General features: G+C 39.6%; 3 protein-coding genes across 7 annotated transcripts; all 3 read left to right on the plus strand.

The window, feature by feature from the left end:
- Positions 1-8,043: 8,043 nt before the first annotated feature.
- Positions 8,044-117,590, plus strand: LOC124110984 (collagen alpha-1(I) chain-like). Of its 5 annotated transcripts, XM_046470506.2 has the most exons (30): positions 8,044-8,349; positions 8,437-8,510; positions 52,756-52,920; positions 73,973-74,538; positions 82,421-82,486; positions 83,449-83,526; positions 84,016-84,166; positions 85,406-85,563; positions 86,336-86,533; positions 86,829-87,072; positions 87,839-87,945; positions 89,509-89,571; positions 90,358-90,531; positions 91,068-91,223; positions 93,405-93,521; positions 94,101-94,250; positions 96,744-96,851; positions 97,315-97,428; positions 98,018-98,125; positions 98,428-98,553; positions 98,865-99,032; positions 99,891-100,118; positions 100,858-100,989; positions 101,761-101,907; positions 103,236-103,274; positions 104,890-105,225; positions 108,016-108,078; positions 108,500-108,697; positions 110,834-110,949; positions 111,515-117,590. In XM_046470506.2, the coding sequence occupies exons 1-30, from the start codon at positions 8,339-8,341 to the stop codon at positions 111,726-111,728; spliced, it is 4,575 nt and encodes a 1,524-aa protein (XP_046326462.2). In that variant the 5' UTR covers positions 8,044-8,338; the 3' UTR covers positions 111,729-117,590. The 5 variants fall into 5 exon arrangements, with proteins under 5 accessions (XP_046326462.2, XP_046326465.2, XP_046326463.2 ...); XM_046470509.2 differs by lacking the exon at positions 104,890-105,225 and having other exon boundaries at positions 8,045-8,349; XM_046470507.2 differs by lacking the exon at positions 101,761-101,907 and having other exon boundaries at positions 8,046-8,349.
- A 5,588-nt stretch (positions 117,591-123,178) lies between these two features.
- Positions 123,179-133,763, plus strand: LOC124110983 (calmodulin-like). Its single transcript, XM_046470505.2, has 3 exons — positions 123,179-123,570; positions 131,573-131,667; positions 133,201-133,763. The coding sequence occupies exons 1-3, from the start codon at positions 123,211-123,213 to the stop codon at positions 133,631-133,633; spliced, it is 888 nt and encodes a 295-aa protein (XP_046326461.1). The 5' UTR covers positions 123,179-123,210; the 3' UTR covers positions 133,634-133,763.
- A 1,958-nt stretch (positions 133,764-135,721) lies between these two features.
- LOC124110979 (multimerin-2-like) lies at positions 135,722-137,203 on the plus strand. The gene is made up of 2 exons (XM_046470501.2): positions 135,722-136,130; positions 136,775-137,203. Exons 1-2 carry the CDS (start codon positions 135,845-135,847, stop codon positions 137,158-137,160), a joined length of 672 nt encoding a protein of 223 aa, XP_046326457.2. The 5' UTR covers positions 135,722-135,844; the 3' UTR covers positions 137,161-137,203.
- Positions 137,204-144,179: the final 6,976 nt, after the last annotated feature.

The following is a 144,179-nucleotide window of genomic DNA, read 5'->3' on the forward strand; positions in this document are numbered from 1 at the left end:
GTAAAACCACACTCACTCACTACAATCCCATGACGGTTGTTTAAGACTACAGCCAGTTTGATGATTGGTATCTTTCTTATACAAGGCCGTAGTCAGACCCACTGAAAATATCATTGTCAGTGGTACTTCTTGAAAAGCAGGTAGCTTCTTCCCGTTCACGTCTTAAAGATTGTCCTCTTTCATGTATTTCAGCACTGGCGCCGTGTTCAGCTCTATTCCTGAATTACAACGTGCTCCCTATTCAATGAAGTGAGTGCCCACTCAGCAGTGATCACAAGTTATATATATAAACAGGTTCGGAACACAGAACAGGCCTCGCAGCATTTCAGAGATAACCACGTGTAAAACATCCCTCCCCCTGACTATAGGTGTGTGTAGGTGGGTATAACAACTGCTCCGGCTAATGTCATGTAACTGAGAGCAATGGACAAAACAACCCCTCTTGTAGTCCTGCACCATGACCGTGGAATATATTTATTTTATGAAAAAACAAAATCTAGAAATGCATACAAAAGCAAGTCTAGCCAGCTCAAGCTGGCTCTATTCCACACAAATCAGCATAGGGAATTTTGTATTATTTTTAGAGTCAAGAAGGATATTGTGTAGTATAAGATTTCAGAGACTAAATGTTAGTCTACCCCTCTTGTTACACTTATGTTATTCCCAACATCTCTCTTGCTAATGCTGTGTAGCTGACACAAAATCCCTCTTTTTAAAACGAGTGAATACAACATCCAATGGGCTCGTAGAAACCAATGGACACCTCATTCCTCTTGCTAAAACGAGTGGACACAACATCCAATGGGCTTGTTGAAACCAGTGGACACCTCATTCCTCTTGCTAAAACGAGTGGACACAACGTCCCATGGGCTTGTTGAAACCAGTGGACACCTCATTCCTCTTGCTAAAACGAGTGGATACAACATCCAATGGGCTTGCTGAAACCAGTGGGCACCTCATTCCTCTTGCTAAAACGAGTGGACACAACGTCCCATGGGCTTGCTGAAACTAGTGGACACCTCATTCCTCTTGCTAAAACGAGTGGATACAACGTCCCATGGGCTTGTTGAAACTAGTGGACACCTCATTCCTCTTGCTAAAACGAGTGGATACAACATCCAATGGGCTTGCTGAAACTAGTGGACACCTCATTCCTCTTGCTAAAACGAGTGGACACAACGTCCCATGGGCTTGTTGAAACTAGTGGACACCTCATTCCTCTTGCTAAAACGAGTGGACACAACAGCCAATGGGCTTGCTGAAACTAGTGGACACCTCATTCCTCTTGCTAAAACGAGTGGACACAACGTCCCATGGGCTTGTTGAAACTAGTGGACACCTCATTCCTCTTGCTAAAACGATTTGATACAACATCCAATGGGCTTGCTGAAACTAGTGGACACCTCATTCCTCTTGCTGAAACGAGTGGAAATACTAGAAGCCCTATTGTAATACCTGTAGAGACAAAAAGCCATTTTGGTTATACCAGTAGACGCAAGAAGACATGTTGGTTGCACCAATAGACACAAGAGGCCCTATTGGTTTTACCAGTAGACGCAAGGAGACATATTGGCTATACCACTAGACGCAAGAAGCCCTATTGGTTATACTATTAGACACAAGGAGCCCACTGGTTATACCACTAGACGCAAGAAGCCATATTGGTTATACTATTAGACGCAAGGAGCCCTATTGGTTATACCTGTACCCGCAAGGAGCCCTATTGGCTATACCACTAGACACAAGAGGCCCTATTGGTTATGCCAGTAGGTACAAGAAACCCATTGGTTATGCCTGTAGCAGCAAGAAACCCATTGGTTATACCTGTAGCCGCAAGAAACCCATTGGTTATGCCAGTAGACCCAAGAAGCCCTATTGGTTATACCAGTAGATACAAGAAACCCATGGGTTATGCCAGTAGACGCAAGAAGCCCTATTGGTTATACCAGTAGGTACAAGAAACCCATTGGTTATACCAGTTGACGCAAGAAGCCAAATTGCTTATACCAGTAGACACAAGAAACCCATTGGCTATACCAGTAGACACAAGAAACCCACTGGCTATACCAGTAGACACAAGAAACCCATTGGCTATACCAGTAGACACATGAAACCCATTGGCTATACCAGTAGACACAAGAAGCACTTTTGCTAATACCAATGAACACGACAAACCTATAGCTATGTATTACAACTAACCTGAATATTTATGTCCATGATAATATCATGGGCAGACACAACATACGTCTTGTCACTAAAAGTTGACACGTCATCACCTTACTGCATGTTTTGTAAGAGACAGACACTACTTGAAGACATGCAAATCCGCTGTAGGCAACTCCCTGTTACTTGAGAGCACTTACAGATGCTAGATGCTGATCTGTCTTCCTGATGGGCTCCAACAGACTCTTCGCATTATCCGAGTAATGATGATGCATAAATGCATAAAGGTATGTCGCCAACTTGAAAACATGTCAAGTTGCAAAACCACGCTTCAGTTGCTACTTTAACAACTGCTTCATCAAGAAAAAAATACTGAGCGGATAAACAAACACATATGCTATAAAATGTCTGCCGCTCCTACGACAGATGAATCTGCCAGCAGAGTGCGAGATGACCAGAGACGTATGGTAACTCAATACTGGTGTTTATGCGATGCACATTATATAAGCAGTAATATGGCTACCCCTCCTCCGGGTTCCGGCGCACCACAACAGAAAGACCCCGCACCTTTTTCCGTTCCGGGCGTCTAAACACGCCAAGAGGGGGTTGAGAGGGTACAGCGTCCTTGGGTTCCCCCTTCAACGTTGGGGACGAAATGACATAGTAAATGACCTTGAGAATCTAATAGAGTTCCGTCACATCAAAGAATACGTTTGGGGTTGTCAGCTTGAACCGTTAACCAGAACCAACTGACAAGAAGACCCGTGCATGGTCGTATTACAATGTAAAAGCTCACTTACATGTATTGCTTTTGTGCTTCACATAATCAATGAATCGTAAAGTCGTCATTGTTAACGTTTTGTTTGTTTGTTGTTTAACGCCGCACTCAGCACTATTCCAGCAATATGACGTCAGTATGTAAATAATTGAGTCTGGACCAGACAATTAAGTGACTGACATAATGAGCATCGACCTACGCAGTTGTGATACGATGACATGCAGCATCCAAGTCAGCGAGAGGTCATCCGAACCCGTTAGTCGCCGTCGAACAATCTCAGATATTTCTCTCCAATACGACACCTCCAAGGTCGCGTCGGGGGAGCCCTCTGTGAACTTTGACGGTCCAATCTGAAAGAAGACTGTGTGCGTTCTTGAGCCAATCAACTGTCAGCTTTCTAAAACGATTCGGCTTTATGTTTTTCGCCGACTCGATTTGGAAGTTTCCATTTGTTCAAATGAGAACCTACATTGAACACAAATATTCCGTCGGTGGTATTTCCGTCTGGGTGTAAAAGGTTCTCTTTAACGACAGGATGTATGACATATCCACAACAAAATAATGGCGCCGCTATATAATTTCTACTTTCGGGACCTGTAGTTTTTGTCCATTTTCTAGATACATGCTGGTTTCAATGCTTCGATCACTCTTACCGAGAATTTAATAGCCTTGACGCTGATTGACTGGCAAAATATTCACTCAACGCCACCGTGCATGTTGGTGTGGTAAGATCTTTACCTGGAGAGGTGTCGTATCGGAGTAAAAGATCATATATTAATGAGATTGTTCCTCGAGAATCACCACAAAAATAGTATCTATTTTTTTAATTATAAAACTGATTACGGCAAATAATGAATTTAGTCTTATCAAAATATTCCATCTGACATCTTTGACCATTTTGCTGCATCAGGATTGTGGAATACTTGCATGTAATTTAATCCAAACCTGTCTAGATGGCAAACTATCAAGTTACTAGCGATATGCCACAGTCCGGACATTTTGGAAGCAGTCTCATTAAAATCAGATCTTTCAATGCGATACGATACCTCAATACAGAGACATGTACAGTAGATTACATAGAATATGTTAGTTTACGTTGTCCAAACACCCGTGAAGAATCGGGTAACAATTGTTCTTCAAAACCCATCCTTGTTGTAAGTGAGTGAGTGATTATGGTTTTACGCCGCTTTTAGCAATATTCCAGCAATATCACGGCGGGGGACACCAGAAATGGGCTTCACACATTGTACCCATGTTGCGAATCGAACCCGGGTCTTCGACGTGACGTGAGAACGCTTTAACCACTAGGCTACCCGACCGCCCCCCTTTTTGTAAGGCTCATTGACATGGTTGATGCATGTCATCGTTTCCCAATTGCGTAACACGATACTCATGATATCAATCACTGGATTGTTCAGAATCAATTATTTACAGATTGCCATCATACAGACGGAATATTGCTGAGTGCGGGGTTAAATAATAGACAAACAAACAACGATGTCCAATCATCACGTCGCATGGTACGGTCGAACGCAGCACCACGACGACATCTCCACGACAGCCCCTCCTCATTCGAGACCCCTTCCTCGGTACTTCAGAATGTACGTTTAACAAAACTGGGTCAAACTGCATAACATAAATCGTTAGTATCTTGACGGCTTGTACACAATCCGGCATGTGTCCGGTGTTTGCCTGTCGCCAGCGTGAAGGAGGCAGGTACCACCATACACTCGCATGATGCACCAATCTCACCTGTGTTCACAGACACATGCGCACCAGGGGCCAAGTCCACAAAGCGTTCGTAGCGTTACCACAGACCTAAGTCTAGATATAAAACTAAAGGGTTACGGCAGTCTTTACACTAAGAACGTTTTCATTGCTTTCCCATATTCACCAAATGGTCGTAACGCTACGACTTCCGTGACTCTCATTGGTTGTTGTAGACGCTCATAGCTACTGGATCGGATTGGGAAACAGATACATGGATCGCACTCAGCAATATTCCAGATTTATGACGCCGGTCTGTAAATAATCGAATCTGGGCCAGACAATCCAGTGATTGACATCATGATGTCGATCTACGCAATTGGGATACGATGACATGCATCAACCAAGTCAGCGAGTCTGACCCCCCGATCCCGTTAGTCACCTCTTACGACAAGCACAGTCACCAAGCATGAGTTGCTGAAGACCTCATCTCTACCGGAAGACAGTGACAAGTGGACATTATTACTATACGGTATATTACATTAGGGTTTAGGTTCATGTGGGAACGGGGGAAATATCGTGCGTACAGGGAGTGCCATGCATACAGTAGTTGGTCCATGACACTAAACTAACACATATTCTCTATACATCGTATTGGACACTTGGGAACTGTCCTTTTCATGGTCTAGTGGAGTGAGGGAGGTTTTAGAATAAATAAAGACAAAATTCCAAAAAGAAGGTAATGGAAAACAATAACTTAGCCTCGGGATAGAACAAGACAGAGAGAGAGAGAGAGAGAGAGAGAGAGAGAGAGAGAGAGAGAAGAGAGAGGGAGAGAGAGAGTGAGTGAGAGAGAGAGGTATTTAATGGTGGCTTATAAATAGTTAGTGATACGAATACGTTCTTTGAAATGTTTCCCATAAACCTATAGCATTGCAGTTGTGAAATACATCGTTCCAATTACGTTTATCTGACGTGACATCTTGAATACGCTGCCAATTTTGCTGGGCGTTTTAAGCATAGATACAGATAGACACCGATTCATGAAGCCGGATTGGTTTGTTCCGATAATAACGTTAACGCAAGTTATATCAAATCTAGGAAAGGGGAACACTGGTGTTCCATGTTTCTGAGGCGCCGCAATTCACTTGACGGTGTTTCGCTCGTCAGTGGTGCAGTGATCCCCATATTGCTGGTCCCAGATTCGTCTTGGGCATGAGCCTTGGCTTGTGATCACAGCATCCATCCTCATGGGTTGACCAACGCTGCAACCTGCATCACCTTCGGCTTTCTTCAATCATTCAGAGGGGCGCTCGGGTAGTTTCGTTGTCAAAGCGTTCGCTCGTCACGCATAAGGGTCCTATTCTCAACATGGCTACAATATATGAAGCCGATTCTGGTGTCCTGTGCTGTGAAATTGCTTGCATATTACTAAAACCGGCGTAAAAACACACTCACTTACCACTATTCGATTTCATGACAGGTGCATGTAACTAGAGCCAGTTTGATTGCCAGAATAGTGGTAAAAGCGGCGTAAAAACATACTCACCCACTCAATCTCATATTCATATGACGCACTGTGACATTAAGCTGACTCACAATAAAAGAAAATGTAAAAAGTACCAGTCTCGTCCATACATGCATTTAAAGTATGACCCTTCCAGGACTCTCCGATCGATAGTACAGATAAGCTCATCAGTCCCTACTTGTAATGTATAATGTAAATACTTATTTTCACATAAACCCATATAGATTCACTTGGGCCAAACTTGTCCCTAGTCGCCGGCCTACGCTGACCCAGTCAGTCGGCATTCTGTCGGAAGTACAACAAGCATGGATATTTTAATCGACTCCAGCATGGAAAGCTATTGTGTTTTGATGTCCATATGTAGGGGGTTGTAAGAATTTCCTGAGGGGAGCGGGGTCGGTGACTCGAGATGTGGGATCGATGATGGGGGATGGCGAACCTGGGAGGGAGGGGGAGCAGGTTGTACAGGCTTGATACATATTATATACCTAGGTGGCGTCTGTGCATGCAGGGGACATCGTTAGCTTAGGCTACCCCCCCCCCCCCCCCCCCCTTACCCCATCCCTCACAGACACACACACACACACACACACACACCACCCCCATTCCACAATACATGCTTGATGCATATTATATACCTACTAGGTGGCGTCTATGTCTGTGCATGCAGAGACATCGTGCACTTATGTTAATCTACCTTCACCAGACGCACACACACCTACATACACTCACACACAGAGAGACGGGGACAGCCCATCAAACAAACTTAAGGGTACGCTCTTTGATGTTTGTTAGAGAGAGAATGATATTTCGGTGACTACTTCAAGACACATATTAAAAAAAATCATTGAAATGAGGATCTAAACAATTGATTTTTATTCAACACATTATTTTCAGGCAGGACATTTAATACGTTCAGCCAGCTTATATTTTTTATGTGTTTAAAACCTGAATAATTGTTAGCATAAATATCAATGGTGCCTGGGAAATCAGTTCAGACTAGGCCCCGTCTAGTGACAAATGTAAGATCGTAGGTGGTCGCACGGGAATACGATAAAGTTAATGAAGATTTTGACTTTCAGGTGAACTAGGTTTGGGCCAATTGACAGCCCCAGAAAGAATGATTCAGTTCATAAAACACACAGTTTATGATGTATATTAATCTAGCAGGAATTACCGTTATTACATAGACAATGCCCTAGGTTCAGAGATGGTGCAAATTACAGCGTCGACATGCCATGCAAGACTGAACAAAATGGAGCATACCTTTATTTTTTTATGTTTCACTAAAGGGTGACAGTAATAAACCAGCACATGTACTAAAATAACTTTCAGTTCAGTCATAGGCTGGGAATTTACACAATTCATGAATTATTCCTCTTCCCCAATAAAGCCATATAGCAAGCCTTTAGGTGCTAAAGGAAATTTCCACTTTTTTATTCAAAGCGTAAAATCAGCATGTCAAACGAAACATACACTTTTGGTATTTGCTATTGGGTGTACAATGTCGGGAATACGTGCCTGTAGAGTGATTTCATTGGACTACTTGCGAGCTATTAGTTCAGTTTAATAAGCTCAAGTCGGAAACCAGGGCAAGTCGCCCCGACACCTTCGCTGGCAAAATTGGATAATAAACTTACTGCGCTTTAAGATATGTGCTGTTTGCGGGGATTAATTTATAGAACAGGGTACAGAGCGGTTTGCACTTGAGCGCTGCGTTACTTCACGAGTTGATCTCAGCGAAATGAAATTAAGACATGCACTAGCTGTTCCTTGAAACGTCGTCACAAAATGTCCAATCGTCCCGACGCACGTGCAAACCCCGGGAAAACTAGGTAGAGCGTTGCTGAAATAGTCAAGACAGTCCATGAATGTTCGACTAAGAGTCGAGTCTAAGGCAGTAGCAGACACTTCAATGAATGATCCCGGGGTAGCCCGACTGCCGAACAGCTAACTGTTTATTTTAGGCTTACGTCAGACGGCGTGACCCGCCACCCCCATGAGGTCAGCTAGTCGACTCGTCCAAGCAATCGCTTTCACACGTGCTGATTGCAGTCGGTGAGGTTTGGAGGGAGAAGGGGTGTTGCAGAGAGCAAGGGATATACCTATATGCGGAAACGTCAAGGCGTTTGCATGTGCGCGTTTCCTTCAAACCCGGCAAAATGCTTCTAAGGTATTTTGGAATCATTCGTGGATATTTAACCAACTTTTCGTGTGGATTATATCGTGAAAAGTGCACTAAAGTTCTCTTTCTTTCCAGGGCGATATTTTGGAGTGTGGTGTGGTTGGGGTTAGTACCGTTGTCTCTCGGTCAAGGCGACAACCTTTACTCAGGTAAGTTTATTGTTTATTCAAACCCATCTATACATGCCCAAAGTCCCCTTCGTGTCTGTATACAGACAGTCGAATCTAGGACAGTCGTTGCTCGGTTGACAGACGACACATGTATACTAACAACGGTCCCGTCCCTCGCTATACCGCTCCGTCACAGGTGGAGGTAGTTAGTGTTAAAGATGGTTAATTATACGACTGTGGCTGAAAAAACCTCCCTTGTAGATAAACGCTGTCTGTAAATGAGGGTTGCCCCACTTACAGGTGATATACATATTCATGAACGCAGAGTTGCAGACGACAGTGGGTTACGTCTGCTCTTCGACTGCCTGTCAAGTCAGTCACCTAACTCAAGTGCCACAACATCCCGAGAGGTTAATCGCAGTTTAAACACTTTAGATCTGTATTTCGTGGTTAGATTTCGAAGAAAGTTTAAGTATTTCTGTTGATTTCATACGCCCTGGTAAATGTTACAAGCTCTATCCCCAAGGAGCGTTACTTGCTCTCGATTTAGTTTTTGACAGCAAGGAAATTCACGGGGCAAGCAGACAGGCTTATGCCTACTGGTGTTAGTCTGGAGAATCGTTCATGTGTATATGACTGTTCCCTTCAACAATACAGTGTAATTCATTGCGGAATGTTCCTTTAGTACACAAGGCTATGGTCCAAAGACCTTTATTAATAACACTTACTACTTCAGAATATCTGAAAATATTTGGCGAAGAATAGGCGAACACATGAATAAACACAGTTTCCACAAGTTTAAGGGTATTTGTTCATTTGTGACTTAGTGATATCATAGAAACCTACTTGACATGATCACAGAGTGGTACCTCACAATATGTCTATTGAATATACAAAGGAGATATAATAATATATATTGAGGTGTGTATGCAACAGTGGCTATGTTTCATACAAATAAACTGTAAATATTGTAACAATAAGGCATTTGTAAATTCCATGTTCTTTATTTCATGGCTGACATGTCAGTTTTTCTTTAAGAACAACACAAAAAGATTGCTCTCAAAACAGGGAGTTGTCAAAGCTGCGTATTTTGTGAATTGTTGAGTCAACAGACCTGATAGTTACAAGTCCTTGTCAAAGGGTGACTTTTGGCCTATTGAACTTGGCCCATTCTGACAATGTTAGAACCTGTCTTAGAACCCTGTTTGGTGATTGAAACTATTTTGTTATTTCATCCCCGTAAGGAGCGCTTGCAGTGTCCACAGAAGTGCCAGAACGTTGTACAGAGAAATACTTATGAAATCTAAACCTGAAGTAGACATTTCCATGTGTGCTTGGGACTGGTTTCCTCATAAGCGTCCTGTTTATTAGAATAATATTATGAAAATATAAGTATTTTCAATACAAAATAGGTTAGCTGGTGAAGAACAAACCATTACACTTTAAATCTTTTTGCCTTTTCTCAGGAATTTCATGAGCATATAGGGATTCATCATTTGAATTTTTTTTCATATATCCATGAGCCGGAATTCCCTGGCGGGCAGTATATTTTGTATCTCTCACATGATAGCCCATATGTTAAAAAGTAAGATCTTTGTAGGCACATACCAGGAATACTGGGAGGCTGTTTATTGTGAAGGAAAAGTCGATCAGAAAAATGTATGCTCAGAAATCCCTATGACTATTCTAGTATAATAGATTCAGATACAAATATAGGTAATATAGGCATTGGTGAAGAATACCCATATGAGACTGTGGTATATGTTCTCATACACCATACAAACATGCCTGTTAATTGAAAGGTAAAGTTGATAGGTAATAAATACCCATGTATATTATCACACCATACCAATATGCCTGTTAATTGAAAAGTAAACTTTTCCCGTAATCTAGAAAGAAAGAATACCCACATAAAACTGCTGTATATATATTCTCATACACCATGCCAACATGCCTGTTTGTTGAAAAGTAACTAAGTTTGTAGACATAATGCTTTGAGTGCAGTAGCCCTTCTCTACCACTTGAGGACAGACTGCGACAGGTAGTTTTTGTCTGGCTACCTGTGGCCTACATTCTTCAGTTAACAGCTAAGTCTGAGTGCTATGCAGTATCTACCCATGCTGTGCATACTGTTTATTTAACCGTCTGGGGTAAAGGGAGAAGCAGAGATGCTACCTGCTGCGCCAACGGCTTACGCTGCACTCCGTGTTGCATTGTCCGCACCGTGTTCTGAGGCCTCGGTATAACAAACTAGTTCTTGTCATTGCTGCTGGATTTATATGCTGTTATGGATCTCTGTGTGTTGTATGGGCAGTTGGATAGCCTTGTGCTTGAAGAGTTTGCTAATCATGTCGAAGGCCTTGGTTTGATTCCCACATGGGTACGATCTATGAAGCCCATTTCTGGTGTCCCTCACCATGATATTAGTGAAGTTTTGCTAAAAGCGGCATAAAATCCAACTCACTCACTCCTGCAGGAGTTTCTGGTTAGAATAAGTCACTTGTACACCTCGCTTGTTTGATGATCAGACTAAAATAAGGATTGTGTGTGTTTGAAATGAAGTCAAATGGCATGGATTTGTCACAACCCAAATATTCAAAGATAACCATTTAGGGGGTTTACAGATTTGAAATGCTTTCACAGAAAACCTTTAGAACCCCAAGAATGTTCGTTGTGAATCTTTTTGGTCACTGGTAATGTATGTATCATTGACTCCTGAAACCTTGAATCATTGCTCATCTATCAACCACTAGTTTGCCGTGCCCAATCCAGAATTATTTGCCTCTGTTATTGCTGATTGCTGTCTCACTTGCTGGGTGTTGCTTCAAATGCTGTTTTCAGTATGCCTCCATAGATTGGTTGGTCCCCTGCCTGTCAGGCTGTATTCATGCTGCACACATGGTCTGGGTTTGATTCTGAAGATAGGTACAAGTTTGTAATGTCTGTTCATAGTATTCACTGTCACTGTGTTGCCTCTTAAGTGTACAGTGGGGCGGTCGGGTAGCCTAGTGGTTAAAGCGTTGGCTCATCATGCCAAAGACCTGGGTTCGATTCCCGAACTGGACGAGGTAGCCCAGTGGTTAAAGCACTCACTTGTCACGTCTGGGTTCGATTCCCCACGTTGGTACAATGTGTGAAGCCCATTTCTGGTGTCCCCTGTCAAGATATTGGTGGAATATTGCTAAAAGCGGTGTAAAACCATGCTCACTCACTCATTCATAAGTGTACAGCATTCAAACGCCAGTCCAGACTGAGCTTTAACCTCGAACTCATTTGAATCCACCCTCAACTTAAGAGCATCTCGCTCCATTACCTTGCACCACCCCTTATCCTGGAAGTCATTCAAGCCAGTTCATCAGCCCTTCACCTTGTGACACTCCCCATTCCTGATCCAAATCTTGGTACTCTGACCTCGTGTACCCTTTTAATATCGTTTCACCCTTTTACCTTGCTCTGCTTTTTGTCTAACTGATGATCCGGAGTTTGAAAACCCCACTTTGCTTCTCTACTTGTCATTGACACATAAAATTTAAACTCAAGTAACTCTACCAACGCAGTATCTCGGTCAATGAAATAAATACTTACTCTTTCGGTGTATAAAATTTATACTTACTCTTTCGGTGTATAATGGTCTACAGTGAACATAACATTGAGATAACATGAACATTGTACTGTGTAAGTTATAAATTAGGCCTAAAGTATTAAGTTTTGTGGTTCAGGCAAGGCTATTTTGGTCCGTGGTTCTTGACCAGACAGACCCAAATCTTAGGTGCTGACCTAACATGTTTCTTGACCAGACAGACCCAAATCTTAGGTGCTGACCTAACATGTTTCTTGACCAGACAGACCCAAATCTTAGGTGCTGACCTAACATGTTTCTCAGTCTCCTCACAGTTTGGGACTAAAGAAAGAGCCCACATGAAACCATATACCGAACACCTTTTTAGTAGTTCTCCAGCTAAAGGGTTGTTTGAAAAGTGAAAATTATTTACCAGCCTACTAATTTTTCAAATTAAGTGTGATCGGAACTACATTATTTTTATAAGGACTTAACTCAGTTATGATGTGATATAGGTGGGAAATACCACCTCTCTAGAGCACCATGTGAAATCGTCTGCCCTCTGCATATCTGACTAAGTGGTGACATTTTATTTAATACACCCATCAAATGTTATTGGTGCCATCGTTGAATGTAAATTGACTAAAATGTGGTTTGGAAATTTGAATTTCGAGTGTGCTAAATATGTTGTAAAATCTGGTAGATCTCCATGCCCACTAAGCAGTCAGCTGACTAAATTGTCAGTTTCATGCCTGGCCAGTTTTGAACATGCTGTGGTAGGATCGAGGTTTAAAATTACCAAGTTTGAATAGTGGGTTTCTCAGAGATCCCTGTTGACTGCCTGGTAGCACACAGGATGACACCAGTTTGTGTGTCATGTAACCATCGGAACAGAGTTTAGTTTCAAAGTTTGAAAATATGTTTTGATAAGTGATAATTCCCTATCTTTCGATACTAATGTTGGTGTTTTCATGGCAGAGTTAATTTGATTCTCACTAAGCTGGTGGTATTTATGTCTGTTGTCAGACCAGCCAACCAGATCAATACCACACTAAGGCCTTTGTCTGGCCTTCGAATAGGATCTCCATAACTTAAGGCCGCTCCATAGACATGATCAATGTATGTGTTATGTTAGGGCCAATGTGAAATTGTTCATTTACATCATGAATACCAAACTAAAAAATGTTTCATGAATAAGCAGCTGTTTTTCATGAATTTTGTGTCATGGTATGACCCGTCCGATTATCCGTAACTTCCAAACCGACAAATACCTCCATAAATTATTAGTGCAGTTGTGAAAATTTCTGATGGGACTCTTCCAGACAGGTTGTATGTAGGAGGGTATTAACTTGCAAAATGTGTTACGATAGTACACAGCATTGCTAACATGATCAACTTCACTTTGAAGGGACAGCAATATTTTCTGTACCAAGCTACGGCAGTTTGAGCCTAAAAAAATATGCCTCAATTAGAAACATCTCCACCAGAGGACTACCAAGCATGGCCTCCTATACGGACCTGCATGTCCAGTATTTGCAAACAGTTTAGGCTGAAGTGAAGATGATGGCTCAAATTAATTCAATCCTCCTCCTATTGTGATTGAATCTATGGACCCCTAAATATTTAGGTTTTAACACAAGGGATATAACAAGGTCACCTTGACTTTCATTGTGTTTTCATATTTCATTTGGAACACTGGTTAATTGTGTAAAATAGCCTAATTTTTTTATTAATTTCCTACTCGCGTCTTATATTCATGTATTTTTAGATTTGAATTTATTAATTTTTTTTAATGATTTATGCTAATACTTGAACAGTTTTTCAACTTGATAAAATGTATTGTGAGTGTTAAGTAGTAGCTACACCACTCACAGCCGTGAACAAGCTATCCTTATAATATAATTTATGGTGTAAAGGTGTTTGTATTTACACTTAGCATTGGTGAGGTTAAATTCTGCATTGGCATAATTTTTATTCTATTTGAAATTACATATTGATACTGTTTGTCATTTTAGCAGGAAAAAAATGTAACTTCCGAATCTAAAGTTAGTACAAGTTAAGTAATGGATTGATTATGATAATTGATACCTGAATGATCATGACATTTAAATTTTAATAGCATTGTAACAATGTATGTCAAGTTTATTCTATTTGTAGAAGTGTCATTACATTTTCTCTCCACAAAGTTAAAAAAAGAGATCCAGTTCTGACTTTAAGCAGTGGTATTTACAACATTCAAATGCTGCCTAATTTCCAGTCATGTTAAACATAAGTACCCCTCCCCCTCCGCTCCCCATTCCCTCTCTTAAAGGCCAATATTGCTTGGTATCAGCTAGGGTCAAACCCTGGTATAAAAAGCCCAGAGGCAAAGCATGGCTGTAGACAAGGTCCAGGCAGGCATTTTATTGTGTGTAAGTACGGTTTACCTGGCAGACGACAAGGCGGCCAGTCCCACATCTTAACTTCCCCACGATGTGCACAATTAAGTGGACAGGCTCAATTTGCTTTTTCCCATTACAAATGATAAAAGTCTTCTCAATTGATCCAGATTCTTTAATGGGTTGATTTAGGTAGATTTAGACAGACTGGATTGCTTTCTTTGGTAATTTTTTTTCCTGGTATATACATGTATTTTTTGCATTGCTGGTTTCTGTGAAACTGTTTGCACATACTGTACATGCAGGTTCGTATGTAAGGCCATGCTTGGCAGTCCTCTGGGGGGAGATGATTGGAGGCATATTGCTCAACCTGTCGTAGCTCAGTGCAGAAAATATCACTATCCCCACAAAGTGAAGTTGAGCATGTTATCTATGCTGTGTCCTATCGTAAACACATCTTGCAAGTTTATAACCTCGGTTGCCTAACATGTCTGGAAGAGGCCCATCAGAAATGATATTAATTGAGGTTTTTTTCACAACTGCACTAATCATTTATGGAGGTATTTGTCAGCTTGGAAGTTACGGATAATCGGATGATCGGATGGGTCATACCATGACAAACATTCATGAATAGAAGCAGCTAATTTATGTTGCTTATCTTTTGTTCTCTACTTTTACCACAGCATATATACTACTCAAAGAAGTTAAGAACATCTGATTCTTTCATATTACTATAGTTACTCTGTCATGAAGAAGCACATTAAACGAATCAATTTATCCTCTATTGAATGAAAAAATCATTTATTTCATTTGCATCACAGGACTTGTGTGTTATTGTTTAACAGCCTCACAGCTGCTCCATGTAAACAATTTGTTAAAAAACCCTCTAAAATCATAAATAATATTTCAAACCAACAGCAACTGTGTTGTGAACAAGTTCAAGAGGAAAGTTACAGTACGTCAGGAATTCTTCCTGCCCCTGTATGTTTTCATTTCCTGACCCTGTTGAAGTTACAGGGTAAAGAGAAGGGCGTAGCAACGCTGTATACAACTTCCAACTCCAGTGGAAGAAAACTCTTTTTTTCACACAAAATATATTTCAAGTATTTATATAGTTTTGCACTTAAATCAGAGAAGAGGAGAGTAGCAGAGAAGTTGAAGAAGATATGTTTGTAACCACACAGAATATTCATTTGTGGTGAATTCCTTGTTAACTACAGGCAGCACTGTGGTAAGACACGAATAGTTGAGGAGAGTAAGAGCCAAGCTGCCTGGTAAATGTAAAACAATAAGTGTTAAAGTATTTAAAAATGGCTGTGAAAATCTTCAAAGTTTTATTTTCAAAGGGCTATTTATGGCTGTTGAAAACATCTCTCTTCTCTTTAGTGGACCCACCCATAGAAAATTCTAAAATCCGTATTTACTTAAGTAGCAAAAAAACCCTAACATATGTTGATTATAGTGCTTATATATGTGTGAAAAAGTGCTTATTTGTTCAAGTGATTTGTGGTAGATGTTTTAGTGGTGTGATAAAGTTAGATTGTTGTATATGAGTGAGATGTTAATCTGCCCATGCATTTGACATCAGAAATGGGTCTGGAAAAGATTTTCATCTGGTAAGAATTAACTTGAAAGAAATTCTTTTACACTTTGAAACTTTTTTTTATTGATAAGATATCGGTGTTTGATATTTGTTTTTTGTTATATGTGATAAGAGTGCATATAAACCTTAAAATGCTCAGCAAGAATACTAAGTAGCAACATAAACAAAAGGTTGTGATTTTAATACTTAGAAGCTTGACAAGCCCTGGATGTTATTGTGTTTGTCCAATGTGCTATAAACATGATAAATTGTTATTACACATTGAATAGGGAGGGGGTGGGGGTGGGGGAGGAGATGTTGTATTGTTGAACATTGTTTTACAACATGATTAAAACAAGGCCATTGCTTTATACACACTAAATACCAGATTGTTGTAACTATTAGCATGTCTGTGATTATTTAGTACAACATTTTGACTTTTCTGACAGTTCTGCTTGGAGGGCTGCCACAAATTAAGTATTATTTTTCAATAAACAGAATGATATTACACCTATAGTATCGCTATCCATCAGTTAGTAAAGATTTAGGTGAGTATTTTGTATGACAAATAGGTATAAGTTTTAATTATCAGAGACAGCTAAAATGAAAACCTTCTTTGGAATATTTTTCGTTCTTTTTATTATTGTGCCCTGTGTAAAACTGCCTCTCCCAAATTCTTCCGTGTTCAGAGCCTTGTTGTATTTACTCTGTATATCGGGTCTGAGAGAGGTCTGGCTATCTATGTGATCATCTGTTGTGGTTAAGACTGACAGCTTAGTTTGCCCAATTATCCTGACTGACCAAACACACTGACCACAGGGAGACCACATGGTTCAGTCTCCTGGGGTCTGGATGGGGCCACATGCATTCCTCCTACGGTCAGTGAACAATGGCAGGCATAAAGACAACAAAAAGATAATTTACTGATACCTAAATTTCATGATAAAAGGAAGAAATGTTGATTTGAATTCCAATCCCCACCTTTGACCTGATGCAGTCATTTTGAGGTTCTTGATCTTTCTGATCTTTGCTTTAATCTCAGAATATTCCAGAATATTGTGATTTAGGTGAATATTGTTCAAGCTGTCATGAATTTAAGTCTACTATTCCTGCATGATGACTGGAATATCTGCATTTAATTTATTTGTAGGTCTCAAACCAATCTGGACGACAAATTTCACATATATAATAATATTTTATTAAGACTATGAAATCAGTATTACATAAAACATATATTGTGTAATAATAGATTTCATGGATTGACAAATTATGTCCGATATAAGTCCGCTGTTCTAATGGAGTCCCCAAACCTCGTTTACCAACTGTCATGTGGATTAATGTGTTTCTGGTGAGAGAGGAGGTTTTGATGTATAACAAGTGACCAGCACTCCTTCATCATATGTAATAGAAGTGTTGCCTTTACAAAAGAATTCTATGTAGGTTTTTCAGAAACATTTCGCATTTCAACTTTGGAAGGTGATGTATGAGCTTGTATTGTTATAAGACATATCCGCTTACCCCGGTGTCTCAAACTTGTGTCGCTGACCAGTATGTAGTCCTGCACCATGACTCTGGGTTAAATGTATTTTATGGAAAAAAATCAAGATTATAAAAAAAGCAAGTCTTGCCGGCTCTTTTCCACATAAATCAGCTTCAAGAAAACGGATTTAGAGGAGAGAAATGTGTTGTGTAATAAGAGATTTCATGGACTATATGTTAGCCTTACCAGTATGTTGCTACAGCAGGTGCTTGCTGTCATCAGTGATGTGCAGAGTTGTGTCCCTTGGATCTGCTGGTCATGGGTTTGAATCCAAGCTTGCTCCTGGGTCTACATTCATATCTTTGTGCTTTCTTCACACATAAAGCTGATAACCACTGTTCAAACTCACTTGGCACAATCATGTGGGCAGTGTTTAACCTGGTTAGCTGAACCCACAGACTCCTTTCATCACACCTGTAGTAATTCTAAGACTAAGGGGCAGTCAGGTAGCCGAGTGGTTGAAGCGTTCACTCGTCATGCCGAGGACCCGGGTTCAATTCCCGACATGGGTACATTGTGTGAAGCCAATTTCTGGTGTCCCCTGCCTTGATATTGTTGGAATATTGCTATAGGTGTCAAAAACACACACTCACTCACTCACTCACTTGCCACTTACGACAAGCATAGTCGCTTTTTACGGCAAGCATGGGTGTTTTGAGTAGTATTTAACAAAGCATGGTGCTTATCTGTATCAAACCACAAAACACTAGAAGGAGGAGCTGCTCTTTGACTGGAAACTATTCAAAACCCTTTAGGATGCTGTGGGGTAGCTTAGTGGTTAAAGCGTTCACTTTTACCATCCCAAAGAACCATTTTTGATTCTCCTTTGCGAAGCCCATTTTTTGTCCCCCCCTCCACACACACACACACACACAATGCTGTTAAACGACAATGCTGTTAAAACTTTTGTGAAACCAACCTGACTTGTTTGGCAACAACACGCCCACACTTTCAGACAACAAATAGTATTCATGATTAATGCTGAGCTTGCTGTCTAAATCTCCACATCTGCCTGTGTTTCTCTTCAGCTATTTCATGTAGTAATTTGCATACATACATGCAGTATGTCCTAGAACAACTCTGATGTTTAATCCATGTTGTATCCACCTGTTTTAAAGAGTTGTCATGATAGTGAGAATGCTTTAAAATAAACCATTCCTTATTTTCCCCTATTCCTGCTGTGCCTCCATTGTTAGAGTAAATACTTAAGAATCCATGATTATTTTCACAGCGGAAACTCACAGAACATTCTTTTCTCCTTTGTTTGAAAATATGGGTTAGGTAAATAGTACCGAAACCTGGCCACTATTTCTCAAATGGAACTTGAAAGAAAATTCCCTGAACGCCTGGTCCTGAGATGTTCCTGTGGACGGACAGAGTAGGAAGGAAACATGCTTTTAACAAGACTAAAGTAAATACATTCCCTCAGGAGTTAAATAGTTCAATGTGGTTTTAACTACTGCTGAAAGAAATCTAAATTGAAACTTTTATGAAGGTTATCTGTCTAAATATCAAAACCAGATTCCATTTTGAGCTGAAACATGGTAAAAAGTGATCTCATTTGCTTTGCTGGTTTCTGTTGTGTTTAGTCCTGGTGACTTTGATTTCCCTAAGGAGGACTGTACAGAATCCCTGATAAGGACTGTACATAATCCCTAAGGAGGACTGTACAGAATCCCCGATAAGGACTGTACATAATCCCTGAGGAGGACTGTACAGAACCCCCGATAAGGACTGTACATAATCCCTGAGGACTGTACAGAATCCCCGATAAGGACTGTACAGAATCCCCGATAAGGACTGTACATAATCCCTAAGGAGGACTGTACAGAATCCCCGATAAGGACTGTACATAATCCCTGAGGAGGACTGTACAGAATCCCCGATAAGGACTGTACATAATCCCTGAGGAGGACTGTACAGAATCCCTGAGAAGGACTGTACATAATCCCTAAGGAGGACTGTATATAATCCATAAGGACTACATAATCCCTAAGGAGGACTGTATATAATCCATAAGGACTGCAATAATCCCTAAGGAGGACTGTATATAATCCATAAGGACTACATAATCCCTGAGGAGGACTGTATATAATCCATAAGGACTGCAATAATCCCTAAGGAGGACTGTATATAATCCATAAGGACTACATAATCCCTAAGGAGGACTGTATATAATCCATAAGGACTACATAATCCCTAAGGAGGACTGTATATAATCCATAAGGACTGCAATAATCCCTAAGGAGGACTGTATATAATCCATAAGGACTACATAATCCCTAAGGAGGACTGTATATAATCCATAAGGACTGCAATAATCCATAAGGAGGACTGTATATAATCCATAAGGACTGTACATAATCCCTAAGGAGGACTGTACAGAATCCCAGATAAGGACTGTACATAATCCCTGAGGAGGACTGTACAGAATCCCCGATAAGGACTGTACATAATCCCTGAGGAGGACTGTACAGAATCCCTGAGAAGGACTGTACATAATCCCTAAGGAGGACTGTATATAATCCATAAGGACTACATAATCCCTAAGGAGGACTGTATATAATCCATAAGGACTGCAATAATCCCTAAGGAGGACTGTATATAATCCATAAGGACTACATAATCCCTGAGGAGGACTGTATATAATCCATAAGGACTGCAATAATCCCTAAGGAGGACTGTATATAATCCATAAGGACTGTACAGAATCCCTAAGAAGGACTGTACATAATCCCAAAGGACTGTTCATAATCCCTGAGGAGGACTGTACAGAATCCCTGAGGAGGACTGTACAGAATCCCTGAGGAGGACTGTACATAATCCCTCAGGATGACTGTACATAATCCCTCAGGAGGACTGTACATAATCCCTAAGGAGGACTGTACAGAACCCCTAAGGAGGGCTGTACAGAACCCCTAAGGAGGGCTGTACATAATCCCTCAGGAGGACTGTACATAATCCCTAAGGAGGACTGTACATAATCCCTAAGGAGGACTGTACATAATCCCTAAGGAGGACTGTATATAATCCCTAAGGAGGGCTGTACAGAATCCCTAAGGAGGACTGTATGTAATCCCTGCGGAGGACTGTACAGAATCCCTAAGGAGGACTGTACATAATCCCTAAGGAGGACTGTACATAATCCCTAAGGAGGACTGTACATATTCCCTGCGGAGGACTGTACAAAATCCCTAAGGAGGACTGTACATATTCCCTCAGGAGGACTGTACATAATCCCTAAGGAGGACTGTACATATTCCCTGCGGAGGACTGTACAGAATCCCTAAGGAGGACTATTCCTAAGGAAGTAAGGAAGAATTCCCTAAGAAGGACTGACCACCCTTGGTGTTAATGGCACTACACATAGCCTGTTCCAGTGAGGACACCACCCAGGTCTCCAAGCTGTTAGAGTTTACAGCGACCCCCAGATGAAAAGCAAGTGTTGGAGCATGTGGGACATATGCCAATTAGAGGAAATGGGGATATTTGAATGACAGGAGCTGATTTCCCAAAGTAGGCGTGAAGGTACACACATTATTTACCCTTAGTCTGTAGGAGCTAACAGCTTTGGACAAGTTTTTACTTTCCCTTGTCAAACTTTAAAGTTTGAACATGTCTAATCGCTTTAGCTTTTTGTGTTGAAATTATTTTAAATTAGGTGGTGAAGTAGTTTGAGAAATTAATTATAATAGGTATTACTTGGTCATTGACTCCAGGGGTTGGTTGTGAAATCTACACATAAACCTCAGTTTCTAATTAAGGATAAGTACAGTGAATTTGACATGCTAGATTGAGCGTTAAATGTCAAGGGAAAGATTGAATGTAGATACTAGTTGTTTACTGGGTGTGCAAGGCAGACATTTTTTGTAACTTAACCAAATCGGGGCAGCTTTCAGGCAATAGAACGTCTTCAAGGGATTGTCAAAAACAACCTTCATTACAAGAGAACCACAATTTGGCTGCATGATGCCACATAATTATTTCGGAACATTACTCGACATTAACATCATGTCTGGATTGTTTTTGTGTTTGTACTTGAGTTTTTGAGTAGGCGATGGGTAACCCCAAGTTGAGGTGTTTGCTTGAAAGGCGCAAGACCAGACCGGGTTCGAAATTCCTTTTATGGTAGTGTCGAGTGCATGGTTAATATCATCTATTACTGCCTGGGTGTGATACTTGTCATGGATGATATCAAGAAGAACCATGGATGGCTGTCCACGCTGAAATATTTTTGCTGCATGGTGTCTCAGTGATTGTCAAATGTCCAAAAATGCCCTCAAAGTCTACAATGCTTTGGCAAGTTGAGATTTCTTCAGTTTCTGGATACAAAAGGAAATGAATTTCTGTTATCCTTTTGAATGTACAGTATATTGATAGACATTTAATCACACACAAAATCTTCAGCAGTAAGTTCCTTTTGGGCCTCGTCCTGAAAAATGATCTTAGAGCTATGACTATTTGAATGGCCAATACTGGAACAAAGACTTACCATGGTCATATGATTGTCCCACAAACCAATCTTAGCAAAAAACAAGGATGCTAAAGCAGCCGTTGAAATGTGTCCAAGTCTGCTAGCCAGAGACTAGTCCTGCACCATGACCATGGAATATATTTATTTTATGAAAAAAATAATAATCTAGAAATGCATACAAAAGCAAGTCTAGCCAGCTCTAGCAAGCTCTATTCCACAAATCAGCATAGGGAATTTTTTAATTTTTTTTAGAGTCAAGAAGGATATTGTGTAATATAAGATTTCAGAGACTAAATGTTTGTCTAGCCAAAGACTGCTAAATTGTGCTGAGGACCAGTAATACTCCAATGATGGTAGTCCTCTCTGATCAATGGCATTTGAGGGCAATTATTCTGAACCATTTTTAAATAAACCATTTTGCGACAAACTGGAACTGAATAAAACTGATAGAAAATGTAAACGATCCTGCTAGATCAAGACAAAATTGTTTTCTAGTAAATGTTTTTATCTCGATCCAGCAGAACTAGCTACTCCACCCCAGAGTCTCTATAGGGAGGTATAGCGCTCCATTGAAGTATATACACAAGAGGTCATTCAGTGTAGTTTGCCCAGAAATGGTCCCCCAACAAACTAGTGAAACACAACGCTGGTCACTATCAACTCAGTGTCACGGATTAATCTCAAGACACACTGACAAAGGGAAGCCCTGTATATTGGAACGGTCACATTGGAATACAGCCAAACTTGGTATCCGAAAACATGTTTCTGTAAATATTGAAAATTAAAAACACATGCCACGGTTCAAATTAATTGGATTAAAAGATTAATGAATCTGTAGCTCATTTGTCCGTTCTAAGGGTGAAAAAAACTCCAGGATAAAACATAGGTCTTTTATTATGAAATTCAATTAAAAATTAACGTCATTGCCAAAATATAGAGTGTAATGGGTAGTTAGCAGCTGAAAGTTTTTACGACATAATTAACAACACATAGTAATGAGATTAGCTAATTGCCCTAAATGTTCAGAGTATGATGAGAATCTGAAGAATGTACTGGTGGATGTATGGTAGGAAGTGAAACTCTGTGTGCCAATGTGCTCAGTTTGTTTAGAAACAGTATACTAAGTGGACACCAGTGTCCCAAGGGTGTCGTCAAATCTGAATGTAGAAGCTACGTTGTCCGGGACAAATATTTGTTGTTACCAGTGTTCGGCTGTGTTGTATTGTATTTACCTTGACTAATGAGATTGGTGTCACATTTTACACCTGTACGACCCACATACTCAAAACTTACAGTCCACTCCTTGCCACTAATGCTAGGGAATTGAGGTTTACTGGAGGATACAATAGGGCGTTTGCTTAGGATGGTATTTTGGGTCCTCAGTTTATATGAAAGGATATCATTTGGATGTACTCTTACTTTAATATTTGTAATTATCAGTTTTGTTTCCATGATGATGGGGGGCGTTCGGGTAGCCTAGTGGTTAAAGTGTTAGCTCGTCACGCCGAAGACCTGGGTTCGATTCCCGACATGGGTAGAATGTGTGAAGCCCATTTCTGGTGTCCCCCACTGTGATTTTGCTGTAATATTGCTAAAAGCGGCGTAAAACCATACTCACTCACTCACTCCCATGATGATAGGCCTTATGATAAGCATGTTATATACCTGCTCTTAAGCCCATGGAGGGATTGGAGTGGTGGAGTAGTTTAGTGGACTGTGGACTCATCACAGGTTCGACTCCCCACAAGCGAAGCCTGCTTCTTGTGACCCTGATTTGATTTGCCTTGTGAAATTCTCATTAACATTTGTTCAATTCATTACTTGCCCAATATTTGATAATTACTTGAAAGAGACTGCAAAGCATATACCACTTAAGGGGTTAAGATATTTCCACGGTGTTTTCAAGATTTCTTTTAGCACTTACTCTTTAAAACGTGTGACCTACTACAGATTAAGTATGTAAAAATGGGCCAAATACTCAACAACAAAAAATTGAATCATAAAGTCATGAAATAAATTATATATCAGACATATGCTTGTATTCCAAAAGGGTTAAGTGGCTCTAGTTTAATCATGTTAATGTCGATTCTGACTTCTTGACCTCTTTAAGTTCAGTCATTCTCATTTCCTTCAATTAAAATGTAATTATTAACAGCGATCAAATGACGCTGTCTGAGTTTTGGAAACAGTTACAGAATGCTGTAATATCCTATAACCATAAGTGGGGTAATCCTAGTAACGAACAGATTATAAACATGTGGAACAATTGGCCAATTACAGGACTGAGATATGATGGACCCGATCTACTCGAAACAGTGGTATTCTCTGATACTTTATCAGTCTCTGGGATTAGATGACGCTCTCTATGCACAAACCTTACACCCATGATATACATGTTCAGGGCCTCTAGACTAATGAATGCAAACCCTCAAAGGTATAAATTGTTGTCATGTGTTGAACATTGTAGAACTAATTTAGGTTAGCAACTTATGCCATGACATGGGAACAGCATATTTATCCATTTCATGCAGATTTCTAGGACGGATCTGATATTGGGTATCTGTTTAGTCATAAATATTCTCTAAGGTTTGTTTCACCTAATCGTGTGGAAATGGTGGAAGAAAATCTTATTAGTGAGCAAATGAAATTAGCATCAAAGAGGTTATCTCAGTTTATGATCCTTTTTGCCTCATTTGAGACCTCTTTTAAGAGAACTCTTTTAAGAGGTTTTTTTTTCATCATGATGATCATCACATTTATTTCCCATTAACGAGTCGTAATTTAGATTTAAGAGCCAAAAACTTACAGTTCACTATCAGCATGGAGAAGTGAATGATATGATATGAAATATATATACATCTGTGAAAGTTAGTTTTATGAAAAGAAAATGGTGATATATGAGGATATGTGGGACTGCATTTATGTAAACGCTTAAATCAGGATTATGATTCAAAGCTGTATGTCATTATAATTTTATGTCAATTGTCTATGAAATAAGGACAGTTTCTGTCATGTTAACACGATGCTGACACGACAAGCTTCAATGTTGGAAATCAAACTTGGTACTCCTGTCTGATAACTAACAACCCTTGTGATGAGGATATCCCACCAACCTCTCGAAACAGAATGAGTGAGTGAGTGAGTGAGTATGGTTTTACGCCGCTTTTGGCAATATTCCAGCAATATCACGGCGGGGACACCAGAAATTCTCGAAACAGAAAGTCATTCGAAGTGATATGTTTGTAATGAGTTCATGAAATGTTTGCAAAAGTTCAAGTATTGCCTTGAATAGCTGATAAGCATATCAGCAGTCATCTTGTGTTGAGTCATAGACATTATCAGATGGTCATTGAGAGTTTCATGATGTAACTCGGCTGCTATCATATACACCATCAGGCCCACACCCATTGTCACTTTGTGTAGGAGGTGTAATGTTTTCTGACATTTTGGACTGTGAATACATGTGTGAATGTTTTAAAACTAGCTCTGTATCACAAAGCAGGCATCTAGAAATAAGGTGATACATGTAAACTTATGAACTGACATTTTTCAACAATTTTATACATTTGGATAGGAGGAAAAACAATAAATGATGTTGTAACAATTTCACACTTGATCCATTTTACCTTGCATGTCTTGGAAATATTGCTTGGACTTTGTATATTATTATTCATTTATTGACGAACATGGACATTTTGTACATTTTGTCTCATGAGACATGAAAAGAAATCCAGTTGGCCCTTGAAAGTGCAAAACTTTATAAAATTTGAATTCAATTGGTGATCAAGGTAGATTTATAGTCAAATAGGAACTTATAATGGATTGAAGAATAGAATTTGGACAGTGATATAGGCCAGGGTCTCATTCCACAAAGCAATCTTAGCGTTGCAACAGTCTATACCAGAAGCCCAGTGTATTTGGGAAACTCTGATAACTCCAAAACTGCCCCTGAAGATCTGGGCGAGAGAAGGTCTTCAGCAACCCATGCTTGCCATAATAGGAGACTATGCTTGTGGTCAGAGGCGACTAACGGGATCGGGTGGTCAGGCTCGCTGACTTGGTTGATGCATGTCATCGTATCCCAATTGCGTGGATTGATGCTCATGATGTCAATCACTGGATTGTTTGGTCAAGGCTCAATTATTTACAGACCGCCATCATATAGCTGGACTATTGCTAAGAGTGTTAAAGAACAAATAAACAAATAACTCCAACATAGACTTGAAATTGCCAGAACACTTGGGCCACTCTGTTGAACCAGGCCAACCTAGTCCGGCAACATGATGCATATATATCTTATTAATCAAAGCTAGTGGAGATACATTTCGCAGATCAGCATTATATTTTTAATGGGTTTTTTTAAACGGGTAATTAGTTGTGTAATAAAAGATTATGATGATCATAATGATAGTCTAGGCAAACAGAGTCACTCACCAAGTGTGCCATAAGGAACATTGTCATTATGTCAAATGGATTTGAACTGATTTACATTTGTCCAGATATTTTCCATCCGACATCATTAGACTCATCTTGGGTATGACCTGGTGCGACCAGTGTTTTAACTGGAATGACTGACCTGCTAAAGCTAGACGGTTGGTCTGTCTTCCAGACCCTAGAGAATAAATTAAAACTGAATCCAACTCAAATCTTGAATGATTTGGTAAGTCCAGAAATTAAGCATTATTCTGAGTTCCTTTTGGATGTTACATTTTCTTTGTAGATAAATAGTTTATGAGATAACAGTATTCCTGGCACAAAATGTCTGTCTTCTGACTGTGTCAAGAAAGGTTTATGGATCATGGGGTCTTATTGGTTCTGGTTCACTTTCCCAGGATAAATGTGGGTTAATAAGCTGTGTGAATATGATATAGCATGTCTGTGGCATAATTAGTATCAAGGGTAAGTTCACTGGAAGTGAAAACTAGTCCTGTTTGTTATTTAGCCAATCAGGCCATCACCAGTGGTGGTATTCAGTTTCTGATTGGCTGAAAGTTTTGCTTCCCACCAATCAAGATAAGAGCAGGAGGCTTGTTGATCTGTCAGTGGTTATCAGACACAGAGGCAGTAACTGTTGATCCCATGACAGATGAATGTTTCATTACAAGGTGTGACTGCTGATTAGATGGATCACTGTCACAATGATCCCTTTGATCTTGCATCATTATCACACATTAGACAGGTGAAACAATGCAGGGGACTGTCATATTGTTCCGACAGGTTAATGTAGGGTTTGGTGCAGTGTTGTGCCTGCCTGGGGGGGGGATGAACAAGGGGGGAGGGGGGTTGGGGGTTGGGGGTTGGGGGTTACAGAGGAAGGGAGTTTCTTCTAAAGCTGGAATAGAAACGACAGCTTCGGCTTGATGTAAATCCATAAAGGGAAGATGTTCTGTTTTTTTTAATATCCCAAAGCTTGTTGTAGTTGGCTTTCTGAAAACCTGATTCCTTGACATTATTCTTGCAAAGTCATGCTTTTTAAAACTCATTTAATAACTTAAGTCTTAAACTTGCCTGAACCATATCTGAGTGAGTGAGTGGTTTTATATATTTTTTAGCAATATTCCAGTAATATCACGATTGATGACACCAGAAATAGGCTTCACACATTGTACCCACGTGGGGAATGAAACCTTGGTTTTCTGCATGAGGAGCAAATGCTTTAACCACACGGCTACCCAACCGCCCCTAACTAGATCTGAGCCTTGACGTGTTCTCTATCTAGAAGAAGATTACTGTGGGATCTTGAACGCTGGTGGTGTCTTTCAAAGCCAGGCTCTCCGAAATGGCTACTGTTTCTCAACACTTGGTTTGCTTCAATCAATGCATGATATTGACACATTATCCGAACTTGTTGGGTTAGAAAAAATACAGCTTAAGTCCCAAAGTTTATCTTTCTTGACATAGAAACATAGATTGAAGGACTAGCAAACAAGACCAAATCTGATCTAGCCTTACAAAATGAGTAATTAAATGGAATGTTTTGATACGGCTACCCGACACCACTGAGTGCAAGTTTTATGTCCTAAGCAGGCCTGGGTTGTCCCTTTAATTAATGGAAGAAATGTATATGGCTAAGTAAATGTTCAAGTCTGGGGTGGGGACTTGAACATGATACAAGAATCAGAGAGGGAGCATTTGCTGCGTCAATAATGACATTCCTACACTTAGCCTGAAAGTTCTACTAGACTGAGACTTTGGTTAAACCCCAAGGTGCACAGTGTGCACTGATTTCCCTGACATACAAAAAAGGGGGTCTTCTGTTTCGTGCCGACTGTTGGAGGTTTCAAGGGTTATTTTGATAAGTCCAGAGCGTGACAGATTAATCTTTTCGTGGAATTTTGCTTTTAAATTAAGGTATCTTTGTATTCATGTTTTTGTGATAGTATGGAAGTAGAACTAGGTTGAAACTTATAGTGTAGGAGTGAGTGAGTGAGTTTGATTTTACGCCGCTTTTAGCAATATTCCAGCAATATCACGGCGGGGGACACCAGAAATGGGCTTCACACATTGTACCCATGTCGGGAATCGAACCCGGGTCTTCGGCGTTTTAAAGTGTAGGAATCGGGGCCAACAAGCATCATATTAAAGTTTGGGATGGGGATGTAGCCTAGTGGCTCAAGCGTTTACTCATCATGCCAAAGGTCCGGGTTTGATTCCCCACATGGGTGCCATGTGTGAAGCCCATTTTTGGTGTTCTCCACCGTGATTTTGCTGGAATAATGCTAAAAACAATGTAAAAGAATACTCACTCACTCCCTAATATTTAATTTTGCATCGTGACAGTTTGTAGGTAAAGTCTAGACCAGTCAGCCTTGAAAGGTCCTGGTTTTAGAAAAGTAAGAGTTATTCTATTAATATATGTTTGTGAAATTTAAGACATTCTGCAAATATGAAAACTCTACTCATGTAAGTAAAAGCCATGAAACCCTTTCCATAATCAGAAATCATAAGAAATCTATGCTGAGAGCAGAGTCCATTGTACTACTCAAACTATATCGAAGAATGGTTTTATGAATCACTATCAAATAATGATGATGCCAGATGTTTGCGAAAAAAAGACATGGATTTTGTTGAGTGAAGTAATAGTTGACCTTTTCTCCCTTTGTCCACTTGGAACCTTAGTAATTATTGAGCAGTATGAGTGTGATACAGATCATGTGTTTTAATGGTGGACATGTGTTTTAATGGTGGACATGTGGTTGAATGAATGAGTCATTGACAATATTTCAGGATGTCATGTCATGGTTATATTTAGTTTTGCATACTGCAATAAGTGCAGTGTCAGCCGTTTTTGATATTATCACATTATTATTTGTAATGATATTAAGTGCATGATTGTGTGAATTTGTATAGCTCAGCATTTCCTTTCCGTCCCAAGCAAGGATGAATCATGTCATATTTAATCTTGTGATAGTTTATCACACATGGACAATACTGAGAATCTGACTCCAGCTAAGTCAGTGTAAAGGCTCCAGTTTGTTTGTTTTGTTTGTTGTTTAATGCCGCACTCAGCAATATTGCAGCTATATGACAGCAGTCTGTAAATAATCAAGTCTGGACCAGACAATCCAGTGATGGACATCATGAGCATCGATCCATGCAATTGGCATACAATGACATGTATCAACCAAGTCAGCGAGCCTGACCATCTGATCCTGTTAGTCGCCTCTTACAACAAGCAAAGCGGCCTTTTATGGCAAGCATGTGTTGCTGATTGTGTCCAAACGACATGAATCGCTGCTCGTGGTGTCAACCACTGATTGGCCGGGACCAGACTTAGTTACAGGTAGCAGTGGTATGGCTTGAATATTGCTGACTAAAATAGCATTAGTGGTCCCACATCTTTGGGGCGGGTGTTGTGGGTTGGATTAGTGTCCTCCCTCCCTCCCTCCCTTCCTCACGCCATCCTCTGTCCCTCCCTTACTAAACAACTCACCCACCCAGATGCATGCACCCACTCACTCACCCACTCACCCACCCACCCACCCACCCACCCACCCACTCACTCACTCACTCACTCACTCACTCACTCACTCACTCACTCACTCTGGCCTGGTTCCTCCCACTTAGCCTTGTTCTGGAAGGAGTTATATACATGTTTGTTGTTCTTTTGCCTCCTCCCACTCCTTGTCTGTGAAGTCAGCTGTACATGCAGGCTACAGTGACCCGGCAAAGTAAGCACAATAGAAAAAAAATCCCATAACAGTTAATGTATTTGAGGAATGACCTATGTGCATTGTTGTTCCACCTACAAGACTTCTGACCCTCATCTACCCATTGACACCCCTCCCCTTTGTCTTACAAAGTAGCTTCCAACATGGAGAGCAACTCACCCTTGCCATACGCCATGAGCATTGTACATGAAAGTAGCGTAAAGATTTCATCGATTACGTTCCAGACACAGGAGAGCATTTGGAGAGTTTATTGTTTTATGTCAGATGTGATGTAAAACTGAACAGAATATATGTAGGTCATGGTTGCAATTTGCATATTTACTGAGTAAAATAATGTTTGTTCGTAATTATGAGTTGAATTTGTATAAAAATGGACAGATAATCATATCAAGTGAAGTGCACAGGGCAACTGGTATATATTTCTGTGATGTCTTTTGTTCCATCTATTAGTCCTGCCCAGTTTCTTCTTTCATCAGGGGCCATTGGTGGCCTAGTTGTCTAAGGTGCCACAATTCTCTGTGCAGATTTGCATCCCTTGGGCACGCCAAAACCTGGGTTTAAATCCCGGTTCGCCCGATTATGTTTCTAGCCTTGTCAGAACCATAGCCGTGCTTGTGGGTTTCACTAAAGTGGTAACTGGAAAACTGTTCAAAGTGGTGTTAAACCCAAGTAACTCATTGAGTCATACATCCAATTCAAGCCAGCTATGAGATCAGTAATACTAGAACAGTTTTGATAGGGAAGCTGTAGGCTGATCAAGAGCAATGTGTCAGAATTGTCTATACTGATGGACCGGTTAAACATTCTGACAGCTGACGTTTAAACCCAAAATAATGCAATTTAAAATGTTGGGTACTCCGTCTCCGATTCCCTGTTGCACCATAGATGGCGCTGTAACCTTCAAACATGTTAAGTCCACACGCACACAAGTGCAAACACAAAAACTGTTGGGGGCTTCATACCAGACACTTGTACTCTTCAACCAAGCTGGGATGTCGGGCGAATAACAACCTATGTTCACGGTACAATCTGTCATTGTTTGTTCAGTATGAAATATTATATTAAAATCTTTCTAACTTTTGATATATTCCAAATTTGTAAATAAGTAAGAGGAGCTTAAGTTTATTGTTGATAAGGATTTACAGTGTAGACATTGACCTTAAATGAGATCATATTATTCATTACATAAATAATTATGTCTCCTATGGGATACGTTTCTATATTCTTCACAGTGTTAGTTTGTTTCTTATGTGATAAACTTGTATCATTCATGGGCTCTGCATATTCCCATTGGATGGTTTTAATTTTTATGTTTAAAGTTGCAGCATGTTGCCGACCAGTTGTGTGCTGGGCGTGTTGCTCCATTTACAGCCTGTTGATGAATGCACGATTGTGTACTTGTATGCATAGATCTTGACATATCTGCAGAAAGGAGTCTGTGGAAATGTAAAAATAGTTCAAGCTGAAAGACATGTTTGGCTGTAGTTAAAAGTAGATGATGCAAATGGTAACGGATGAATGCTGCTTGTTTCTCATACAAGCATACAACATGTAAGCCTAGGACACTGGGTGATTGCATGACTGTGAGTGTTGAAATATATTTAAGAAATGAAAGGACTTCTCTGTACAACATGCATAGTTTTCTCCCACTTTTAGTAATAAAAGTTAATGGCTACAGTCAAGTATGTTCATTTTGATTTGATGCTTCCCCTAATTTTTAAAATAGGAGAGCTTTTGAGGTTTGTTGGGATTCTGGTTCAGAATGTTTCAACATTATTCCTTTGTTTGTTGTCAGAGCAACTAAACATGCTTTGCTTCTCATACTATCAACCACTGGCTTGCTTTCCATACTATAAACCTCTGGTTTGCTTCTCATACTATCAACCATTGGTTTGCTTCTCATACTATCAACTGAAATAGTAGGTTGAAATATTGCTGACAGACGTGTAAAACCTTCACTTGTTGTTGATGATAGCCACATGTTAAGGTTCCCAGATAATAAAATCTCATTGAAAGGACATGTATTGTGACAGTAATGAATTGATAGCACAATTGTCTAAAAAGTAATTATATTCATGGTGTTTAAAAAGGATAAACTACTTCTGACATATGACTTTTATTAATGATAAGGTAAGGGTGTTGGCACACTATATAAATGGGGATGTGTTTTATTGTCTGTAACTTTTAACCTTCCTCCTATTTCACCAAGATGGACCAAGTAACCTGTTGATGGATTTCTAAACCATGAATCTCAAGGAACATGTGGTTTCCATTTGAATTTTGCTTCCCAAAGTGATGTAAGATCTTATCTAATATTGAATGCTTTGAATGGAATGATTACTTAGCTGTCTACTAGGATTCCTGCGGCTTGGGTCTAATGAGACGCAGAGAAATTCTCTGTACCTGATGTGAAAGGAATGGTGAGCAGAACAAAGGGGTTGCTAGTTTCTGTGACACAGATTAGTTTTCTACACTGATGTGAGCTTGGTAGAATATTACTTGAGTAATACAATGACAAAACAGGATTTGTTGAATGTTTCAGATTGATGTAAATGATGCAACCTTTTTGATAAAAATCTTATACATGAAAAAAGCATTGACTCCTAGTCCATCACTTTTCATGAATCTTGTAATAAGATGTCATGTCCAGATGTGATACACTAGCACAGGGGGCAGTCGGGTAGCCTAGTGGTTAAAGCGTTGGCTCGTCACGCCGAAGACCCGGGTTCGATTCCCGACATGGGTACAATGTGTGAAGCCCATTTCTGGTGTCCCCCGCCGTGATATTGCTGGAATATTGCTAAAAGCGGCGTAAAACCATACTCACTCACTCACTCACTAGCACAGTTTCAGTAAATGTGATGCAGATAAGACCGCCTTCATGGTTTAGTGGTAGAGCGTCCGCCAGGAAAGTAGAAGGTCCGGGGTTCAATCCCTGGCCACCAAAGACTTGTTGTTACCCTGTCTGGTGCTCAGCATTAGAGGCTAAAACAAGGACTGGTCGGCTCAGAGTCAGTATGCCGCATCTGAGTGAGGTATTCTTGTTAAGCTGTGGCATGGTATCTCAATGGGCTAGCATTATAAAAATCGGCATCAGTCCGGACTAGTACAAGCAGCCACACATACACATACATATGTCACTATTCAAGTGCAATAATCTTGGACTCGGTGTTAAACCCCACCCACCCACCCACCCCCCTTGCAGATCCAGTTTAGAATTGGGTCTTCACTACCCATGATTATCCTAAGAGGAAACAAATGTATCAAAGTGTGGTCAGGCTTGCTGACTTGGTGGATGCATACCATCAAATCACATTTGCATAGATCAATGCTCATGATTTCAATCACTGGATTCTGTGGTCATTTAGGTAGAATATTGCGGAGTGCGGCGTTAAACAACAAACAGTCATGGCACTGGACTGAGAGGTTTTGTTTTCTTCTGATTGAGATTATTAATAGCTTTCACCTCCTGTATAAGGGGAAGTTTACGTGTTGAATGGAGCTTGAATTGTCCATCGTGGTATTTCAACATGAATAATTGCTACCCAGGCCATCATGTTCTGTGATGAAGGCACCACTGACATTTACCAGGGGTGGGGTCAGGAGGGATGAAACAAGGTTAACCATGGATTTAAGAGGTTGTTCGGGCAGTAACAGTAGGTCAACTGATTGATCACTTTGTGACAAGGATTGTTAGTAGAGGTGAAATGATAGAGCGGTGCACCAGTGCATCGTGAGTATTCATGTGACAATATGATACTCGGACTTTCATTTTTGTGAAAGTCTTGGTGGCTGAGTGGGTTAGATTGCTGACTTAGTGTGCTGGCAATTAGGTGCCTCACTCTGGCAAGTGTGGGTTCGAACCCCGAATGGGACTCAACCCAAAGAAGAACGAGAATCTGTACCTTACTAAGAAAGTGTTATCCGAAAGATAACATTTGTTACATATGACCACTTTCTAAATGGCATTGTGTGTATAAATCTTTCTAATTTCATCTTGTACAAACACATTTATGCAATCAGTCACTTTTAAAAGATTTTACAAGACATTCATTGGACATGTTACACTTTCTGAAACACATCTGTCAAATTTTGCATGATGTAAATAGGCTAATCGACTTCAACTTGTTTTGCAAATCTCCTTTATGTCTCATTAATTCTCACACCCACACAACCTGTCAAAATAAAGGCAGTACTCATGTACATGAATATGTACAACATGAAGAAGGGAACTATTCAGGGATATGTGTCGACAGCTCATTTACATGCACATGTGAACAGTCCTGAATAAAGCAAGGGGTCAAGGAGGTCGTGGGCCACATGGATGAAGGTGTGGATGAAACTAGCCCTTGGTGAAACTAGCAGCCTCTCCAATGTCCACCTGTTTAACATGACCCTTCACAAACCACTGGTATCCTATTTCCTGTCTATCTATCCTCTGGTCGTATTTCTCATTAAAAACATGTCGGGGATTAGACTAAGGTCACAGATCAATGGCGGCCTTAACAGGCTTGCCCCTGTCTGTGTTTCCTGTGATACTCTCAATGATCAACATGGCATCCTTGAATGTGTTCACACTCACACAGCTACAAGGTGTGAACAGCTAGAGGAATAGTTACTAACATATGTGCCCAATTGAAAATAGGTGGCCAGTTCTTGGCTCAGGACTGCCCTTGGTGCCCTGATTCACTGAGGTGGTAGGCTTGAACTGAAATCTGTCCTTAGGCCAAAAATGAAATGTTTCTCATCGACATGCGGGTCATTCTTAATTTTCCGTACTTTAACTTTTAGTCTTTACCACAGACCTGTCATACCTAACTTTTTTCTATGGGTTCTTGCATCTTCAAGGCTGTCTGCCATGCATGGTACACTGTGTATATACTAAAGCACCAAACCTTAAAGATTCAGACTCACATAATTAGGTTGGCAAAGGTTATTGTTATCATGGTGATATTTTACAAAGATGTAAAGTTCTCTTTTTTCCTTTTCTTGAGAATCTTGCAGCCATGGCTCCCCTCCATCGAAGTCTGTTTCCTGAACCCTTCCATGACCCCATGGGTGCAGCATGGATGGGACTGCCGTGTGTCCCATCCCAGCTGCTGTCAGTGCAATATGATGCTTCAGCTTTGATCTCTGATGGTGACATCTTGAGGGTTGCCAGAGTCAATTATCGCTTCATCTCTCAATCAGTTTTAATGACTAGTATTGTATGATGTTCACGTCCCTCTCCACCCTACAGCGGCCCCTGCACATGGAGATTGGCCCCGGTCTCCCCCCAGGACCCCTATGGTCAAGAATTGTGAGGGAAGACAATGATGATGTGTTGAATTTCCCTGGTCTTGTGTTGCCCCAGACACCTGGACGGCTGGTCAAATAAAGCCTATAATTACAAGACATTGTCAGCGTTTAGTCCAGCCGAGATTATAAACATAATGTGTTTGGATAGCAAATATGATTATTGTCCTAAATTTCTGTCAAAATAAAGACTTGGATGCAGAGCAAGATCTGGTAAACACTTAAACTGATTCTGCTTATTTTCTTGGTGACATTTGATGACCTTAAAGGCGTTCAATGGCTTTTCATTTCCAAATTATGGATTTTATGATTATAACACTTGAACTATCATTAATCAACCAATTATGCATTGTAATTGAATTTTCAAGATCTGCTTGAATTTCAAGAAAAGAAAAGCAAACAGAGTGTTAATGTTTGCTTTGAAGTAAAGTAGCGTTTTAAGTAGATCTCAGCACTTCCTCAAAGCACTGCCTAATGAAGCTGCCACTTAATTCTTGTCCTGACCTCAGTGTCTGGCCCTGCACCATTTCCAAGGAGCAGATATGATCCAGTTTCATTTCTGTCTTTGTACTTACCATGGAGTGTTACATGGAGAAACCTGAACAGACAATTCACACATTAGGATGTGTCACAGATAGGCCAGTTACGGTGCACAATTTGCTGCAGTGAATTGCATCACTTAACCAGGCCTGGTTTGTCAACAGCATTGCTTTCTCGTTGGTTGCACAAAGTGGTTGACATCGTTAACCTGCGTCACATTTTTGGGGCAGGGGGAGGGTGTGTGTAGGGTGTAGGGTGTGGGGTGTGGGGTGTGAGGTGTGGGGTGTTCTTTCTATATCACTTTGTGATACAACTGAACTACTATTCAAAGCATCAAACTCAACTCACTCTGTCACTCACTAAGTTCTTGAGAAAAGGTTGTATGAAGGTTGTGGATTTTTCACAGAGCATTAGCTTTCTGGTGTAGCCTGATAAATATCACAACTTCTCATGCTAAATTTATGTTAAAACTTTCAAAGTTTTGTTTGAAATTGAATATCAGGGGTTGGTATTTTTAAGGCTAGAAAGGTGATTTGCATGAACATTTTAGATAATTAATTTCAAGAATAAGTTTGGGGGGACAGATATTTTTTTCTTTCGATTCATTGTGAGAACTTCTCGAAAACGTTAATGCATGCTCTGAATGCAAAGATGCTAATTCTGTATACTGCTGAATTAATTACATGTTGAGAAAGCCATTAGTTGAAATGAATATTCTAGTAGTGTAATGTTGAAATGTATCAGGTGACCCTCGGAGACATGGAGGACATTGAGTGACCTCTCACTGCAGTCCAAATAAACTACTTAGAAGCATGTCATTAACATAGCACAGTGTCCACTGATAGATGTATGTGTGCGACCAGCCATGAAACAGGTGCCCCTTGGTCAAGTCCATTGTACCCTTAGGGGAGGAGCGGAGTTGTGATCTATATCCCCTGCCCAAGAGACCATCTTTGTCTTGAGGTAATACTATAATACCCGTAGTCATTTAGAACGGACATGTGAATAAATATCACTTTGCTGCTGACATGAAAACAATTATGTACGAGTGTTAAGTGGCTATATAAAGATCCGAATAGACGAACTGATACCCCTCTTGATGTATTGAGGTCACCGTTTGGTACAATGTAGTGTCATTTTAGTGGCAGTAGAAGGTGTAGATCACAATTGAAATGAATGTTTGATCTGCCCATGTACTTACTGTGTAGTAGACTAACATATAGTCTATGAAATCTTATATCACACAATAGATTGCTCTCCTATAAAAGGAGAAAACATAATTTTCCTGATGCTGATTGCGGAATAGAGCGAGCTAGAGCTGGCTAGGCTTGCTTTTGTATATATATCTAGAGTGGTTTTGTTTTCATAAATAAATATATTCCACAGTCATGGTGCAGGACTATTACTGAAGTTACATGTTCTTTGGATTTGTCTACTCAAAAGAGAAGTGTTTTGTGTGTGAATGTTTATAAACCATCAACTGTAAGAATAACTAGGATTAGATTTTCTTGAATATATACCTTTTGCTGATCAGTCCTTATAGATTAGAGTGTATTCCTGCCTCCTCCAATTGTTGGAAGCTGGTTTCAAGGCATGGTAGGTATTCGTGTATCTACATGTAGTAGTTTAATAAATGTATGATGGACCACCAATAAAATAGAAGATATAAATCAGTTTACAGCCACACTGCTATGTGTTCCCTCATGTGCTACTTGTAAATGTAATAATTATTTTACCTTCCAAAATTATGTGTGAACGAAAAATATGCATGCACGACAGAACCTGCCAAACTTCTACAGAATTATCTTCATTGTATGAAGTGAGATGATGTTTTGGTGTGATAGCAATTGATTACAATCGACTATTAGCACTCAAAAATCACTAAGAGCATTAAGGTCCATTGTACCGAACCAGTTTATCACCTGTGTCACTCCATTGCTCATACTAATGGCCACGGACATCACAGGTAGGGAAGTGGATATAAGCCTTCCCATTTATACGCCACATCATAAAGGGTCAACAACTCTGGTGTGGCATTCACATGTTAAATAGCCATTTATCAATGTTGACCACCTGGCTTGTTGACTTATTTCCCTTTATCCTGAAGCAGGTAGGGGCCCATTTGTTATTGAGTTTAGACCTGTGTGTTGATGAGGCAGATATTAACAAGATAACATCGTCATACATTTTGTGAAGGACCAGAGGAAGACTTTTGCTTGTATTATACCTATATTATACTTACAAGAAGGGTGATGGGTTAGCCAGGTGGTCATGGTGTTCTCTAGTCAAGTCAAAAACCTGGGTTTGATTCCCAACATGGGTACAGTGTGTGCAATCCATTTCTGGTAAGTCGGGAATAAAGATCAAATAGGTTTAAGCCCCTACTCAAGAAGAAATAAGATTTTCTCAGTCACAATTGGTAATTTTTATTGGTAAAATCTCTTTGATAGTCAGTAAAAGTGAATATTTCTGAATATTGAGTGAAGATGTTGTAATCGCTTGTCATGACTGAATCAGAATTATGTAATATTCAGTTTGTCTCTTCATTAGTAGCACAGGTCCAAGTAAACTACCTGAGTGGTGTTTGTCTTCTTGATTGTAGTCTGGTTACCAGGCAGACATGTAGCAAATGCCTGAAAGAGGGCTTCACATCCATGTTTGGCGAGTTTCTAACGTGAGCGTGTGAGGAGGGAGGGGGAGAGGGGGGTATTTGATCAGCGCAAATACACGTTGTACAGAGTATGGAATTCCGCACAAGACAGAAAAGGTAAATTGGTTGTAAGCTGAAAAGAGGAACACCTCTCCTTTAGGAGTAAGTCCTTCCGCATAGAAAATCAATTTTGCAATTGAGTGTGATCTGTAAACAGTTTGTATTCATTGGTGCTGATTGTCACCTTTTCATTTTATTCACTGATGATTTGGGCTTTGTCTGGGTGTCATTGTTGACTGTCACAAGGCATATTCTCATTCTCAGGGACTTCTGGGCTGGTTTGTGACACACAAACTTCCACAATTGGGCAGCTTTGACAGATTGAAGTCACACTTTGATAGTTGAGTTACATTTGTCTAATATTGACAGAAACATGGCATGAAGCAATTCATTTGAATACAAGGTTTCAGAAAATTGAATGTCTGGCTTTCACTGACAGTTTCTGTTTGTATAGTTGACACCCAGCTTTAGTCAACAGTATAATACAATTCTGTGGGAACGTCTCAAGGTGGTCACTGCAATCAGGAAGTGGAGCTTGTGCACATGGGATATTTTACACATTTTCAAGTCTCTGGCAACTCTATTGAAAATATCAACGCAGTCAGGGTGGTGGGGAAACTTAGTGGTTAAAACATTAGTTTATCTTCCAACAACCAGGGTTTGATTCCTGATGTTGGTACAGTATTGGGGGCGGTCGGGTAGCCTTGTGGTTAAAGCGTTCGCTCGTCACATCGAAGACCCGGGTTCGAATCCTGACATGGGTACAATGTGTGCAGCCCATTTCTGGTGTCCCCCGCCGTAATATTGCTGGAATATTGCTAAAAGCGGCGTAAAACCAAACTCACTCACTCACTGGTACAGTACTGCTGAAAGTAGAATAAAACTATTTCTGCTGACTCATTCATTGTGTCAACTCGACTTGAATCTTCACAGTATATCATACAAATAAAATCAAAGGCAGAGCATTTATGGATGTCAACTTCTTTGTTACGAGGAACGCGTTTTGGAGTATATGCTTACTCCTTCATCAGGTGAATGGAGTAAGCATATACTCTGAACTGCTGTGTTCCTCGTAACAAAGAAGTTGACATACATAGAGTCCCTTCCTTATGTGTATCACTTCTAAATACCTTTCAAAGACTAAGTAAGATCTAGATGTTTAAAGAGAGTCTTGCAGTGAACATGGTGAAGGTATCATCACTTTACATTAAGGACATTCTGAAACATTTAGGGGCGGTCGGGTAGCCTTGTGGGTAAAGCGTTTGCTCGTCACGCCGAATACCCGGGTTCGATTCCCGACATGGGTACAATGTGTGAAGCCCATTTTGTGGTGTCCCCCGCCGTGATATTGCTGGAATATTGCTAAAAGCGGCGTAAAACCATACTCACTCACTCACTCCTAAACATTTACAGTAGTTTTGAGTGGACTTTCTTCTGTATTTATGTTTTATATAGTTTACAAATTTTGAAGAGAAAAACATATTCAAGATATCTGGTATAGAAAATGCCAATCAATATCCAAGAATATTAGTGATTAGTATTATCACCAATTACCACCACCACCACCACCAAAAGAACAATAATTATGTCATTCAGCTGTAGTTTTATTAGCCTCCCAAAAACTATCTATTCATCATGCAAATGCAGTACGTAATGTATATGATATACATCACAAAAGATGTTAAAGAATACCCAGTTCTTTCATATTAATTGGTGAATCAAGTGTTCTTGAACTTCTTTTGAGCAGTATGTTATGATGTACTTGTGTTTTTCAAAACTTGCACATGCACTCAATCATGAATGCACATGAAATAAAATGTATCTTACAAAGATGCTTATGTAGGTGTATGGTATGTAGATAGGGTTATGACTATGTTGAAGGGTTTTCTGTAGACAGCAGCTCCTTGGGTGATATAGTACTGCAAGGGCATGTGTAACATGCAGATGAAAGGAGCATGTTGAAGGGGTGACAATCATGGAAACTGGCTCGCTCTGACAGGCTTGTCATATGATAGGTTACAAAAATAGCTGAACAATCAGACACAAAAGATAAGAATGTTTTGAAATATTTATGGGAAGATGAACAGAAAGAAGTATAAAGCATATTGTAATTGAGGTATGCTGGAACTTATCGGCTATTAGTATGGGTTGTTGTTTTTGCCAAAGGTTCAGAATGGAGAAATCTTGTGTTGGGTACAAAGTTTATGGCAGCAATTGGAGTGAGTGAGGTTTCATGCCGCTTTTAGCAATATTCCAGCAATATCACGGCAGAAATCGGACACCAGAAATGGGCTTCACACATTGTACCCATGTGGGGAATCGAACCCAGGCCTTGGGCGTGACAATCGAGTGCTTTAACCACTGGGCTACCTCAACGCCCCCACCAATTGTAACTGATATCCAAATATATTAGTGTTTTTATTGAATGTACAAAAGAATTTAACATAACTTTGCAAAATGTAGTATGTGTAACAAGAAAAAAACAAATTCTAATCAAATTCTAAACTGGCCAAATATGTATGTGCATGGCACAAAAGATACATTTACTCAGGCTATTTGCAAAAAAAAAAAAATGAATCAAATTTGTGGTATGAATTTCTTTCTAAAAGAACCAAAGGAAAGAACTATGTTAAAATTACCACCTTTCAATATGAAAGAAAAGGTGCTTGAAATTTAATAAACCACAATGGCCCGATTGTGTATAGTCTAACAGACAAGTCTCTGTCGTCTTGTTTTGTACTTGATAAACAGGCTGTGACATTACTCAGGGGTCACAGACCTTTTAAGGGCTATTTTAGTGTGGAAAACGGGTGACGTCAGCTTCTTTTCCTGAGTGGGGATTTAGACCTTTGAGGACAAGTATGAGATACGTGTAACTTGCCAGCAAACAGTTTCGGAAGGAGTGTGTAGTGTGACGGGGAAACACAACTGCATTGTTTGATTTTCACTGGTCTGGTGTCTCGTCAAACACCTTATCGGGGAAGAAAATAAACCTTTTAGGGTTTTCCCCTGCTATTTAGGAAGCTGATGACAGCGTGCTCTTGCTTGCTCAGGTCATGTACTGGGTTACCTGTGGTCTGATTTGTGTAAAAAAAATTGTCATTTCTAAATATATTGATTAATGAGTAATTGAAAAGAAGTGGATAAGTTAAATAATATTAACAATTTAGCAGCTATTTATGACAGAATCCCTGTTTAGATTTCACAAGTTTTAGAAGTTACATGAATAATGCCAGACAAACAAACAAACAAACAAACAAACAAACAAAACTAAAGAATCTCTTTAACATGAACATTTTTAAAATGTGGGTTATATGATGCTGCATTGTGTTTATCTTCAGACAATGAATCATTCAAATATCATTTAAGATAAAAAGAATGTTACATTTTTAATCAAAATTGATTTGCAGTGGGGCTGTTATATTTAAAACAAAAATGTAAAACAAAAGTTTCTTCAACTTTGACTGTATATGCACCATGCTATCGGTGAAATGCCATTGCATTAGTGGAATCCAGAGTGGGTATTGCACAATACAGCAGTAATACCAGTGTGATATACAGCACACTTTTCTTATCCCACATGTCACATGACACCACCATTTATCAGTCTGAGGTTGAACTGCCAGACGAAATCTTGGCTTGTTTTAGCCCTAGGGTTTAATGTTTACACACTCTAAGCATAGGAATTGTATATGACTAAATCTACTGAGAGTGATAACCCAACAGCTACTCTTTCTCGTATGAAAGAAATTTGAATGTCAGAAAAAATGAGTTTGCCTTAAAGGTAGGTATTAGTTTACAGGATCCAGGGATCCTCAATCTCACCACAGTCAACTAAGAATGCCATCCATCACAATTCAGCTGAAACTAAACAGTGTGAAAATTGCTGCTTATCAAGCTTCTCCCAAAATATACTACTCAAAAGAAGTTATAGAACACCCAATTGTTTCATATTACTATGGTTTATCTGCCATATCATGGGTGAATGACTTTGTGATATGAAAGAGTCGGGTGTTCTTTACCTATGACATGAAATATTAGAGTGGGCATGTGACAAATATGGGTGTCATGAAACAGACATGTTGTTCACAGTGGTAGACAGTTAATTAAGTAATTGAGTGAGTATGGTTTTACGTTGCTTTTAGCACTAGTCCAGCAATATCATGGCAGGGGACACCAGAAATGGGCTTCACACATTGTACCCATGTGGGGAATCGAGCCCAGGCCTTCGGGGTGAGTGACCGCTTTAACCACTAGGCTACCCTGCTGTCCCAGATGATGAATACTATTCTGATCGGATGCCCAAGCACTCATTAGAGTTTACTAAAGTATTATCATTGAAAGAAAAAGTATTCTATAAATATAAAATATAAAGTAAAATAAGTTATGTTCCATCCATCAGTGGGAAGTATTATCAGTTCTCGAATACAACACAATTTAAATGCTGGGTCCCAAAGCTAATGCATCCGAAACATGTAACCTGCTGATAAGATTAATTTTCAAGTCGAAAAAGAGTAATTTTGACTAGCATTCTATTGTGCGACACAGCAATGAATTTCCGTCATTGCACAAGAACTATTTTTATCAGGTTATATATACAGGTTGCTTGACTTTGTCAATAAAAGCTGCTCCCATAAGTCAATGACAGGAAGTGTCCTTAGGAAAGCCCTGTCACTTTGATGAGTCAGTTTGTTGTCAGTACATCCATGGCTTGACTCAGCTTTCCTTGGTTTGCTGGAGGAAAGGGTACCAGGTGAAAGTAATAATAATGAGAGTAAGGGGGAAAGTAAAAATATAAATTAATTTTGATTAAATAATCCCATTTGTAATCAAAAACACAATTTTTAAAAATAATAACTGTTTTTGACAAATTTAGGACTGGTTTATATGTTATTCAAGAATCTGACAGTCCCCTGGCGTAAATCATTTGTAAATGACATTTACTGGTCTAGAGAGTTTACCTTGTTTGGAACATGAATTCTATATTTTCATTGATTTTTATTTTATTTTCTCATGACATATACTATGTTCATATTGATTATATTTGAACTTCATACAATGTTAAACAAACCAAAGGAGATGAGGCCACACAGCAAGAGGAAAGCTAAAACCACATCATCATCATCATCATCATCATCATCATGGCATGTTAGGCTTAAAAGCAAAAATACATTTCGTGATGTTTTTTTTTTCTGTGCTATAATTTGAGAAACAAAAAACTTGTAATTACTTGGGAGCTGAACTGTTGTTTTTGTTGTTGCTAATTGCTCATTGCTGGTTACACAACACTTCTATTGCTATGCTTGGTGGCAGCATTCATTGACGAGGCCAGACCTGTGGAATGTCTTGTTTTACAAATTTAGGGTTTTAAAAGACAGGAGGCAAAAAATATGTTAATTTCTATCTTGAATATGAATTTTAAAGGAGATACATTTCCATAGAATAATGGGCTATTCAGGTAGCTAGCTCACTGTTAATGATGGGTATTTGTGTAAATTATTGCTAATTGGGTATTCAGATAGCTAACTCCTGATGGGGTATTCAGATAGCTAACTCCTGATGGGGTATTCAGTTCGCTCACTGCTGATGGGGTATTCAGTTCACTCACTGCTGATGGGGTATTGGGGTAGCTCACTGCTGATGGGGTATTCGGGTAGCTCACTGCTGATGGGGTATTGGGGTAGCTCACTGCTGATGGGGTATTCGGGTAGCTCACTGCTGATAGGGTATTCAGTTCACTCACTGCTGATGGGGTATTGGGGTAGCTCACTGCTGATGGGGTATTGGGGTAGCTCACTGCTGATGGGGTATTGGGGTAGCTCACTGCTGATGGGGTATTGGGGTAGCTCACTGCTGATGGGGTATTCAGTTCACTCACTGCTGATGGGGTATTGGGGTAGCTCACTGCTGATGGGGTATTGGGGTAACTCACTGCTGATGGGGTATTCGGGTAGCTCACTGCCAATGATGGGGTATTCAGTTAGCTCACTGCGTATTCGGGTTGCTCACTGCTAATGGGGTATTCGGGTAGCTCACTGCCAATGAAGGGGTATTTGGGTAGCTCACTGCCAGTGAAGGGGTATTTGGGTAGCTCATTGCCAATGAAGGGGTATTCAGTTAGCTCACTGCAGATGGGGTATTCGGGTTGCTCACTGCAAATGGGGTATTCGGGTAGCTCACTGCCAATGAAGGGGTATTTGGGTAGCTCACTGCCAGTGAAGGGGTATTCGGGTAGCTCACTGCCAATGATGAGGTATTCGGGTTGCATTCATTGCACTTACATGTTTATATTTTTTTAGAATGCATTATGTGTGAGTGGTGGGTACAGCATAGTGCAGGATGTGCTTACCCATTTTTAGAAACATCTGGTGTCATCACTGATTTTCAGTGATCCATTCTTATTATTTTCACGACTATTTTGCCCTTTACACCCACTGAATGTACTAGAGAGTGTTGTTGCTGACACTATTCAAAGTATGGCCCTCTTCCATCTTTTCTACCTATTCAAACAAAAGAGTGACAAGATCTGACACGTCACACTGGAGCAATAGGTGCATAGAGGCCATGAATACTGTTCCATACCAGCACGGTAGAAGATAAAACTTTGGTGACTTACAGACCTGAAACAATCTGTGATGCCGACAGGAAAATTAGATGTGATTTATTTTGGACATGTAAGGTAGCAGCTGAGGAGGGGAAAGGCCATACATGTTGGCACTGGTGTAGGCATGTATAGCAATACATTCTCTTGCTCATGAGGGCAGTTTGATTGGATGGCTATTTTTACAAATAACTTAATAGGATGTTCGAATCCAGCTAAAAAATCCAAATGAAACTTTTGTGGCAATTAGGCCCAGGCTCTTAATAGATGAAGTAAAATACCCTGGATGTTTAGGGATGTACTGTTTGCTTGGGAATACAATGTTCCAAGTTATGTAGTTCTCTTATCCTGACAGAATCACATGGAATGTTCCCCTATGACTTAGCCACAGCAGACAGAACTTGAGATGCATTGCAAAGATGATGTTATACAGTGATCGCTCGCTATTGCGCTACCAATGGGGTCCAAATAATTGGTGGGCGTTATAGACGATGAGCCGTTTAACCGAGGCCGAGGCGGGGGAGCGCGCTCGGCAAATCTCAAATCATCAATAGGCCTATGTGTTTTCCTCACGTCACGTCAAAATAGTATATATTTTTATGGACCTAGATCTACCTGTAATATCATTCATTTATTAAATCTGTCAAATTTCACAATGTCTGAAATACGTATTCCATTCTAATTTATCATTTTTTATCAATAAATTAAAAAATTATTCACTATTTCCCGCGATGTTATTGAAAATAAAATTCTCGGACACACATTTCGACAACGGGTCCGCATCGAACATGTCAAAGAGCAAAATAAAGACTATTTTAAGCAAATCTTTAAATATATTATACAAAGTGATAAATAAAATCAACAAAAATATATCTAAAAGTAATCAAACTTACATCTAAGTTATTATTTCCATCGTTTCGTGCGATCGCGTGTAATGTAAGTCAAATGACATCTCGGCTTTCGTCGCCTTGAATTCTCGGCTCGGACACAACGTTTAATGCAAAAATATATGCATGAAAAATCTTTGTCACAGCTCGTAACCTAGCACGATACATTCGCGAAGTTCCATATTTTTAATATATATCGTGATTTCCTGCTTAAAACGTTCAGAATAACACGATTTAACAAAAAATCTTTCGCTAACTTCTGAAATTTATCAAACACGAGCTTTGTATCACAGCTTGATTGGCTGCCTGAGGTCACGTGCTCAAAATTGACCAATCACGAAACTTGTAGCAGATTTCGGCAAGAAAGCGTCATTAGAAACAAATTTTAATCCAATGAAATCGCTTGTTATAACTACGGGGAAAAAACAGGCGATGTTACGAAAGCGCGATTACGAAATGAATGACCGCCGTGTTGTGACAGCAACTACATGTGTGTGACAGTTAAGCCTTAAATTGGATTGCCCACTAATTAAGAATATAAACTTCACTTGTGGTTCTCTTTTATTGCATGCATGCGCTTCTAAGATCAAAGGATGTATAGTGTGAAAAGTTCACTAGTAGAACAATCGTATTTCCGGGACATGCCGCGGATGTTTTCAAACAGATTATTAGAACTCCATTCAGCGATAAACCGTTGATTATGCAATGATAAGCGTTATGTGCAAATAAACAACGAACAACAATACAATCATGTCTGTGTAAAACTCACAGTATTAAAAGTGTACATAAATTTTGGGAGCCATGCGTTACCGCGCGTAATAACCGAAGTAGCGCTTTATCGAAGAGCGCAATAGCGAGCGATCACTGTACCATTGCATTAGGATCGATACCAAAACGTCGCCTTTACAGTAAATAAAGAAGTTGTTATTCATAAATTGTCTATACTTTGTGATCAGTCAACTTCTAAGTAATGCCTATCAAACAATTCATTGCCAAGTTGTCTGGTTCACATCGGTACCTCTGCCACTATTTCAGTAGTTAAAGTGCCTGGAATGGACAGGCCGCTTATAGTACCTGATGCGTTTGCTTATGTTCGCTTACTGCAGCAGTCCATGAGAATGCTCCAGACCTTTGGCCTGGTAATTGAAGGACAACCCACTGACCTGTGTGTTACTGAAGTCTTCAGATGGATTGACATTTGGAATGGATGTTCATGTGTGTCATTCAGAGCAGGAGTAGCTTTCAGGATTTAAATAATGTGCATTAGATGTACAGGGAAGTATGCTAAAGACAGCAAGGATTGGTTGGTTGTTTCAACAGAATTGATGTAGTGTTGAGCAGTAGTCACAGACTGTTTGTTGTTTAACGTCTCACCCAGACAATCCAGTGACTGACATCATGAGCATCAATGTATGTAATTGGGATATGATAACGTTCATCAACCGAGTCAACGAGTCTGACCACCCGATCCTGTAAGTTGACTATAACAACAAGCATGGGTAGCTGATGATCGTACACAGTGCCATATTGTTTCTGTAACAATGGCAGCAGTGGACATGGTGGACAATAGTGATGGACAAACACTCATTATTTCTGTGGACACTAGTGATGGATGGTTAGACACAGTCACACGTTGTTTCTATAACAAAGGCAGCAGTGGATATGGGGGACAATGGTGATGGACAGTTAGACCAAGTCACACATTGTGTGTGTAACAATGGTAGCAGTGGACATGGTGGACACTGGTGACTGATGGTGAGACACAGTGATGCATTGGTTCTGTAACTGTGCAAGCAGTGGACATAGTAGACAATAGGGATTGTCACACATTGTTTCTATAACAGTGCTAGCAGTGGACATGGTGGACAATAGTGATTGTCACACATTGTTTCTATAACAGTGCTAGCAGTGGACATGGTGGACAATAGTGATTGTCACACATTGTTTCTATAACACTGCTAGCAGTAGACATGGTGGACAATAGTGATTGTCACACATTGTTTCTATAACAGTGCTAGCAGTGGACATGGTGGGCAATAGTGATTGTCACACATTGTTTCTATAACACTGCTAGCAGTAGACATGGTGGACAATAGTGATTGTCACACATTGTTTCTATGACAGTGCCAGCAGTGGACATGGTGAACAATAGTCATGATAGTGATGGACAAACACTTACTTGTAACAGGAGACAACAGAGATGAGGCCAATGCTTTTTCAGAGGACATGTCTCATAATGTTTATGTATTTCAAGCATCTTGAATAACATTTTCAGATAAAAACATTAAAAGCAAAAAAAGCCATGGAAGTGTTATGATAATGGGCATCTCACACAGTTGTGGTATGTCGCCATGTTAACTCTAAACTCATCAAGACATGGATGGAATATGTCTGTGATCATAGCAACACTGTTGTATCTCTACTATTTATGCTAGGCAAAGAGCATCCAGAGATGTATCAAATAAATAATTTCATTGAACTAAATAATAGATGCTGTACACCATTTGAAAGCTTACTTTCACAATATTTACTTCAAATATTGACTCATTGTTGTATTTACATTCCAGCTGTTGAAGGGTTAAATTGTCCCATTGACAAGTGACACACTGAGTGACTGGTGAAGTTATGAGATGAGTTGAGCACATTTTGAATGGGCTGATGCAGCTTGAGCTGAATATGTTTAATGGGGAATGAAATCATGGCTAGGAAATACGTGTACAAGGACCACCCAAACCTCTTACACGGCCTGTGTGACTCTGACCCTGACTAAAACACCTTCCTTCTCTGTCTGGAGAGAGGGAGTGGGTAGCCAGCCTTACCTTGTCACAATGGGTTTGATTTCCGCCATGGATAGCATAAAACATGGCAGATTCACATTAAAAATCACCTTTGAAATTGTTAATATAACAATTCTTTATATGCAAAATACTGTCGCTCCTTCACAGGGTTCAATTTTGTTGGTAGTACCACCCCACTACCAATCCTCTCACCCCTACTCGCTACGCTAGAATAACCCGATGACCCAAGACCTCAATGAAAGTTGGTGCTGGTGCAGCTCAGTTCTTTAGCTAGATTCATCTTGTTATGACCGGTTTTTCAGTGAAAGTGCCTTGTATTAGCCCTCCTCCCTCAGCTAAAATCGGCTTATTACACAGGCTGGTAGGTGTGTAGCCCCACTCGCTCACCTCAGTGTTGGCACCTGATGTAGGTGGCACTGAGATGGGATACCGACACAAACCAGATGGTCACTGGACCAGAGGAGGCCATGTTGAGCAGCCTGGGCGTTTTATGTTCTTGATACAAGAGAAAGTGTTAATCTAATTACTGCCCTGTAGTGAGGATGTTTTCTCCATACAACAGACTATCAGGAGAAAATTGTCTTTCTTCCGCTGCTCTCATCTCCTTGGCAGAGACTGTTATTGAAGCTATTATTTTTGGCTTGTACAAGTGCTCATAGGGGTAACGTCAAATCAAACATTATGTTCAACATGTCTTTATTTTCAAATTACATGGATTTAGTCTTTGAAAGGCATTGAAGTGATACACATAAGGAAGAGAATTTATGGATGTCAATTTCTTTATTATGAAGAAAACAACGTTTTGGAGTATATGCTTACTTCCTTCATCAGATGAATGAATTATGGTTTGTGAAAAAACCCAGTTAAATGCTGCCTTATATTTCTGATTCAAAACATAAAATAAGAAATTTTGTTACCTGGAAACAGCAACGTCACACTAAGATAAAGAAGAATAATGATTTTTTTTAATTCAAATTTGTTTTAACATCCAACTTTGTGAACAATTTCAAACCCATTAATGAAAGATAAAACAAATCTGTATTTAACACCAGCAAAAGAAAGAAATTTGTCCTCACCAATAAAGCATGAAACTACTTTTACATGAGCAATACTGGGCAAGCAATGACCCCTAAAAGCCACCAAGTGACCCTTTGATGCCATGTGTGTTTCCGATTCATGTTTAATTAGCTGGACCATCCCTTTGTGAGTGGCCACAGCAGTGTGATAACTACAACACAAACACAGCCAGCATTGCTTCCTTACTGGGTGACGCCCACAAATATACATAAGTGGAGATAGTTGCTACTTTACTTTGATGACACTGGCATTTTCAAGTGTGATAATGAGGATAAATACCCAGACAATTTCAACAAACACCTTGCAAAGGTCAATAATATCTGGAGAGATCATACTTAGAGCCTTCAAAATTCATGCTAGTCAGCTAGCCCGACACTACTAAATTTTACTGAAGACAAGCAAAAATCCAGTGATGGTAGTCCTCATTGACTAGAAGCATTTGAGGGCAATATGTCTTTATCAATTCTCAATGCTTTGATTTTAAAGGCAGTGAATTTCTAAGACTGTACATAACATACCTCAGAATGTTTTTACAAATGGGTAACATCATGTTTGGGATTTCTTTTTGGGAAAAATGTATCTTTAAACAGACCCAGACTGATTCTTAATGAAGGAGAACCTGAAATATTTTCAAATAATGTAACAAATACCTCAATAAATTGGACGAGGATGAGTGCTATAATGATTGTACTTTATAGTTGACACATGAAATGTATGACAAGATGTGATGATTCACATCTTGAAACTGGAAACCTTGTGCGGTCATTTAAGAAAGAAAATAAGGGAAACCATTATTGGTAAAAGTTCATTTTGTCCATTAGAGATCTGTTTCCTTGAAGTCTTATCTCAATTTGTTTAAGTTCACTAATAAGGCTAGTCTGTGTTCATGTTTATTTGCAAATATCATCTTACTAGTAACTATAGGTCCATAGGCGATGGGGTAGCCTAGTGGTTTGCTCATCATGTCAAAGACCTGGGGTAGATGTCCATTTCTGTCACCTGTCATCACATGGCTGGGATATTGCTAAAAGTGGTGTAAAACACATCTCACTCACTCACTACTGTAGATCCATCTGCTTTTATTAAATCTGCTTATCTGTGTGTCCATCACTAGTTAGACGACGTAGGTTTGTTACGTTACACTGTGATGCTGCTGATGCACCACTTGTTTTATGGAAACAATCATGGCCTGGATTTTTATGAATGCTGAAATTATTTTAGAAATTGGGTCATGGAATTTGAAATATGTTTTTGAATAAAATAAATTCAGTGTTTTATGTGATTCACATTCCAAATTAACTGTATATGGTTACATTTCATATGAATAAAGTGAAGCGTGAGTATTTCTGTGGCAGCCATGGTTTGCTTGGTCTGTGAAATGCTGCACAGCGTGAAAAATGTCTTGTTAGGAGTCATGTGGAAAATGGTTTCTAAGTATTCTTGAGTATGTGGCAATGCATGGACAATAAAACCCAATGACATACTTCCTTCATTGCCGTTAAATCATTTCAGTCGGACTGGTGAAATTCCTACTGAAGAAAGTACCTCTTAATCATTCCGCAAGACAACATGCATTTCAAAGAGAAAAAAACACTAAAGACACCAAAACTAAATTCTCATCCGACCCAACATTAGAGAACACTAAAACTTAATTTGACATAAGCATTTTGTGTGGATTCCATTGATTCTGGAGGAATTCTTCACTGGTTTCTTGTGTCATTTTAAGGAGAAAAACAGAAGTAAAAGATCTTTTTAGGAAACATTTGAGCATGATTTGGACATTTTGAAAGGTTAGTTTGAAATGTATCTGTCATCGCTTAAGAAAGGTAATACCACACAATGTTAAAAATTATGATGCTGTAATTAAATTCTTCTTTGAGGTTCGTGGATGCAAATCTCTCAAAAGTGAAATATTTTACTTGGATTTTTTAGATGAATTTCAGAACTCATGAGCTACCAAAATGTTAAAAACAGATCTGACCGAATTTTGTCGTCACAGGCATGAGATCCTAACATGACATTTTAAAAAAATAATAAAATGTCAAAATAGAACTGATAGCTTTCCCATACTTTGAAGGGAGTCTGCCATATGGAGTCATTGGAAAACATTTATGGAAGCGGAAAAGTTTGGTAACATTACTTCCACTGTGGCCTCAAGATGGTATAGATGATTATTTCTTGAATGTTGCTGACTTAACCAAATATGAAATTACAATTTTTGATTTCAGTTTATTTTTAATTTAGTATTGTTTCAGAATACATGGTCGTCAGTGATATGAGAAAAACTAAATTATTGTAAATTTGATTGTGATGCATGTACCTTTTATGATTTTTATTCATGAATTTTAAAAGTATGTCATGGAATAGACCAGGAACTTTCTCATTAAAGAAAAGATTAAATTGTTTGTTTCGATATTTTTGATCATCAGAACATACAACTTCAGTTTCCTGTAAATGATTTTATCAACTCACTAGTAGTTTGCCCCAAGTTTGATTTAGTGAGTGAGTTTATCTTTTGTGGCGCTTTTGACGTAGATTTCAGTATGTGCATGTCAAATTTCTTTAATATGTCATATGAAAGCAACACCATGCTTACATTTTTTTCAGCTTGTCCTATGTGTTTATATGATAATCATGAAATGTTTTATTGACCAAACTGGGCTGTTTTTTAGTTGACGGTCAGTGGAGTGCGTGGGCATCCTGGTCAGAATGTACACACGATTGCTTGCGCCACAGACGAAGAAAATGTGATAACCCAACCCCAGGCAATGGTGGTGCATATTGCAAAGAAAACGGTTTAGAGAGTGAAATATGTACAGGAGACGAATGTCGAGGAGGTAGCTGATTGGTTAATTACCTCACTTAGTGTGTTGTGTAGGGATGCTTAGAAACAGTAACAGTGGTCCCCCAGAATGCACTATCTACCGTTGCGCAATTAAAACCTTTTGCATGATGTTCTGTTCAATATTGAGAGTTACATTGATACAGTTCTTCTGCATGATATTTCTCTCATTCAAATAATGAATTGCACTGATCATGTTGAACATTTTCTTCTTCTGAAGTTCTCTAGCATGATGTAGTTGACGCTCTGCACCATTTGTCAATACTTCTTGTACAGCATTCATCTTTCTGCAGCTTTAGCAACGTCTCTAGACTTCTCTTGACTGGGCTAGTGACATGCCATATATATTTAGATGTACTTCTTGTTCATTGAACTCTGGATGCATTTGTTTATGAAATTGTTTGCCTGTTCTCTATGATAATGTATTTGCAATTGTGGATTAAGTGAATATAATTATTTGTTTAGGATGATTATTATATTTGAGAACTTTTAATGTCAGTTCCAATTTGTTATTAAAGGAATTAGTTAATGTCAGATAACACTTTCATGCAATTTTTATGACAGGAAGTTCCTATTTTTATCTACAATGTTATAATAACTGACTATTCAATTAAACATTTTGATTTCTGTATTACCTTTGTGGCAAATAAGGATGTCTGAAGACAGTGTACTGATCTTTGTATAAGTGTGTAACCTTTTCTGAGATAAGTTTCTTTGTTGAAGCTGTGCTAGTTTGGGTGTTCATTTGTTCTTTAGCACCAGACACACTTTTCTTCAAATATGCATTAGCTATGGAGACGTATGGAGCAAGGACTAGTCATTTTAACATTTTCATTGAGAAGTCTTCTTAATTGTGATGATTTTACCTGACATGGACAAAAACCTACTCTGTTAGAAAACATCATTATTTCCATATGTCAGTGTGCAACTTTTTAAGCAAATAGATGAAAAGCATAATAATTTCTGTGTATTTCAGCCAAGTCAATGTGTCGTGTAGATGGATGTTCCATTCATAACGTGATATATAAGTGCTAGAAAGTCATGCACAGAGGTTGTCATGTAGTGATGTAAAATTAAAAAAAAGGTAGTCTCACATCCCATTCACATTTGCCCTGAAGCAATAGATGACAAATTGTAAAATAGGCAATTGATTGTCTTATGTTTGTTGTCAAGCTAAGTATCATTCATTGCTATGTTAATGATTAATTGTGGATTGAGGGTACTCATATATGACAGATGATACAATATTTTTATAGCAGACATAACATGGCTCAAGAAAATTATTTTAATTTTATGGGGTTATAAATTTTGGTACAAGACTTCCTTATTTTATTATTTTTTCTTTGAATAGTCAAATCTTCTTTTGAACAATTTGTCCAAGATAAATATTGGAAGTTTGAATCATATGAGTTTCTATATGAGTGTCTTGGAAGTTTGAATAAAATGAGTTTCATCATTAATAACATTCTATTTAAGTGAGTAACATTCCATAATGAGTATAATTTAGCATTATGACTGTCGTGACTCATGTATTTTAACTTGCTTACGATAGTCATAGCACTTCGATCACTATATTGAACACGGCCATAGCATACAAATTTAGTCCCCTATTTGTTCAGGACCTCAGTGGCAAGAAGGTTTGGTGGTAATTGAAATAGTTTTGTCAGTTTAACAGATTTTACATGTTAAGTTTCCATTCCTAGAGGAGTCAGCAGCTCATGTTTCTCCTGGCATAGCTCTGCTGCTCTGTAAGTGAGCTGCTTCACATAGTGTAATTGGTTGTGGAAAGAAGGTCTTAGACATCCTATGTGTGGAGACCTCAGAGGTGTCATTTATCTCACAGAAGACACTGTCGCGACCATAAAATTCTCTCCCTTTTGTGGCGACACTTGAAACAATGTGGGTAAAATCACATTCATCTTTGTTATTTTTTTTCAAGTAGAAAAGCTTAGGTTTCTGTGCAAGAGGTTTAGCCCATTGTTAATGTGGCAAGTATACATGTCTAGACTCTCATCGTAAGTGTTGAATGGCAGGGAGCAGGAAATCTTATATCTTTATATTCATTGGAGCAAATGTTTTTATTACATTCTAAGCTGAATTGTTCCTCTCAGTTTACATATACAGTAATGCAATATAAATGTTACTAACAAGTTATCTGGACTGACTTTAATGGAGATGCATGTCTTTTCACACTATGCAAATCATGTTCACTGCCACACTTAACTTGTGAATGTTAAGAATGTCCAGACTCTTTCATATTCAGGAATGAATCCACCAGCTAAACTGTATTGGGCAAAGAAAGATTTCATAATGTGATATGTAAATAAATAAAAGTGTCAAAATCCTTTTCATATTTATTAGAAATCTCTGCTGTAACATAACAATTAATGATATATATTGTACTATTTCAAAAGAAATATTTGAGGGGGGGAAACGGATGTTATAAATTTTCTCATTTGTCTTTTGAAAATATATTAGTACATTCATCTTGGTTAACACATTTGAATACAAAATTGAAAAAATATTACGCACAAGATATATAACAAAATATGACGCAGGTAATGTTCAATTTATGTGAAGTCTTATCTGAAATTCTTGTCTCCAACAGAGCAGTGTATTTTATTACCCCAATGTCATTAGATTTGATCTTGAATCTTGACTCTTCTGCATCTATCTACACTCAAGTGGCAATGCTATCTTTCTTGAAATGGCTGTCAGTGCACACACTGTGTAGAATAATCTGCAGTTGTAAGGTGTGGGATGAATTTGTGTCATGCTTACATCCAACATGACAACAGCCAGCAAATTATCAGTCTATAAACACTTTGTTCCCTTGAGGCTCCATCTGTAGTGTTTTTACAAATTAGTCTTTTTTATCAGCATTTAAGTGAATTCTAACTTCATGGGAAAAAAATAACTTAGCATGCTGGGTTGTGGTGCTTGGGTTTCCTGATACATTCAGAGATTTGGGCAAGTTTGTGTTATATGCTGAACAAAAATAGTTGGGGATCATGAAATATTTTTGTGAAATATGAAATTGTATGCACAGTCTTCACTACAAAAATATTCCTATCATGTTCATTCCCCGCTTTTGTCCAGTATATTATCACTGATGGGGTTTAGACATTAAAGGTTAGTTTTGGGGTCTTATCAAAGAGTTAGGAATAATGTTCTTATTGCAGGAAGATGTGCACTAGGTTTACACACGGTAATGCTGGGTGAGGCTCACCCTGGTGTCGACGCCCCCGTTATGCTCTGTTATCTGTGGCTTGGCAAGACACATGATAAAGTGGTATTCCACTGCAGGATGTACTAAGTCACCTGTCTACTTGATTGTGCTGATCTCACTCAATCCTTGCACAATCCTTACACGCAGAATTTTACAATTAGTTGAACCAACAGGATCGAGGGGCACCATGGGGTGACTGTTTGAAAGCCTGCTGTTTCAGATTGTTTGACAAGTGTTTTAACAAACCATGAAATTACTGTGTGGGGTCTAGTAAGTTACATTTGGGGTATTAAAGTTCTTTTTGAATCTGGAAAGTTATTTTGATGGCTTTATGTTGGTACTGAAACATTTTGATCCAAATTGTTCAGAATGTGAGATGTGAGCCATTTTATGTTTGGTTATATTTTTTTAAATAAACTGTTCAAGGGATCTGTGAACATCAACTGTCAATGGAGTTTCTTCATAGGACCTAGAGGATAATAAAATAATGTAGAATGTTTGATAGTGAGCCAGACGGGGATGAAATTCTATTAATTATTATGGCCTAAAACAATTCTCACTCACAGTTAATGAAAATATTTTCTTGGATTGCACTTATTGCCAATAGTATTTAGAGAAGGATTTGCTCTAAAATTATTTTTTGTATCTTATTAATGATATATAGTTCTTGGAGATGACATCCAAGTATCTTGCAATTTAGTGGGTTTGTTTTCTCTCAGTGAAATTAGAAGTCTAACATCTGTTTGCCATGTTGCTACAATCTTTATGAGTCAAGAATCTTCAATCCAAAGTAGACACTAAATGACGTCTTTGACTGACAATTATCATAGAACATAAGTTGCTTTCTCTCAAAAGGAGTTATTTATCTCCCATTAAAAGGCACTTATTTCATTATTTACCTTTCCAAAGTACATTTTAGCTGCTTGGGACTCCAGTCTTATCTTGCAACAACTGTTGTAAAGATGTGGCACGAATTGCTGATTGTTTTCTCTGAATGGGGATCTGTCTACTCATAAGACAGATCTATAAGATGTTTATTTATTTGTCTATATCCTTCATCTAATTCTGTCATTCTGGTGAACACATCATAGTCAGGTTTCACACAAAAGCTGCTATTATTCCCACTCACACCTTCTGTTTCCAGCATCATGTGGGGATGCCCTGCTTTCAAGCTTGTCAATGAATCGTTTATATCAGAACAAAAAGACATTTTTTTCTGCCTCCTCAGTTCAAGTTTAAGTTTACTTTTCCTCTTACAGAGATCAGACACGGAAATAGAACAATAAGCGTATTGTTTTCAGCTGGGTAGTTAAGATGCTGAGGATGACTGTGGTAGGAGAACCTGAATGATGGGAGGCTTGTCAGTGTGTTACGAAATGGGGAGCCAGAGAGGGGCACGAGGAGGGTGGTGAGTGAATGAGTGAAGCTTTTGCCTATAAATAGTAATCGAGTCTGGACCAGACAAACCAGAGACTTGTCAGCAGAGAGTATAGATCATTTAAAAAGGGCAACAAGGAAACAAGTTGCGACATAAACTATTTTTATTGTATCATATGATTTTAAATTATCATTAATTCAGTGAAGTATTGATCTGGTCGCTTATAGTTAGGATGTATTCGTATGCAGATTTCTTTACATCGTATATAAACAGGCAAGAGACTTGGCTGCGATCTATCAGTTTTTACTGTAGAATAGTGTACCTGCAACTTCTTTGACACCATGACCAACCCTCCTTTCAACTCTCCTAGAGGAGCACAGGTGGCTCAGTTGTGAAACGTGTTATGTCCTCTGGGCACTCCAGAAACTTATGGTTTGAATCCTGGTTTGCCCCAATTATGTTTCTAGGTTTGTCAGCATCATACTCGTGCTTGTAAACATCTGAGATCATGCTTTCCTCCCGCATTAAGCCAACACACTGTGATCTACTTGGAATACTGTTCAAAGCAGTATTAAAACCCAACTGATTCACTCACTCACTCACTACTACTACTCTCCTGAGTCTCCAAATGTGTCCTGTGTTCCAAGACCTTGAAGGGGATGAGTTTAGATTTCATGACAGGAATGTTCCTGCAGTTTGTTGTAAAATGTTTGTATGAGGTGTGGGGACCCTGTGGTCAGCCTCCTAAATGTAAACATTTCCTTTCTAAGGTTGATGATGTTTGTGGTCAAGAGTAGAAAGTTTATTTGTTTTCATGGTCACAAACAACAGGGACATGTGTACAACGCACAGGAAGAACATTCTACATGTATCAGTGAAAGTGTTTAGGAATTATCCTTAAAGCACAGCTCAATCTTAGAATGCAAACAGACTATTTTTGATGAAATAGTGATTTTTTTCTAAGCTATTACACACAAATTTGGGTACAGAAAGAAAAGCTGGTTTTTCATCATTATTTCTCTCCAGGGATGATGATTCATTTTGAAAGTTTTCTTCATGAAAATCTTTGCCAAACAGTTATAATCCACTTATTTAGAATCATGGTCAGTGATGGAACTTAAAGATGTGTGTTTGTTGCTCATTCACTTTTTATTTTGTGAAAATTCTGAAAGTTACATCCAACAGGCATAGATTACTCCTAATTTCAAAGATCTAAGGTTGGCATCTGGGCATTGTGCTGTTTCCCAGTTAAAGTGTGTCTGGAAAACACAGGCTTCAGAGGGGTTGTTGTAAGAAAGGAAGTAACAAGAAGCACCTGTTGCCTGTATCTGGCTCCATAATGGCCGGGACAAGGTGTAGCTGTAATGACCCTACCAGAAAGTATCAGAAAGCTGATACTAATACAAACATACATGAATGGTCTTCATCAACAACTGTAACCAACCATCTCACAACCCGCCTGGGAAGCAATTACTGTAGAAGACCCAATAAGTGCCCCAGACATTAAGTAATTCTCAGTTCTAGTAATGAGGTGCTTACAGATACCATTAATGTTATAGTGCATAATAATAAGTTTTTGTTTGTTTGTTTGTTTGTCTGTCTGTTTGTCTGTCTGTTGTTTAACGCCGCACTCAGCAATATTCCAGCTATATGACGGCAGTCTGTAAATAATCGAATCTGGACCAGACAATGAAGTGACTGACATCATGAGCATCGAGTCACCATGGTCACGCAAGTTGGATCGATGACATGCATCAACCAAGTCAGCGAGCCTGACCACCCGATCCTGTTAGTCGCCTCTTACGACATGCATAGTCACCTTTTACGGCAAGAATGGGTTGCTGAAGACCTATTCTAACCCAGAATCTTCACGGGTCTAATAATAAGTATGGACTTGGAGTTGGTTGTATTATCATATTTATTCCTGTTTTTTTAACAAGTTTCTTTTATTATTGGCATTGTGTTTTTGTTGTATACACATATTGTCTTTGTGGTCATTGTATTTGGTGCAAAAAGTGGAGAAGATATGAAGATATTTTCTGATGATGAGTATAAGTTTTTTTAGAAGCAGGCATCATCTTCATCATGAGTGTTTCTGGGGAGCACACCCCCCTCCCCCGTTTTTAGTTGCGAGAAGTTGGGAGTCTTTTAGTAATAGAAATTAGGTTAAAAGATGAGTCATCATTGTCATTAATTCAGTCAAATGTGGTATTCCAGTTTTGTGTGTGTTCATATCAGTTGGAAAGAAAGGCATTGCATTCACAATGATTGTTTGATTAGCCAAATTTTAGTAAGTGGGCGCTTTGGTTACCAACTGGAGCCCTGGCAAAGGGTCTGAAATTCCTGGCAGAGGTATGTGAGCTTAGTTTACACCTTTCACAACTAATTCTGTTGGTTTGGTGTAATGAGGAGCTCGTAATATGGCATATTTACTCCCTGAGATACTGGTGTTTGTATATGTGCCAAGTAAACTATAAACATGACTGACCGGAATAAGTTCCAGATGAGGGGAGTGTGTACCGCTACACTTACAGATGTAGAGGAGGATCAGTGGAGAGATACTGAAGTACTACTGGAGAAGATGCTCTGCAACACCACGATTGTAGGTGGAACACTAAGGAAACGAGACCCGACCCAACCTGACCTCACCACCCCCTTCTAAAGAGCAAAATATCAAATCTTTAACCAGGAAGCTGTAGTCATTTATCAAAGATATATCTCTGTGTGTGAATCTGGCGTATGGCAAAATCTTTAAATTCAGTTTCTTTTCATGATTTTTGCAATTTATGAGCCAAACCACAAACTTTTTAATGTAGCTCAACTTTCAAAGGAAATATAACCTGTGTGTTAATGAACTTAGAGGTATAACTGTCTTAAGTAGAACAAATTTTCTCATTTCTTCTGAGTTTTATTTCAGCGCCACAGGAAATCTTGAACCAGATGCATTTGGGCAAAAGTTTTTACATTATAGTTGTCAAAATAAATTTGAAACATCAAACGTTAAATTCTGACTCTTTCATGGTTTGTCATGAAACACGAGTATTTAATATGTAGATTAGGATCTATAAACATGTTTTGAATGATCCTCAGCAATTTGTGTCAAGCAAAAAGAAAGGAGTTATAACCTATAACACCTTGTGTCATGCTTAATATTGGCAGTGATATCCATCAGTGTCTTTGGGCACTTGTCCAATTAGGGGGCACGGGTGGCCCAGTCGTCTAAGTCACTGCGATTCGCTGTGCAGATTTGCATCCCTTGGGCACACCAGAAACCTATGTTTGTGGGTTCCAATCCTGGTGCACCCCGATTATGTTTCTATCCATACCTGTGCTCATGGGTTTCACCGAAGTGGTAAAAGTCTGAGCCCTGCATCACTTCGGGATTTCCTCCCACATTGAGCTGACACGCCGTGGTATAACTGATATAATGTTTAAAGTGGCGTTAAACCCAACTCAGTCACTCACTCACTACGCATTTTCTTGTTCACTGGCTTGTTGTGAATTTCAATCTAGGCAGTTCCTTAATGGTGCGTTTTTGACAACTGGAATTGTCATAATACCCGAAATATAACATGGGGATAAGGTTAAATAAAAGCTTGAAATGTTTGAGAGTGGTCTGTTCCTCTACAGTTCAAATGTTTTCCGAAAACATGTCTGACAAGCTTTTCTTCAAACTTCAAGGGACTGCCTCCGTGGTCTAGTGGTAGAGCATCCGCCCGGAGAGCAGAAGGTCCGGGGTTCAATCCGCAGCCGCGTCATACCAAAAGATGTTAAAAGATGGTACTTGTTGTTACCCTGTCTGGCGCTCGGCTTTAAGGGGCTGAAACAAGGACTGGTCGGCTCGGAGTCAGTATACTGTGTCTGAGTGGGATATTCATGTTAAACTGCGGCATGGTATCTCAGTGAACTAGCACTATAAATCGGCATCAGTCCAGACTAGTACAAGCAGCCTTGTGTTACACAAACACACACACGTACATGCACGTCGCTATATAAGTGCAATAATCTTGGACGCGACGTTAAACCCCATTTCACCTCACCTCAAACTACAAGTTGACATCTCTGGATTCCACAAAGCAGGACTTCAGAAAAAAAATTAGACCACGAACCGTGGAACTTAGGATGCTTGTTGTATATCACAGGTGCTTGGTAACAATACTTCAAGTTTGACACAAATGGTTTTAATTTGTTTTTTCTCTGATTTGTGAAAGTAAATTTCCTGATTTACAGATGGGTTACGATAAATACTTTGTTATCTGATTCATATTTGAAGTTCAAAAAGGATTTGGATCATGACTGCCTAGCTGTGATAACTAGCTCCATATGGCATGCTGTGTTCTAGCTCTGTGGTAGGAAGGAGTGGGTGTACCTACTTGCACCATGTTGAATGTGGTTGTAATTTCTTCAGTAATATCAAAAGGGTAATCATAATGTGTCTGAAACAGGTTTGTTGGTGCTGGTTAATCTGAATGTAAGACAGGAGAGCTTTCAATGCTAATGAAATCCTTCTTGAGAGGGAATAAGGAGTTTCTGTTTTCACTGTTCTTGGTGTCAATACAAAATGGGGCAATAGCATTGTTACACCACCTTGTCTGGGAAAGTACAAACCCATCTCACTCACTCATATGTCGTCACGATATGGCTGAAATATTGCCGATTTGACGTTAAATTTCACTCACTCACTCACTCACTCACTCATATGTCAGTGATATTGCAGAGAGGCTCATACACGTTCCCTCTACAGTTTGAAACACTGTCCTCCCTCATAAAAAGTGAAAGGTTTGAAGCTCATTTCTGGTGTCCCCTGCCGTGATATTGCTGGAATATTGCTAAAAGCGGTGTAAAACCATACTCACTCACTCACTTATAAGTGAAAGTGGTTTCTCTGTTGTTGATGTGGAAAATGTTGTGGTTTGTCTCGTTAAGCTTCTTTTCTGATAGCTGTTTTGCTTTAGATCAGATCCCATTCCACAAGGGACAGTGGAGTAGCCTAGTTCAGTGTTCAGGTTGAAGGTTGAATGTGTGGAGCTTGTTGCTTATTTCTGCTGTCCCCATAAAAAGCGGTGTAAAACCCAACTCACTTACACACTCCACCAAACCATCTTTGCTCTGTGACAAACGAAGGTCTATGCATAAGCGTCATGACAGTCATTGTACTGAGATAGGTCTGTAGAACAGGTCCCTAAATTATAAGGCCACAATACATGTTTGAATTAAATGTAACATCTAAATCATAGTACTTTCAAACTTGACATGCAGTCTGTGAGATATCTTAATTGGGTAATGAATGGCCAAGTTCTCGTGGTGTATTTAGTTGATTTAGAGGTGTGTCTCTTGTGTGCAAGAACCAGCTGGCATGAGTTTGAATCCCAGATTCACAATGATCCTTGGTTTGGTTAAAAACGTAGTGTCAACAAAGTGACATGAATTGGGCACAGGTTTACTAAGTATGCCTTCTCCATTAGAAATGACAAAGTATAAGTAACATCTTTAACAATGTTGATAGACATGTAAAAGAACAGATAAGAATGAGTGAGTGAGTGAGTTGGGTATATCGTGGCATGTCAGCTTAATGTAGGAGGAAAACCCGAAGTGATGCAGGTCTCAGACGGTTACCACATCGGTGAAATCCACGAGTACGGGTATGGTGCTGACAAACCTGGAAACAAAATCCGGGTGTATTGGGATTCAAACCCACAAACTCTGCACAGCGAATCGCGGCACCTTAGACATACACCAGTATACACCTGACAAGAGTTGCAATACCAATCAAAGTGAGTTTTAAATCAATTGGTATCAGTTGGTTCGATCCCTTGAATGAGTCATACGAAAAGTCATTAAGAGATGGTACTTGTTTGTTACCCTACCTGGTACTCAGAAGAAAGGGGATAAACGAAATAGTATCAATTTTAAACTGAGGCATGGTATGTCAATGGGCTAGCATTATAAAAGAGTCAAAAGTCTGGACTATTACAAGCATGCATGCACGTCACTATGTAAGTAACAATCTTCAACGTGAGGACATTTTACCTCAGCTGTTTATTCGCAGCAAGGCATGGCAAGTCTGAAATGCATTGGCCTGAAATATATATGAAAATCTGTCTTCCACCACTTGTTGTGTCATCGAGACGAGGGGGACACCCATAAGCATCCAGAAACAATTGAGAATGGAATCAGGTTGTGGTGTGCTGGGTTTATCAAAACATTCATGCGCCTAAAATTCACTTACAGTAAAAGATTTATGTACCCTCTTACAACCTGAGCGTTTGAATTGCTTCCATGCTGCCCAAGGATGGCAATGCCTGGGCCGATTGCATGTCAGTGAGCATGGTCACTATACCAGGTAAGAAGAGCTTGACTGTTTTCGACCAGTGCAACTACTTGTCCATAAGGGGGCACGGGTGGCCAAGTCGTCTAAGGCACGTCCCTTGGGCATGCCAGAAACCTATGATTGTGGGTTCGAATTCTGATTCGCCCTGATTATGTTTCTAGGTTTGTCAGCACCATACCCATGCTCGTGGGTTTCACCGAAGTGGTAAATGTCTGAGACCTGCATCACTTCGGGCTTTCCTCCCACATTAAGCTGACATGCTGAGATGTAACTGGAATACTGTTATAAGCGGCGTTAAACCCAACTCACTCACTCACTCACTTGTCCATAGCTGATCATAGGAGTAATGATTTGGATATTAAGGATACTAAGTGCAGGATATGGAAGGAGAATGTAAGATCTGTTAGGAATATGGAATTTAGGAAATAAATATAAATTTACCAAGACACAAACAAATAATGGTACTTCAGACATGCTATAAATTGCATGTATTATATCAGGATTTCATGTAGATTTCATTAAAAAAACCACAATACCTGTTCTTCTAATGTATTAGCTGATAAGAAAAACTCTTTTATTAGAAATGTGATTATTGTTTCAAAGTTTAATCGTGAAGTCCAAAGCCCAATTTGAAGTGTGTTTGTATAAAATTGTTTTTGTAATGGTCTGCTTGAAGAATTAAGAACCCTCATTTTGATAAAAGTGCATCCTTAAAGTTTTCTTATATGTAATATGACAGAAAGCCATTCAGAGTAAACACAGTTATCTACCTTTTCTAAGTAACATCGTGATAATTGATAATGGACAACAGTTCAGTGAATGAAATCATTGTGCAGTGAGAGTTTTCAGTTTCAGAAATGTTAGATTTCATGGGAAGAGGTAAAGGATGCCCGAGATTGGCTGATAAGTTGATGTCCCCCCCCCCCCCCCTCCCTCCCGAGACATTCCATTGCAAGCTGCTAACAGGAGGTTGATGAGATGTAATGGTGGAATTGTTTTGTGAGAAAATACATTGTTGAAATTTGATGTTATGTGTTTGCCAGGAGGCGGGCTTGCACCCTGCTGCTTACTGGGGTCCAAGGATCTTCTTCCCCTATCTATCTGGTCTTCCCCTTCAAACAGATCCTCTGACCACTTACAATCTGAAGGGTGTCTTATTTTTACATAATCGCTTCACGTTTTACAAGGAAATGACATGTATATTTGAGCATAACTCAAACATAATCTAGATCGTGGTTAAAGGGTGTAGTGTAATGTCTTAAGATAGGAAGATTGGCACTGTTTGAAAACATTTGTTATGTACGAGGTCATTCAAGAAGAGACCCGTGAAGATCTGGGTTAGAATAGGTCTTCAGCGCCCCATGCTTGTCATTAGTAGCGATTGTGCTTGTCGTAAGATCTGGTGGTCAGGCTCGCTGACATAGTTGATGCATGTCATCGTATCCCTGTTGGATGGATTGATGCTTATGATATCGATCACTGGATTGTCTGACCCAGACTCGATTATTTATAGAATGCTGTCATACAGCTTGAATATTGCTGAGTGAGGCGTAAAACAACAAACAAACAAACAAAACATTCAAGAAGAATATATATACCCTGGTACACCAAAACTTTCTTGTTTGTGCTGTTAACCCTGGGATATCTATTTTGTAAGTGTAGAGTTACCTTATTTGCCGTATTAGGTGGCCTGCTCCAATAATCACTCCCTGACCATTTTGTAGACCAATCTGTAAGTGATCTTTATAAGCACCCCTTACAGTCCATATTTTCTTGCATATATTACAGAAAACAGCAGCAAAGAAAGGGCATATAATTGTCTTGTAAATTTTGTGGAAAATGTTTCAGTTTCATCCATGTTTGAACAAAGTTTATTTAATCCTCTGCTAGAAATCTGAAAACAAATTTAACTTGTTGTTTTCATAGGCCCCTTATGTGCTTATTACATCAAATATGGTAGATGATTCAACGGATTCCACAAATTTTGTTTAAAAAAAATAGTTTGGCGTATCATGAGAACTATACGTATTGTCATTGCCGGGTATTGGTTTGTCTTGTATTGCTGTAGGTACACCAAAACATGAAAATCTGAAACTTTACAGCCGACTCAAGGTTCAAAAGTTTCATACGCATATCTCAAGTGTTAAATAATTTATCACTTAACATTCAGGGTAAGATTTCAACATATCTTAAACCATCATCTATCCCTGGGCAACAAAACCGTCCCTACTTACCTGAGCAGCACAATGTATTCATCACCCAGTCAAGCAGGTGCCCTGTTATGTAGGATGGCCAAAGGTAAAGGGTGCTAAACGGTCATACCTACCCTTGTTTGTTCTTGCTATGAGGGTGTGTGGACACTTGTAGGGTAGTAGTGTTGACTGTAATCACATTCACTTGGATAATCAGCTTGTTGGCATGTGATCCTTGATGTACATACTTGAAGCATAACTACTAAGTGCTGCTGGAAAGGCTTATGAGGACACTCACCTGTCTGGTGTTTACGCTCACTGTCATTTTCTGGGCTACTAGTTCCTATTTGTAGGCTGAAAATTGTGGCCACCCTCTCATTCAGACACCTATTAGACACCTTCTACATGGTGTCCGTCTTATTTTAAGGTTTCTTATGTTTAGTTTTAAGCTTAAGATTGTGAGAACATTGACATTTCACTGCTGTGTGAAATTTTCACTTTTTGAAGTTTCATTAGAAGTGAACTTTAAGTCCACAACTTGGGGTCCTTGAGTGTGGGTGGCGCTCTGCCCATCTGGAAACTGATCAGGACTTGTGCAGACAAAGGTCTTTAAGACCAGCAGTTGCTGTTTAGTTAATGTACCTTTTGAGGGCTGATGGGTACTCGATCAGGGGAGATTATTCACATCTACTAAACATTTACATGATCTACTTAATTCATCTTATGGGTAAGGGGTGGTCGGGTAGCCTAGTGGACATGGGTACAATGTGTGAAGCCCATTTCTGGTGTCCCCCGCCGTAATGTTGCTGGAATATTGCTAAACGCGGCGTAAAACCATTCTCACTCACTCACTCTTATGGGTAAATTAACCTGAATACCTTAAACAATTTCACTGTGGAAAATTCTTCATAACCTCAATTCATAACCTCATTTAGCATGTCAGGGACCTGTTATCATAGATTTGAATCCCAGATTTGCCCTGATTATGTTTCTAGGTTTGTTAGAACCATACCCATGCTTGTGGGTTTCATCAAAGTGATAACCATCTAAGACCTGGGCATCGTTCCACAAAGCGATCTTAACGCTACGACTATCGTAAGCCAGTGTTAGAGTATGGGAGTTACGATCACCTTAGTGCTAAGATGGCTTTGTGGAACAGGGCCCTACACCACTTAAGGCTTTCTTCACACATCATGCTGACAAAGGGGCGGTCGGGTAGCCTAGTGGTTAAAGTGTTAGCTCGTCACGCCGAAGACCCGGGTTCGATTCCCGACATAGGCATAATGTGTGAAGCCCATTTCTGGTGTCCCCCGCCGTGATATTGCTGGAATATTGCTAAAAGCGGTGTAAAACCATACTCACTCACTCACTCATGCTGACAAGCTGTGGCATGAAATCAAACTCACTCACTCACTCCTGAACTTGAAAGCTGTGTCAATGAATGTGTCTCTGTCATCGTGGTGATCTTGTCAGCACCACACCCGTGCTCGTGGGTTTCACCAAAGTGGTAAATGTTTGAGACCTGCATCACTTCAGGCTTCATTCCTCCCACACAAAGCTGACATGCCATGATGTAACTGGAATAGTGACTTTAAATCCAACTCACTAACTCACTCTTTTATCTCTTGTACTGGGGGCGGTTGGGTAGCCTAGTGGTTAAAGCGTTCGCTCGTCACGCCGAAGACCCGGGTTCGATTCCCGACATGGGTACAATGTGTGAAGCCCATTTCTGGTGTCCCCCGCCGTGATATTGCTGGAATATTGCTAAAAGCGGCGTAAAACCATACTCACTCACTCACTCACTCTCTTGTACTGGTGACCTGGCCTTGTATTCGTTTGTCACTCTGGCTGGTCTACATCATAATGAACCAGTTTTTCTTACATGATTAGACCACAAATCTTAACCTAAAATGATCCCTGTAGGTTGTTTCCAAGAACCTTATATGCATATAATGTAAACATGCAGCTTTGATAGCTTTATAATTAAGCACCCTGTCTTCCTGTAACAAATTGTAACATGGCTCTAATATCCGAGGTAATTGAGGAGTAGGCCATAGGCAGCCATGTTGTGTCTGGTGTATGAAACCGAACACTGCCAGCTAATTCCTTGTGATAAAAGCAGTAAGAAATGTGAAACTTCTTCCACATGGTGCATATATGCATTTTTCTTGGCCACAAGCTGATGAAGAATGTAATATAGTCAATATGTGGATAACATTAACCGCTTAGAAAGCACTACTGGGCTGATATTTGATCGGGTAGAAACGTACAGAAGCTTTTCCATGTTATTAAAAACCATTTTGTCCAAACCTTCCCTTGTGCAGGACACATGGGAATACTTTTTGTCCTGAAACACCCAAGCTTGTGTTAGAGATTCAGGGGGCCAAGAAATGTCACACTTCTGTTTGACACGGATTAGCCATGTTCGCAATGGTAGCTTGTGTACTCACTGACCTTGAACATGCTTATTACTTTAAAAGGGCTTTAGACATCTTTATGATCATATGAGTTAAACTTACCACTCCCATCTGATGTTGTTTCGTCGCATAGATGTTTGGTATTAAATATATGGGAATTTGATGTGTTTGGTTAAGTTTAAATTATTGCTGATGCATTGTCGTTTTGATGAAATGAGTGGTGCATGCAGTGTAATGGTAACGTGATGGTTAGGGTGAATAACTCTGTTAGTTCCAAAATAAAGTGGTCATGGGGTGTAACTCTGTTAGATCATAAATATGTAAAAAATATTGTGCCCATAATAAAATAAAACTGCACATATGACAGACTTCTTTTAGCTATTAAACAATTCTTCGGATGCTTATTCAGCAAATTGAGAAAGTGGTAATGATAAGATTTATATCTACAGATCCTCCTGTTAAGTTAGATCTACAAGACAAAAAAGTGTACAAATTCAGTGTACTCACAATGAAATATGTCTGTATGACGAATCAGTTTTCTCAAGCAGTTTAACAACTTTTTAGCATGCTTATTCAGCAAAATGAGAGAGGAATTTGCCCTGTATTCATTTCATCATAGCCAGTTAGAACACTTCATTTACATTTGAATGGGCATGCCACTTCATGATCAGTACACAGAATACAAATGTCTGGTGCCATCAGTTATCCTAGGTCTGTGTTGTTGCTGTAGACACAGGGCTGTATGTCTCAATATTTGCCTCATTTTAGCTCCTTCAGCATTTTAATGCCCAGGTTTCATAATATTACTTAACCAGCTCTTGAAGCAGAGAATTTGTCTTTGTACATAAATATTCAAGATGGCTGCCATCTTTTCATAAGTGTTAAGATATTCATGGATGGGACACTGTGGGTGAGTATGTCAGACACGGCTTTTAATTAATGCAAGTTTTTGACAAGGTCCTCCACTATGGACAACAAAGCCCGACATTCCGAGTGTTTAATGCTCGACTGCCCTTCTGATATAGGAGGCATAACCATTTCAACACCAATGCCAGTACTTGTACAGCATTGGCCTTATCATAGGCTTATTTGCTTAATATTTCTTAAGGAGACAAAAAATTTGTTCAAACAGAAATGGGCAACAATAGTTTAATTTCGTGTGTGTTTGCTGATGTTTGCTTTGACGATTGTGCAAATACAAGCATGTCAGCTTACAGTTAGAGCAGATATAATCAAGTTCTTTGATTGTCCTGAATAAAGTTGCCGGCATATATAGAGTAGTGCTGGAAGTGACATTGATATATTGAAATATCTACACTTGAACATGGTTTATACACAGTCTGGGATAACATATATGGGCTTGCAAATCACAAATGGAGTAAAATATATGCTAATATTTTAACAGGGAGTTAAAATCTAATTTACTATTGTAATTTATCACTTGGTATATTTTTTTTTAAAGTGTGCACTGTCAAGTGTGTAACTAAGCTAACACGATTTGTCAGAAACTATTTGATGATTTCATCCAATCATATTTACAAATTTGTTTGTATGCATTGTTGTGCCGAAACACATTTTAAGAAGGTTATTTTTTATGGTGATGTTGATGTAGTCTAATTCATTATGCTTTTACCACCATACAGGTTAAAGCTATTTTGATGTTTTGATGTGATTTAGCTCATAGATTAGATAAGGCCCAATGGTATTTCCTTATTTTGACAAGATTGCGTAAAAATTGATGCAAGGACAAGACGAGTAAGTCATATTGGCCTTGAAAAAGTGGAAGGTCATGGAATAGATAGACTCTTGTCACTATCTCAAGAATGGTTTCTTGATGTAACTTATTTGTATTTTCATTATCTATTCAATCCCTTATTTTCCTTGTGTTGGAAACAATGGATAAGGCACCTAATTTTTATGGTCATAGAAGCATGAGTGCAGAAAAGGAAGGCCACTATTAGTCTGTACCAAGCTACACACATTTAGGCTACTGATGGTGACACACAGTCTCTCGCTGCTCCATGGTGACACGTGGTAGAAAGTGGTCATAAGAGGCGACTTAATTAAGTACCTTTGGAGATTCTGGGTTAGAAATTGTCCTGAGCAACCGATGATGGTTGTAAGAGGTGACTTATGGATCGGGTGGTCAGGCTCCCTGACTTGGTTGAGGCGTGTCAATGTACGCTGAAGGTGTGGATTGTCAATCGTAATATCGATCCAGACTCTTATTACAGGCTGTCATCACATAGCTGGAATATTGCTGAGTGCCGTGTTAAATGACAAATACGCACACACATTCTTTTGCTGATTCTCAGACAAGTCACTCATTATACAGACAGTACACAAAGACATGAAAATATGTTTGTTTCTACTTAGAACTGAATGGAAAACTTCAAGTCATGCAATAAATTTACTACTAGTATGGTTTCTTCGTCATTGATGACCCATAGAACGCCCACATATGAGAAGTCAAGGGCCATGAGCCCACATGTTAACAAGTCTAAATTGAACACCAGTGGATGCATAGGTAAGTTCTTCAAAGGTCATAAAGAGCCTTCTGATAGTGAGAGAGGCATCAGGTTAACAAGAGTGTTACAGAACTTACCTATCATGTGCAGAACGCTAATTAAGTGTGCTATGCATCAAACAGATTTGAAGTGCCTTTTCAGGTTCAGACAAGTGTGAGGCTTTGCGAGGTATGAATTATGTTAATTAGGATACAAGATGGCTCAACGAGAAAGGCGCAATTGAAATATTATTCCTCAAGAGATTATTCAGGGTTTGTGAAGGCTTGAATTTAGAGGGTTGTCTAACAATAACTTTTCTGTAATATGCTGACTTTGGCACTGAACAACAGTCTTCCACTTTAAAATTGTTAAGATCATCAATACGACTTTACACAAGTTCTATCTTCATTTCTGTGTTACAAGAGAAGTAACAAATGCGAACAAAATGGAAGTGACGTTCAAGAACGAGCACTCATGAACCTTTATAAAGTCACAGCAATGACACCAGGTGTTTGTAGATGTGTAAGCAAGTCCTGTATCTGCAGCTCCGCCATAAGTGGTGTTCATATTTTGCAAGTTATACTCACTGAGATGGGACAGCATTTGTCACAGCTGTTAACAAGGCACTTCACCTTTTCTTTACACCATCTATATATACTGAAAAAGCTGCATGTAGTTCTTGTGTGCTGACAGTTAAGATGGTGAATTGTGAGACAAGCTCTGGCTTGGGAGGAAGATCATATTATCATATTAGCATAGATTTCACAGTTTGAGCACACTGGTAGTCACAGATATATTGCGCAGATGACCCTATGACTCCATGTTGAGTAAGCTTGTTGAGTCACGAGGCAGTGTTATAATGGCTTGGTTATTTCAGAGCGACTTTTAAAGTGTTTTTGATGGTTCATACACTTCTAATGTCAGGCAGCAGCCTGGAGTGTGGTTATTCAACACAGGCATTTAAAGTGCTAGAGCATAAAGTACTGTCCCCGATAAGTGAGCAGGCAAGGCCGGTTTAAAAACAGTTTGGGAAAAGGAACTGAAGGAATGGACTTCCATAACTGGCAGTTTGGGCAAAAGACAGCTTAAATGTATAATTTCACAACCTAGTGATTGTGAAATAGATATATTTGTTTCTTTGTTGTTGGATGGAACATTTAAATTGAGCGCCAAGTTGTGATTGACAAAGTTGTCTCCCTTGTTGCAGTTGATTGAAATATTCTTTCTTTTCCTATAAAGACTGGTGTCAGAAATTACATCACAGACATATTGTTCATTCAACAGAAAACTGCAAATAATTTTTTCTCACATGTGTCTTCATCACATATTTTTTACATCTATCTGTAATATTCTGGCAATGTCTGCTCTTTCATTTTCTTGAAGCTTGAAGCTGTGAAGGTAAAAACGATAAGGACAGTGACATTGTATATATTCTGTCAGCCAATCGATGTTGAGACTACTTGTCCTAATAATGTTTATTGGCACTTTTGTAGTGTACTTGTATAATTGTCAAACCCAGGTGTAAAATATAAGTGCATATCTATATATACGGTTGGTTTTATTGATGATCGAGCCAAGAAGTTAATATTGAATTTCATTCTTGGGTTGTATATGATGATTTATGACCCATGTTTCTTTATGAGACGACATTGATGCATGTAGTTGTAATGAGGACCCAACATTAAGGAGACAGTCTGCTCAAGTAGGGCATAAACAGGTTGCCCAGGTTGATATGATGTAGGAGATGTCTGAGGCCACACTCCTGTGAACAGACATGCTGACATTGCCCTACTTACATGCCTCTCTCAAAGTGGCAATTATCCAGTGTAAAGCAGGGTTATAGTTACACAAGAATCTGATGGATATGTAGACACACATGGTATCTGTAGTGTGGGCACGGGTGGCCCAGTCGTCTAAGGCGCCGCGATTCGCTGTGCAGATTTGTGTCCCTTGGGCAGGCCAGAAACCTATGATTGTGGGTTCGAGTCCCGGTTCGCCCCAATTACGTTTCTAGGTTTGTCAGCACCATACCCGTGCTCGTTGGTTTCACCGAAGTGGTAAAAGTCTGAGACCTGCATCACTTCGGGCTTTCCTCCCACATTAAGCTGACACGCTGCGATATAACTGGAATACTGTTAAAAGCCGCGTTAAACCCAACTCACTCACTCTCTGGTATCTGTAGTTGACTTTGAATTCATAGATTAGATTGAGATTTATAACTCCTTTCTATTTTATTTCTTGGTTCGATCTGATTTCCCAGGAAAGATGAGAATCTTGGTGTACCTTTGGTATTGCTGGAACATTATTAAAAGCAGTACTTGTACATCTCACTCATAGGCTTTTTCACAAGGCAATCTTATCGCTACGAGTACGGTAACTCCAATGTGAACAAAAACTTTTAATTGTCAAAGCACTGAAATCATTGTTAAGTTTACCCATGTCTATAACTCTCATGTTTGAATGGATCAGACAGCTGAAGTCCATGACTAATGAAGGCCATTCACTAGTTAGTTCTGTGTCAGACATGCTGATACTGTGGTCTTTGTCTTCTCCTGAAGAGTACCCTTTTGTGATATGTTGGAAGAAACCCTGTATACTCATGGGCAGAAACTATTGGTATATCCAGTGTGTATGACAGATCGTTCTTTTTCAGGGGAGTGACACTCCAGATACTACCTTATGACATTGACAATTTCATAAAAATGATCCCTATAATTTTTTGTTGAGTAAGATAGATAGATATTGATAGATGCTGAACATATATATATATATATTTATATACTGAACAAAAAGTGTTAATGATCATCCTGAATATTTTGGGGGATATTTTCATGAATTTGTGTGTTCAATCTTCACTACAAAAAAGTATTCCCCAAAATATTATGAGCCATAACCTTTTTGTTCAGTATAAGTTAAGGTAGCAATAAGCATGCTACTACAAATGTTTCTGTTTCTGAATTACTTAGTACTTACAGTCCATGTCTTTCTTTCAGATGCTGAGGCGTCTTCAGAGATCGACCTTCTTGGTGCAATAGGAGTACCATCAGATGGAAGGCCAGGAATTGGCTACGATACAGGAATCGATGGATACCCAACATTTACTCTTAGTAAAGAAGCATTTATACGCCAACCGTCGCAGATATATTTCCGAAAACCCTTGTATAGGGATTTTGCTGTAATAATGACATTGAAACCCTACACACAAAGTGGTGGTTTCATATTTGCAGTGGTGAATACCTACCAAACAGTTATTCAGTTTGGAGTCAGTATAACAGACTCACCTCGGGAGCCCACAAAGCAAGTCATTACTTTATACTACACACCAGATGCCAAGTTTGCAGAGATATCTAGTGTGATTGCTTCCTTCACTGTGGATTCCACGGTAAATAAGTGGACAAAAATTGCCCTGCGCGTTGAAGAGGATACAATAACACTCTATCTTAATTGCAAAGAATCTGAAAAGGTTTTCTATAATCGAAAAAGTGGAGAATTGGATTTTGAACCAGGATCAAGTGTTTTCATAGCCCAAGCTGGACCAAACTTCAAGTCAAAGTTTGAGGTAAGTACAAATGTGGCATTGTAGGGTACTGAGCGGCGTTAAACCATACTCACTTACTCAAAGGTAATTGTAACTCCAATACCCTAACATAGACTTACGACAGTCGTAGTGCTCAGGTTGTTTTGTACAATGGCACCCAGTTGGACTTAAATATCAGTTACTTAGTACAATGCTGCTCAAAGAAGTTACAATAGATGTACATATGCATGGTATCTTACATGTTACTCAAAAACGCACAGTAACACACATATGCCTGTCTGAATGTCTGCATAGTGCATTCATGTCTCTCAACGTTTTCCACACATACTCGGTTAATTCCAGAATTGACAGCAATGGCACAAAAAGGACAATTTAATGTAGCACACATGCTGTCCTTAGCAGCTGAGCAGCATGTTTTTACAATGTGAAGGAACGGAGAGTCACATGTAGAATTGAGTCTTACTACTGTTACTATTTATACACAGGTAATTCTGGGTAAAAAATCTGTATACATGTGAAGTAAAACAGGTACTTGACATATCAACCCCCTTGGTAGTTCATCGACCGACATACTGTGGTTTTAGCTTGGCACCAATGTGCACCAGCAGGCAGGCGCCATGGTATACAGACTGTTTCTCACATCCTCCTCATATGATAATAGTTGGTATAGGAATGCGTGCGGACGACCTCTAACCTATGATATCAACCAGTAGATATGTTACATATTGTCCCCATATTGATAATAGCATACAGTTATTGCCTACTTGGAAAGCCTTGTCAGAGTGGCGGAAGGGTGGGAAATTCAAAATACTGTAACAAATTGTCCTGACCTTTCTACCAAGTGTGATAGGACATGATTCATGCCTCCACCAGCCTGCTGAACATGATGAATTGTTTATAAAAACACATGTATTTATATATTTGCTAAGTTTGTTTGCTATAATAGGCTTTTCTGTTAAGAAGGTAACCATAAAAAAAGAATCAAGTTTTAAAAATATGACATTAGGCATATTGTTTTGTTCTTTGTGATGTTATTTTCGTGTTGGAGGACAGTTTATTATGGTATTTATTTATTCTTATTTCCTGAGTTTATTGACAATTTTTTTTCAAAATCATGTGGTAGTGTTACACATATAAACAAACCATGGTCCTAGACTTCTTCGTGATGTTTGCTTTGGGAAGGTTGCTGCTGTATAGGTGATTGGATCATGGACAAATATACACAGTCGGTGCAGTCGAGAAGATTTCATTTCCAGGATAGGTCATGTCATCTCAAGCTGTTTTGGGGGCAGTCATCCTTAGTAATCTATTCTCAGTAAGATGTTCAATACTTTAATCAGTAGTGAGTGACAGTTGATGTCTTAGGTAATATTTCTTGGGAAACAGGAACTTGTGATGTCAAGAGCTGCAACTTACTGTGTTTTTGAAAGGGAAGGGAGGGGGGAGGGATTAGCGATGCAAGGTTCCACATGTCTTGGGTATGAATCCTACATTACCCCTGATTATAGTCTTTTGTCAACACCAGACCTGTACTTGTGAATTTCACCAACGTTGGGAACATGTTACTTCAGACCTTTCTCTTCAACTAATTGAATATGACTTTAATTCTGGGACGTTTACCAAACTTGCCCATGTAATACATTGCTTTCTGAATCACTTCACACTGAAATCCTAGTTCAATCCCTATCTCTGATACAACTGACCGCCTCTGTGGTCTAGTGGATAGGGCATATGCCCGGAGAGCGGAAGGTCCAGGGTTCGATACCATGCTGTGTCATACCAAAAGACGTTAAAGGATGGTACTTGTTGTTACCCTACATGGCATTTGGCATTAAGGGGCTAAAACAAGGACTGGTCAGCTCAGATTCAGTATACTGTGTCTGAGTGGGGTATTCATGTTAAACTAGGCACTACAAGCAGGCACAGACATGCACACACACGCTCGCACACACAGACGCGCAGGCACGCACGCACACCAGTGCAATAATCATGGATGCGACATTAAACCCCATTTCCCCTCACCTCTGATACAGTGTCAAACAAAGTTTCCTTGTCAGGCAAATTGGCAACTAAAATTATTAGCAGTGATGTAGCAAAGCTGTCAGACCTTTATGTTTGCTGGTCCTTATATTAGATTTGGATTTTAGAAAATTCCAGTCTGGTAAGTTATACTTATTTTTGAGTGGGGCGAATATCTAGAGGGTCTAGATAACTGGGAGAACATGTGGTCAAGACTGCAATGTTTTGTTGTAGCAGGTCTGTCTACTCAAGAGGACTGTAAGCATCTCTGGACAGTACACAACTAGGAACAGAAGTCTCCAATATGTTACTTTCATATCTGATATCGGCCATTCTCCGTAAAGGGCAAACTCAGTTTATCAGACGAGACAAGAGCACCATGTTCTGATTATCAAACAACAGAAATAGAAAGATTTGTGGTAACAATCATGTAGATGTAGGTCTGCAAGTCCTAGAATACCACACCACACATGGCCAATACCTGTGGCAGGAGACGTCCAATTACCATAACAGTTTAGAGATGTAGAAACAATTTGGTCATGTTTACGCAGTTGTTGACCTGTTTTCATAGGATAAAAATGACCAAAAAGCATTCCTAATACAGAGATGAACAATATAGCTGAGCTGAACATACTGTAAGATTACTTGTTTATGTGGAATGTAGAGTTTCGACGTGCATAATTCCATGAGATTGTTTTGTGCTAACTGTTATACATTTTTAAAAAAAGAACATGTAAAAGATGTATTTTTTTGTCAGGGCAGAGACAAATGGCCAAAGAAGGCTACTCATTACATTGTGATTAGTATTTGTGTCAAGATTTGGTATTCAAGATGTTGAGGTGTTGCAGTGCTTACATTGAGCTGCCTGAAACTACCCATTGAAAAGGGGGCAAAAAGTATCAACAATGACTAACAGCTCCTTAAACCCAACTGGGTATCTTTTAATTAGAAATATACAAATATAATTTGAATATCATAATTCCTATTAGCTTTACTCAAAATGTAAAAATGAATGTAAAAAGTTTACATTTAAGAGCAAGCTGTTTCATCTTGTTTTCATGGTTACTGTGGAAACTGGCAAGTGCTCAAGGTAATACTCCGAAGGCGATTACATTGGGCAAACAGTGCTGAAATAATTTGTTTGCGCAACTTCGGCAATGTTTGTAAGATTGCATCAGATTACTGTTAATTAAGGATAGAAGACAGCAAGCAAAACAAGAATAGCTGGGATGCTGAAGATGAGGTGCCACAAAGTGACAAGTCAATGAAGTCACATCAGAAGTACATCAACTTATCTGTTCGAGACAATGGTGCCAATACTGAATGCACCATGATGTCGTCAGACCTACATATGCAGGGTTTTATGCCACACACAAATGTGCCTCCAGAAGCACAATGTAGAGAATGGATGCACAAAAACATATACCCGAGGGCACAATAATATTGATTGTACCTACAGCGCATAAAGAGCAGTTATGGGTGTTTGTAATTTCATCCATCAATCATTAACACTGTCCACATGATCACTGATTCATTCCGAAGTAATTATCTAAGTAATTATCTTGTCTGCAAGGACCCTTATAATTGAACGTAGTCGCCAGTTTGAAACTAGTGCCGTAAAGCCCGAGAAAGCTGCCTTCTGGTTGGCTAATGTCGATTTCTTGTCAGTTATTTCATTGGTCGGTCAATGTTTGCGGAAGGTCATTCTGACGTGACCCGTAATGGGATGTCCTCAGATCTTTGGTTAGCGGTAGCGAAAACTAAGATCTGATTTTAATGAGATTGTTAATTTGTTGTGCCATGCATGCCCTAGCAATACTTGGATACTAATCCAAAGTGGTGTTTGAAGTGATCAGTAAGCTACATTAAGACATCCTGATGGATGTGCAGGCAGTTTGTTAGAGACAAGGTACTGTGTTCCATGTCTACAATTTTCTGTAACATCAAGCCAATGAACATGGTCAGGTGATACGATTGATAACGTCTGGCAGTGTAGACAGTCAGGCCACCCAATGAAATACTTTTAGGATTCCTGACTTTCTTTATGTCCATAGCGGTCAGACTTGACTTGTCTGTTGAGGTGTGCACTCGCCTTCCGGTAAATTGTTTCTTGTGTGTCTTGATTTCTTCTGCTTTGATGTGACAACTGGCTTCAGACAGTGGTATGATTGCCTTACCTACTTTGAACACCTTTTACTGGTTGAAAGCAGTCTGACTAGGTATAAATGTCTGTCTCTATTAGTAGGATGTATTACTTTCCAGCATGTGTTCTTGTTCATGGAAGTGGTATTCAAGTACAACTTGCAGATGCAACAGATCACCTTTCTTTAGACAGGTCTTATTCAAAATCTCAAAGAACAATGCAGAGTAAGCATGTTTTCTGGTCAGTTTAATTTGCATTTGGTTTGGTTTTAAGATATCATTTTTTCTGTATACACATGAAAAGTGTTTGAGCAAATGATCATAATTAGGAATGTTACAATATATTGAACTGTGGATGCATTGCAATTGTTTTAGATTGTATGAAAAACAATCGATAGTTTCAATAGTTGAAATTGGTTATTATTATGACATTAATTATGTAAATTTCATACCAACCTGTGTGCTGGTTAGCATGAATTACGACAACTTCATAATAGAGTTACATCCCTTTGGTTTGATTTGCAACAGGGAGGAAAATGGCCAATACATTATTCATTTCTATTACAATAAATGATAAAATATCAAGTCTTAAAAGTGGTTTACTACTATCACAATACAATCACAATAGTGAAAAGAGCCCCAAAAGTTGTCCCTAAATATAAACCTTTGAAAGTTGACAATATTCATATTTCAGCTGAGGTGTATGGTTAATAATATTGCCCTTCAATATATCTGTTACTACAATTTATCACTGCTTAGGTAACAAAAATGGTCTATATTCCTAAAGCCATCACTTCTGATCCAAAAGTTTGTATCTCATTTGTAGGTAGTAATCATTCATTAACTTAAAAAACAAAATTGCTAGTGACACACTTATCAGCCGTCATCAATGGCATGCAAGTTGCACAAGACAGTTCTTTTGTGATATGTACAATACCATCAACCTCAAAGGGTTACTGAGTAAAGAACCAGTTCTTGTACAAAAAGCATTCCAGCATTGACATATTTTGGATATTCTTTTCATAGCCACACAGCCTCAAGATACTATGATAGGAATTAGTGTTCAAGAATCCCTCCTTGCACAGGATGTATGCATTGATGGTCATCCTGTATGTTGAAGAGGAGGCCTTTCTTACACCTCTCATCCTACTGCATGCTCTGTGTGCCACACCTGTTAGTGAAGTGTTTGACATGCATCTGTCAGCACTCAGTAGGAGATACACATACTTGTCTACAGACATGTGATATACGAGATATTCAATACCTGGAGTGGTCAGTAGCCAATTGGGGTGATGCTCCATACTCCGCCATGGACGTATGATATATCAGGTGTACAATAATTGGTATGGTCAGTGGCCAATGTGGCGTATGATTGGATATATGATATATAACATATTTGACATCAGTGTTTGTTATGTCAACAAGGCATTTTACATGCCAGAACTTGGCTTACATGTGATATATCTGGTATTCATTGACACTGGTGGTCGCTGTGTAGTCTTTGTTTGATCTCTCTGACAAGATGTATATGTGATATACCAAATATTCAACGGTCAGTACTTGAGCCACATGCTTGACCGCCATGTGTCATGTTATCACATGGTCAGTTAACCGTTATGAGGCATCTGGATCCCATTCATTGACAGGTAGGAAGTAGAAACTATGATATACGTAGTAATATATCCTTGGTACCATATGCCCTGTTTTCACACTTGCTTGGCCACATGTTTGACCCCATTTTGAAAATTTGCTGATGCGACATAAAATGTTAACTCACTTACACTACTATCAAGTTCCAGTAGTTGCTTTAGTACTAGTTTGTTCTTAAAATTTTGACATCTTGGATATGAATGACTTTAACAACAGCATTAGACTGCTGTAATTACAACAGACAGGTCTCATTTTTATTGTGCTCTGAATCTTTGAACTAATGTGATGTGGATGTAATCCTAATATCATGTCAAACTCTGGTAATACTATTCTCATTACTCTTAAAAGCACATGGGTACAATGTGTGAAGACCATTTCTGGTGTCCCCCACTGTGATATTGCTGGAATATTTCTAAAAGTGGCGTAAAACTATACTCACCATCTCTGTGGCTTTTGGAAAATTGTAAATCTCTTTTCGATATTATTCTGAAAAACATGATGCATGACCCAAACATACTCCCACTTTATTAGAGTCCAACCTGTTTATTCATGATAATAATGGGGTGTCATATTATAGTGTATTTCCTGGATACCCAGGGCTACCTACTTGTGCTTCCTGTTCGTAAGAAGATACTGTCTCCTTGACTTCTATGGTTTGAAAAATACAAAGTCAGTCAAGTACTACAATGTGCCATTGTTTAGTTAACCATAGTCTGTTGATCTATACACTTGTGGACCCTTACTTGTCGTAACAGTCCACAGTTAATCTAGGATAAGGAGATGGTAATTTAATCCTTGCCATCTGACAAGTGGACATGCTCCAAAGAGAAAATAATCTTCAACTTGTCATCTTGTGCAGTTCTTATTACTGTTATTTTTTGCCTCCAGTGATCATTATGGGAATGAAATATGAATGATTTAAGATTACCATAAGTTGACATTTTAAAAAACGATTTTCACCTCTCATATTACAATTGATTCAGTAGTACATATGTTCATGGAAGGATTAAGGCCAATAGTTAAGTCAGCCAGTCAGCAGCTTCATGTTTACCCCTGAAGATTTGTGTGTATCTACTACATTATCACATGGGGGTTGTCGGGTAGCCTTGTGGTTAAGGTGTTTGCTTATCACGCCGAAGATTTATTTTTTGTCCAGTATGCATATGTTTTTCCTACCATTATGTATTCTCATACAAAATATTCATAAATACATATTAACATGTCAGGTTTAACAGACTTCAGTGATATGCTCTAAACTCCTGGGGCGGTCGGATAGCCTACTGGTTAAAGCGTAAAAGCATACTCACTCACTCACTCACTCACTCACTCACTCACTCACTCACTCACTCACTCACTCACTCACTCACTCACTCACTCACTCACTCACTCACTCACCCACTCACATGATCTACCAACAAAATGCAACATGAGCATGAACAGATTTTTTCAAACTCAGATGATATGGTTGTTTATGACAGACATACAGGTGGAATAAGCTATTCTACTGGTGGGTAACAACTGCCATGTACATAAATCATAGGTGACATCTTTATCAAGCATTGCTGCCATGTGTTGTGACGCATTGGTTATGTGGGTATTTTACAGGTGCTTCAATCACCTTTTGTTGCCTTCTGCTTGGTAGACACGGTTGATCTGGAAAAGACCCATTTCATCTTCTCAAAAGAAGTGAAGGATTACACGCTTATTTCATATTGCTAGAGTTTATCTGTCACGTGGCATGTGAAATAATCGGTGACCATCAACTTCTTTTGAGGTAGTATATGTTGCTGATAGTGTAGTTCGCTTGGAACTTACAACAGAACAATATGGCTTTTAATTTAGTTTCTCTTGAGTATCGTCTACTACAATAAACCATGATCTATCAACAAGTGGTATGCTATTCAGCCTTAGAAATTGGCACTAGTCCTATAGGCCTTGCCAAACTGCCCAGTAGTTAAGGTATCATAAAGAGTAGAAATTTGCCATTTTTAAGGGTTTTGCTATATGTATCATTATTAGGACTAGTGGATTAAAACTGTTAGTTTCTATCTCTGCTATGGAACTTGCCCTGATGTTTTCTCTTCTATTTCAGGGAGCCTTACAAGATGTTAAAATATATGGAAACCCAGCAGAGGCTGAAGATGACGAATGCAATTTTGTGAGTATGCCCTATTTACCATCCTGTAGATCAGTCGCCATGACAATTGTCTCCTCTATTCATCTACCTATCTGACACCCATGGGGATTGTGGTTGAGAATATAGGTCCCCAGCAACGTATGTTTGTTGTAAGAGACAGCTAAATGGATCAGGTGGTCAGACTCAGTGACGTGGATGATTGCATTTCATTGTCTCCCAATTGCGTGGATCAATGCTCAATCACTTGTTTGTCTGGTCCAGAGTCGATTATCTACAGACCACCATCTTATAACTTGAATATTTCACTGTGTGGCGTAAAACAAGAAAACAACCCACCTACCTTCAAATATTCAGTGTTGTTGCCCACCTGTGATGATCTGGGTTAGAATTGGTCTTCAGCAACCCATAATTGCCGTAAAAGGCGACTACTTTGCTTGTCGTAAGAGGCAACTTACGGGATCGGATGGTCAGGCTCACTGACTTGGTTGATGCTTGTCATTGTATCCCAATGTGTGGATTGATGCTCATAATGTCAATCACTGGATTGTCTGGTCCAGACATGATTAATTACAGACTGTTGTCATATAGCTTGAATACTGCTGAGTGCGGCATTAATCAACAAACAGTGTTGTTGTCAGCACATTTTTATCTTATCTATACACGTGTAGTATGTTTTGTTTATGTTGTACAAATGTTCATCTCTTGTGTCTTTTGAACCACTGAAGGGGCGGTCAGGTAGCCTAGTGGTTAAAGTGTTCGCTCGTCACGCCGAAGACCCGGGTTCGAGTCCCGACATGGGTACAATGTGTGAAGCCCATTTAAGGTGTCCCCCGCCGTGATATTGCTGGAATATTGCTAAAAGCGGCGTTAAACCATACTCACTCACTGAAACACTGAAATAACCATCTCTAGCAGATCCCTCTTGTGACAATTAAGTTCTTGGACATCAAGATATATGACTGTTTGTTTGGGTTTTATTTTAGGATTTTAGTGGCTCTGGATCAGGCTCTGATGAGACAAAGGGCGACATTGACATCGAAACTGGAACACCTAGCCCAATAGTGAGTTGTGATTTCCCACAAGGATACAGATATCATCACTAGTTATCCACTGGAATGTAAAATCTGAACATTCTATCAATATGCATTTAACATATAAACCACTTGATAACCCTCCAAAGCGAGGCGTTGCAATCAGCTGATTGTTAAATACTGTAGATCAATTTCAGTGCAATGATTAAGTCATGAAGTTTTCATGACTTGTTTCTAAGAATTGAAGAACACACGCCTTAATGTTATACCTATACTAAGCTTCTTTGAATTTCTTTGGTTAATCCATATCACATGACGAAACAATAAATTTTGATTCCCGACATGGGTACAATGTGTGAAGCCCATTTCTGGTGTCCCCCGTCATGATATTGCTGGAATATTGCTAAAAGCGGCGTTAAACCATACTCACTCACTCACTCTCACTCACTCACTCACTCACTCACTCACTCACTCACTAACTCTCAATCACTCACTGTAAACTCCTACCTCTTGTTTCAGCCCTCCCGACCTGATGAGACTAAGCCAGGTGATAAGGGCCAGAAGGGTGAGCCCGGCAATCCTGGAGTGAAGGGAGAAGCAGGGCCCCCAGGGCCTCCACCCATGATAACACCACCCCCACCAGACTTGAAAGGACTCACTGGTGTTAGAGGTGAGTACAGAGATGTCAATCTATCTGACTTAGTTTTTATCTGAAATAAGGCTGAAAAAAATAAGAGTCTTGGTTCTCAGGCACTGCCCGCATCATCATAAAGTCCGCCGCACAGTTATTTCCATTTTAAAAAAATCCAAAAATCCTAATACTTATGAACAATGTGATCCAGTATAGTACACAGTTACTTCCCTTGACATGCGCTCTGCTTTCTGCGCATCTGATTTTATGGTCATGCAGCAATAGGAATTTGTGTGCTTGTGTCTATAGGGAGGCCCTTTCCGAGGTTGATGGTCGACAACAAATTTAGATTTAATGTTGCACTAGCAATATTCCACCTATATGATAGAGGTTTGGAAAAAATTGAGTCTGGACCAAAAATCCAGTGATTGACATCATGAGCATCGATCTACACAGTTGGGATATGATGACATGTATATCAACCAAGTCAGTGAGCCTGACCACCTGGTCCTGTTAGTGGCCTCTTATGACAAGCATGGCTTGCTGAAGATAAATTCTAACCCGGATTTTCATGGGGAAGATTTGTTATGAATGCTTTGAAAATAGCTGGATTAGCCTCACCTCTTCTACTGAGTTGTCTTAATACTGCAATCATGCTGACTTCCAGAAGTCCTTGCATCTTTGAAGGCCCCATGGAGATTTGTGTTAGAATATGTTCTCCACCCACATATGTGACTTAATGCATCGGTGGTCATTGTCTCTGGCTGGTTTGGGGGCACGGGTGGCCAAGTCGTCAAAGGCGGCGCGATTCGCTGTGCAGAGTTACGTCCCTTGGGCACGCCAGAAACCTATGATTGTGGGTTCGAATCCCGGTTCTCCCCGATTATGTTTCTAGGTTTGTCAGCACCATACCCGTGCTCGTGGGTTTCACCGAAGTGGTAAACGTCTGAGACCTGCATCACTTCAGGCTTTCCTCCCACATTAAGCTGATACGCCGTGATATAACTGGAATACTGTTAAAAGCGGCGTTAAACCTAACTCACTCACTCACTCACTCACTCTGACTGGTTGATTGCGTGTCACCCTACCTTGATAGCGTGGATCCTTGCTCTTAATATCGATCAATGAATACTCTGGTCCAGACTTCAGATTATCATACAGTCATACAGCTAGAATATTGCTTGAATTTGGTATGAAACTATAAACAAACACACAAATATCTCTGAAAGAAAAATACCTGATGTTTTTCAAGTGCATCTCTGCATTTGTCTTGACCAGGTGACAAGGGTGATCGTGGCACTCCTGGACAGGTTGGGGAGCCTGGATTTCCTGGGCAGAAAGGACAGAAGGGAGATCAAGGCATTGGTGAGCCAGGACTACCTGGTGCAAGGGGTGAAGCTGGCCCAAGAGGAGAAAAGGGAGACCTGGGATCTCGGGTAATTTTTTTTAAAGATGTGATAAAACGTGTGTCGTCTACACAGGCAGGTACCAAGTAGGATGAGATGGTGATGTGAATGAAATCTTTTTGGACATACTGCTTATGTTGCATACTCCCCAGACAGCTGAGACCCGTGAAGATTCCTGGGTAGAATAGGTCTACAGCAACCTATGCTTGCCATAAAAGGTGACTCTGCTTGTCGTAAAAGGCGACTAACGGGATCGGGTGGTCAGGCTCACTGACTTGGTTGATGCATGTCATCGATCCCAATTGCGTGGATCGATGCTCATGATATTAATCACTGGATTGTCTGGTCCAGACTCGATTATTTACAGACCGCCGTCATATAGCTGGAATATTGCTGAGTGCGGCGTTAAACAACAAAGCAAGCAACCAACCCAGACAGCTGAGAATCCAATTGGACACTGAGCTGTTGACCAGGTTAATGTTGTTTGCTTTATACAAGAGTCTGTTTTGGGGAGTAAAATCTGTTACCAAAAAAAAGTTTGCATGAGTTTGGTTGATCCACATCACGTGACGAAACAATAAATTTCAATGCTGGTTTAACAGATGAAAACTGACCCAAAATGGTTTGGTCAAATCCTGTGACTTTCCTCATATTTACATGATCTTGCCATCAATATTGTCTTTGTCATACAAATAATACTCTTGGTGAAGTTCAGTTGTATAACAGGCCACTGTGATATGGCTGTAGAGAAGTTGCCCAACAGCTTTACCACCATTTTTATTGACTCCTTTTCTCCCGCTAGGGCCCGCCCGGTGTTGCCATGCAGGGCCCACCAGGCCCACCTGGACCCCCTGGCATCCCCGGGTCCATTGACGTCATCCCAGAACTGGAGCGTGGAGACAAAGGTGACCTGGGCCAGAAAGGACAAAAAGGAGAGTCAGGCAATGGTGAACCCGGAACACCTGGTACCCCTGGACTGAGGGGCCCTATGGGGCCCAGTGTAAGTAGCTGTGGGAAAATATATGTGTCATCATTATAAATTGTATACAAATGCAGCCACCCCCGCAAATAACGTAGCCTTAATAATTGCAATTTTGTCGCATATAACATTTTTGTTTCACATCAAACACTCCAAAAGTAATTTTTCAACAGTTGATGAATATATTATTGTAAGGACTATACCTTTTGAAAGCATTATGGTCTGGATTACCTCCCTCCCACGCCATGTGTTATAGGTAAGGCACTGTTCTTGTGATAACCACGATAGTTTACCTCTTACCACACACATGTTGCAGGGCCAGAGTGTGACAGGAGATAGAGGCCTTCCTGGGCTGCCTGGACCCCCGGGTCCACCCGGACATCCTGGACTTGGAGGGGTCAACATGATCGATGTTGATGGCACTGGATCTGGAGACATTGACGGCTTGCCGGGTCCACCTGGTCCCCCAGGACCTGTTGGACCCATGGGCCCCAGGGGTCTGCAGGGATTACAGGGCTTAATGGGACTTCAGGGCGTGCCAGGCGTGCCAGGATTACCAGGTTTGAATCATTCATGACATGCACCACTACCAGCTAGTGAACACAATTTGGAAACACAGCACCTGAAACATTAATTATCAGAACTCTCAATATTGTATATCAATTTGTGTCTGTGAAGGTATTCTTGCATCTTTAGTAAACTTTTTAGGATTTATGGTCCAAAGCAATGTTATTTGGAAGAAGGAATTCCCAACAAACTGTTCCGGGGTAGAATAGGTCTTCAGCAACCCATGCTTGCCGTAAAAGGCGACTATGCTGGTCGTAAAAGGCGACTAACGGGATCGGGTGGTCAGGCTCGCTGACTTGGTTGATGCATGTCATCGTTCCCAATTGCGTGGATCGATGCTCATGATATTAATCACTGGATTGTCTGGTTCAGACTCGATTATTTACAGACCGCCGTCATATAGCTGGAATATTGCTGAGTGAGGCGTTCAACAACAAACCAACCAACCAACCCAACAAACTGAAGGAGATAAATTAAAAAAAACAATTGAAACTCACAAATCACTATTAATGCCAGGTCAATATTTTGATTTCTGGCAGCAGCTGATAGGTTCCAAAGTAGACACAGTTTATGGATAACAACTTCTTTAATTACTGTAAAGGTGACGTTTTGGTATAGATCCTTATCTGGTCATCCGTCAACTTCTAAGTAATGACTATCAAACAATTCAGTTGATGGGTTCCATTGGTTGTGGTTTCAAACCCCAGTGTTTGATACTCACTGTGTTTCACTGGTCACCATGCTGTCCTACTTACCCAGGTAAACCAGGAGCATTTGGCGCAGGCAATGCCACAGGAATCCCTGGACAACCCGGTCGACCAGGACGAGATGGAGTCCCAGGGGCTATCGGAACACCAGGCATGCCTGTGAGTTAACTCCCTTTGTTCAACTCTCACACTGTAAAATAAACATTCTAATGGGGTTATGATATATGATGATAATTTAAAACACATAATGACAAGATATGTGAGCATGTATTTACAACTTCAGACGGATATATACTTTTAATGGATTCAATATCATTATGTTACAGAATATATGAATATTCGTACACGGATATTTGATGATTTCTATGTTTGCACATGGCCACATGTCCTAATAGTGATTTTGTACTATTTTGCCACAGAATGGAACAGGTAACTTCAAATTGATATTGTTTTTTAAATTTCTTGGGCACTTGTTCTTTTATATTTCTGTTTCACTTTTAAGTTGCTATTGTCCCGCCATTTTCATACATGTTTTTGGGTTATTTTGTTGTCTTGATCCATACTTGGAAGTTTTGATATTGGTGTGTTGAACTGTTGTATTACCTTGCACAACCTTTCCACTTGCTCAAATTGGCGTTCAGCGACCCATGCTTCTTGTAAGAGACCACTATGCTTGTCATAGGAGGTGACTAATGTGATCAGGTGGTCAGGCTCACTGACTTGGGTTGATGCATTTCATTGTATCCCCATTGTGTAGATCGATGCTTATGATCTCAATCACTGGATTGTCTGGTCCAGACTCGATATATTTTTAGACTGCAGTCATGTAGCTGGAATATCGCTGAGTGTGGTGTTAACAACAAATGGCTCATGGTGATTGGAAACTTTGTTATAGTACAGTGCAGTGTTAAACGATCTGTCGCCTATGTTAATCATTTGTCTGTTGTAAAAGAAGTTAACAATAAATTAAATTTGCTTTGCATCAGGGATATAATAGGCACCAATAATCCTTGCAGTATCAGCCACTACTTTGTGACAGCTGCAAAGCTGGAAAAATAACAATCTTGGTTCTCAGGCACCGCCCACATCATTATAAACTTTGCCACACATTTCGTTTTTATTTCCACTTTTATTTACTCATAAAGGAATGCATTTATGTAGGGAGCCCTCCCCACCCCCGCTAAAAAAAAACATTAAGAAAAAATAAAGGACACGGCCCGCCCGCACTATATATTAAAAAAAAAACCCAACCAATTCTTCTTTTTTTTAAGCCTAATGTTGCTCACTGTCATATCCCTTACTAGTGCTGAAGGAAGTTCAGGAAAATCAGGCCCTATCTGACAGATAAGCTTGTTGATCTGTACGACTAAAAAAGGTTTTGGACTTCCCGATTCTATAGTTTATCTGTCATACCATACCCTGAAAGATTAACTATAGTAATATGAAAGAATCGGGTGGTCCTTAACATTTTTTGAGTAGTATACTTTATGGGTTGAAGATTTCTGTAATTTCAAGTTCGACACTTTTATTCTTCCTAATATGATCTATGATTGATCTCTAAGCATGTGAAGATCACTAATCTTTGGCAATCAGTTCACCGAAGTGAACAGCTGCAGTGCATGTGTTTGAGTCGACTTGGTTAAGTGGCGAATAAAAATAGAGTTAATTCAAAATGGGTTCTTCCATTACGTGTGTTAAGTACTATATACCTTTTTTTTCAAGGGTATTCCCGGACAGCCAGGTGAGCCAGGACCGGCTGGTCGCCTAGGACCCAAAGGAGACCGAGTAAGTGTGTTCATATTCAAGACAAAAACCAGATCTTGATATTAACAACTGCCATTGAGAAACGTGTAGTGGTATGAGTCAGATGTGAATGTTCTGTTCATAAAGTCCTGTACATTAAGGTTTTTCATAAATGACTCTCCTGTCAGGATCTGGGTCTTAACTGGTCCCCAGTTCCCACGGCTTGGATTGTTGAATGTCCCTGACGGGATTTGATAAAGCTGCTGGGATTTTTCTAGACATGCTCAGAGGCTGATATCTGGACCCAAGTCTGCAGCAAATGTCAGTAAAACTTTCCCAGTAAATGTATAAAATCAGTTTCGTAACATAGAGGTGACCTGTATTTCACTGACCAATACGAGGGAGAAGAAATCCCCATTTTGATCAAAATAGCAACACTATTAAAAAAGTAATATGAAAGTCTGGTGGTCCTTAACATCTTTTGAGTGACATATTAAACAATTTTAGAATCGTAGATACATTACTGATGTAACAATATTCACTTAATCATAGTGTATGGTGCAAAATATATCCATCTTTGAATACCCGTCCTCTTCTATGTCTAACCAAGGGCGGATCCAGCATTTTTCAAAGGGAGGGGTCCAAAATACCAAAACCCTCGCTCAGTGGGGGTGGATTGTCTACAGTATACTCCATCTCTCAGTGGGAGGAGGTGGGTGGACATTGTCTACAACAAACTACAGTTGTTTTTCAAAAGGTGGGGGGCCCCCTGGATCTACCTATGCTTACATATCTGGCCCCTGTTGAGTGTTTGTTGTACTGTTACAGGGTCTGGAGGGTATTCCTGGTGAGGAAGGTCTGCCAGGCCCCAAGGGAGAGTCTGGAAATGATGGCAGCAGAGGGTTACAAGGCACTCAAGGTTACCGGGGACTGATGGGTCCCCCAGGACCTCCAGGACCCCCTGGGATTCCTGGCAGAGGAGGCTTCTTCGGAAGTGGCGAGGTACAGATAACTATTTATCACCCTTAGGGTTCATAAAAATGGTATGTGCACTTGCGCAAATATCGTTTCACGCACACCAGTGTATTGTTCACGACATCTCTACGGCATTCAAACCTTGTTGTGACTTACAGTCGGAAGGATGTCACACTTGAAACGTTGTCATAGCTGAAGATTGTTGATGTCAGTTGACAATTGTGGTTTTCTAAGATAGCAGTCGTGTTGGGTGCATTTTTTTAAAGGGGAGCTCAATTTGGTTAAGAACATAGAAACTTGTGTAAGAATGCATGTATTAACCTCGCTCTTTCTTGAGAAATACAAGAATGCTGACACTTTTTTCGTAAAATCCGTATGACACACATGCGAGTATATTAATCTCTAAAGATGTTTGTGTAGAATTATACATGTTATATCTTTCTACATGACAGGTTTGTTTAAAAAATTCATAATCCATCAGAAATAGGTGTCCATGCATGATTTCCATAAGAGATTTGTACTACTGAGAATGTTATTTTGACTAAAATGAATTGTTGTCTCAGACCTCGGGAGATGGTGAGTTGGGCGAGCCAGGTATCCAAGGACCCCGAGGGTTACCAGGTCCACGAGGGACTGATGGCCTGCCAGGTCAAATAGGACCAGAAGGACCCAAGGGAGAAAGAGGATACCAAGGTGTTTCTGGACCCAAGGGAGAACGAGTGAGTATAGTAAAATGGTAAAGAGCATGTGCCTTGCCTAATGCACCAACTGCTAGTTGTAGCTTTGCTGTGAAGAAGACACTGTGGTATTTTTCAGTCTCACCAGTGGGCATAGACTAAAATCTAGTCTCTGAAATGAACATATCGTACATAAAAAAACAGTTGTTTAGTTATCTTAATAAAAATATAATAAAAAGGAGCCCAGTGACTCTCTTCATTTTCAGATACTGCAGTGATCTAGACTTGCCAAACATTATAGACTTGCATGGGCTGTATTTGATATATATTTGTATCAGGGTCTGTAAGACAGACTACAGTGGGCACAGCACTGCAATGACTGTTGAGCAGACCCCTTTTGCTTGAGGATCTCTTACTCTCATTAGGGGAATCCCCATCAGAAGGGTCTTCACAAACAGCTTTTATTTAGAGCGGTGGTCCTTCTTGACTTCCCAGGCTGGGATAATCACATTGTACCTGTGTGCAAAATAGCCACCTGCCGGCTAGCCTGTAGCTAGCAAAAGTTTGATTGGGTTAAAGATTTTGAAATGTCCCTTACCGACTGGCAACTGGAATTTCAACTGTGATTTTTGTATGTACACTTCTTAGTTGATCAAAATTTAAACAAAAGGTCTCTCTTTCTGTAGAACAGTACAACCATCAAAATGAAAAAATAAAATATCCATAACAAATCGAGGTAGCAAGATCAGACAACTTTCATGTTTGACTCATGATTTGCAACTTTGGTTTCCTTTATTGATACCTTCGCAGAATATAATTTCTGGAAAAATAAACTGTCACATTTTTAAAGAAATGTCCTTGCTCTACAACAGTATAAGGATCTATACCGAAACGTTGCCTTTGCAGTATTAAAGAAGTTGTTATCCATAAATTTTTACTCTGTCACATATTTAGGCAAGTGAAATTTAAAACTGGCGAGTACCGTATATGGCTGTGTATAAGGCGAGTTTTTCGTACCACGAATTAGGGGGCTTTCGAGGGGGTATCGTCTTAAACACGGGCTTTCGAGGGGGTATCGTTTTGAACTCAGGCTTTCGAGGGGGTATTGTTTTAAACACAGGGTTGAACAGTTTTGATGTCCCCGTCTCCCCACCCCCCCCAACGTAACACCGGAAATACCATGTCAGCAAATCTGTAATGAAGTACAGAAACTAATCATGTAATTACACTGTCTGGTCATAAAAAACAGTTCATTATATATCTGGACTTACCTTTGTAATCTATTTTATTAATTTTATTCAAAATTTCGTGCAATATTGTTTATTTTCTATTTGGCAAAATTGTATGTGAAGTGCTAGGAAGATTGCACAACTCACAGCAACCACAGTCATATTACCACTATTGATGCCTTGAAACGAACTTTAGTGGATAGAGAATGGATATATATATCATTAATGCCACACTTTGACTGGCTGAAAGTCATATTTGTTGCAGTTTGACTATTATTTGTCAACATAAAGTTTTCACTGTCACGAGCGCGGAAGCATCGACGGTGATTGGTCAAATTGTTCCATACGAAAAAAATATCCAGCAATAGCGATCAGCTGTACCAAAGTGCTACGCTTATGGTTATTAATTTATATCAAATATGAATAGTAAAATATATAACATGATATTGGAATAAATTATTCCCAACAAAATGATAGTTTCAGATACATTTCTTTCGATTATTGTATCAAAATTCTTGAAAGTTATATTATTGGGTAATTATTAAGCAAATCATCGGTAGATTCCAAGAAATGTGTGTACAGCTGATTGCTACTTCCTGCTTAGTTTACGAGAAAATACAAACGGTCATCTTAATCTCTGCATATAAAACAATGCCTATCAGAACAGGAATTACAATTGAAAGGGTAAATGACAAAGTTTAATTGGTACGATCTGTTTGTTTTCCTGAATTCGCTGAAGGGATACGATGTAATTTTTTCTCCGGAAGACAAACACGTTTTTATTGCAAATGTAGGGATTGTGTATGCGCTGGTGATGTGCTTCATTCCGATTCGCTTTATAGACAAGGTATATAAATCAGCATCGATTTTTAAAGTCCTTACAGGGGGGTGGTCTTATACGTGGGGTCACATTATAGATGGCGATATACGGTAACTTTTAAGTTAGCAATATGTTGTGACTATTTCACACACTGCATTGTTGTTCCATCTCTAGGGCTTCCAAGGAGATGATGGCCTACCGGGACCTCGCGGAGAGGTCGGAACACCTGGTAGTCCTGGAGTTGAAGGTTCTGCAGGAGAGCCTGGACAGCCCGGTCAACCTGGCATTAACGTATGTAGATGTGTTTCATGTTCCTCAAAGCATGTTGTCCAAATGTTAACATTTTGCATGACTATAAGTTATGGACATAAAATTCATCATGGTGACATAAGAATACAAAATCTTCATTCCACGATCCCGATTACCAGCTGGTTATTGACAGAATGAGAGTTAAGTAGTGTGTGGGTTGTGAGGCCATTTTGTAAGGATAGCAAGTCCTGCATGATTAGCAATGTGGGAGATATTGCAGACTGGAATATGGACTGTTACAGTTCCTTCTCCAGGTGTTGGTCATGCGTCAATACTTCAGTAAGTGGGTTAGTCTAGTTACCATCATATCAGTGGTCTCAAGAGAAAATGTCCAGTTGGGAATTGTTCAACCAGAGCCCTGACAAAAAAGTATTTAGGTTCACTATGAAATTGTCTGGTCATGCAGGACACTAAAGGTAGCGTTGTTTTGAGGGATCACTGTACTCACTGCAGTGATCGAATGTAACAAGTTTATTCTTGCTCTCTGAGCACAGCACCTCAAGGATACTCTGTTTCTGTAATTTACCAAGTCAACACCTTTCATGTTTTGTCTTGCAACAGGGCAGAGATGGAATTCCTGGAGGGGGTGACCCTGGCCCTGTTGGACCTACAGGACCTCCTGGACCCCCTGGACCTCCCGGACTACCTGGAAGATCAACCGCTGTTGGCTCCGGAGGATCCGGATCAGATGGTGACATTGTTATACAGAGGGTGAGAGCTTTGTTTGGAAGTTAAAATAATGGTACAGCTATCCATGCAGCACAAGGAAATCCATGGAATAGTTAAACAGGGTTGGAAGGGTCATCAGATCTTTCCTGGGTATTTTGTGCAGAGAGTCATTTACTTGACTTGAAGGTGCACGATTGATTGCTTGTGCAGGCGTGGTAGACGTCTTGGCCAGCAATATATTTTGAAAGGAAATAGAAAACAGAGTACCGGTAAGGTGTAACCAGTGAACTAATATATACTTAACTTTGGATAGGGATAATCAGGGGTGCGTTGCAAAGGGCCAGTTGCCTGCAAGTGATGTACAGCGAATCGCCTTACAACAATGGCTAACTTTCAGCTGCTTGGTAGTGAAACAATCACTGGCTAAGGTCGCTTCGTTCTCAAACCAAAATGGCAGCTGACTTTGACAACGGAACAAGAAATTCTGGCGAAACCGCATTATCAGTGGTTCATATTGGGAAAGGGAGGTCACTCTAATTTCAAACGGGAGCTATCTCCGTTGTTTTCGTATTTGCGAGAAATGGCGTCACCCACGCTGCACGTTGTTGGTCCAGCTATTTAATGCCCAGCTTATCCCTAAGGTAAAACGTAAGGTAATTAAATGTTTGAATGCATTATATATTTATGTTTCCATCAGTACATCTTCTAAGATTGGTTTAGTGGTGATAACCATTTTCTAAAATGTGGGCCCACATTTTTCCCGTCATCTATGGTGATCGAAACAAGTGGGCCCACATTTGTATTTCGCCTAGCTTCGTTAGGTTGTTTCGTTAGTTCTGATAATCAATCCCTAAATGTGGGCAGACGTTCTTCCGTCATATTGATTGCAACAGGAGGGACCACATTTATTAATCGCGAAATTCTACTTAAATATTGATAATCATTTTCTCAAATGTGGGCCCACAATGTTCCCGTCATATATGGTGATCGAAACAAGTGGGCCCACATTTGTATATCGCCTAGTGGGTAGACGTTCTTCCGTCATAGTGATTGCAAAAGGAGGGACCACATTAAAAAATCGCTAGCTTCATTAGCTTTGCTTACTTATAACCATTTTCTAAAATGTGGGCCCACATTGTTCCCGTCTTATAGTGATCGAAACAGGTGGGCCCACATTTTTAAATCGCTGGGTTTCATGAGGTTGACGAAGTCATTTAGGCTATTGGGCTCACGTTTGTCATTATGTGACATTTTATATTATTCATATTTTGTAATATTGATGGGAAATATCTTTATAAATCATTTCGTGTGACATTAATTCCATAAAAGGCACAAAAGTCTTTGAAGTTTGAATAACTGCGTCATAGCTGACCACACTAGTTTTACAAAAATAGCTACCAAGCAAGAAACTTAAATCTACTTCAAATTAAAATTACAGAGGCAATACCACTCATTCTACCTTTTCCAGTATAACACACCAATCTAATCATAAGTGTTGGTGGCGATATAAGCCTGAACATATGTCTACACTTGAATTGATCTCGGACATGATACAAGCCTCAGACGTTTCCGAGAACTTGTTCCATAAAAGGAATAGGCCTAACTCATGAATATTAATAACCCCACGACCTAGTTTGGCGATGTTCGTAGAAGTGAATTCTGCTCTGTTGCCATCTTATTTGTACATTTTAATCCAATTATAAGTCATAATACTTATTTTAAATAGACAAATTAGGAGTTCGTTATGCGGGTTTGTTTACGTAGTATATATTCTCAACAACAAGTGCGCTTAGTTTCGAATGTGGGCCCACCTCGAACTTTCGATTAGGCAAACGGAGTTAGCTCCCTTCTCGAACCACCGATAATGCGGTTTCGCCGAAATTCTTGACTGGATCAACGAGGAAATGAGCAAAGGCAGTTAACACCCCATCATCCTCAGTCTGCTCCACATCTTCAAAGTAGTCAAATTTCATCAGCTTGTCATCGAGCCTCTTCTATTTCGTTCTTCATTACGTCAAGGCAACCAAGCGGTAGTTGTGCCGCCATTTTGGAAGAGTGCACAAACGCTTAAAACTGTTGCAGACCCCGGGATGAGCAATTAATTTGCTTTCTCTAACCGATTCGTGGCTTGCAACGTGCCCTGATATGTTGTTCTATTTGACTGACTGACTGACTGAGTATGGTTGTACGCCGCTTTTAGCAATATTCCAGCAATATCACGGCGGGGGCACCAGAAATGGGCTTCACACATTGTACCCATGTCGGGAATCGAACCCGGGTCTTCGGCGTGACAAGCGAACGCTTTAACCACTAGGCTACCCGACCGCCCCGTTCTATTTTGTGTATCAGGGAAAGATATGAATATCCTTGTTGTATATGCACATTTTGTTTTGAAACTCTTTGATCTGACACTATTATTAATATGTACATGAATTTACCAATTTAATAATAAGTTTGAATGGCTTCCTTTAAATGCCATATACACTTTGTAAAGCTGAAATTACCCAATATGGAATGTTTCTGGTTTTGTTCCAGGGAGAGGCAGGTATACCAGGCCGAGATGGTTTCCCCGGTCGCCCTGGTCCTGTTGGTCCAGCTGGCATTTCTGGTGAACGAGGAGAATCTGGTCTGAATGGTCTTCCTGTGAGTATGTTCACATCAGCAGAAAATGTAGAGAAAGAAATACCATAAAAATCTCATTGCCCCATCGTAAAAGTTGACTGATATGAATTGGGTGGTCAGACTCAGTGATTAGGTTAATTACGTGTCACCATGACCCAAATAGTTTCTGTCACTGGTTGGCCTGGATTCTATTTACTGGCAACCATGATATTGCTGGAATATTTCTGATTGTGGCATATGATAACATTCATTCACTGACTCAGAAGCAAGTTGAACATAAAAGTAATAGCAATACTGTTTGTATCATTTTATTACCATATTTTGAAAAACAGTGAGAAACAAATCCAGCTGAACCTCACTAACATGAACTACTTACTCACTGACATGAAAAGGATACAAATAATGAAGTAATATCCTTGTTAAGTGGCTGAATCTTTGTAAATGTTTGTATTTGTTGTTCATGAAGTATGTTGCTGTGCTCCAGGGTCAGAAGGGAGATCTGGGACCTGTTGGACCCCCCGGGCCTCCTGGTCAACCCACCCGTCTACCCCCTGGAAATATCTTTGGGTCAGGATCTGGAGCTGAAGGCGGAGTCAGGGTCAGTATGGCACCAACATGTCTCTTTGTTACTTTTGAAACCAGATATGCGATCAACATTTCACATCGGTGGTCATCTCCACTTATATTTAATATGAAAGGACCGCCTCACGTGGTCTAGTGGTCCGCCCAGAGAACGGAAGGTCCGGGGTTTGATCCCCGGCTGCGTTATACCAAAAGATGTTAAGAGATGGTGCTTGTTGTTACCCTGTCTTGCGCTTGGCATTAAGAAGCTAAAACAAGGACTGGTCGGCTCGAAGTCAGTATACTGTGTCTGAGTGGGGTATTCATTTTAAACTGCGGCATGGTATCTCAGTGGGCTAGTACTATGAATCTGGATCAGTCCAGACTAGTACATGAAGCCACACATACACTTGCATTCAAATTGCTATATAAGTGCAATAATCTTGGACGTGATGTTAAACCCCATTTCACATCATCTTTGATGTGGAAGGATATTGTGAACATTGTGTTAAACGGTTGTAATCTTGTTGACTCCTTCTTTTCTGACCTTATTATCCTTACCATTCTGTGACCATGTTTTTTTTTAAAAAGGACGTACATTCATTTGTAGTGTTTGGTCATTGCAGGTTGAGGCTGGCCCTCCAGGTCCATCCGGACCACCTGGACCCAGTGGACCGATGGGACCCCGTGGAATTAAAGGACCAATGGGAGAAATGGGCATGCCAGGATTCCCGGTATGATTGCCAGTTGAATACTTGGTTCAACATTCTGTATTTTTAAATATACTAATCCAGCTTTTATAGGGATAAAGAAACAAGACATTCTTTACCAATAACTTCCAATGTTTGGTGTATAATGGACAACAAGGAATATTCCTGTAAAATGTTGAGTAGTATGGTATCAATTTAGGTCATGGAATTTTAATTTCTAGATGAATTAAATTATTCATTTCATTTTGATAGGATTCCTCTAAAATGTTAGTTCTTTTAAGCATTCAATATGACTGCCAATAGTAAATGGTCAATTTGCTGTTTAGGGTCGACTTGGACTCCGAGGCCGGAAGGGTGAGCGTGGTTTCAGCATCAAGGGAGCTAAGGGTGAATCTGGTATTGGCCTTCCTGGGGGTAGTGGAGTCTTCATTCCTGGACCGAAGGGCAACAGGGTGAGACATACACATATTTATGTTTGTTTTATCCATCACAGTCCTTAAACATGTAGTCACGTATTGTTTCGAAAAAATTCTTAATGGTGCGGGTGTGATACCATTTCATTGTATCTGAAAGTTGTCATCCTGATATTTAATATATATGCAAAGGTATATGAATGGAACCAAGTCTATTGAATAATCACATTGGATATGACGGTTGAGTGGTGGAAATACCATTTCCAGCTTTTTATTGTATCAGGTTTGACCAAATGTTCTGGTCTGATGTGGTATTAACCCCTAGTATACACCCAAGTGATCTATTCCAGGGTGACCCAGGAGTCCCCGGTAATGATGGTATCCCTGGTCAAGATGGACGATCAGGACCCCCGGGACCACCAGGGTTGTCCTCCTCCGTGGTTTCAGGAAGTGGAGATGGAACCACAGTCATCAGCCAACCAGGCCCTGTAGGCCCTGTAGGCCCACAAGGCATGAAGGTCAGTTATGCTTCATTCATAACGGAACTGGATACGTTTTTTCCCCAGCAAGAGTTTTTAATTTTGAAGTTAATTTATCAATACACTAACTCCTGTTTACAAGACCCATGACTCATTTTTTAAGTTTGATAATGCTCAGAGGCCTGGTGCCAATATTCTGCCTACCGTATTCGATGTAATAAGCGCCCCGCTCTAATAAGCGCCCACAACGATATTTGCTAATATATTGGCAAGTGAACAATCCCAATAAGCACCCCTTCCGATTGATCAATGTAAACAAGACTTATTTAGTCGTGTATAATACGTGTGTTTTATGCATCCTTAATTATGGGCAATTAAATTCTGGAAACTACATCTGTCGTATATAAACATTTCAGGCTGTCAGTATAAACCAGGAAATTTATGATCTTTCAACTCCTTTTCTTTATCACCAAAATAATATTCTAATAAGAGCTGCCTATTTCTAATTTTGAGAGCGCCCTGGGCGCTTATTATGTCGAATACGGTAGTTCTAGATAAGGTAAATGATACCTGAGTGAAACTGAGACATTATCCCTGTGCAATTACGGTGAACAGTATGCTAGATTGATATGCATGTTAGAATATACACTAGCAAACACTAGCAAAACACTAGTAGCGGTGTTTAAGGTACTTAAATCACATTTATAGTTGTTGCACTAAGATCTTTTAGATCCTTGGCCATTTTTCTCATAACAAACATAGAGTTGTGACAGTTGAAGTATGGGAATTCGGACAATTGTAGCACTAATATTGCTTGGTGACATTGGCGCCCGTTATGAACCTAAGGATGTTGATGATTGTTTTGCCCCATCCACCAAGTTCTACTTTATTTTGCAGGGTCCAAGAGGACCAGCGGGTGCAGAGGGAGCAAGAGGCAGACAAGGTCCAGTTGGACCAGTAGGACCCCAGGGACCACCTGGCCTTGGCTTGCCCGGACCTCGAGGCTCTAGTGGACCCCCTGGGCCACCCGGAGACTTTGCAATCAATGGGCGTGGTCCCCCTGGCCCTCCAGGTCCCCCTGGTCCCGCTGGAGAGGCTGTTCTTGGAGGAGGCACAGTTTCAGGGGTTGGTATAAACAGACATAATTTCTTGTGGCTCCATGTTCTTTTCAGAATAGGACTGCCTCAGTGGTCCAGTGGTAGAGTGTTCACCCGGAGAGCAGAAGGTCTGCCGTTCAATCCCCATAAGCGTCATTCCAAAAGACTTTAAAAGATGGTACTTGCTGTTACCATGTCTGGCGCTCGGCATTAAGGGGTTAAAAAAAACAACACACAGAGCCATGAGAAAGATACTATGCTTCTGAAGTCCGACAGCTTGTGCTTATGATGAAAGCTAGGGCTAAAAAAAATAAAATAGTCTTGGTTCTCAGGCACCGCCCACATCATTTAAAGTTTTGTTTCTATTTCCATTTTCAAAAATTTTACAAAATCCTGCTACTTAAAAACAATGTGATCCAATATAGCACACAGTTACTTCCCTTTACATGGGCACTGCTTTACTGTGCATCTCATGTTATGGTCATGGCGGCAATAGGAGTTTGTATGCTTGTTTTTGTAGGCAGGCCCTTTCCCAGGTGGTACACAACTGTTTATTTGCTTTCATACTAGTTTGAACAAGCTAAAAAAAAAAAAAAAACACCGCCCACCCGTACTATATTTTCATTGCCTGAGAACCATTTCTTTCTTTTTTTAAGCCTAAGGATGTCATCTGTGGAATGACTGCCTTGCTTCATCATGCCATCCAGTGTCAATACAGTATGGCATATTATTGTTTACACGATGTTCAGTATGAATCTTTCTTTCAGGCTGCCATCACATACCGCAGTATGGATGCCTTGTTGTCCGTTTCCTACAACTTACCAGAGGGAACATTGGCGTATGTCATGGATCAAGAATTGTTATACCTCAGGGTTAAAAATGGACTGAAAATTGTCATGGTAAGTTAAACCTTGGTCACAGACAATCCATCTCTTTTTCCCCTGAGTATGGTTACCTAGTCCTCATTTCAGTGTGCAATGAATGTCAAATAGTCTCAGGAAGTTGTATTGTCATTCCTTGGATTTTGCAACAAAAAAACAAACTACTCTGTTGCCAAGACTGGCTTTGCTCTTTAATCAATTGGGATGTTAAAGGAATATGATATTTCTTTAGTCAGGGAGACTGGAATAACAAAAAGAGACTCTTGTTTATTTTATTTCAAAGGAATTGATCCTAAAGAAATTTATATTTTATATAAACAACAGGTGTTCCTTTTGCTATTTGACAGTGACATTTTTCATATCATTTATCATCGTGTTATTTTCAGTTTTCCTTTCTATATCTGTTTTTACTCCTTTGGAAAAGTATATATATATTCTCTTTCAAGACTTTTTAAAAAAGCATGATATTTTATCTAGTTTCTAATAAATTAGGAGGTCATTCAACATCTTTCTGTTACAGTGATTTCATTTTCTCTCTTAATTCTAATTTCCACTAGAATTAGAAAAAATTTGATTAAAAATACTGTCTGAAGCATGAAATAACGTGTGATAAAACTCAAATAATATATTCCCTGATGTATTATTTTCACTCCTTTGTTACTTATGACCCTTAACCGGGTGTCTCAATCTTGTGGATATTTGGGCGTGCTCAGGAAGGTTTGGCTGAGCCGAGGCTGAAACCTCTCATCGTTTGTCTTTACCCATGTTCTGACGCTCACTTGATTTCAGACGAAAGATGTTGATATAGAAATCCCGGTTCCCCCTGCCCGACAAACAGATTCCCCGATCACAAGTACCAATTTATCTGATAAGGATTCAGAAATGTTGGTCACACAGAGTAAATCCACTGTCGCTACGGCGGCAGAAACATCGACCGTATGTCCAACAACAACTTTGTCATTTTTTCCTTCCAATTCTCATAACAGTTGCACAAATCTAACCCTGGTCCATGACTGCAAGACTGTTCCCATGGCTCTGGAGCAGTTAGTCTACATCTCAGTGTTTTTGACATGCTGAATTTGTTGCCTTTGCCTGTTTCGCTTAGTCTTACCAGTGGAGGGAAATGTTAACAAACTGTTGGATCTGAAGAAGTGCTATTTACCTGCCTCCATTTGTAAAACTAGGATGAATTATCTCCCTTTGTTTACCCTATCCTTATTGGTTTTACTGGAATTCTTGAAATCTCTCTGAAGGAAGTAATTTTCACATTTTGTTAACATGGTTCAGCACGATATTAATCTTTTGAAATATTTTGAATTAAGTTGATTATTTTATATTAATTTATATCTGAGAAAAATAATTAATGGCATGAATGAAACTAAGTTGCCATCTAACTTTTCCAAAGATGACATTTAACATGATTCTTAATCTAATTCAATGTTTCAAATTAGCATGAGCTTTTAATTTATGCCTCAAAACCTGAATGTCTATAACACAAAATTCTTATTTAAAAACTGCATGTGTTTAAGTTTGGTTTCCAATTTCTTTCAGTCATTGGTGATGTTTCAATGTTACTAATAATCTTAAAGCGGGATAACATACTTTAAGTTAAGGCATGAGAATGCATTAGCTTAACTAACAGTATCGCCTAATCAGCCTCGATTTCAAGACTGACAGTCTCTGTTATGGTGTCTTTAAATTAACCTTTGTTTCTGTTTCAGGACATTGATTTGAACACATACCCAAATACTTGCATAGATTAGAAACCTCACGTTAGAATAATTGAATAGGTGCAAAGTTATATAGTTTCCATTTTCAAATAGATAGTGTTCTGCTTGAACAACAGTAGAAAAGCTTCACATGAGTTGCAAATTGCTTCTTGGATTTGGTTTGTTCTTGAGTTTAGTAAGAAATCTTTGGAACACAATCAAGTGATTTATTTGAACTTGAAAATATTTTTAATCATAATCTATAATATTGAATCAATTAAATCTCACTGCATGATTTCCAAATGATTTATTTGCATGTTAAAATCTATTTAATTTTGTTTTTTTTAAGATAATACATAATACTCTTTGGATTTAAACTTTGTCATTGGTTCAACATTCAGGTTGTAAAATTATCAGTTATTGGGTATTTGTTCATGAGGTCCAATAGTTCTAATCTGGTTTTATTCTGGATGTTAGGACTCTTTGAGGAGTGTGACAGCACTCTGTTTTCTTGACAGGTTACGGATTGCTAACATGGTGCCTTTATATTTTCAGCTGGGACAAACCATTCCTTTACCAAGTCCGACACCTCCAGTAAGTATCTTTTTCCATGTGTTACAGCAACTTTCTACACGTATGCCCGACTCTGAAAACAGCTGATTTTGCATTATTCAATATAGGTCATATTGAACTTTGGTGTGAACTACATGCATGGAACAGAGATGTTTGAAAATCTATCTGTATGTTATCCATAAGCATATGTCAGAATCAACTATTCTCAACAACAAAAGTTAGGGATCATGAATATTTTTGGGATATTTTTATGATATTGTGTGATCAGTCTACATAAGAATATCCCCCAAAATATTCATAATGCCTCATTTTCTTTGTTCGGTATATATCTAGCAATATGCATGTATGGAAATGTTTTTGACATGAATCTTGAAAGTCTTACTGTTTTCTGTGATTTAGCTCTTTTACTTTAGTTTTCAAAATAAGGAGTATATCACATTGAAGCATCTTAGCGTTTGTCTCTGATACAGAGCACAGTGGTAATGGAGGGATCAGACAAGCTGTGGTAGGAGTTTGCAACCTTATGATCCAGTGAAATGGGTCTATCGTATTCAATGTGTTTTTAAACCCATGGTTTGTTATTTGAAATTCTCCCATTGTACTAATGTGCCTAGTGTTTTTTTGTTGTGTTTTTAAATTTAACAGGTTTCCTGTTATAGTAGGAGCATGGAGATGATAGATGTTTAAAGGAGGAAAGATACATACAGATGTTATTCATGTTATTTACAGTAGCCACACTAGTTTGTGGATGATGTGTGAATATTGTCCATTCTTCAGCAGAATGTTTTGATATTTAGTCAGTATTAATCAATAAGAGGTATTAGACACAATTGCCTTGGATATATGCTCATGAAATTCATAACATTGTGTGTGCATTTTGTGTAAGGTTGAATGACATCATTAATCAACTTTATGTTCATCCATTTTATGTGCCAAATATTCATTTTATGGTCATGATGAGTTAATATACTGGGGTTCTTTGTACTCTATCAGTTGGTAGTTTTGCTCCACAAAATATCCAATTTAGGTACTCGAATCCTTGACACTGACAGTGCATGCTCAAGGTAAACGGTTAGTTGTGTAAATGTGTTTAAACAGCCATTGGTAAATCTGCAGTTGTGAAAATGGCAATAGATATTTTTTTTCACAAAGTTAGCTATTTCGCATGTCAATAGATTGCTGAATATGCCTTCATGGAATGTCATTTTTTGTTTATGACCAGAAATGCTTGAATAAACAACACTCTTTGGATGAAATATTTCAAAGTCGGCAACAGGCATTCAAATATAGTAAAATTCCCAGTCATATTTCAAAGTGATAAAGTGGTTATGCAAGCATTTATGGTGTACATGATGATCAAATTTAGACAGGATCTCAGAAATTATTTTGTTTGTTGCGGTGATTTGATTTGATGCATTGCACGAGCTTCTGTCAGTTGCATTATGGCGAGCGCAATTTCAAAGGAGGTGAAAGCGCCAATAACCAGGTAAAGGTTACGCAAGACTCATACTGCGATCGTGTGGTAATGTATAATACATTGGCTATTGCGCTCATCCTCATCATCATCTTCATCCTCATCAGTGTCATGCGACATGTTTTCATGCAATCCTGACCCATTCCTTTTCCTACGTTCTAGGTGCGCCTCCCTCCCAGCGTATCTGGCAATAGACTTACTAATAATAATGTTAGAGGGCCTGCCAATAATGGCCGTAATCAAAACAATGGCCGAAAACAAAATGGCCGAGTCAATACTACTGTAAGCTATAGGGACCGTGTAGCCGAAGAAAGGAGGAGAATGGTTGAAGAACGAGAAAGAGAAATTGAAAAAAGGCGATTACAAAGAGAAAAAATACTGGCAGAAAGGGCAAAAAGGCGACAAGAAATGGAAAATAGATGGCGACATAATAATAGACGTGTCCCTGGCAATAGGGGACGAACTCAAAACAATAGACACAATCAAAATATCACAAGGGTAAAGTTCTCTCCTGCTTTGCAAGAAAATGCTAAAACATGCACTTCCATTTCTCTATTAACAGCCTTAGATGCGCAATACAGATGCCGCTGTGATGGAACATGGTTGTTGATTCGCTGTTGCAGCGCCACATTTTAATGAGCTTACGCAGTTTAATTAACCTGGGCTGGCTGCGTTCTTTGCTCTTACACTTTGCAAGAATGCTATTGCGTTTATTGTCATTTATTGCGCATTTTTGAGTTAAACTGGAACTGTTTTTAGATAATAAAGTGTAATATTATACAAGTGGTAGTCAGTAAAATTAGTTTTTTTTAAAGACATTTCTTTTTTTCAGTTTTGAAATATAAATCCACATAAATTTGTCCTTTTTATTAACAAGTTTCTTGACACAACCACTGATAATATTATGCTGTAGATTTAATCAATTTTTAACAAAATGTGTTTTTCTGGTTTACTTGAAATGATTAATTATCCTTTCATTTCCTTAATTTTCACAGACAAACTGTTCCGGGTTTATTTGCGCTTGGCGTTTATGATAGCTTTTTTGAGCAAATATCTTCCTATATCAGCTGTTCTATATAGGAAATTCTGCAGCAACTTTATCAGATCTTTAGTCTTGCTTCTGACAGCTGTTTAGTAGGGAGTTCATTATGAGTATTATTTATATGCATGGACCTCAGTGTTGAGGTTGAAGCCACTATATCTGATATCTGATATTTATAAACATACGAGGGAAAATGGGACTTTAGAAAGAACATGTAGTCGTGAAATTTTAAGGAAAAAACTAGTACTACTTACGTGATTGTTAATAATCCAACTTGTAGTCATCTTCTATGAATCCCAAATGGTTGAGGGGCTTGTCACATTATTTGGTTTCCCGATGAGAATGCAGACTTGACAGCAAGATAAGACAGCAGGCATGACGGCATGCCAGATGTTTGGATAACAAAATTGCTGCTTAAAAATGCTATCAGATGAAAGATCATAGTATCAGCTACTGGATTTCCTGATTCAAGCCCCAGATCACTTAATCAGCAGTATCTTGGTGGCCTACTATTGTAAATCACTAACACCTTTCTTTCTTTATGAAAAACATTCCGTTTTGCTGTCTTATTTTGTAGTCATGTCTGTAGGTAATCTTTGACTCTACGTGTTGCTGTTCCTTCAACCAGATGTAGCACCCCTCTACCATAATAGGGACCATGGTGAATCTGACTGTAGTCTATCCTGTCTGTTAGTTTGATGTTATGGGTAGTCACTAATGAAGGTCTGGGCCATGGCCAGTGTTACATTGTCTTGTAACAAACTGAGATCTTTGCTTTGTGTCCAGTACATAGTTTTCTGCTTCATAGGTTTCCAGGGAGCATGTGTGGCCCAGTCAACTAAGGTGCTGCAATTGCCTCTGCAGAGTTGTGTCCCTTAGATGTATCAGAATCCAATGATCATGGGTGTAAATCCCAGATTGGCTCTGATTATGATTCTTGGTTTGTCAGCACAATGCATGTTTGTTTCACACAAGGGGTAAATGAAGAACTGCCTATCTTGGGCTTTTCTCCCACATGAATCCGACATGCTGTGAGATAACTGTAATACTGTTGTAAGCAGATTCAAACCGAATTCACACACTCCTGTGTTTCCATGTTGCAGACATGTACTGTTCTTGATCAGTTGTTGCAATGCATTAGCTAGGACACTGGAATAGCTGTAATGTCTAACTCTGTCCTAACTGTCTCCTCATAATTTTGGTGTTCTGAAGAATTTTTTTTAGAATGATAAACAGTGACCAATTTCCTTTGTTTTGAGCACAACTTAATGTTTATTTATTATTATTGAATTTTGGTTTTGTGCACTACACAAACAACTTCGTAAAATCCTTTATTCTAATCCTACTGATAAAGAAGAATATTATTTCACTATTTAATTTGGTAACCTTGGTTTTCAATGTTGACTTTCTAATGCAAAAGACCTACATCAAAGATGCCCTGCATAACATAATTTCTCTACTGATAAGCATGATGTTAGGTAGTTAGATTCCTTCACTTCAAACTAAAGAAAATGAGTACTTTCTTTTTAATTGGCATTTATTAAAACTGTCTTTTCCGTTTAATTTGCAATGATAATGCATGAAAGCATGAGTTAATACAAGTGTTGTATAAATGATTTTTTCCATTTATATGCTTTTACAATAAATCTTTTACAATTATCTCCAAAAGGATTAGAATATTTTGTGAAACATGTTTTGAAATGATAATATATGATTCTTAACTACTGTTAAGTGCTGAGGATTTTTGTGGATTTTTAAATCAGTTTGGAGATAATTATTGCATTCTTGCAGTGTATTCACAGTAAAATCATACTTGGAGTTTATTTATCTTTCTTCTAATAAAGTCTTACAGTTTATAGTAAATACTGTTGAGGTTGCTTCTTGTAATGTGTTTTGCTTGCTGGGTTTATTGAGAATAGTGTTTATAGAACATGTATGAATCTTTACTATAATATATTACAGATTGTAGTTATACCATGTGTGATGTTATTTACTCTTTGAGACTAAAGGCTAATACGACATTTATGACTGTCTTGAGGTGTGACTATATCTAATATACACCAAGAAGCATCCACGCATGTCCTATACATAAAAATAACGGATTGTGATATCTTTGGTTGATTAATAATCAAGGTATTAACATAATCAACTCAAATAGGTACTGTTACACTTATTTAGTTTATTATTCTCAATATTTTATTGCTTCGTGTGTCTTTGTTAACGACCTTGACCTTTGTCATTTCTAGGCTACTACACCCAGGCCATTGGTTCCAGTCCGACCACCTCCTAACTTCACATCTGGGCCCAAGGTATGTCATACATTCCCTGAAAATTCACTATCTCAAGTTTATTTTAATTAGAAATGTAATTGAAAATGTGTATCCCACAGCAATAAAGAATTCTATTTGTATGACAACATCTCCAATCAATCATTCTCATTCTGTTCCCACGTGAATATTGCTGTTAAAAGTGGAGTGGTATATTGACTAGTGGGACTAAATCCCTATACAAAATAGATAATGTATACTACTGAAAAGAAGTTAGGGACCACCAAACTTATAATACCATATGAGAACTTACAAATCATGATGAACTAGCTTGTTTACTTTTACAGATGTGAAGAAAACTTATTTCCAAGGTCATTGTCTGGACTAGTTGCCTAAATTCCCCTCACATTCATTGGTTGAAAAGTCATGGTGTAAGGTGTTATTATACTTTCTGTTTTTACAGCTTCATCTGATAGCCTTGAACAACCCAATGGCTGGCGACATGCGTGGTATACGTGGAGCGGACTACGAGTGCCATCGACAAGCAAGACAAGCTGGATATCGAGGCACATACAGAGCATTCCTCTCATCTCAAACACAAAACCTGGATTCCATCATTTACTATAGACAGGATAGATCGATACCGGTGGTGAATGCAAAGGTTAGATATATGCACTATTCTATCCTACTAACTGGGATTAGGGCTTTAAGTGTAATATATGTGTATTCATAGAGAACATGACAAAAGAACTTTAACGCTGGATTTTATGGTAATCCATTGAGATTCAACACTTTAGGCTTATTTAAAACGTGTAGAGGTTTGTTACCTTTGCCATCAGAAAGTAGAATTTTACAAACATTTTATATAACATGAAACTTTTCCTTTTAACATCTATTGTGTGGTACTTCAGTTAGCATCACAGACCTATATGAAAAAAGTTAGAAATGTATTTTGACGATTGAAATGTTATTTGTAAGTCAACGTCATTCTACACATTAGATTGTGAGGGAAATACAGTGTTCCCTCCTTATTGCTCCTTTCAATATAACTCAAACTCGGTTATAGTGCGGTAAAGCATGGCTCCCCAAATTTACTAACATTTTCAATAAACTCAAGTTTTCCAATGACAGGCTGTTTTCCCCCATCTCAGAATACATTATCAGCTGATCACCGCGATAACGTAATACCAGAAATACCAGTCAAAAAATCCGAACTGAAGTAAGCAAATTAATCCTACTATTATAATATCTGGTAATAAAAATAAATGTTCACTGTTTATCTGGACTAATGTTTGCAATACATGTTTTAAATTATTTTCAAAATTTGATTCAATAATTATAATAATGTTTACAATAATTTCGGCGAAATCGTATACGACGTGATCGGTAGATGGCACAACTCACCGTTATTAACAGCAACCATGGTCAGATTACCACTATTCATGCCTTGAAACGAAAGTTTGGTTGCAAGAGAATGGATACACATATCATAAATGCCGTTCCATTACTCGCTAAAAGTCATATATGAGGCAGTTTGACGATTAAATGTCAACATTACGTTTTCGCAATCGAAATACATGTAGCGCAGGAAGTCCCAATGGTGACTGGTCAAAATCGTTCCATACGTCAAAAAATATCCTGCATACAATCTGTACCAACGTGCTAGGCTTGTGGTTCTTATAATTTTAAGTATATATGGTGGAAGCTGCAACTAAAATAACACGATATTTTAATATATTATTCCTGATAAAATAATAATTTCAGATACAATTTCTTCCGACCATTGCATCAAATTTCTTTGAAGTGGTTTCACTGGGTACGTTTTAACTGAATCACCAGTAGATTGGGAGGAACATGTGCACAGCTGATTGCTATTTCCGGCTTAGTTTACGCGAAAATACACACGGTAATCTTAATCTCTGCATATAAAACAATGCCTTTGAGAGCAGGAAATACTTTTTAAATGGTAAATCATCATGTCTAGTGATGTTTTATATCAAATTTTATACTTTTATTGACCAAGTTTGTTATAAATCTACCTGCTTATGCGCCTGAAGGGATAAAATGTGTTTGTTTTTTTTGAAAGTGCATATTAACACTCGATAAATCTTTCTTTACACTATGAATCATAAATAACTTCTATTCTAATCTTTTTTGAAACTCTGAAACGTGCAACGTAGATCGTGTTAGGATGGCAGAGCATGTATACTGTTTTGTTGGTCATCTACCACCTACAACTCGACCTTCGTTAAACTGCTGATCATCTATTAACGCTCATCAATTATTTGGACCCCGAAGGTGGCGTTGTAGTGAGGGATCACTGTATGTGTTTCAAGACCTCTTGGACCACCTCACTATTGTAGTGGATAAAGCGTCTGCCTTGAGAGTGGAGGCACTGTTACCCTGCCTGGCACTCAGCATTAATAAGTGCAAAGACTTATCTTGGTTGTTGGTGTACAGTGTCCAGTGGGGTATCCATGTTAAACTGTGACATGGTATCTCAGTGGGCTAGCATTGAAAAGCTGGCATAAGTCCAGACTAGTTCAAGTAGCCACACACATGTGCATTTATGTCGCTATATCAGTGAAATCTTGAGTACAGTGTGAAACCCCATATTTCACCTCACCTCCAAGATATATCCTGTTCATATTAATGACATGATTTAAAGTTGTCCGGACGATTCATACTGAAGTATCCATTGCAGCCCAGGTAGCAGCCAACCAAAGTTACCAAAACCTTTCATCATGTTTGATCTTTGTGTGAATAGTTCAGTTATGTACATTTCCACTTCTTTCAGGGCGAGATGCTTTTTAATGACTGGGAAGATATGGTGAATGGTGCTGGCGGATACCTAAATGGGGCTTCTAGGATATATTCATTTAATGGAAAGGATATTATGACCGAGACGGCCTGGTAAGCATCCTTGAAATATTAAAATGCTGTCATTAAGTTTTTATAATTCTCCAATTTCTTGTAAACATGTTTTTTTGGTAGGCAAAGACAAATGCGATGTATGCTAATGTTGTAGATGTTTGTTAATGTGGTGAATGAAAGATACATACATGCATGATCACAATCACCTGGGACCACTTGCCCCCAGGCGATCGAATGCAAAAACTATTGTTGCTGCTATATTTTCATAGACTTAGGAAAAGTTTTTGAGCAAAATGGTCTCTGAATGAATCTTGGATTACAACCCATAAACATTGGATCCTGGCATGCCTAAGGGACGCAACTCAGCAAATTGCGATGCCTTAGATCGCTGCATGGGCCAACCACTGTCCCATTGTGAGAAGAGTTTATCTCACATCATCTTTGTGTTAATCCAGTACTTCAACAGCTTTATGTCATTGATGTCCTATGATTAGCAACAAATTGCTTTCATTGCAACATTACTGATCCAACTCATTACTTAAGCCTTAACCCTTGTTGCCATATACTTTTACCAAAGCAGTTACACATCATTCCTTTATTTCAGGCCACAGAAAATAGTTTGGCATGGTTCTGACAGTAAAGGCCAGTTAACCAATGACAAATATTGTCACAAGTGGCTCTCGAACAACCCAAGCAAGATGGGCGTTGGAAGTTCTTTAATGAAACACATGCTGCTGGACACAGAAGAATATGCATGTAACAACTCCTTTATAGTGTTATGTATTGAAAACACCAGTCGCAGGAACTTGCGGAAGTGATAAAAAGGCCAGCAAGTCAGCTGCATTGCAGTATGTTCGCACACTTACGTCACGTGGGAATGAGAGGCAAGGGAGATAATTGGACAAGAGTTATGTCCCATTGCTCACCAGGACAAAGATGCACACTACATCTGTGATATGATGTGTTACATTGGTTGGTAATTTATTCCAGGATGGTGTCAAAGATAGCTGCCTTCTTATTGGACAGTAGCACTGAGGTTAAAGGTCAAGTTAGGTGTTTCACATCGCAGTGAACCACAAATGCGACAAAAGAGAACAGACTTTGTTTTCTACTTCACCCCAAGTGCCCATAGCTCTCATCAGAAAACATGAATATTTTCTGTCTGTATATAAACTGTATTGACGGCATTTGTAGAAGCCACTGTGTATCTCTTGTGGAAGGCAGATGCTATATGGTAGCCACATATTGACAAATGGTTACATCTCCATATGAAGCAAGCATAGTCCTCAGAAATTAAGAACCTTGTTTAATCTAATATTTCAAGTATAGAATTTGCATAAAACAACCTATCAGCAATTGCTTCAGTCTGAAGGATTCTACTTCCTATTTTACATGGTCAGTAATACAATGCATGGTGCTCAGTACTTTTTCAATGCCAAACCACATCAGCTGTAGGCCAGATGATTATAAACACTTCCTCCCTCTATGACTTTATTGTGCATGAATGTATGTGAATATCAGTTTTTTTTTATCACCATGTGTGTCAATGGTTTATCTCATTGTTTGTACGATAAACCTTTTGTTTTCAAGTCTTGAAGTTTTTGCAGTAAACACGTAAAAGGTCATACATGTAGTAAGGAACCATTTGGGGATTTCTGAAATGACTTGAAATATATCAGAAAAAATAATTAATGTGGAATGGATTTCTTTGGTTGAGGATTTGAGTGAGTACAGGGGTATGTCAAATTAGTGGTTGCGATATGTACAACAGTGTATTCCTTTCAACATAGAGCTTTGTTAACACATTGTGTCAGGTAATCTGTGTAAGACTTGTATGTTTGGTTAGTTGAACTAATAAATAAACTGTTATTATTATTATATATATATGTATGTGTATATGCCTAGATCATGTTGAAAAATAGAGATCTCATGAAGTTCATGTCGTGACTTTCACTTGAGTGGCCTCCATTTACAGACATTTGACCCTGTCCATGTAGAATGACCTTGACCATCATATCTTTGAAAATAAACGCGCATCTCTTTAATGTGATAATTACCACGCACATTCAAATCAATCTTTTACGCAAGTTCATATAATCAGCTGTCAAGTATTTATGCATTACTGCAGTTGTGTGTTCATATAGAAACCTCCCCAAAGCAAACCAGAATGAATATATGTATATGTAGATACATATATACATGTATGTACTCATCATTTGTTGTCTTTTTGGAGGAATTTGATGTTTCTATTAAGATTTTTAACCCTTACAAAATTGTCAGTGCCAAAGCAGATCAGTCCTTGTTAAGAAAATGTAATCTACAAAATTTGCTGGAATTTCAGGAGAGCAAAGGTATTATTAGTTCTTTAGTGAAAGTTAGTTAATGAAATACTGCATCATTTGGTACAGGGTTCAGCATTTACAGTATACAATCTTTTACCATTAGACTCTAGAAATATGCATGTGTTTTTAGGTCATTTGGGCCAAAGTTCCAAATGACCTTATGTCACGGTGCATTGTCTGTCGTCCGTCCATCCAACTTTTACCTTTTTGACAACTTCTCTGAAGCTGAAACTTTTATCTTACGAGGTCATAAGAAGTGCTCATAGAAATCCAATTTGATATTTAAGATATGGCTGCCATGGTGGCCAAATGTGTCAGTGTGTTCATTACTGCCAAAATGTGAGTCCTCTGAAGTGTGAGACTGTAAACTAATTTACATTATGCAATTACATCAACTTTGAACCATTGAAATGATAAACAAGTATTGATTAACCCATCAATTGTGTTGATCAAAAGTGCTCACAGTTAAAATTTGATTTAAGCATGAATGTCACTTTGACACTTTACAAAGTTTATTTTCTTTCCATATTTTGGACACCAATTTGGTGCATCGTTAATTAATCATGTATTTATGGATGGAAGTGTTTTAAAACGTTTATTACAAATTTATAGATGCAATTTAGATTTTTTGTAAGTAAACAAATACCCTGTATGTGAGCTACAGTGCCTGAAGGCTCTGTTACTATGCTAGGCTGTTTGTTTCATGAAGATAGACTGGATTCAACACCTTCATCATTCAGTTTATTGGTACATTAAAGAAGCATTCTTTATACTCTTGTAACACTTATGAAACACGCTGTTTTCGCTACTTGGCAGCAGATGGGTCAACTTTCCGAACATTACTACATAATACAGCTACCAAGCAGAAGAAATGGTTGTTTCTTTGTGTGCAGTATTTTTGTACATGATCATGCCATATTGATGAAGTAAATGTCACTAAATCTGAAACCATCTGAAGATTTATCCAACACAACTGAAGAGCAATCATCCCACTCTCAATGCCTTTTGAATATTTAAAAATGTTGTTTTGGTATTTTAAGATCACATCAATATGGCATTTTGAAGGGATTGTTTCCTTGACAAAGTAATTGCCATTACGCACCTCCTCTCTCATGAAGTTCATATAGATTATATTGACTATGTACATGTAGATATTTTGTACATATGTGACATAACCCTATAATTGTTTTAGAGTGCTACACATAAATTGTCATGAGATGGAATTGAAGATGAATTTTAACCCATGAAAGTTTAGATGTGATTGATGCTATGTCTTCAGCAGGAATGCCATGGTTTTCTTAACTGTTTTTGTCAACAGGGAAACGATTATTGAGCCAGAGAGTACAAAGTGATATGTATTAACAAAACTATAGTAAGAGGATTGTCTACATTGTGCTTGGGTTACCTTGGGTGAGTTTATGTGTAGTTCAGTCTCCAAAGCTTTTTTTGTAGTAAAGAATAAATATTTGAACAGGTTTGCGAAATTCATTGTGTTCGAAAGCATGGATTAAATACAGATGAGAATTGTGAAGCGCAGTGTTCAATATTGTGTATATTTGCATCATTATGATTGGTCTGTTAATGAAGGGAGCTTCAATTTGATTGGATGGCGACTTATACTTAAAATACAGTCATCTTACTGTCTGTCATTTCTCTGATCAAAAGCTTGTAAAAATTTGTTTTCACGTTAATGTCATTAAAATCTATTGCTCTTTTAAAACTGACTTGGTTCTCTACTATCAAATCAAAGTTGCTGCATGCTTCTTAAGGTTGATCCTACAGTGTGACTGCAAGACCGTTTACAGATCCACTGACATGCTACCCATTTTCATATGTACAAGATGGTACAGATGCAGTCAGTATAAAGGACAAACAGTTGAGAGATGAAACACTTCAATGTTGTTATTTCATAGCTTACCGGTAGGGCAGCAATACCTGGTGTAATCACTGGTTTTTAGTGATTCATTCATATAATTCTCTCTTCTATTTTGTGTTTTACGCTCAATGACGTTTTACATTTACACTGGAGGAAACAAAATGTTTGCTGGACGAGTTAAGGACTTGTTTGTTTGGGATGTTACAAGTAATATGTACAATATTCAGCTTCAAATTTACCTCTCTGGCCCAAACATTCTTTCTAACTAGGCACCATGAGACACAATACTGGGCACATACTAAAACCTTTAGCTGAAACAAGCATTTTCAGAGTGAAAAACTTCAATAATGGTTATACCATGTGTGCATGTAAGGTACATTATTCTATAGTAAAGGGTGTCTATTATCTCTGAAGCTATGGTATGTTCATTGAAGGACCAACTGGGGCAGTCAGGTAGCCTAGTGGTTAAAGCGTTCGCTCGTCACGTCGAAGACCTGGGTTCGAATCCCAACATGGGTACAATGCGTGAAGCCCATTTCTGGTGTCCCCTGCCAAGATATTGCCGGAATACTGCTAAAAGCGGTGTAAAACCATACTCACTCACTGAAGGACCAACTCAAAAGTAAAATGTAAGCATTAAATTTTGACAAGAACCATTTTACATTTATCCAATAGAACAAAGAAGGAAAGTTGTTGACATGACTGTCATATCCCCCCAAAGCTTGAATTTAGTTTACGTCAAGACCAATATTGCTCAGCAGATGAAAATACAATGCATTTAATGGAACATGATCTGATACCTTGAAGTCTGTTGACAACCAAGCTTTTGATAAGTATTTTAGATGACAAATCAATAACTAATAGACTCAAATCTATTGCTTCTACATGTTTTTCTGATTTAGATTTACTTCTAGCATGAAGCATGTCCGGTTTTGCTGTGAATGTTGGTTGTTTCTGTGTTATCAGAAAGCCCTAATCTCCACTTGTATCTTATTGTACATACCTAACAGACATACGTTTAGCTAGGGCTTTTTGTATAGGGTTCAACTTCGCTGCATTGTAGCAGAGATATTGTCATCAGATAGTTAATGCTTACAACAGATTTGCATGTTAATAATTTATATTGCATCAGATGTTTCTGAAGAACAGTTTGTAACTGTATGTAATTTTAACAGTTTTTTATGGGATAAAGATTAACTATCTCTAAATATGAAGGTAGGCAAGGTCACTGGCATAATCATTGGAAAATAGCTGTGAGACGGATATGTATGTTTTTATCACTATCTTCAAGATGGTCTGCTTGGGCTAAAATCAGTATCACTGTAAAAATACCGAAAGCCACAAGCAACTTATTAGTACTAGATTGCCAGTGTCTGCAGACACATGGCAAGTTTCTTTTGTAATATTTGTTGATAAAGATACCCTTCAAGTGCAACTAAAATAGTCAATGTAATACGATTTATTGCTTAGTCGTTTTCATGGATCATTTTCAGAAGATCATTAATCAAACTTGGTAATCTGAAATATTTCATTTTTGAATTGAGTCAGTGATTCTGTTAGTTGTGGCCTAGCTTATTACTGAAACATGTGGGTTGTACACTTTTGCAGTAAGATGATGATAGCTTTGGTTTTGCTGCACTGCAAGGTTTATTTTTTTGTTTGTACAATATAATTCTTTCTGTCTCTAAGATATTGAACTTGTTCTTTTAGGACTGAAGCCACTGTGATTTAAGACTAATAAAACTAATTCTCTAATGATTTTGTGAATACGTCATATGTAATATAAAAGGTAGATTGTGCCGGCATCTTTTAATATTTGTTTGAGACATTTATGATAACCTATCCTATAAGTAATCACAAATTGAATTTTTAAATACTGTTTGTGCATGGGAACAATATTGTGTTGAACAACAGCATACAAAAGCCAGAACAAACTTTATTGTGTATGGAGTCTGTGTAACACAATGTAACAATCGTATTGAAGCTCACTTGATTTGGCTATTCATATATATATATTTATATATACATGCATGTTGTTTACTTTACAATTTTAAGCATGCCCTAAAATGACCTATGGAATTTTTTCTGTTTCTATGAACATTACAGAAGGGAGATATTCTGAATGTTGCATGTTCTTTCCTTGGTACTGAATGTGAGGGATCTAGAATTCTTGAATGGAGAATGGTCAGAGCAGTGAGATCTAAAGCAACAACAGTTTGTAAGAAATGGTACAAGCCATCTGGTTTTATTTGCATGAGATATGATCCTTCCTGCATTAACATCCAAAGTTCTTTGCATGAAGTGATATGTTTGGTCATATGTGATGAAGTTCTCATATGCTTTGGACTGTGATCAGGGTTTTGTTCCTTAACCCTCTATAGTTTAACCCAGCATTGTGTAAAATCTGCTTGTATGCAATAAACCAAAGTTACATGGTGCTATTCATATATCTATCAGTAGAATTGCTTGTTTGTTGTTTGTCAGCCTTTCATTATGCATGAAATGTTTCCTAATCTGCATTATAGCTAAAATGGATAGAATTATCATAAAAACGCCCGCATGTTATCAGCATGTTATCAGAAATGAGCGGGCCACTGTAACTTGATAATGCCCTCATATTACTTGACGACGGGCCATTATCACGCCCGTTGTTAGGTGACGTCATAGGATAGGGATAGGTGACGTAACGTTCAATAGTGACGTCATCTGGTTTGTTCTATGACGTTTCCATATTTGTAAAAGTGGGTCAGTGACATTCGTGTTGATTGCAGTAAATGTTTCAAAATCGACATTTCTATTTATTTGATAACAAATTCCATCCATTTTAGCTATAATAACGGTAACGCTATTTTTCAGGGCATTATCATTTGCTGAAGCCCTCGGTCTTTTCAACTGCACTCCTTCGTCGGGCAGTTAATGGAAGACCTCGGGCTTCTGCAAATGATAATGCCCTGAAAAATAGCGTTACCCTTATATTGACCATGATTCACCCGTATGGGATACTGCTTGTCAAAAGCTTCTCACACCAAGAATACCAACAAACAAAATTTTGCACATATTGAACTATGCTCTTTTTACAATGTCAGTTGTCAAGCAAGGCTAACAGGGTCTGCTTCATATGACTGGGACATTTGAAATATATATTTTTATTGGCAATAACAAAAGCTTGAGGCACAGGATTTAAAGTGACTGCCAATAACCAAGAAACATATCCTCATGTTTTGGCCTAAACAAGATTATTATGCCTCATAATCTGTTGCCAGTTTTAAAGGGAGACTACTCTGGCCAATTGTCTGTCATATCACGTTTGACTCAAGACATTCAAACACACAATCCTTGACAGATAACCGTAATGTGATTTTTCAGTTAATGGTTTGGCTGCTAACACTGGAGATGATGGTGGGTATCAAATGGCAGTCACTGATGGTAGATTTTAAAAGATACAGGTCTGTATCTGCACAGGAAAAAAGGGCAACAAACTTTTGAGCAGACCCTTTCTATCCTCAGTTATCCAGGGTGTCGTTGTACAAAACAACCTTAGCCCCACAACTGTCTTAAGTCTATGTTTAGGTATGGGAGTTGGATCACCTTGGCGCTAATATCTTTGTAGCATTTCATCCAGGACATTATATCGTCATTCTATGGGGCACGGGTGGCCCAGTCGTCTAAGGCGCAGTGATTCGCTGTGCAGAGTTGCGTCCCTTGAGCAAGCCAGAAACCTATGATTGTGGGTTCGAATCACGGCTCGCCCCGATTATGTTTCTAGGTTTGTCAACACCATACCCGTGCTCGTGGGTTTCACCGAAGTGGTAAACGTCTGTGACCTGCATCACTTCGGGCTTACCTCCCACATTAATCTGACACGCCGCGATATAACTGGAATACTGTTAAAAGCGGCGTTAAACCCAACTCACTCACTCCCTCACTCACTCACTCGTCATTCTATTATAATTTATATCCTGGAGCCATTCACCACCACACTCTGGATAGACCGCCTCCGTGGTCTTGTGGTAGAGCGTCCGCCCGGAGAGCGGAAGGTCCAGGGTTCGATCCCGGGCCGCGTCATACAAAAAGACGTTAAAAGATTGTACTTGTTGTTACCCTGTCTGGCGCTCGGCATTAAGGGGCTAAGACAAGGACTGGTCGGCTCGGAGTCAGTATACTGTGTCTGAGTGGGGTATTCATGTTAAACTGCGGCATGGTATCTCAGTGAGCTAGCACTATAAATCGGCATCAGTCCGGACTAGTACAAGCAGCCACACACACACATACACGTGCATGCACGTCGCTATATAAGTGCAATAATCTTGGACGCGACGTTAAACCCAATTTCACCTCACCTCACACTCTGGATAATCAAGGATGAGAATCCAATAACATGATTCATTGAGATCAGGGTAAAGAATTGGCTGGCAATTATTGGTATAACAAGTACCATTATTTGTATGAAGCGGCCAGCGGCCAAGGGATCGAACTTCCGACCTTCAGCTCTCTGAGCAGAAGCTGTATCCACTTGACCACGGAGGAGATCCCTTCAAAATCAACTACAGGGAGTATGGAGACCATTACGAAACATTATCACAGAAACACCCACAATCTTTCCAAAAGCATACACTGATATCTTTGTTTATGTCTTTGTTGTTTAACGCCGCACCAAGCAATATTCCAGCTATATGACAGCGGTCTGTAAATCAAGTCAAGTCAATAATCAAGACTGGACCAGACAATCCAGTGATTGATATCATGAGCATCGATCCACGCAATTGGGATCGATGGCATGCATCAACCAAGTCAGCGAGCCCGACCACCCGATCCTGTTGGACGCCTCTTACGACAAGCAGTCGCTTTTTACGGCAAGCATGGGTTGCTGAAGACCTATTCTACCCCAGATCTTCACGGATCACACTGATATATCTAACTAAACGTACCAATACAATGTCATACATTCACATTAGCTTTGTAACTGGAACCTACATGCATACATTGCTGGGAACGACGCCAGTTCCAAGCAAAATACACAGTCATCTATGCATGTGTAAGAGGCGCTTTGCTACTTGTCGACATCATACATTACCGAGAGAATATATTATATATGAGCGATGCATATTAATATATGTACAACCATTTTACTTGTACTGTCAATATGCGACATGGATGCAGTATGTATTTATTTCTTTGTTGTTTAACGCCGCCCTCAGCAATATTCCAGCCATATGACGCGGGTCTGTAAGTAATAGAGTCTGGATCATGCAATCCAGTGATATCATGAGCATCGAGTCACGCAATTGGGATACGATGGCATGCATCATCCAAGGCAGCGAGCTTGACCACACAAACCCGTTAGTCACCTCTTCCAAGCATAGTCGCTTCTTACGACAAGCATGGGTTGCTGAAGACCTATTGTAACCCGGATCTTTTCGGGCAATGTCACCCACAGGACTCGCTCGGCAGTATCCATACAACGTGGCTTAAGTCAAATAAGAAGACACGAAATGCACGCGAGATGTAGCATGTAGGAGATAGTTGGTGATTAACGCCGCTTTGAACAATATTTCACTTATCATGGAGCATCGGTTAAAGTTAGAGAGAGAGAGCTTTATTTCAGTAAAGGGGCCACCGGCACATTATACAATACATGAGAATTAGACAATTGCAGCGCCAATTAGAAAGTTACTTTTTATAAAAGCAAGAAATATAAATTTAGCTAAAGCATTACTTATGCATGGGGTTTAGATGTACAGAGCGCTACAAATTTATCAAAAGTTAAATTTGTGTAAAAATAATAAGGTAAAACATTACGTCTCAAACTGTCATAGTATGGACATTGTAAACAAAAATGATATTCAGATTCCACTTCAGGTCTTACACAAAATGGACATGGTCTCTTAGCTCTAGGTGTATTGTACTTCCTTTCATTTTCAATTAGCAAAGCATGACCAGAACATCTACATTTACTCAAAGCGATACGATAAGCACTTACTGAAATACAATCTAGATAATTTTCAAATACATTATATTGCTTAATACAAGAATAAAAAGAAAGTTATGAGTAAGTTCTTCAACTATTAGACCACTGTTGGTTATATATATCAATACATCTTATTTAAAAGTTATCAATAAAACCAATGTTTTACTGCCCAGCAATGTAGTCCTTTTTCTGCCAGGTTGTATTGATATGAATAAGCATGACTAAGGATTATATTAGTTTTTTGAGATACAAGTCGGAGCCAATATTTGACAATACGAACGTGTTGCTTGACTTTAAGTGAGTAACGTCCAAGCTCACCACGAGCAACTATATTGGGGACAAATCTCCCATGTTGTAAAATATTCTTACAGAATCTATCATGTACATTAATAACATCTTGAGACGGGTGAAAGCCCCATATCTCTGAGCAGAAGAGAAAAACAGGTAGTATTTTGACATCACATATCTGTAAAAGTACATTATAAGGAAGTTTCATAAAATCCTTTGAGCCTGATTTTTAAAGCGAGAAGATATTTCGTCGCTTGTAGAGCTAGTGTCGTCAGTGTAAAGTACCAGCAACCGGATGATAAAAGATGAACACTTAAATATTTATAAGTAGGAACAATTTCAATTTTCAGTGCCAAACCAAAACTGTTAATATCTTCGAAGACGACCACTACGTCTAAAACAAAAACTTTACTTTTGCTTAAATTAATAGACAATTTCCATTTATGACAATAAATCTTCATTTTGTCGAGGCGTCTTTGCAACCCCACGACTGTACTGTCGAATAAGACCATATCATCTGCAAGCATTAGAATAAAACGTTTAATCATACCTAATTGGATATTACGTTGTTCGTCTGAATTAAGAAAATCAACAATATCATTTACAAAGAATGAAAACAGGAAGGGAGATAACTCACATCCCTGTCGTAACCCTTGACTGGCAATGGAAAAAGTCTGTATAGCCACCATTAACAAATATACACGATTTAACATTTACATGCATATTTTTAAGTATTCTAAATATTTTACCATTAACATTACCTATCCAGAGTTTGTAAAATAAACTTGTCCTACACACTGAATCAAACGTTGACTTAAGATCTATGAATCTACTTTTATGTAACAATAAATATTTTTCAATCAAAGTATTGATAACATACACATTATTAGATGTTCTAAATCCTTATCTAAACCCAGCCCCTGTTGAGGTACTAAAAAACTATCTTGATCTGCCCAATCGTTTAAACGTTTACTCATTATCTTAGCAAATATTTTCCCTGAACACTCAAGTAAAGAGAGGGGTCTAAAAAGGGTTGTTTCTACTGCCTTTTTAAAATAGAGGCATAGTTACACCTAGTGACCAGGCTTTAGGATAAACACCAGTATCAAAAATGAGATTAAATAGTGAAAGTAACATTTCAATGCATATGGTAGGGGCATTTAAAAAATATTTCTATCGGTATTCCACTATAACCAGGGGATTTACCATTTTTGATATCATTTATAGCATAAACTATTTCACTGTGATTTATATATATCTATATCAAGTTCACTGTTTATATCAATATTATCTTCAATAGTAGAATCAGACAAGGATTACACAAAATGGTTTATGGTATTATAAAAGTCTTGCTGTTCTTCGTATAGGAAGTTATTATTAAACACAGTTTTAAATGATTCACAAAGTCAGATGGTTTTATGCTATCAAAACAAAGGGTTTTTCGTCCTTTCAATAAGAGAGAGAGAGAGAGAGAGAGAGAGAGAGAGAGAGAGAGAGAGAGAGAGAGAGAGAGAGTTCTTCATCATCAAACCATGATATAACCTCGCGCTCAGAAACAATCATTGCACCAATGATATATATCCGTGTTCATGTCAAGCTCAGCAATTCCCCTCACGGGGGAACAACGATAAAACGGGTGTAACTTATCCAATTGATCAACACTGCCCGCACTACATCAATATAGTTCGGCCACGTGGTCCAGTACGTGAACAATGTGCTATATTTACCCCCAATTCGTCACTGGCTATGAATAAATGCCACGCGCCGACACAAAGGTGAAAGTGAAGGAAGCGCTACCCAAACAGTGAGAGCGAGGCTGGGCAAAGATGCTGTCGGCTACTTTCTTCATCGGTAAGCTGTTGCAGCCTTATATACAGCTAAATCCGGATCCACCAGCTCCCAAGCCCGCGCAGGTAATTAAACCGGCAGCCGCACCAGTCACTCAAGCAGCTCCCGTTCAGAAAACATCCCAACCCAAACCTACAACACTGCCGAAAGTTGTGCGAGCTGCACCGAAAGTTACCACCACTCCCAAAATGACAGAAGAATGGGCCCAAGCACAAGTGGAGAAGTACAAGTTTGACTTTGACGAAGCTGACAAGGACAAAAGTGGGAATCTTTCATTTGCTGAGGTGAAAACTGTCTTAGAGAACAGAGGTTTCTGCGGCAGCGAAGCTGAAGCCAAGGTAAGCTATGACGTCACAAGGTCTGGTTGCCATAGTGAAAGTGCCAATTCTGGCTAGGTTATTCACAACATCTGTGAATGGATTGTTTCATCTGCTGTTTTCAATAAGGAAGTACACGACTAAAAGAACAGCATCATCTGATTGATGTGCTTTAGTATTCTTAGTGATGACATGTCAGTGATGAAAATGAGAAAAGGTCTTCAGCAACCCATGCTTGCCGTAAAAGGCGACAATGCTTGTCGTAAGAGGCGGGTGGTCAGGCTCGCTGACTTGGTTGATGCATGTCATCGTATCCCAATTGCGTGGATCGATGCTCATGATATCAATCAGTGGATTGTCTGGTCCAGACTTGATTATTTACAGACCGCCGTCATATAGCTGGAATATTGCTGAGTGCGGCGTTAAACAACAAACAAAAACGAATTGGCCCTTTGTCAAAATGTTATGCCTACTCATGCATTCAGCTACCGATAAACTCTGTTGAAGGAGTACATAACATACACATTTCTCAAATAGTTTTCGGCATACCTGACATATCTTAAATATTAACGCAAAGCCAGAGAATAACCAGTCTCGATTATCCGCCGAGATTCCGACGGGCATAATGGGCAAATATTGAAAATTATATGTACCGATCACTGGAAGTCAGTGGTGACACCAGGTGTTCACGTAACATTATTTATCTCTGAACTGAGTATGGTGTCGACTTAACGTAATATTATATGTACGATGCAGTTTAGAAATTAGTACTGTTATGATGTAACGGGTCAGCTTTCTGTATCATGCCGAAACGTTTCTAAGATAGTTTACGAACTAAATAATGCAGTACGCGATTTGACCTTGATAATCACGAACGTCAGTCATGAGAACAATATCTTTCTTGCTTCTTTGACAACTTTTATTGCTTGGCGACAGTATTGTCCCAAGGACTAAGTAAATCGACAAAGCAGATGAGAACGTCAAACATTAGTTGCGCACTATATCGCACGGCCATACACCATGGAGTGAGAGTTAATGATAGGAAGGGATGCTACACCATATCTGTACGTGCCGCACCTTGGCACAGCGCCATCTGCAGGCCGCGGGCAGAATCTAGACAGCTGCCAGTAATCATCGGATGTATCAAGGTTACATCTGTCTTCGAGTAATATTTTTTACATAGTCGTGTTCGTTTACAGTGAAACCCTGTTGATCCGTACGGATCCAGTCTGGGTTAACGAATCACCGATACGTATTGAATAATAATAATAATAATAATAATAATAATAATAGCATCTAGTGAGTCAGTTAAAATGTAACGTCGAATTGGCAATATCTCAGCCATCTAACGAGTAACTAATAATAATAATAATAATGTGGGGCTCTTTTGTTTTGTGCACTTTTGCACACATTTATTTGTCTGATGATCCCCTTGTGAAGCATGTCAAGACTCATGATGAAAACAAGGCATTCCACAGTTTTCTAAAACGAGCCAAAGATGTGGGACATAATCTCAATGTCGGTGTTGATTTTGTTGATGGTTCTGTACTGCTGGACGGTACAGAAATGAGTGTCAACCAAGCGAAGTGCCATATCAAGTCGGCCCTAACTCAGTTTTTTCAAGGAGAGGCTTTCCGAACGACCACTGCATCGAGTTTATGCGCAGTGTGTTGAGAAGATCAGCAACCCTGCAGAGTCCTTCACTTGGATGAAGTCGGCTGGCCTGAAGTAAAACAGAAGGCTTTCTGTTTGCTGATCAGCACCAGTCACTTCCCACTCGAAACCGTCAATGTGCGATTTTGCATCAAACTGTTAATATGAAATGTAGATTATGCAATGAATTTATGTCCAACAAATTGTCAGTGGATGCCCAGCTTTGGAACAAGCACGGTATCTTAAGCGACATGATGGTGTAGCTCGATCATTTTATTACCGTCTTCGCCATGCTTGTGGTCTTGACCCAGATGTCCACCCATGGTACGACCCGGAATATGTAGAGGGCGTCATTGAAAATGATAAATACAAAATTCTTTGGAATAGGCTCATTTACAGCCTCAGACGTATCCAGGCCAACAAACCTGATCTTGTCCTTTTTGATAAATCCAATAAAATCATTTATATCATTGAATTATCTGTCCCCTTTGACACTAATGTGATTGACAAGATTGAGGAAAAACATGGCAAATATGCGGACCTCGCTTTCGAAATGTCACGCTTGCATCCCAAGTACCAAGTTGTCCGACTCCCCATTGTTCTCGGTGCCTTAGGTTTGGTACTCCCAATCTGTTGACTGACATTGGGAGAGTACCCGAGTTTGCTACCATGAATACAGCCCTTCTGACAATCTGGGTAATGCAGAAGGCTGCAGTGTTGGGGAGTCTTCACATTCACCGAAAAGTTCTGAGTGGGTTTAACTAGGCAGCGCTTCCTGGGAGAAGCCCCATTCGCTGTCTGGGCTGCGTGTAGAGGGGGCAAGGGCCCTGAGCTGATGATGAGCCTAACCATCCTGACTGTGCCAGGATTACCCAAAACCTCTTTGCTGCATTTTTTATTTTAATCTGTAAATAATAATAATAATAACAATAACAAAAATAATAATAATAATAAAATTCCGTCCATAAGGCGGGTATCGGATTAAAACGGGGCCCAGAACAATGGTCTACCATAAAAACGTAAAGCTTAATGTCAACAAACCTTTCCATCTGTTCACGTTTCTAATATCTTCAGCCCTATGTTATTTATCTATTTAACTATGCTACTCATAACTCTACACCCATTAATGTTCATGCTGAATACGGGGCGGTCGGGTAGCCCATGGGTACAATGTGTGAAGCCCATTTCTGGTGTCCCCCGCCGTAATATAAGTGGAATATTGTTAAAAGCAGCGTAAAACCATACTCACTCACTTACTCGTGCTGAATACGGAGTTCACCCAATATTGCGGCTTACACCAGAGACCATATAATAGTTATGGTCTCTGCTTACACGAGGGATTTACTGGGGCCTATTTATTTGTGAACCCTGGAGAATCTGAAAAATGCTTACTGGGGGTCCAAGCAATGAAAAAAGTCATGGGTTCACTACCTTTCCCCACTTGATGTCTACAGACTCGCCATATGGGGAACGTATTTCTTCCATGACGTCATACCACTCCACTTTCTCTGAAGCCCTGATCTAATTATTAAGGGTGATTTTCCCGTTTGTAACACAATTGTGAATGAGTGAGTAACATCTGAACGTCTTATATATTAAGAATTAAGTTCCGTTAACTTAACAATGTATGCTACAAATGAATCCGTTTCAATGATTCAACCAGACGTAATTGCGTTCCTTTGGTACCCAGAGTGCAAATCATTTGCCCCATTTTAAATTTTGGGGCGCAATATTTCTAGTTCTGTAAAACCCCGTTATACACTATAACACAGTGAAATCTACACGTCATACACTCAAGCTCACTTCATGATCTTCGAATAAAGTTTGACTTCTTCAAAACATCCCGTCACCTGGTGCCTTTAATATAAATTTTCTTACAAATTTTATATAATTATCATTGAAACAAAATGAAATTATTCTCGTCATATTATCATGTATGTTACATCATGTAGATGTTTCTTTTATAATTTCTACAACTGTATTGGTATCTTATTTTATTTCTCACCCCGAAATGTTATTATTCAGAGAAGGATTGATGTGTACACAGTGTGTGTGTGTGTGTGTGTGTGTGTGTGTGTGTGTGTGTGTGCGTGCCCGTGCGTGTTTACGTGCGCGTGTGTGTGATGAATATGATAAACTCCTCATACAAATCGCACCTCCCCCCACGTTCAATGGCGAGTCCCTAAAACGAATTCTCCCTTCAGCATTCTTTATCTAAATGATACTTAAGTACTTAAGAATAATTACACATATTAAAGATTATATCAAGAACGTTTTTCATCACAATATATAATCAACAATGTCAGCATTTAAAAAACAGAAATCACCCTTCTAAGACTGTCTTCTCACTTTGCGCATACAGGAGATGCCCGACTTATCACGAACATGGCGAGATAATTAGTGGAAGGCTGTAAATTTGTCGTCCGTTGCTAATGCACCCCATTACCATTCCAGAGAAATGTGATAGTCTTATATTTCCCGACACCAGTACCTGATGATGCATCACGCATTGCTATTTTAGGCGCGTTCAGGGGCGCGTGCTTCACCCATCAATCCTATCCCGCCAAAGTTCAAGGTTTCTCTGTTGACTGCCGCATGTGGGCAAGTCTACAATCTGAACACACCGAGCGGATCACGGATCTTGGTAAACGGATGCTGTCGTAGTTTGACGGAGATAGCCGATTGTGCAGGCATGTATCGAAACGGTGTGCGCGGTGATTCAATTACCTGTTAACGTTCTTTTTTTATACAGAACCAGGGCGTCTCCAGACTACATACCTGTCCGGAATTGGGTTGGTTGGTTGGTTGTTTAACGCCGCGCTCAGCAATATTCCAGCTATATGACAGCGGTCTGTAAATAATCAAGTCTGGACCAGACAATCCAGTGATTAATATGATGCGCATCGATCCACGCAATTGGGATCGATGATATGCATCAACCAAGTCAGCGAGCCTGACCACCCGATCCCGTTAGTCGCCTTTTACGACAAGCATAGTCGCCTTTTACAGCAAGCATAGTCGCCTTGTACAGCAAGCATAGTCGCCTTTTACAGCAAGCATAGTCGCCTTTTACAGCAAGCATAGTCGCCTTGTACAGCAAGCATAGTCGCCTTGTACAGCAAGCATAGTCGCATTTTACAGCAAGCATAGTCGCCTTTTACAGCAAGCATAGTCGCCTTTTACAGCAAGCATAGTCGCCTTTTACAGCAAGCATAGGTCCGGAATTGGGATGACATAGGAAACGGAAACATTGAAAGAATAGCCCACGATACTGAAGGGTTGTTTTTGTTTGGATATATCAGATATTATTCAGTAGTGAAATAACAGTTCGTTTGTTTGTTTGCTGTTAAACGCCGCCGCACTCAGCCAAGTGACATGCATCAACCAAGTCAGCGAGCCTGACCATCTGATCCTGTGTTGCCTTTACGACAAGCATGGGTTACTGAAGACGGATCGACTGCGATCAAAACATAGTAATTCGATATCTTAATTGGAGATGTTGATGCCAGTTATAATGTATTATATCTTTTTAGAGAACAAGACATTTTTCTCGCATTTCAGCTAAACGTTTAGATGTTATACTCCGATTAGCGTAAAACATAACGTTCAGTTTGCGATCTATGGCAACCCAGATAATAGATTATCAGGTCGAAGCGTCGTCAACACAATGTTCACAATACAGAAAGTGTAACATGTGGCAGCGGACAAAAAAAGAGTATAATAAATCTAACAACCCAGGATTCCGGATGTTCGAATGGGTCCCCTGCAACCTTCGACTTAATAGATGGAGTAGTTGCGTGTCATCCGTCCCCGACGGGGTGCAGCGTTGCTCACAATATCACTCGTTTGTCTGGTCCAGACTCGATTATTTACACACTGCCATCAAACAACTGGAATATTGTGAGTACGACGTGAATAATAAACAAACACTAAAGTCAAACCCACGCTTCTAACTAACATCTTGAGTCTGAAATGAACATATGTCATAGATAAAAACAGTTCTTAAATTATTTCTGTAAAAAATATAATAAAAAGGAGCCCAGAGACTCTCTTCATTTTCAGATACTGCAGTAATCTGGACTTTCCCACAAATATCGACTTGCATGGGTTGTTTTGGATGTATTTGTTTCAGGGTCAGTATGTCAGACTTAGAACGCTTTGATCGAGTGTTGTACCCCACGAAACGTTCGTAAAATATCGTATTGTGAATTCCATCCACACGAGTGTGAGAAAGTTGGGTTTAACGCCGCTTTTAACAGTATTCCAGTTATATCGCGGCGTGTCAGCTTCATGTGGGAGGAATGCCCGAAGTGATGCAGGTCTCAGACGTTTACCACTTCGGTGAAGCCCAAGAGCACGAATATGCTGCTTACAAACCAAGAAACATAATCGGGGCGAACCGGGATTCGAACCCACAATCATAGGTTTCTGGCGTGTCCAAGGGACGCAACTCTGCATGGCAAATCGCGGCGCCTTAGACGACTGAGTTTTGCTATATGTCGTAGCGAACAATGAGTTATGCCATTTTCGGCCACGTTGGAGCTTCTTACATGATTTGTTAGAAATGAAAAAAACTTGAAACATTGGAAAAAGGGATTATTCAGTGTGTAATAAAACCATTATATGATGAACACCACGGATACCGACCATTAACTATTCTAGCTTCTTTTGGGAATCTCCTTATTAGTGACTTCGCACAATCACTGGATTGTTTACAGGCCGTCGTCATACAGCCGGAATATTTCTGACCGCGGCGTTAGACAACAAACAAACAAATCTTCAGTCAAATTTCGTAACACGTTAAAACATCTAAGAAAAAGGAAATTTAAACTTCTTTATACCACAAAATAACAAGTACATTTCTAGGGTATGTAATCTCATTTCGGTGACCATCTTCCCGAGGCAAATGAGTTAACTGACTATTAAAGTCCAGTTTTCAAACCTTGCCGAACAAGGCTGGTATTATAGAGTTACATTTTGGCATGACTAACGAGTCTATGTATAGTCCAATCAAAATCTCGCAACGTAATCGATATCCGGTTCGTAAACTGTCGTGCAGATTTCTGTCGTTTGCAGGATTGGCAAAGCAGGTGTGCCGCCAAGTCGTTTTCAACAGATATTTTCCAAATATGTTCATGTTATTTATCAAGGTGCTCACGTGATTTGATACCCTTCGCGATGTAAGACCCGTGTTATCACAATATAGATCATGATTATCAATGGGCGCCGCCCTTTTTTAAAGGCAAATGCAAGTGATACGAGAGGTGGAATCTGATTGGTCCATAGGAGAAGCTAAGAAGGGACATAACCCGTAATAGACACTGGTGGTGCTACGATCGAACCCAGGAATTCCAGCCTAGTTCGGCAAGGGTGGAGACTAGACTTTTAAAGTGAGTTAACTCCGTGGCTCCGGAAGATGTTCGGGGACTGGCATAATGTCTCTGACACATTGTTTTGTTGAGAGGCAAATGTTGTGGACGGAAACATTTTCTGGAAACAATAGTTTAAACTGCTATTCCAATTCTGTATTAAACGCTAAAACGAAGACATGCTTCTAAAATGAACATCGCATATTTTTAAAATACGTACTGTTAACTACTGTCTTTAACGCGTTCGGCACTTAAACTAACATATAAAATAGCCGTATTCTATCGGAATTGAAATTGTAATAATTCTGAAAACGCATATTTTGCCTAAAATTATGATAACATATATAAGTTCCCTCATCAAACAATAAAAAACACACATCTAAAACCGTATCTTGACAATCCGTAGTGATGCAACATGGGAGCGATGATGGCGAAACATAAATGGCATTTTTTAACATTCTCTGTGATGGTGTAATTCGGAAGTTTACGACAGGCAATGTTGCCGAGGACAATGTTCCACGAGAAGTATGCACATCTTCCTAAAAGTGATGTTGAATATTTTAACAGTGAAATAGGTCAAACATTACGTGGGACAGTGGGTAGTTATTCGGTAAATTAATAGGACATGCCGGTGTCGATTTATTAGGTGAACAATTGACTTGCCTTTGCATGTGTTTTTACGACGGGTGCACCGTTGGGACAGGATACGCTCACCTTTTCGCAAACACCTGGTATCATCACGGTTTGATATTGATTCACAAACACATGCTCATGGTAGTGGAATCGTACAGTCGACTCTTATCGAGATTTCTATGGACATGGAAAGGGTTTTGTCCCTTTCATTTAGAGGAAAGACATTTTTCTTGCATTTTGGCTAGACTGTTAGATGTTATACTCCGACTGACGTAAAACATGTATCGTTCAATGTGGCTGTACAGATAAAAGATTATCAGTTCGAAGCCTGTATGCTAACATTCAATTGTGATACTATTTTGTTGCAGAAAGTGTTCGATGGAATTGACATGACGAAGGATGGAAAGGTGACACTTGTCGAGTACATGGCCGCCATTAAGAAGATCCCCAGAAGTGCCATGAAGTACGTAATTAAGTAAAAAGCCCGGTTATAACAAGGACTGTGTGTCTAGTTGTGTTCGTTTGTTTGTTTGCTAGTTGTTTAATGCCGCACTCACCAATATTCCAGCTACATGACGGCGGTCTGTAAATAATCGAGTCTGAACCAGGCAATCCAGTGATTGATATCATGAACATCGATTGGGATACGATGACATGCATCAACCAAGTCAGCGAATTGAGATGTTACTCACACATATTTGTCCCAATTGTCGACTCACATTTCAGGACATTTTTCCAAAGATCCAGATTGAATGAACACGCGTCGTAATTTCGTCGCATTGATTCCTAAATCCCAGTCGAGTGATGAAAAACAGCATTGCCGTAGCAGAGCATGAGGTGTACTTTCACACATTACGTAGAAACTGCCCATTTCTTTCAGTGCGATATTTTCCTGTTTGGTCACTGGACATATGGGCGGAAAAAAATTATGTTATGTCATGAATCTACTTGAATGTCGAATTTGCAAGGATTTTCCTCTTTTTTAAATTAAAAAAAAATCCAGTTAGCAACTATTACATATAGCATTATTTTCTACTAAACAAAGAAAGCTAAAGCCATTTTCAGAACGAGGGATCCACTAGTTCCTATGTAAATATATGTTCTGCAATTCGCCGTGCAGAGTTGCGTCCCTTAGTAGCGCTGATCACTGTTTCGAATCTCAGATTTAACCTATGATCCTTAATTTGTGCACACCATACCCGTGCTCCAGGTGATCAACGCCCAAGACCTGCATCACTTCGGGCTTTTCTCCCCCACATCAAACCGATACTATGAAGTGTTGTTGACATAATGTTCAAAGCGGCGTTAATACGGATTATATCGTCACATAATTGCTACAGCTTGGAGATTATGCATTGATGGTTTAGTGGGGTCGGCGAGTAGACAGTCCGGATCCGTTTGACATTGGTTCTGTTCATTCCGGTAAGAGGCTTTGATGTAGCTCAGTGGTTAAAGCGTTCTCTCGTCGCACCAAAGGCCCGGGTTCGATTCCCGACAATCGTACACTGTGTGAAATCCATTTCTGGTGATATTGCTGAAAGTGACGTCAAACGCGAAGCATTCACACACTCATTCCGAAAAATTATCACTAAATCATGTTTAGTAGAAAGACAGTATTGTCCTCCCCTTTAGAAAAAAAACAGGGGGATTAGCGATCAGCATGTCCGTCCATCCTTTTCCGGAACTGAACTCCTATACCGTAGAATATTTCTTGTTGAAACTAGCTATACAGATCAGTCTATAGGTGAACTGGTACCTTTTGATGATTTGGGATTTTAAAAATTTGTTTATGTTTCCATGACGACATGTTAGACTTCACAGAAAACGAGGGCAGTGTTTTTTCCGGAGCATAACTCCAAAGCTGTTGAATATTTCTTGATGAAACTGGCTATACAGATCAGTATGATGGTGAAAGTGGGGTACCAGATCGGGGGCATACTTCATCTCCTTATGACTCTTGTTATTTGTTTTATCCTAATATTTTCATCTTGTCCAGGGAAATGGCACTGAGGCGCGCCTTCAAGATCCTGGACAAGGACAAGAGTGGGTTCCTCACGAGGGATGAGGTCATCAACGCCACTAAAACTTTGGCCGAACTCAACGTCTCCTCCGAAAGAATTGCCGAACTTCTACAAGCTCTCGCCAAGGATGCCGACTCGAAGCTCGACTACGAAGAATTCCTGGCCGTGTTTGGTATCCAGTTGACTGCAGAAATAATGCGTTCTGCATTTCGTCTTCTTGACAGAGATGGCAGCGGGTTTATTACAAAAGATGAACTCATCAAAAGCATTCAGTCGGATGCGGATCTCAACATCAAAGCTGAAAAAATATCTGATTTGCTAATTGCATGGGTAAAGGATGATGACAAGAAAATTAATTATGAGGAATTTGTCAAAGTATGGACCCAGCAGAAACCAGTAAAGAAGTAAAGTTGATGATTTGAGATTTCTTCTAGCACAATCTTTACCTTAATGTCTTTCTCTCCTCCTTATTATCTTATGACCAATCAGTATTATATCTCATATTGAATCAAATATTTAATAAAGATATTTATAATCAGACGTGTTTTTTCTCATTTCCTATAATTAACAAAGGGCGTTGGTTACCCTGGTGGTTAAAACGTTCGCTCGTCACGCCGAAGGCCCGGGTTCGAATCCCCACATGGGTACAATGTATGGAGCCAATTTTTGGTGTCCCCCGCCGAGATATTACTGGAATAGTGCTAAAAGCGGCGTACAACCTTACTTGCTCATTATAATTAACAGATCCGGCCAGAGCTCCAGATAAGCTGCGTGTCTGCGTAAAATACGCATTAGAAATGCAGAAATACGCAATGAAATATAATCCAAGCGTATCAAATACGCAACGGACAAATACGGACATTCCGTCAACCTTGCCAAACTCCACGATGACAGTTACATCACAATCATTTGCCATCACACTTTCTTGTGGAAGTATCGGGTATTTTTGAGTCCTATAAAGCTCTCGAACCAACACGACACCAGTTTGCAGGGACTAGATGAATAGTGTTTATAAATATTTAACTTAAATACCCACGTGTGTAAAACTAGTGGGTAACAGAAATTTGAATACCCAGATAGAATTACTGATACCCAATGATTTTTAAATGCATGGGTAAAATACCCACAACACCAAAAGCTTATCTGGAGCTCTGGATCCTTTAAAGAAAATGTAAGTACCATGAGTTACGTTTGAATCTTAAGAGTGATTGGGTGATTAGACATAATTTATTGTCGCAGCTACACCATGGCGTGTGGAGCAAGAAGATATTTATAGTCGGACATTAGACGAAGAGAACGAAATAATTACAGTCTAGTCGCTAGAATGCTATTGCGGAACTGTAACCCACAACACAGTCATACACGTTGTTATGTATACTCTAAATATGCAAGAAAGAAAGAAATGATAGAAAATATTTTTGATATTACCGGTGTGAATTGCCTTGACCTTTGGTCGACTGATGATGATGTTATCATGTCTATCCTCCCAGCGGACTGCCTGATTGCATGGAAGACCTCGAGTCGGATATATCGGGCGAAACTACGTTACGACTCTCTGATGATGTTAACAAGTGGCAGCATTTGTTCATACCCCCTTCACTATGACAGATAACATGTATTGTTTAGTTTACATGTATAGTCATGTATCTGTCTTATATGACGTATCTTCAATACTGGAGGAAATAAAGTCTGTGTATCTATCTAAAGGCGGTAGGGCAGTACTATGTTTAGGTACTTGCTGGTCACGCCGAATCTGGGAAATCCATTCCTGACGATTTGTCAGGAATTTTGCTAAAAGCGGGTAAACCACGTGAAGATCCGGGTCTTCAGCAACCCATGCTTATCGTGAGAGGCGACGAACGGGATCGGACGGTCAGGCAAACTGACTTTGTTGATGCATGTCATCGTGTCCCAATTGCGTAGATCGATTATTTACAGACCGCCGTCATACAGCTGGAACATTAGCGAGTGTGGCGCTATACAACAAAAAAACAAACAAACAAGATCGGATACCCATTTGCATACTCACACGAGCCGTTAACCAAACCTTTTCTAATCCTATTGTTTATGTTGATAGTAAATAGACATGACACTGAGTAAGAGTGTTTTGCCACGTGAACAGCATTTCAGTTGTAAAACAACATGTCAGCTAAATGTGCCAGGAATTTCAGTTGATTATTAGTTGTTGTACTTTCAGACTTCAACGTCCGAACCCGTGGAGATCCGGGGTTGTATGGTCTTCAGCAACACATGCTTGCGACTAAAGGGATCGGGTGGTCAGGCTCGCTGACTTGGTTGATTCATGTCATCGTAACCATGATGTCAATCACTTTATTGTCTGGTCCAGACTCGATTATTTACAGACCGCCGTCATTTAGCTGGAATATATTGCTGAGTGCGGTGGTACACAACAAACAAACAAACAAACAAACACCTCTGAATCTCATTCATGTTTTCTCTGAACAAGGCTGGTCGATAAATACCCACTCTATCGCATCAGCTACGCTAGTGTCACATGGCACTGAAACAGATGTTGTGACGTCGACCAAGTAACACCTATTGCAATATTCAGGATATCAATGAATCCTGCGTCACTCCATCATTTGCACTGCGGGCACCATGGCAGTACAGGTATATGTTGTGGCAGCACTGATGGCTTCGGCCTCTGCTCTGATTGCACCGATGAAGAAACCAGATGGGACTGTGGACTTGGAGAGTGTCCATACCCACATCCTGCTGCTGGAACAGAAGTTCGCTAGCCTGGCTAAATCATCTGAAGTGGAGACCCTCAAGTCCAAAGTTAGGACGTTGAAGTCTGAAAGTACAAGAACTAGACGTCAGATACAGGCCGTCAACGCCACCGTCATGGAAACAAGATCTGCCGTGCAGGAAGCCAATGTGTACAGTAAGTGAATCTTTTACATTCCTGCAAAGTGTATGTGTGTGTGTGGGTGTGGGTGTGGGTGTTTGTGTGTGTGTGTGTGGGGGGGGTGTCTAGGTTTGTCAGCACCATACCCGTTCTCGTGGGTTTCACCGAAGTGGTAAACGTCTAAGACCTGCATCACTTCGGGCTTTCCTCCCATATAAAGCTGACACGCCGTGATATAACTGGTATAATGTTAAAAGCGGCGTTAAACACAACTCACTCAATCACTCACTCTTGCCAAGTGTATTTGTATCAAACTGTCCACGGGTTATGACAGGAATGTATGGAGACACTGGGGATGGTAGTGTGATAGGGATAGGAAGGGGATAGGGGACATGTATGTTTGACATTAGATCTGGAAGGGTCAGTGAGTGAGTTAGATAACAAGAAACATAATCATGGCGAACCGGGATTTGAACCCACAATCATAGGTTTCTGGCGTGCCCAAGGGACGCAACTCTGCACAGCGAATCGCGGTGCCTTAGACGACTGGGCCCCCCGTGCCCCCCCCCCCCCCCCCCACCGATGCAATACATGAACGTGTTATCATGTTAGGTACTGTTAAGTGCTGTTAGGTACTCTATCACTTACATCTACTAATACTAATCACATTGACATTACAGGTAATAGGTCCAACGTTGCGTTTGAAGTATCGAATGAAAAAGCAGGGCACACCGTCCAAGCAAGTCAAATCTTCAAGTTTGACACAGTTACTCTAAACAATGGTGGCGGGTACCACGCTCCTACTGGTGTATTTGAAGCTCCCGTGTCCGGCACCTACCTGTTCTGGGCGAGCATCGCCCCTAAAGCACGCATCCACGTGGTTCTGTACAAGGAGGGTACACAGATAGCGGTCGCGGTTGGCTCCGATACTGTCAGTCTTACGTATGCCACAGAGGTGAAGAAAGGGGAAAAGGTTTGGTTTCAGAGCTACAAATACGCTTCGGAAATCTGGCACTATCGACATTCTACATATGGGGGAGCCTTGATCCATCAGCATAGCGTGTAGCATCATATCCGGCTTACAGCTAAATAAAATGTCAATCTGAAAATGTCTTTCTATCCTTGAATAAATCATCGTTATTGAATAGGCAGCTCCAAGCTCTTGTCTCCACTGTCTGGGTACATTTCTAGTTTTTTGTCTAAACGTTATGTCCCTGTTGGGATTCAGGGTCAGAATTGGCCACCAGCAACCAACGTTTTTCGAAGGAGGCTACTTAATCGGTTGGTCAGAGTCTGTGACTTGTTCGAAAGTGTTTACGGCGTCGACCATTGCTCATATACAATGTCAAACTCTATATATTAGATCAATAATCGGAATTATCATCGATGGGAAGAAATATAAACGCTTGTTTTTTACTGTATAATTTATAGTCCGATTTCAAACCAAAACACACACGACGTTGTGTTTACTGCCTTCTGTTAAATTGAGATGATGCCTCAATTTAATTATGATAATCATAGTTCTCTTTACACGTGTATTTCTGTCATGTCACTGAAGCATGCTAAAATAAAACGTTTAAGTTGAATAATACATCTAGACAATAGTGGCCCTCTTAGCAATACGACGCCAAGAACGACCTTGCACCACGCAGTTATGCTATTACACAAAGACAGCACAGTAACACTTGGTGCAACATTCATAACCGTGCAATGTTTAATAAACATTGCTACAATGAACATGCTTATTAAAGTTGGCACGAATGTCCATGTCGTATAATACTTAGCTGCGGAGAGAAATATCCCTTTGGCGAGCGAATCCTTTCAGTTTCTAGTTATACACTTATTTAAAAAGAAGAACAGCAACGCTGAATTCAACGATATATTTATATAAAGAGCTGCTTATTTGGTTACAAAGATATATATAAGGTTTGCAAAACTTTACAAAACGGTCAAGGACACAACACTTCAATAAGGGACCCGTGAAGATACGGGGTAGAATAGGTCTTCAGCAACACATGCTTGTCGTAACAGCCGACTATGCTTGTGGTAGGAGGCGACTGTCGGGATCGGGTGGTTAGGCTTGCTGACTTGGTTGAAGCATGTCATCGATCCCAATTGCGTGGATCGATGCTCATGATATCAATCACTGGATTGTCTAGTCCAGACTCGATTATTTACAGATCGTCGTCATACAGCCGGAATATTGTTGAGTGTGGCGTAAAACAACAAACCTACCAACCAACCAACTTCAATAAGGTGTATGACCACAATTGGAATCCTGACACCGCCGACTTGTTGAATCAAACAGAGTCAAACGCTTTTCCATTCTTGTTGAAAGGCCCACAACAAGTCCTGCAATGTCTCAGGCTCAAGGACCGCCTCCGTGGTCTAGTGGTAGAGCGTCCGCCCGGAGAGCTGAAGGTCGAAAGGTCGGGGTTCGATCCTCGCGTCATGTTAAAAGATGGTGCCTGTTGTTACCCTGATGGCGCTCGACATTAAGGGGCTAAAGCAAGGACTGGTCGGTTCGGAGTGTACTGTGTCAGAGTCGGGTATTCATGATAAACTGCAGCATGGTGTCTCAGAGGGCTAGTGTGGGCTAGTACTATAAATCTGGCATTGGTCCAGACTAGTTCAAGCAGCCACACACACACATACACACACGCACGCACGCACGCACGCACGCACGCACGCACACACACACACACACGTGCGCGCGCGCGCGCGTTAAACCCCATTTCACAACAACCAGTACTGTGGTAATTAACTACGCTCCTTACGCTAACTTGGCTCCTCTTAGCTCCACTGTGTCCTAGTCGGGACCGATGCCGGGTGTATAGTGCTAACCCAGTTAGATACCATATGCCGCAGTTTAGTATGAATACCCCACGCAGACACAGTATACTGACCCCGAGCATACTGGCAGCCACAGTCATACCAAAAGACATTCAAAGGTGGTACTTGCCTGGCACTCGGCATTAATGGAATAAAACAAGGCCTGGCAGGCTTGGAGTCAGTATACACTCTTCAAAAGAAGAAACGCACAGGTAGATTTTTAGTAAATTTAATGTACCTAATAAAGTCGATCTATTTAATTATAATATCATAGATACAAATATGAAATTTTGGAGCTCAATAGTCACATGTTGTTGTTGTACAAAGGCTCTGAAAACTGTTCATTGTCATGTCACATAAGGCCACAAGATTGCGCTTAACTCAGTGTGACCGCCCCGGGCAGCAATCACGGCTCTGCATCTCCTTGGCACTGACTGGATAAGTGTACGAATTCTGTCCTGCGGAATTCTGCGCCATTCTGCTTGTAACGCGTTGGCCAGTTGAGGGAGTGTCTGCGGCGTGTTCTGACGTTGACGTACACTTCGATCGAGTTCATCCCAGAGATGTTCGATTGGGTTGACATCTGGAGATCTCGACGGCCAGGACAAGAGGTTGATGTTGGCATCATGAGGTAGTCAACCGTGACACGAGCTGTGTGCGGTGGAGCGTTGTCCTGTTGGAACAGCTCCCTCTGGCGGTCAATGATTGGAAGAAAGTGAGGTTGAAGAATTTGATTCATGTAGCGATTTGCTGTCAAATTTCCCTGAACCACAACCAAATCAGATCTCGTGGTGTAGGATATTCCCCCACCCCCCCACCCCCCCCACCCACCCCACACCCACACCCACCCACCCCCACACACACACACACACACACACACACACACACACACACACACACACACACACACACACACACACACACACACACACACACACACACACACACACACACACACACCCCACACGCTCATTTCGACGGCGATAAACAGGTTGTCTTCAATCTCGCCGTTGAAGAAGAAATCGTGATTCATCGCTTAACCACACTCGTCTCCAGTTTTTTCAAATTTCAAGGCTGTGAGGTATGGCACCAACGCCATCTGTTGCAAAACATAGGCGATAACTGGTCTTCTGGGTCGGATTCCAGCCTCGCAAAGATGGTTCCTGACACAGTCTGGTGCGATATTCTCCTCAAACCAGGGATGCGTCCTGCATTCTCCGTAGCTGTGGCATTGCGATGACGATGACGTTGGTGGAACAGTCGAATGTAGCGTTACTATGCAGAGGTGATAACTCTTAGTCGGCCGGTTCTCGGACGGTCTACAGTAGAATTGAACTGTGTGTGTCGGTCACAAAGCGGTAAATGGTGCTGAGGTGGACGTTAAAATGGCGTGCAACAGAAGACTGCGATTCCCATCTTTAGATACGTCCTATGGCGATGTCCAATCGGCAGCGCCGAGTCTCGGCATTTTTTGTGTAGTCATTTTCAATGAACTACATACTACCTATGCTTTTCCTTTTGTGAGGAGTGTACTAGGTATCCATGTTTATTCGCGGCATAGTATCTCGGTGGGTGTACACTATAACATCGGCATTAATTCGGAATAGTACAAACAGCACCACACCCACGCACGTGCATGCATGTCGCTATATAAGTGCAATAATCGAATGGACCCGTGAAGATCCGGGGTAGAAAGGTCTTCAGCAAGCCATGCTTGCCGTAAAAAGCGACGATGCTTGTCGTAAGAGGCGACTAACGGGGTCGGGTGGTCAGGCTCGTTGACTTTGGTGATGCATGTCATTGTATCCCAATCGCGTGGATCAATGACTCGATTATTTACAGACCGTCGTCATATAGCTGGAATATTGCTAAATGCGGCGTTAAACAACAAACAAACCAAACCAAACATCGAGACAAAATTCGACACAACGGTGTGTGACTGTCTTTAAAATCTCAGACATCCAGAAACCCACATCATCCGTGACTAACCGCCCCAAGTTTTCATTTTTTACAAATTCTAGGTCTTGCAATACCCCAGGGATAAAATAGGCTCCAATCAATCACTTATGTTCCTTGTAAGTGTTGCTGGTCGCAACTTAATATTAATCGACCGGGTTGTGTCAGACATGGTTGTATGCGTGTCATCGTGCCCCAACGCTCGCAAAATCAATCACTCGATTGTCTGGTCCAGGCTCGATTATTTACAAGCAGCCGTCATGTAAATGGAATACTTCTGATTGAGGTTACCGTATTAAACAACAAAGAAACAAAATCTCACAATACTAAGTGTGGAATATGGGTGATGTAAAAGTGTGGAGGTACAAGCACTGTTAATAATATACACCGCTCAGTTCCAGGTGTAGGATATGCATATTGTAAAGGTGTGGAGGTGTACTGGTACCGTTAGTGATATTTATCTCTCAATAACATGGATGGGATATGCGTGTTTGAAGGTGTGGAGGTGTACTGATAGCGTTAGTGATATTTATCTCTCAATATCATGGATGGGATATGCATGTTGTTGAGGTGTGGACTTTCAGTGTCCTAACCAGGATGCACACCACATTCGTACGTCATCTGTGACTGGGAAAGTGCTATAGACTCATTAAAAATGAATTTGTATATTGATCAAAAATGCTAAATGAAACATTTCGTGCGGTATCGAGATTATTCAGAGAGGTGTTTTGTAACTACCAGCCTTTGATATTGGGGAGATTCCGGGGTAGAATAGGTCTTCAGCAACCCATTATTGCCGTAAAAGGCGACTATGCTTGTCGTAAAAGGCGACTAACGGGATCGGGTGGTCAGGTTCGCTGACTTGGTTGATGCATGTCATTGATCCCAATTGTGTGGATCGATGCTCATGATAACAATCACTGGATTGTCAGACTCGATTATTTACAGACCGTCGTCATATAGCTGGAATATTGCTGAGTGCGGCGTTAAACAACAAACAAACAAACAAACAATTTAATATTGGGGATAAGTTCATGTCAGTTCGTATGTGTGTTTCCGTATCTGCCTCTATAATATATTCATAATTATTTTACATTGTACGCATCTACCCAGTGTTTTAGTGGAGCATTCTTGTATTCTGAGATATTTAATTTCTATATTTTTGCTTGTTTCATTGATTTACTCGGCGTGTAGACCATATGCATGTCGTTGAGTGTCTGGTTCAGGATGACACTGTCGTCTGCTCGTCCAATACGTGTCCTGTCAGTCTCATTTAGGTCGCAGGAAGACCTGTCCACTGAGGTTCCGTGCGAGGAATGACATTACACGTGCTGTATGTGGTCTGGCTTTATTGAGTTGTAAGATGACGTTAGCGTAGGTCATAATTGAGACTGCATGCAGCTGTAGGCGTTAAATCGAACTCGTCTCAAACAAAAGTACCACCTGATTCTCTATAATGTTCAGGCCGCCCTGATTTAGCTGTAGCAATGCGACTTGAGACGTAAATACCATTGAATCAGTAACGCAAATAATTGTAAACAATTCGTTACTTAAAACATCAAACCGTGCACATGAATGGATCACATGCACGTCACATATCGATTCCCTTTAAACGTGACAATCGGAGAGGTGTAGAATCGGTGTTAGTAATACGATATTTATTACGATTACGATTCCTGGAACATAAGGCAAGGGAGATGACTATAGGAGAAGTGTAGAATTGATGTTACTGATACCATCAAACTTCCCGGATATTCACATGCACTCACACCATGCTAATGACATATGATAACAGTTTGTTAGTTCACGTGAATAAAATACTGACAGCTGTAAAAGAGTATTATACTATATGACACACCATACAAAACAGGAACATGTAAACGTTCACCGAAGTGTGACATTCGGTTATGTGTAGGATAAAGTTTTAAAAAGACATTTACTGTCAATGCACAGACCCCTATATATATCCTGCCATAAATCTGTTTCATATTTGGATAACTTACAGATAGAATATGTCTTTTCTTGACATCTATATATCATCAAGATATCTGTTTACAAATGTATCACCAAATTCCCGTCTGAAAGATTTACTATAATCCTCAATACAACCAAAGAAGAGCTTTGAAGGGTATTTGAGACAAGTGGAATTAATACCATTTAGATCCTCAAAAACTCAAAGGATTGATTTTTACCATCTAACTTCCATTCTGTTAAAACTTTTTAATTTTCCAACTTTATTCGCCACAATCCCTCATAACAAACTAAAGAAAAAACTTCGTTCTCGATCCATGGGGCTTTTTTTACGAGCTCGTATGTATAATTTGGGGTAAGGCAAAAATTTGTACAAGTATCACTTGTCCCCAACTTGATTCAAATAAAACTGTTTTCTATAAAAACAAATCTAGGGGGCAACTGCCCTCCCTGCCCCCCCGGCTACGGCACTAGATATCGTTCAATAAACATCAAATATCTAATTCCCTTCCACTGATTTACCTACCTGAACTAGAAATATTAAAAACTGTGGGTGACCTGACCTAAATGAACACTACGAAGCTAAAGAGCGTTCATTTCCTGATGTCGCGTGGTTACGTTTTTAGTCGTTATCAATTCGAAGGGAATTCCACAGTGTCTAAAAGTGACAGAATCATCGAACGCTAAGTAGCTTTAGATTGTGCCCATTCCACTAAAACTGATGCCATGATCTACGTTTTCAAATAAATAATGAAAGTGAAGGGATACCGAAATGAATGCTCGACTTCTCGAAAGAAATCACTGAGCTCCGCACTGAAGGGCAAATCCAACCGCGTGGCCTCAAACGGCATCTTCGTCATCAACACCTCATCTAGCCTTAATATGACTCAAACACAACCTAAAGTTTACAAAATGTTCATATTAATAGACTTGTCAGCATCAAGAGGGTCTGAATTTCTTTTTCTGATGTTTCGCGCATCATGGAATTTGCTTCCGTGAGGCACCGTCTTCATAAACACATGCTCGTGATATAGTAGGAATCGTACAATCGACTCTTTCTTATGTTTCTATTGCTCCATTGGACTAAATCAGGGTTGTGTATTAAGCCCTATTTTATTTTCACGTTTTATCCGGGAAGTCTTTATACAGGAGTGCAATTATTCCCCGATGTACATGACATGTTTCTGTTGATATGTGCTGATGTGATTTTTATTTCCGATCGAGTAAGTGGACTACAAGAGCATCTGAATATTCTAGACGACTATGGTTCAATACTGAAGTTAGACGTCAACCTATCGAAAACGAAAATAATTGCTTTTCGTAAAG

The sequence above is a fragment of the Haliotis rufescens genome, unplaced genomic scaffold (assembly GCF_023055435.1).
Source record: "Haliotis rufescens isolate VD_foot unplaced genomic scaffold, xgHalRufe1.0.p SCAF_4, whole genome shotgun sequence".
NCBI classification, from domain to species: domain Eukaryota; kingdom Metazoa; phylum Mollusca; class Gastropoda; order Lepetellida; family Haliotidae; genus Haliotis; species Haliotis rufescens.

Bases quoted from the DNA above. Each gene is read 5' to 3' on its own strand.
- LOC124110983 (XM_046470505.2), top strand. From the start codon at position 123,211: ATGCTGTCGGCTACTTTCTTCATCGGTAAGCTGTTGCAGCCTTATATA. The intron at 123,571-131,572 runs GTAAGCTATGAC...ATTTTGTTGCAG, and splicing joins GCAGCGAAGCTGAAGCCAAG to AAAGTGTTCGATGGAATTGA. The intron at 131,668-133,200 runs GTACGTAATTAA...CATCTTGTCCAG, and splicing joins ATCCCCAGAAGTGCCATGAA to GGAAATGGCACTGAGGCGCG.
- LOC124110984 (XM_046470506.2), top strand. The intron at 82,487-83,448 runs GTGAGTATGCCC...GTTTTATTTTAG, and splicing joins AAGATGACGAATGCAATTTT to GATTTTAGTGGCTCTGGATC. The intron at 101,908-103,235 runs GTATGTCCAACA...TTATATTTTCAG, and splicing joins CGGCGGCAGAAACATCGACC to CTGGGACAAACCATTCCTTT.
- LOC124110979 (XM_046470501.2), top strand. From the start codon at position 135,845: ATGGCAGTACAGGTATATGTTGTGGCAGCACTGATGGCTTCGGCCTCT. The intron at 136,131-136,774 runs GTAAGTGAATCT...TTGACATTACAG, and splicing joins GCAGGAAGCCAATGTGTACA to GTAATAGGTCCAACGTTGCG.